The sequence below is a fragment of the Manis pentadactyla genome, chromosome 11 (assembly GCF_030020395.1).
Source record: "Manis pentadactyla isolate mManPen7 chromosome 11, mManPen7.hap1, whole genome shotgun sequence".
Taxonomy (NCBI): Eukaryota; Metazoa; Chordata; class Mammalia; order Pholidota; family Manidae; genus Manis; species Manis pentadactyla.
The window spans coordinates 103,922,317-104,044,212 of NC_080029.1; the positions used below are offsets into that span (position 1 = coordinate 103,922,317).

General features: G+C 41.0%; 1 protein-coding gene across 4 annotated transcripts; it reads right to left on the minus strand.

Moving 5' to 3' along the window:
- Positions 1-36,953: 36,953 nt before the first annotated feature.
- Positions 36,954-118,773, minus strand: RAB27A (RAB27A, member RAS oncogene family). 4 transcript variants are annotated; one of them, XM_036919399.2, is made up of 6 exons: positions 118,295-118,409; positions 58,532-58,706; positions 54,615-54,700; positions 52,829-52,932; positions 48,818-48,941; positions 36,954-38,235 (listed from the first exon to the last, which is right to left on the minus strand). In XM_036919399.2, the coding sequence occupies exons 2-6, from the start codon at positions 58,682-58,684 to the stop codon at positions 38,040-38,042; spliced, it is 663 nt and encodes a 220-aa protein (XP_036775294.1). In that variant the 5' UTR covers positions 58,685-58,706; positions 118,295-118,409; the 3' UTR covers positions 36,954-38,039. The 4 variants fall into 4 exon arrangements, with proteins under 4 accessions (XP_036775294.1, XP_057344803.1, XP_057344804.1 ...); XM_057488820.1 differs by lacking the exon at positions 118,295-118,409 and adding an exon at positions 100,494-101,043; XM_057488821.1 differs by lacking the exon at positions 118,295-118,409 and adding an exon at positions 59,914-59,935.
- Positions 118,774-121,896: the final 3,123 nt, after the last annotated feature.

Here is a 121,896-nt window from a genome sequence, read left to right on the forward strand (position 1 = left end):
CTGAAGTGGTTAGGGGGTATTTGGCCTGACAGATATACTGAGAGGGGTTACGTAATTTGATAAAGGCAGGAGGACATAGAGCCATGGAGGGGCTTGTAATGTCCCAAACTTTGGGATTTACAGGGTGTATGAGGGCGGAACTGGAACTTTCATTGGATAGAGGTGGGTCGTCAGCTCTGAGGGCCATTAAAAAGGGAGTACTGGGGGCTGTGGGAGTGGATACAGTTATGGAAACATGGAGGAGAGAAAGGATGTCTCGTCCTAGTAAGGGGATGGGACACTGGGGCATAACCAGGAAGGAGTGGGAGAAAGGTATGGGATTGTCCTGGATTGTGCATAAAAGTGGGTGGGGGGTTTAATGGGAAAATCTGTTTACCTTCTACCCCGACTATAGGAGTAATAGCAGGCATGGTAGGGCCCCGGTATTCCCGCAAGACTGAGAAGGTGGCTCTTGTATCTAGGAGGAAGGAGATGGGGCGACCGTCTACTATTAAAGTAACGCTGGGCTCCTGTTTGGTGATGGAAATGGTTAGGCGAGAAGCCCCCGGGCCCCATCAATCTTCTTCTGCCAGCCCCACTACAGAGGGCTTAGAATGGGGGTTGTTCATCCAGCCTCCCCTTCGGGTGGCTGGGCAATCAGACCCCCAGTGGCCCTTTTTGTGGTATCTGGGGCATGGGGTGGTAACCCTTGAATAATGTCCTTCTTGTCCGCACTTGAAACAAGCTCCTGGGGGGAGCTTGTTTGTAGAAGGGCGCCCAGGTTGTGGTTTTATCAGCTGGGCCAACATTTGGAAATTGGCCTGATCAGCCTTTGGTTTACGGCGTTCTTTCTCCTCCTCCCAGTTATGGAAGACTTTAAAGGCCACTGTTAGGATCTCAGTCTGTGGGGTAGCAGGGCCCTGTTCTAACCTTTTGAGTTTAGCTTTAATGTCGGGGTAGCTTTGAGCCAGGAAGTATGTCATAAGGACGTGTCTCCCGTCAGGCGTTTCTGGGTCCAGGCTGGTAACTGTAATAGGGCTTGGGTGAGTCTGTCTAAGAACTCGGAGGGGGTTTCCTCCCTCCTTTGAATTATGTCTTGGAGCTTTTGAAAATTGACTACTTTACGAGCTGCCTTTTTTCAGACCTGCTATTAAGCAGGAGGCAAAAATATCTCGAGAGCAGAGACCCACAACAGTGTTATAATCCCAGTGTGGGTCTTGTTCCGGGACAGCGGTGGGGCCAGGGAGATAGGTGGGGTCAGTCCTGTGGGTTTCGGTGGCGTGCGTTTGGGCAAAGTCCCAAACTCGTCTGCGCTCTTCAGGAAGGAGGGTATTGGCCAGGAGCATGAAAATGTCATGATGTGTGAGGCTGTATGACCGGAGGGTCCATTGAAACTCCTTGATATATGTCGTGGGATCAGTGGAAAAGGAACCTAGGTGTTTCTCCAGTTGGGCTAAATCTCCTAAGGAGAAAGGGACGTGAACGCGCACGATGCCTTCGGATCCTGCTACTTCTCGGAGGGGGGCAATAATTTTGGGAGGCCCTCGAGACCGAGTCTGAGGAGGACTGAAGGGTTCTGGCTCAGTCTGTGGGGGAGAAATAGGTGATGGGGGCAAAGACGCATTAATTTTGGGAGGCTTTCACGACCGAGTCTGAGGGGAACTGAAGGGTTCATGCTCAGTCTGTGGGGGAGAAACAGGTGATGGGGGCAAAGACAGAGGAGGCTCCTGGAAATTAGTTGGAGGGGGGCTGAAAGGCTCAGGCTTGAACTGCAAGGGGGGTGAGGAGGGGGAGGAGATGGTGGTGGAGGAAGGGGGAGGGGCTGTTGTAGGAGAGGAGGGGGAGGCGGCGGCAACGGCGGAAGAGGGCAGAGGGGTTGTAGGAGGGGGAGAGGCTGAAGGGGGAAGCCTGTATGGCGGCAGTTCATCGGCTGGGTCAAAGGTAATCGAGGAGGGACTCGGAGTGTGTGGAGGGGAGGGAGACGGCTTGCAGGCTAGGAGAACTTGGGGGGAGGCGGGGGGAGTAGGCGGAAAGCTTCGTTATAGGGAATCTCCTTCCAGTTTTTCAGGCGTTGGCAGTAGTTAAAGAGATCGCGAGTGATGTTAGGATCAAGAGTTTCCCCTGCCGGCCATTGGTTGTGATTGTCTAGGGGGCATGTCGGCCAATCTTGGGAGCAGTGTTTGCGGAGAAGTTTTGGTTTTACATCAGGCGTCAGGGAGAGGGTGGCTAGATGCTTGAGCAGGCATTCAAGAAGTGAACTTCCAGGGAGGGATGAGGAGGCTCCCATGGCTAAAGGACAGAGAAGGAGACAAACAGGGGAAGACGAATGGAGACCCTCGGACTGGGAGCAGACGGCAAGGAGACAAAGGGTGTCCCCGATGATCCTTGGTGGTCTGCGGAAACTCGCATACGAGTCGGTTTCTTAGGAAGTGTGGGTCGTCACCCAGGCTTCTCTAAGAAGGCAGAGTGCTGGAGTCCGAGGTACCTAGTACTAGGAGTTTTCAGAGGAAGGAATTTTTGGCGGAAGGAACCGAAGGAGGAGGGTGGGAGAAAGGGAGCGTTCTCATCCGCAAAGGAGTCACCTCGTTTATGGCTGTTGGAGGAGGGGCCTGAGAGTCCGCCACAGCCATGAAGGCCTAAGGTGGGGAGAGTTCCCTCCTTGTCCCTGAGCGTCAGGGCCTTGCTGGACGATCACGGTCAATGGCGCTGCGATAGCTCAGGGAAGAGCGGCCCGCTCCAGGGGAAAACTTACCCAAAGGCCAAAGAGGAGTGGTGAGTGTGAGGAGCCAGCGATGGAAAAAGAGGACAAGGGCAAGCTGCTGCTGGTGTCTGGGAAGACAGGGCCCAGTTGGGGTGTCCCGTCTCCCGGGTTTCGGCACCAATGAAAGGAAAGGAGCGACACACAGCAGCAATTCACTGGAGAATTCCGCTTTATTAGGGAAAGGTGCTGGGTTATATAGGAAGGGGCATGGGGTGATTGTGGTGTTACTTCTACGGGGCTTGGGGCTATTGGCTAGGTGCTGGGAGTGGGAGGGGGCAAGGGGTGATTGGGGTTCAGGTGGCGCCGGCAGGAACCGAGGACCTGGAAGAGAAGCAGGAGGTTCGTCTTATGGGTGGGGGCCCTTCAATAAAGACCTGTTCTGTTTTTGCATCTCGTGATTGGGCTTGGTGACTGCGACTCCACACGGGGACTCATGGAAACAGGGCACAACACTCCCAAATGGCAAAGACCATACACAGTAATCCTTTCCACACCAACTGCAGTTAAACTCCAGGGTCTTCCCCATTAGATACACAACTCCCACCTTAAGCCATTTGTCTCCCCTTATTCCCCTCCCACCAAATCTCCCACAGGTTCCTACTCCACCCTGATGGGACCTCTTACTCTCCGCATTTCACGCCTCTCATCTCCGCTTCCACTCATCACTGAAGAAGTTTCTGCCAGCACAGAGTCCTAAGACTTCCCTTACAACCACCATGCGTCATGCTTCAAGATTATTAACCCTGGTCTCAACACTTATTCTCTGACCAGACCTATCTTCCCAATGCCAGCCCTTTCTTCTCTTTCAGACTGTCCAAAAGATTGCACCATCAAGGATTCCCTTTGCCCTACAGGTTGCTTTGCTGCCTACACATATGTCCCAAAAAATGCTATTAATTCAGCCACATGTAAACATAGCAATCAGCCCAAATGCAAAAATTTCTAACTAAACCTTTAATCAGCTTATATTACAGGATTACCAACCCCTCTCCAAAGACGATGATCCTTATTGAACCTGGAAAATGCCATCGCCACTGCAGACCAAGGGCTCATCTGAGTACTGTCCCCCATCAATACAAAAATGAACTTCATCGCCCCTAATCAGCAGGAAGTAGTTACTGAAAACTAACCTTCATCCCTTCCCAAATCCTCTACCACTTAAAAAACAGAAAAGGGAGGAATGTAAGAAAATAGTAATTTATCCTCCATTTGCCCCATTGTCCCAAGCACATAAGCTGGTGAAAATTACACCTGGGACTTGCCTGGGTTTACCCCGCCTTATCTCTAAACATCCCGACCCTCCCCCAAAGCAACAGGCTGAGTGGATCCGCTACAATAAAAGGCACCACGCTGCTAACCTCTCTGTCTCTGTCTCTGTGTGTCTGTCTGTCTCCCTGCTCTCTTTGTCTCTGTCTCTCTGTCCCCCTGCTCTCTCTCCTTCTCTCCCTCTCTCTCTCCCCACCCCCATCTGGGGCAGCCACTCTCTCCTTCAGATTAAATAAAGTTTCTTGCGTGGGCCCGTGTCTCCTGCGTCATTCTGGGTAAGGAGGGTCACGGCGAGATACCCTTTCAATGAGTAGAGATAGAATCTAGACTCTGGTTTATTTTCTAACTTAGTAAATAGGTCTTCCCTGAAGTCATATTCCCAACAAAAGGATCAATGGTTTAATTTTTTTTTAAGTGTAAAAGGTGATGAGACAGAACTAATTTGTGGTTACTCTTGAATAATCTTATGTCCTTTGTTACCTTTGAACCGTTACAGTTTCAGTTGAATCATTGTTATGTACAGTTTAGAAATAGGACAAATGAGTTTTTACCTAGAACCTTAATTTTTCAGTGTTGTTGTATTTCCCAAAGAAGTCCTAGATTACTACTCTGAATTTTGAGGTAAAGGAGACTATGGAAGTGTGATTTTAAAGTTTCTTTCTAAAATGTAGGTAATGGAAGAGAAATAGACCTTAAAATAATACACTATTTAACTTTTGTTTCTCTTGTAGCATGCAATTAGCTTGATTTTTAAAAATTGATTATTGATTTTAAGTATATGGTCACTACAATTATTGTAATCCAAGATATGCATGGTATTTTATGGTGCCCAGTTAGGTCTTCACGTAGAAAATGTTGCCATTTTCAAAATCTTAAAGATTCTATTTTTCTAGATTACATTAGGAGTACCTTTATAGTATAACATGCAATGTTTTGACCAAACTTTAGAAAGAAAAAACACAGTTCCTCTTTATACAGCAGGCATTGCCAGTAGCCCTGAGCAACAGTGGCATCAGAAGTCATGGAAGTGGGGGTTTCCATGGAGCATCTGCATTGGACCCCTGCTGCCCTGTTTCGTCTTCCCGAGCTGCAATCTTCGGCCATCAGGCTGCTGCTGCCCCAAGTCAGCCATTCCCGATAGACGGTTATGGATCAAGCGGGGTTGCGCAGCCTCAGCCCCAGCGCCCACCACAAGCCTCACTCTCATTATGTCGACATTTTAGGCCACATCCTGGTAAGTATAAATTTAACAGGCAAGAACTTAGAGGAATGTAAAATGAAGCATTGTACATCGCTTCATGAAATAGCCTTTCAGTAATCCTTCTTCATAAATTTGTAATATTTTCTTGGCCTAAGAGTGGGGTGTATTTTCCCATTTCATCCTTCCTTCTCCTCGTGTCCCCAAAACACTCTTCTTGGATAAAAAGGGGTCAGAGGTTGTTTAAAAGGGTCAGAAAAATAAAAAATAAATAACATTTTGTCTATTTTACATTTTAATATCTATAAAGTTGAAGGACATTGAATGGCACCTCAGATTCTTATTAAAAGGAAGTTTTAAGGAATATAGACTTGTCCTTTAGGAATAACAGGAAATTTGAGAGTTTAACTGTTTCTAGGCACAGGAAAGTAAATTTTGACTAAATTCTGGAGCTTAACTAAGGTGTAATTGATTTCCTTGACAGAAAGCTTTGCCAGTTGCAAAAAGGTTTCTATACTCATTTAATGCAGGCAGTTAAAATAGAGTCATATGTGGCTTTTCAAAAGAAATTGAAATCTATGAGAAATACCTTTAGGCTATTGTCAGTCTTGGGAAAGGAAATCTGGGGCAAAACACCTCCAAAAACCAAAATCAGTCAAAGGGAGAAATAAAGTTTAAAACCCATTTATTTCTCACAAACTGCAGTACCAGTCTATCTTTCTTCTCTGCTCAAGCAGCAACCACAACGGCCCTCTCCCTCACCTCTCAGGTACAGATAGGCCCTCTATTGCCCAGGTAATCATCCATTAATATGGAGATGAACTTCTCCACCCCTGAGGAAAGACGCAAATGCACTAAAGCCTCCATACTTCTATCCACCTCTGACCGCCTATTGATATGCAGATATACTAAAGCCAGTTGAGATATTCTGGAAATGTTTTGATTTTACCCACAGCTATGTAACATATATTTACTACTTTGTGAAATCATAGGCTAAATAATCAAATGGAAACTTAATACTTTGTTAAAAAAGCATTGAAAATTCATGCCAGAACTAAACCGAGATGTTATCAAGGAATTTTGCTTCTTTTCTGATTCTGTACAAAGAATAATTTTCAGTTATTTGTCTTCTTAGATTTCTAATTTCACTCCTATAATTTTTAGAATCTGGGTTCTGCAAACACAGCTGGAATCAACCCAGAATTTGTCCAGTGAAACCTAGTGATACATCATTTACCTTTCAATAATGCCACTTAAAATTTTAAATGTAAGTTAAAGCATTAAAAAATGAAACAATTCATTTTTGCAGAGCATTGACCAATGGGTAAATTCAGTGTATGAGCCCTTGTGTGATGTACAGGCTGGTTTGTAACACTTGTTGATATTCATCTTTATATGTGATTATTTTTAAGTAGGAACTCAACATGCATGGTTTTTCTGTCCCTCCCTTTTAAAAACATTATACTGAAGCAGGTTATAAGTAAATCTATTCGTCTTTCAATGTCCAAATAAAGAAATAAATGTTTTAGATTTAATTTGTTTTACTGTTGTCATAAAAGTAATTTGTGTGCATCCTAAGAGGTTAAACTGCAGAATGCTGTGAAGTGGGGTGTTAAAGCCTTCTTCCATGTCACATTAATCTAAAAACCTCAGAGGTAGCACCTGTTTAGAGCTTATTATAAAGCCTTTCAGAAATTATTTTTGTACATACATATCTCCTTTAAAAAAAAGGATTGTATCAAACATATTATTTGCCTCCTTTTGATTTTTTAACTTTTTTTAACCATACATTTTTTATTTTTCCATATTAGTACATAATAATGTACCTTATTGTTTTTATTACCCTCAATATTCCATTGTATATTAAATCAGGCTTCTGTTGATGGACATTCAAATTTCTTGTAGTTTTTGAGTCTATAAGATAACTTCCTGGGAGTGACATTGCCAGGTCAAGTGGCATGTTGAACTTTTAGGAAGCAATATCAAAAACTTATTTTTCCTGGTAAAAGTACATAATATAGGGAAGGAAGGGAAATGGTCTTTGGGATCGCAGAATAGGTCACATTCTTCAGTGGTTAGCAATCTGTTTTGTTTAGATAAACAATGAATTATAATGATGGGTGAAGTTCTCACCTCACACAAAGAAAGGTAACTACGGGAGGTGCTGGGTGTGTTAATTAACCGGATTGTGGTAGTCTTTTCACAAAGTATATATATGTCAGATCACTTGTACCCTTTAAATATTTACAATTACATTTGTTCATTATACCTCAATAAAGCTGAAAAAAAAGTGAAATGATTGTTAAAGAGTTAAATAAATTGATTCACCCTGAAACAAAACTTTAAAATTTTATAATACTTGTAAATATTATTTCTTGCATAATGATTATAGAAAGAGAAAACTTTTAAGTGAAACTGGAAAAAATGCTGTGAATTTGAGGAAGGATAGTAACTGTGCTAAAACAGACACTTCCTTTTTTGTGACCATTTTTATTACCAAGAAAGACTGAGCTTTGTGACATCTTGGAGTAAAGCATTAATTTAAAAACATAACTTTCAGAAAATAAGTTAAAAACTTTTTCTCACAACTTACTGAGCTTGGTGAAGGTTTCTTTAAGATACTTGCTAGCAAGGTTTCCTTTGAAAATATGACTGAATGTTTTCATGATTACCTACCTTTTATGCCAGCTGAATGAATCAAAAGCATTAAAAATTGAAGGACATCCTTCTGTGATGAAACTAGAGAATGGCCATAGCCTATTATCAGACTACCAAGGAATTCTTCCAAATAAAATGAAATTCAGACCAAAATCAATAAATATATTTTTTTACCTCAAATAGATGTATGTTTTGTAGAGTAAGAGGGATGCATATTCCTCAGAAGGATCTTTCAACAGTTACTTTGAAATATAAAGAGTTAGAATGAAGAGATGGGGGGAAGCCATGTTTGTTAAGGGCTGAATTCCAGGGTCCGCTCCCCACAGATATGCTCCTGTCATCATGTTAATGAAGTGTGGGGGAAATGGCCTGGGATGGGGGGAGAGAGGAGCAGCAAGAAAAGGACATCTCCACAGTCTTGCCCAGAAGGACTACAAGTCCCTTTCCTCTATATACTGCACTATTAAGCGGGAAATGATAAAGGAAAACAAGGTTTATATGTTTATAAATGTGTAACTAATACATTTCTCTACACAAAAGCCAATAAACTTATATATGGCAAAATAAAATTAACAAAAGACAGTTTGGAAAAATGTTTATAGCTTATTTTGACAAAAGGTTTCATTGTACACGAAGCACTTAAAAATCAGCAAGAAAAAGGTGAACAAGGGGGCGGAAGATGGCGGCGTGAGTAGAGCAGCTGAAATCTCCTCCCAAAACAACATATTTCTATGAAAATATAACAAACACAACCCTTCCTAGAATAAAGACCAGAGGACACAGGACAATATCCAGACCACATACGAACCTGAGAGAACCCAGCGCCTCGCGAAGGGGGTAAGATATAAGCCCCGGCCCCGCGGGAGCTGAGCGCCCCTCCCCCCAGCTCCCGGCGGGAGAAGAGCAGGGAGAGCGGGAGGGAGACGGAGCCCAGGACTGCCGAACACCCAGACCCAGCCATCCGGGCAAGAGTGCAGGGCCCTCGATACTAGGAAAACAGGGCAGCAAGAACAGTGAGCGGGCACTGGAGGCCGGGTGTTGGAGGACATAAGAAAAGCGTGTGAGCATTTTTTTTTTTTTTTTTTTTTTTGCTTTTTTGCTGTTTTGTTTTGGCGAGCGCTTTTTGGAAGTCTTAAAGGGATAGGTCCCCCAATACTAGGGAAACAACGCAGCAAGACCGGTGAGCAGAGGCCTGAGGCTGGCACCGGAGAAAAAAGAAAAACGAGCGATCAACTATTTTTTTTTTTTAATTAAAAAAAATTTTTTTTTTTTTAATTAAAAAATTTTTTTTTTTTTTTTTGGTGGTCGTTGTTTTGTTTTGGCAGGTGCTTTCTGGAAGTCTTAAAGGGGCAGTGCAGGACACCTAATCCACAGGTTGGGAATCCGGGGATCTCTGGGCACCCTAACCCCTGGGCTGCAGGGAGCAGGTAGGCCCCTTAAAGAGATAAATAGCCTCCCAGCCACTCCTGCTCCAACGGGACTCCACCATTTTGGAGTAGCTGCCCGAGCCAGGCCACGCCCACAGCAACAGCGGAGATTGACTCCATAGCAGCCGGGCAGGAAGCAGAAACCCTGTCTGTGCGCAGCTGCGCAGCACAAGCCACTAGAGGTCGCTGTTCTCAAAGGAGAGGAGGGCCACAAACCAACAAGAAGGGAAGTCCTTCCAGCCGTCACTCGTCCCAGCTCTGCAAACTATTCCTATCACCATGAAAAGGCAAAGCTACAGGCAGACAAAGATCACAGAGACAACACCAGAGAAGGAGACAGACCTAACCAGTCTTCCTGAAAAAGAATTCAAAATAAGAATCATAAACATGCTGACAGAGATGCAGAGAAATACGCAAAAGAGATGGGATGAAGTCCGGAGGGAGATCACAGATGCCAGAAAGGAGATCACAGAAATTAAACAAACTGTGAAAGGGTTTATAAGCAGACTGGATAGAATGCAAGAGACCATTGATGGAAATGAAATCAGAGAACAGGAACGCATAGAAGCTGACATAGAGAGAGACAAAAGGATTTCCAGGAATGAAACAATATTAAGAGAACTGTGTGACCAATCCAAAAGGAACATTATCCTTATTATAGGGGTCCCAGAAGAAGAAGAGAGAGGAAAAGAGATGGAAAGTATCTTAGAAGAAACAATTGCTGAAAACTTCCCCAAACTGGGGGAGGAAATAATCGAACAGACCACGGAAATACACAGAACCCCCAGCAGAAAGGATCCAAGAAGGACAACACCAAGACACATAATAATTAAAATGTCAAAGATCAAGGACAAGGAAAGAGTGTTAAAGGCAGCTAGAGATAAAAAGGTCACCTATAAAGGGAAACCCATCAGGCTAACATCAGATTTCTCAACAGAAACCCTACAGGCCAGAAGAGAATGGCATGATATATTTAATACAATGAAACAGAAGGGCCTTGAACCAAAGATACTGTATCCAGCACGACTATCATTCAAATATGACGGTGGGATTAAACAATTCCCAGACAAACAAAAGCTGAGGGAATTTGTTTTCACAAACCACCTCTACAGAACATCTTACAGGGACTGCTCTAGATGGGAGCACTCCTAGAAAGAGCACAGCACAAAACAACCAACATATGAAGAATCGAGGAGGAGGAACAAGAAGGGAGAGAAGAAAAGAATCTCCAGACAGTGTATATAACAGCTCAATAAGTGAGCTAAGTTAGGCAGTAAGATACTAAAGAGGCTAACCTTGAACCTTTGGTAACCACGAATTTAAAGCCTGCAATGGCAATAAGTACATATCTTTCAATAGTCAACCTAAATGTTAACGGGTTGAATACACCAATCAAAAGACACAGAGTAACAGAATGGATAAAAAAGCAAGACCCATCTATATGCTGCTTACAAGAAACTCACCTCAAACCCAAAGACATGTACAGACTAAAAGTCAAGGGATGGAAAAACATATTTCAAGTAAACAACAGTGAGAAGAAAGCAGGGGTTGCAGTACTAATATCAGACAAAATAGACTTCAGAACAAAGAAAGTAACAAGAGATAAAGAAGGACACTACATAATGATAAAGGGCTCAGTCAAACAAGAGGATATAACCATTCTAAATATATATGCACCCAACACAGGAGCAGTACCGTAAGTGAAACAAATACTAACAGAACTAAAGGGGGATATAGACTGCAATGCATTCATTCCAGGAGACTTCAACACACCACTCACCCCAAAGGATAGATCCACTGGGCAGAAAATAAGTAAGGACATGGAAGCACTGAACAACACAGTAGAGCAGATGGACCTAATAGACATCTATAGAACTCTACATCCAAAAGCAACAGGATATACATTCTTCTCAAGTGCACATGGAACATTCTCCAGAACAGACCACACACTAGGCCACAAAAAGAGCCTCAGAAAATTCCAAAAGATTGAAATCCTACCAACCAACTTTTCAGACCACAAAGGCATAAAACTAGAAATAAACTGTACAAAGAAAGCAAAGAGGTTCACAAACACATGGAGGCTTAACAACACGCTCCTAAATAATCAATGGATCAATGACCAAATCAAAATGGAGATCCAGCAATATATGGAAACAAATGACAACAACACCACTAAACCCCAACTTCTGTGGGACACAGCAAAAGCAGTCTTAAGAGGAAAGTATATAGCAATCCAAGCATATTTAAAAAAGGAAGAAAAATCCCAAATGAATGGTCTAATGTCACAATTATCGAAATTGGAAAAAGAAGAACAGATGAGGCCTAAGGTCAGCAGAAGGAGGGAAATAATAAAGATCAGAGAAGAAATAAATAAAATTGAGAAGAATAAAACAAAAGCAAAAATCAGTGAAACCAAGAGCTGGTTCTTCGAGAAAATAAACAAAATAGATAAGCCTCTAGCCAGACTTATTAAGAAGAAAAGAGAGTCAACACAAATCAACAGTATCAGAAACGAGAAAGGAAAAATCACAACGGACGCCACAGAAATACAAAGAATTATTAGAGACTACTATGAAAACCTATATGCTAACAAGCTGTGAAACCTAGGAGAAATGGACAACTTCCTAGAAAAATACAACCTTCCAAGTTTGACCCAGGAAGAAACAGAAAATCTAAACAGACCAATTACCAGCAACGAAATTGAAGCGGTAATCAAAAAACTACCAAAGAACAAAACCCCCGGGCCAGATGGATTTACCTCATAATTTTATCAGACATACAGGGAAGTCATAATAACCATTTTCCTAAAAGTTTTCCAAAAAATAGAGGAGGAGGGGATACTCCCAAACTCATTCTATGAAGCTAACATCACCCTAATACCAAAACCAGGCAAAGACCCCACCAAAAAAGAAAACTACAGACCAATATCCCTGATGAACGTAGATGCAAAAATACTCAACAAAATATTAGCAAACCGAATTCAAAAATACATTAAAAGGATCATACACCATGACCAAGTGGGATTCATCCCAGGGATGCAAGGATGGTACAACATTCGAAAGTCCATCAACATCATCCACCACATCAACAAAAAGAAAGACAAAAATCACATGATCATCTCCATAGATGCTGAAAAAGCATTTGACAAAGTTCAACATCCATTCATGATAAAAACTCTCAGCAAAATGGGAATAGAGGGCAAGTACCTCAACATAATAAAGGCCATCTATGATAAACCCACAGCCAACATTATATTGAACAGCGAGAAGCTGAAAGCATTTCCTCTGAGATTGGGAACTAGACAGGGATGCCCACTCTCCCCACTGTTATTTAACATAGTACTGGAGGTCCTAGCCACGGCAATCAGACAAAACAAAGAAATACAAGGAATCCAGATTGGTAAAGAAGTTAAACTGACACTATTTGCAGATGACATGATACTGTACATAAAAAACCCTAAAGACTCCACTCCAAAACTACTAGAACTGATATCGGAATACAGCAAAGTTGCAGGATACAAAATCAACACACAGAAATCTGTGGCTTTCCTATATACTAACAATGAACCAACAGAAAGAGAAATCAGGAAAACAACTCCATTCACAATTGCATCAAAAAAAATAAAATACCTAGGAATAAACCTAACCAAAGAAGTGAAAGACTTATACTCTGAAAACTACAAGTCACTCTCAAGAGAAATTAAAGGGGACACTAACAGATGGAAACTCGGCCCATGCTCGTGGCTATGAAGAATTAATATAGTCAAAATGGCCATCCTGCCCAAAGCAATATACAGATTTGATGCAATCCCTATGAAACTACCAGCAACATTCTTCAATGAACTGGAACAAATAATTCAAAAATTCATATGGAAACACCAAAGACCCCGAATAGCCAAAGCAATCCTGAGAAAGAAGAATAAAGTAGGGGGGATCTCACTCCCCAACTTCAAGCTCTACTATAAAGCCATAGTAATCAAGACAATTTGGTACTGGCACAAGAGCAGAGCCACAGACCAATGGAACAGACTAGAGAATCCAGACATTAACCCAAACATATATGGTCAATTAATATTTGATAAAGGAGCCATGGACATACAAAGGCGAAATGACAGTCTCTTCAACAGGTGGTGCTGGCAAAACTGGACAGCTACATGTAGGAGAATGAAACTGGACCATTGTCTAACCCTATATACAAAAGTAAACACAAAATGGATGAAAGACCTGAATGTAAGCTATGAAACCATTAAACTCTTGGAAGAAAACATAGGCAAAAACCTCTTAGACATAAACATGAGTGACCTCTTCTTGAACATATCTCCCCAGGCAAGGAAAACAACAGCAAAAATGAGTAAGTGGGACTATATTAAGCTGAAAAGCTTCTGTACAGCAAAAGACACTATCAATAGAACAAAAAGGATCCCTACAGTATGGGAGAATATATTTGAAAATGACACATCCGATAAAGGCTTGACGTCCAGAATATATAAAGAGCTCACATGCCTCAACAAACAAAAAACAAATAACCCAATTAAAAAACGGGCAGAGGAACTGAACAGACAGTTCTCCAAAAAAGAAATACAGATGGCCAACAGACACATGAAAAGATGCTCCACATCGCTAATTATAAGAGAAATGCAAATTAAAACTACAATGAGGTATCACCTCACACCAGTAAGGATGGCTGCCATCCAAAAGACAAACAACAACAAATGTTGGCAAGGCTGTGGAGAAAGGGGAACCCTCCTACACTGCTGGTGGGAATGTAAGTTAGTTCAACCATTGTGGAAAGAAGTATGGAGGTACATCAAAATGCTCAAAACAGACTTACCATATCACCCAGGAATTCCACTCCTAGGAATTTACCCTAAGAATGCAGCAATCAAGTATGAGAAAGATCAGTGCACCCCTATGTTTATCGCAGCACTATTTACAATAGCCAAGAATTGGAAGCAACCTAAATGTCCATCGATAGATGAATGGATAAAGAAGAAGTGGTACATATACACAATGGAATACTACTCAGCCATAAGAAAAGGGCAAATCCAATCATTTGCAGCAACATGGATGGAGCTGGAGGGTAGTATGCTCATTGAAAGAAGCCAAGTGGAGAAAGAGATATACCAAATGATTTCACTTATCTGTGGAATATAAGAACAAAGGAAAAACTGAAGGAACAAAACAGCAGCAGAATCACAGAACTCAATAATGGACTAACAGGTACCAAAGGGAAAGGGACTGGGGAGGATGGGTGGGTAGGGAGGGATAAGGGGAAGGGAGAAGTAGGGGGGTATTAAGATTAACATGCAAGGGGGGGTAGGAAAAAAGGGAGGGCTGTACAACACAGAGAAGGCAAGTAGTGATTCTACAACATTTTGCTATGCTGATGGACAGTGACTGTAAAGGGGTTTATAGGGGAGACCTGGTATACGGGAGAGCCTAGTAAACATAATATTCGTCATGTAAGTGTAGATTAGTGATACCAAAAACAAAACAAAAGAAAAGAAAAACAAAACAAAAAAGCGCAGTTCCTGGGGGTAACCTCCAATGAGTTCTACACAAGGGTATAAAGGGCATATAAAAGTGTAGGCAAAGGGTCTGTTTGCGTTTATACAGAAGATCAAAGCCTAATTGGGCTACTCCGAAAATGAACTAAGATACGATATGAAAGAGAACTTCCAACATCAGCACTCTCTGGAAGACTCATGCCAGAAGATGATCATCAAAAAACCCCAACAAAGATCCACGCACTGCTACAGCTGTAGATGCACTCATCACACCAGCTCCTGGACTTGCCATGGGAATGAAGGACATATTTAAGCTAGCCTGTGCATACAGTAAAACAAAAATTTGACTGGACCTATACTGTTGGAACTCAAACAAGAATTAGGAGAAGTGCAAATTGTAGTGCTCCAAAATCTTACAACTACAGACTATTTACTGTTAAAAGAACATATGGGATGTGAACAGTCCCCAGGAATGGGTTGTTTTAATTTGTCTGATTTCTCTCAGACTGTTCAAGTTCAGTTGGACAATATCCACCATATCATAGATAAGTTTTCACAAATGCCTAAGGTGCCTAACTGGTTTTCTTGGTTTCACTGGAGATGGCTGGTAATTACAGGTATGCTTTGGTTATGTAACTATACTCCTATTATGTTAATGTGTGTGTGCAATTTAAGTAGTAGCTTAAAACCTATACATGCTGAAGTTACTCTACAAGAAGATATGTCAAAGAAATAATCAATCTTCCCATGTTTTCTTCCATCCGCTACCTCTATAGCTTTTCTTCTTCCTTCCTAATTACAACCCTTAAATAGAATTCGTGCCTCATATCGAATTTACCTAGTATCATAATTCTTCCAAGTGGTAAAGATACCTCAAGACAAATGCTGGGCATAGAAGCTACAGGGCATAAATATGCAAAGGAATAAAAAGCTAATCATTTCAAACAATAAGGCTTCTCTCTCACTTACCAACTTTACATTTCCTTGTATGGCCCCGGAAGATGACTGGTTAGCCAGAGACGGGTAAGATTCCTCAAGGGAGGAACAACCTAAGACAGGCACAGTCGCAGAGGGGCCATCAGGTGAGAAATTGGGGATCAACAGAGGTGAGGCTTAGAACCTCACCCCCCCTGTTCTGAGAGAAATCTTCTGCATATGTGGATGTTTTATGGCCCTTCTCTAGCTTGGATTAACACATAGTCTACAGGCACACACCTGATCATCTACATTTGCTCTATTACAACACTAAACTCTGTTTTCTACCTTTATCTTCTATCTACCTACCACTTCAGCATTTTATTAAAAATAATAATAATAAAGAGAGAAATGTGGTATCCACATATAAATCAAGTATAAAAATCAAATGAGTATTCATATTTGAACTGACTGTTTATAGTTCATAATGCATGAGCAAAACCGAAAGTTTCTGTGATGACTGCCCTTGTACTGTTCACTGTGTAACTTATTCATTATGTAAGAATTTGTTCTCCATGTAAGAACTTGTTTGTTATGCCTCAGAAGATTGGAGACTGACGAAAATTAGGCTTGGGGTGGATTAATGATTGTGCATTGAGCATTGACTCCCCTATACAGAATTTTATTGTCGTTAACAACCATTTGATCAATAAATATGAGAGATGCCTTCACAAAAAAAAAAAAAGGACAGACTTCCAATGGTAAAATAAATAAGTAACCGGGATGTAATGTATAGCATAAGGAATATAGTCAAGATACTGTAACAGCTTGGTAGGGTGATAGCTGGAACCTAGAATTATGTATATAAATGTTTTATCACTGTTTTGTACACTTGAAACTAATGTAATGTAATACTGTGAGTCAACTACCCTTCAATAAAAAAAAAAAAAAAGAAGGGAAAAAAAAAAAGGTGAACAAATAGGCTAAGAAGTTGAATAGATAATTCTGGGAAGAAATGTAAGTGGCTTATTGTAAGGCTGGAGGCACCAGGGGAAGGGGTGAGCCTGCTGTACAAGCTCAGGCCTCACCAAAGAAGGTGAAGAGACCAACAGGTTCTGGTCTGATAACATTCCAGAGCCTGATCAGATAACATTCCTAACTAGAGCCCTTCCCCCAAGCTAGAAGATTAGTGGTAACTTTCCAGTACCTGGCTAAAGGCCAATGAGAGACCCCCACGTACCCTAGGTGAGCCAATCCTCACGCCACTGTATACCTTTGCTCTCCCTCCCCCTGCCTTCTTTACAAACTTGCTGCCTGCCCTGCTGAGTGTGACTTCCCGAGCCTGTGATAGCCAGACCGGGGAACGTCACCCGGGTATTGCGTTCAAATAAACTGCCTGGCCCTTTGTTGCCTCTCTTCACCTGCTTGTTTTGGCTAGAATTTATCTTACATTTGGTGCTGAAACCCAGGAAAAAGCATGAGCATGGGGCCCCGACCGGCCACCAGCGGCCCCGCCCCCTCCTTCCCCAACCTGGGACCTCAGCCTGCTCTCCGCTGCCTAGACCATTTTCTGGTGAGTCCCTCAGTTTCTCCCAGTCTGTTTCCCTTCCTAACTCCATTTCACCTAGTCCATTTGAAATCATAGCTACATCCAGGTCAGGTCATCCGGCCCCTGGGGATCCAGTCCACCCTCTGCGGGCATCCAGCCCTCCCCTGGCCCTGCAGTGTGAGAGACATCCCTAACCCAGGCCCCATGATGTCTGCAGGCATCCAGCCAGCCCCTGGACCTGCGGTGTGGGAGACGTCCCTCACCCAAGCTCCCAGGATGTCTCCCCTGACTTGGCACACTTGGGACGCTGGGTGCTCCTCTCAGTGGGATTAATTGGGAAGTGATGCAAACCTGGGAAACCAGCCCTCAAAAGCAGAGGCCCAGACCCCGTTGCAGTGTCTCATTTCTAATTTGGCTACTCTATATTTGTCCTGGAAAGTTCACAAATGGAAGCTAGTCTTCCATTGCTCTAAAGCCTCGCCTCAGTATCCCTTAGACAACCAATCTCGCTGACCCCCTGAGAAAACTTTTGATTTTAGCCTCCTCACCGACTTAACTAATTATTGCCATTGGAGCAGAAAGTAGAGTAAAATCCCATATGTGCAGGCTTTTTAAACTCTGAGCACCCGCCCAGATTTGTGTGTTAAGTGTACTCCTTCCCAAGTTTTGTTAGCCCAGGCCTCCACCAAAAACCGCCAATCTCTACCCATCCTATTACTGAGAAGCTCTTCTCTGACGGACTTGGTGGAGGATCTCAGCTACCCCCCTTCTGCTCCTCCAGGCCCACCGTGGAAGCCAGCTCCCTTCCTCAATGTTCTTCTCCACCACCTTGTTCTTCTCTTCTGGTTTCTCCACCATCTTGTTTCCCTTCTCTTCTGGTTTCTCCACCCTCTTGTTCCCCTTCTCTTCCAGTTGCGCTGCCATCTTGCTCCACAGGTGCCAACTACACTACAGATAAAGCAGATAAAACTCCCCCATACCCCAGTCCCCTACCTTCAAGCTCCCCATCAATTCCCAAGTTGTATCCCCCACTGCCAAGGTTGCCTCCTCCGTCCCCTCCTTCAAGCCCACCACCGTCTTACTCACCGCGGCTGGTGCCCAAATAGTCTAGCCCTCCTGTAACCCGCTCTAAGTCACAGCATTCTCAAGCTCACATGATGGTTCCTCTGAGGGAGGTAGTGGGGGCTGAAGGGGTCATGCAGATTCATGGTCCCTTTTCCCTGGCAAACTTGTCCCAAGTAGAACAGCGATTGGGGTCCTTTTTCTCCAACCCCATAATGTTTGCTAAACAGTTTAAATATCACTCGAGCTTACAAGCTCACCTGACATGATGTACATGTAGTCCTCCAATCCACTCTAACCCCAGAAAAATATAACCATGTCACGGTGGCGGCACAGCACTCTGCCAATGAAGCCCATGCCACAGATGAGTGAGAACCTATGGGCAGGGAAGCTGTTCCTCTACAAGAACCCCTGTGGGATTATAATTCTCCCGAGGGTGAAGCATACTGGGATTGCACGGTTCGCTACTTATTGGCAGGTATGAACTCAACTGCCTAAAAGGCTATCAATTATGATAAGCTTAGAGAAATTACCCAGAAACCTGATGAAAACACATCAGAATTCCTCAAGAGCCTAAAAGAAACTCTAAAAGCTTTTACTAAGATTGACCTGGCCTCAGCATTAGGTTCCTCTCTCCTGGCCATGCATTTTATAACTCAGTCAGCTCCCGACATCAGGCACAAGCTTAAAAAGGCTGAGGATGGTCCCCAGACCCCTCTAGGAGACCTGGTACATATGGCATTTAAAGTTTTTCATGCCCGAGAGGATGAGAGCAAGGGGAGATCAGCTGCCCGAATGCAGAACAGACTCGTGCCATAACAGCTGCTCTACAGCTGGCTTGTGGAGATCATCAGAGTGTCCCTGAAGATCTACTTTAACCTCTGGGCCCTTGCTTTTGGTGTGGCAAAGAAGGGCACTGGGCACAGAAGTGCCCCAACCAACCACGCAGACCAACCAGACCGTGCCCCAGCTACAGTAAGCGAGGTCATTGGAAAGTAGACTGTCCATTCAGGGGTAGTCCTCCTGCAGTGGCAGAGCCCCGCTGGGAGCAGACGCCCTCGAAAGACTACCCTTCAGACCTGCTGAGCATCCTCGAAGACTAAAGACACCTAGACTCGGACACCCGGATCACCCTCGCCGAGCCCAAGGCCAACCTGTGAGTAGCCGGTAAGCCCATCTCCTTCTTAGTGGATATGGGAGCTACCTACTCTGTTCTTCCCTCCTTTAAAGGGCCTTTGAACCCTGCCAAGATCTCCGTAGTTGGAGTCATGAGAAACCTCTTCAAGCCTTTAGAGATGGGCCTGGTGGCCTGCATCTTCCAAGGCATCCCGTTTACCCATTCCTTTCTAGTAATGCCTTCCTGTCCTACCCCTCTGTTAGGATGGGATTTGCTCTGTAAGTTAGGAGCCTCTATTTCCCTCCCACCTTTTAAATGCTTACAGGACACCAAAAACTCCCTCATTGCTTTGGTTGGCAAAGGGGAGTTAGACAATGGTAACCTGAGTCTCCCAACTTCCTGGATTGCTGTCAATTCGGTTGTGTGGGACATCTCCACCTCTGCAGTAGCAACCCACCACACCCCAGTTTTAATACACTTTAAAGACCCATCCTGCTTCCCCTCTTGGCCTCAATTTCCTATTTCGCAGGCTCATTGAAGGGGACTACAGCCTATTGTTAATGGTCTACTCTCGCAGGGGCTTTTAGTACCAACTAACTCTCCATGCAATACTCCCATCTTGCTGGTAAAAAAGCCTTCTGGAGCGTATCGCCTTGTTCAAGACCTCAGAATAATTAACGAGGCAGTTATTTCCTCACACCCAGTAGTGCCTAACCCATATACTCTTCTATCTCAGGTCCCTTCCAGTACCTCTCATTTTACTGTACTGGACCTTAAAGATGCCTTTTTCACTATACCTCTCCACTCAGACTGGCAGCCACTATTTGCCTTTACATGGGAAGACCCTGACACCTGTCAATCTACACAATTGAACTGGACAGTTCTACCTCAAGGTTTTAGAGATAGCCCCCGTCTTTTTGGACAGGCCCTGGTGGAGGACCTCTCGTGACATTCAATGGACAAGAGTACTCTCCTCCAATACGTGGATGATCTTTTACTTTGCAGCCCCTCAAAGGAGGCCTCGGTCCTGGACACCACATCCTTTCTTAATTTCCTGGCAGACATGGGATACAAGGTATCCCCTTCCAAAACACAGCTGTCTCTACCTCAGGTTGCATACCTCGGGCTAACTCTAACTCCCACCACTAAAGCCTTGATGGTGGACCAAGAGGCTGTGATTAAAGCTCTCCTGCCACCTACTTCAGGAGCTGAGATACTATCCTTTCTAAGATTGGTGGAGTTTTTCAGAGACTAGGTGCCTAATTTCGCCCTTCTGGCGAGACCGCTCTATGCGACTGCCACAGAGACTCCTACTGAGCCACTAACTTCACCCGCTGAGGTAGCTTCTGCTTTAAATCAATTGCGGGATGCATTGCTCTCATCCCCCTGTTAATACTCCCTGACTTAACTAAGCCCTTTACCCTATATACAGCAGAGAGGGCAGGAGTGGCCACCAGAGTGCTGGTACAGCCAGTAGGGCCGGGATACCATCCCATTGCCTTTCTCTCCAAACAGTTGGATACCACCACCAGAAGGTGGCAGCCTTGCCTCCGAGCCCTGGCAGCTGCGGGAAGTCTAGCCCAAGAAGCCCTGAAATTAACTCTCCAACAGCCTGTTACTGTGTATTCCCCACACCGGTTACAAGATCTTTTGAGTCATAAATCCCTGGCCTCCTTGAGTCCTTCAAGAGTACAAGAATTCCACCTCCTGTTTATTGAACATCCACAAGTAACCCTACAAGTCTCTCCACCCCTTAACCTAGCCTCCTTGCTTCCCATCAGTGATCAGGCAGATCAGCCCACTCATTCCTGTGTACAGATTGTAGAAGCTCTTAGAAAACCTAGAGAGGGCCTACAAGACGTGCCCCTCAAAGACCCTAACTTGACCTTTTTCATAGACAGAAGCTCGGTGAAGGGGAGTGATGGAGTGCGAAGGGCAGCCTATGCAGTGGTGACTCTGTCACAGGTGACAGAAGCAAACCTACTCCCATCTGAGACCACCTCCCAGAAAGCCAAATGAGTAGCTCTTACCCGGGCATTACAGCTGGCAGCTGAGAAGAGGGCCACAAATTAGTACTGACTCTAAATATGCCTTCCTAATTGCACACGCTCATGCTGCAATTTGGAAGGAAAGAGGCTTCCTTACCACTAAGGGAACCACAATCATCAATGGTAGGAATATCAGCCACCTGCTACAGGCCCTACAAGACCCCAAAGAAGTGGCCATCTTGCATTATAAGGGACATCAGACTGGAAATGATCAAGTAACCAGAGGTAATGCGTTGGCAGATGCCACGGCCCAAAAATTAACATCCAGGTCTGAGCAACCCTCTGTGCTGTTTCTTTCTCCCTCTCTATTGCCCCAATACCCTGATGATGAACAGCGACGGCTTCTACATCAAGGGGGGACGTTAAGAGATCAGGGATAGATATATCTTGAGGAATGAATTGCTCTCCCCCAAGCCCAAGGCAGAAATATCATATCCAAAATTCATCAGTTTCACCACATTGGGCCGAAGGCCACGCACCGGTTTCTCTCCCCCATATTTGCCCCTTATGGTCTCCGCAAGGCCATAGATCAAGTGCACCAAGCCTGCACTACTTGTCACTGCATCTCATCTCAAGGTGCTCTGAAGATTCAGATAGCCCTCCACCAGATGAGAGGAACCATCCCCAGACAGAACTGGCAGGTCGATTTCACCCACATGCCTAAGCATAAAAAGCTCTGATATTTACTAGTTCTAATTGATACCTTTTCAGAGTAAATTGAAGCCTTCTCCTCCAGCCAGGAAACAGCTTCAGTAGTGGCACAGACATTGGTGGTGCATATCATCCCCCGCTTTGGCCTGCCTGCCTCGCTACAGTTGGACAACAGGCCTGCTTTTGTCTCTCGGGTCACTCAGCTAACAGCCGAGGCTCTCAATATCACCTGGAACCTCCATATACCCTACCACCCCCAATCGTGGGGTAAAGTCAAAAGGGCTAATGGTCTCTTAAAAAACCAACTAACTAAGCTGTCTCTAGAGGTAAAGCTCTCGTGGCCCGATCTTCTCCCCATCGCTCTCACTCGGCTGCGTGCTGCCCCCCAGGGACCGGCTGGACTAAGCGCATTTGAGCTAATGTATGGCAGGCCCTTCTTACTAAACACAGGCCTGCCCACTACCTCTCCTCCTTTAGCCTCCTACCTTCCTTACTTTACACTGTTGAGACATCTTCTTAGAAAACATGCAGACCAGCTCCTACCCCAACCTACGTTATCCAACAACCCAAGAGACGTAGCGATCCTTCAGCCAAGAGACGAGGTACTCCTAAAAAAACTCCAGCCAAAATCTCTCCAACCCCACTAGACAGAGCCTTATACAGTAATCCTCACTACCCACTCAGCAGTCAAACTACACAGGCATTCCTCCTAGTATCACCTTTCTAGGCTCAAATGGGCACCCAGACATGATGATTAGGTGTCTTGTGAGGTAAGTCCTCTTAGCTGCAAGTTAGTCATGTCAAGTACAACCAGCCAGATAAATAGCCCAGTAATCTCCAGGCAGAGTTATTCTGCATAGAAATTTAAGCTCCAACTAACTCTTTACAGAATCAACCGAAAAGTAAGCACCCAAAGTTGCCCACGTGTAAGTTGTCAAGCACCGATTCAAATACCGGTACACACAGACATCTTAAACACTTTCTCAAACCCTACGCTATGCTTTCCATATGACCAAATCTCTCATACATGTATTTGCCAGTCCAACATGTATGAGAAATGTTATCCTGAATTAGACACATATAGAATTCATGCAGTAGAAAAAAACATCAAGAGGAGTCTCTGACATGTTCTTCAGAATACAAGATCAGCTATACATTACCATTAGTGACCCATGGGATCCACGCTGGGAGAAAGGAGTACAGGGCAAGCTATACGATAGTTACCAATGGTCCCCACAGGGCACAGTATACATCAAGAGGGAATGGACCACTGTAAATCCCACTCTCATGGAAGTTCTAAACACCCAGGTACAGGTATCAAGTAATATTCTAAAAACAGAACAGACACTAAAACAGAAGATTCAGTCGGACACCTACCCCCATTCTCTACAACCAGCAGGAGCACCACTTTCCTGGGCAGGAGTCATTAGAGAAACAGTGCAGTTTCTTAATGCTTCACATATCCTCAGCAATGTGTCCGATTGTTTCCTCTGTGCCTCCCTCCAACACCCCCCGGTGGTGGCAGTTCCCATTAGTTTTGTCCAGGCTCAACCAGTAAACTCCTCTGAAAAAGACTGTGGCCTCCCTTTAAGCGAGGTACCGATGTGGAAAACGAGCCTTAAGCCAGAAGCTCAACATAGGTCTGGGGCCACCAGAAAATGGCACGAAGAACCATCATCCCCACTGACCTGCTACCTGACCCAGCGTTCCACCATCTCAGAGTTGTCGATGAGAAGCCAATGACTAAGACGGGTAACTATAGATACTCCAATCTCCCTTCAAGGGGCCAAGTTCTTCTGGTGCAATAATATGCTTACCCAATGCATCAACAACACATGGTAGGACCCTGCTTTTCAGTGATGCTGGTGCCCCAACTAACATTGTACGGCAAACCTGAGGTAAGAGAGGCACTAGACGAATGGTCTATATATCAAAACACTAGACAGAAGAGGGCGGTTTTTCTATCTGTTCTAGTGGGAGTGAGCCTAGTTACTGCAGTGGCCACGGCTGCCACAGGGGCAGGAGCGTTAGGCCATAGCTTAGTCAGCTCTCAGAGTCTAGCAAGTCAATTGGTGGCATTGGATGATAGAGTGAGCCTAACCTTGGGAAAAAAGTCGACCTCCCTTATTTCCCTCCAGCGACAACTTACTTACCTTGCCCAGGTCACCCTTCAAAACCGGCGGGCCTTAGATCTGCTTACCACAGAAAAGAGCAGAACCTGTATTTTCTTGCAGGAAGAATGCTGCTACTATATCAATGAGTCTGGGGTCGTAGAACAAAGCATAAAAAAAACTACAAGAACTACAAAAAGACCTTCACAAAACACGAGTACCCGAAGGTGGCCCTTATAGGTGGCTTCAGTCCCCCATAATAGCCTGGCTAATGCCTCTGCTAAGCCCCTTAATAACAGTTGGTGGTTTACTCTTAATTGCCCCATGTGTTTCCAAGTTCCTTCAACAGTGCATGGTAGAAATTTCACACATAAAAGTTAATCAACTGTTGCTGCACAAATACTCGCCCCTCCTGTCTGAGCCTCCGGCGGCCGTCAACCACCCTTAACCACACCCCCCCATGATGCCCCTTGTCAGCCAGAAGTACCAGATCGAGTCGTCACCCATTAGGACCAAAAGTCTGGAATATAAGCCTGGAGGCACCAGGGGAAGGGGTGAGCCTGCTGGACAAGCTCAAGCCTCACCAAACAAGGTGAAGAGACCAACAGGTTCTGGTCTGACAACATTCCAGAGCCTGATCAGATAACATTCCTAACTAGAGCCCTTCCCCCAAGCTAGAAGATTAGTGGTAACTTTCCAGTACCTGGCTAAAGGCCAATGAGAGACCCCCACGTACCCTAGGTGAGCCAATCCTCACGCCACTGTATACCTTTGCTCTCCCTCCCCCTGCCTTCTTTACAAACTTGCTGCCTGCCCTGCTGAGCGTGACTTCCCCAGCCTGCCATAGCCAGACCGGGAAACATCACCCGGGAATTGCATTCAAATAAACTACCTGGCCCTTTGTTGCCTCTCTTTGCCTGCTTATTTTGGCTAAAATTTATCTTACAGTAATAAATACAAGATTTTTCTCAGATTGGCATGTGAGGACTGAATGATAATGGCGGGTCTTCAGGGACTCCTGTGTACTGGTGATAGGTGTATTGATTATGGTAACCTTTTGGGCAGGGTCTTTTGTCAACTTGTATATGAGTTTAAATTAATTTTTGAGACTCAGAACTACTTATAGGAAATTAATGCTACAAAAACTGTCCATGAATGATGTGTGTATGTGTGCACTCACGCACATGCATGTACAAAAGAAGATTCACAGAAGAGGGATCATACAGATACTTATTGCAGCATTTGGGTTGTTTCCAATTTTTATCAGAGGCAATATCTTTGATAAATTTTGGTACCTTCCTATAGTAGAATGCTGTGAAGCTGAGAATGAACTAAAACTGTATACTGACATGAGAAGATATCTAAGATTATTCAAAGAAAATAGGTTGCAAAATAGAACTGAGCAGACTCGAGCATTGATAAAGTATACATAAAAATTAAACATATGCTAATATGTTTCCAAAATACAGTAGGAATATATAATAGCAATATATGCTCAAATGCATGGTGCCTATATTTTCCTTACAGATGCTTCCTTGACAAGACCACTTCATCATCAAGCCTCTGCCTGACCACACTCATAGAAACCCTCCTCCTCAGATTAGGTCTCCATCTCAAGTGGATTATGTTATTCTTCTTCCTGTACATGCTTTCCATTCTCAAATATCTTCTCAAGCAACATCTCACCCCGTGGCAGCCCCACCACCAACTCATTTAGCCATACAGTCGCACCAATACCTCAGCGTCTTCCTCCCACACACCAGCCAATTTCACATCATATTCCAGCCACTGCACCTCCAGCACAGAGACTTCATCCTCACGAAGTGATGCAGAGGATGGAAGTTCAATGAAGGATGATGACGCAGCATCCAATGTATGTTTCATGTTTTTAAAAAGATAATCACACATTATTCCTATTTCATCTATTCCCATTGGTTTTTTAAAATATGAAATCATTACAAGCAATGTAAGTATACTAAACGACCAGTTCACTAGGTTATTCTCTTTTTTTTGTATCATTAACCTACAACTACATGAGGAACATTATGTTTACTAGATTCCCCCCATCACCAAGTCCCCCCACCCATATACCCGATCACAGTCACTGTCCATCAGCGTAGTAAGATGCTGTAGAATCACTACTTGTCTTCTCTGTGTTGCACAGCCCTCCCTGTGCCCCCACACACACACATTATACATGCTAATCATAAGGCCCTCTTTCTTTTTCCCTCCCTTATCCCTCACTGCCCACCCATCCTCCCCAGTCCCTTTCCTTTTGGTAACTCTTAGTACATTCTTGGGTTCTGTGATTCTGCTGCTGTTTTGCTCCTTCAGTTTTTTCTTTGTTCGTATACTCCACATATGAGTAAAATCATTTCGTACTTGTCTTTCTCTGCCTGGCTTATTTCACTAAGCATAATAGCCCCTAGCTCCATCCATATTGTTGTAAATGGTAGGATTTTTTTTCTTCTTATGGCTGAATAATATTCCATTGTGTATATGTACCACTTCTTCTTTATCCATTCATCTACTGGTGGACACTTAGGTTGCTTCCATTTCTTGGCTATTGTAAATAGTGCTGCGATAAACATAGGGGTGCATCTGTCTTTTTCAAACTGGGCTGCTGCATTCTTAGTGTAAATTCCTAGAAGTGGGATTCTTGGGTCAAATGGTATTTCTGTTTTAAGTTTTTTGAGGAACCTCCATACTGCTTTCCACAATGGTTGAACTAGTTTACATTCCCACCAGCTATGTAGGAGGTGGTCTTAATAAGTCTTAAAAACATTTGTTGTTGTCTTTTGGATGGTAGCCATCCTTACTGGTGTGAGGTGATATCTCATTGTGGTTTTAATTTGCATTTCTCTGATAACTAGCGATGTGGAGCATCTTTTCATGTCTCTGTTGACCATCTGAATTTCTTCTTTGGAGAACTGTCTGTTCAGCTCCTCAGCCCATTTTTTAATTGGATTATTTGCTTTTTGTTTGTTGAGGTGAGTAAGCTCTTTATACATTTTGGATGAAAAGCCTTTATCGGATCTGTCATTTATGAATATATTCTCCCATGCTGTAGGATGCCTTTTTGTTCTATTGATGGTGTCCTTTGCTGTACAGAGGCTTTACAGCCTGATGTAGTCCCACTTGTTCATTTTTGCTTTTGTTTCCTTGCCCGGGGAGATATGTTCATGAAGAAGTCACTCATGTTTATGTCCAAGAGGTTTGTGCCTATGTTTTCCTCCAAGGGTTTTATGGTTTCATGACTTACATGCAGGTCTTTGATCAATTTCAAATTTACTTTTGTGTATGGGGTTAGGCAATGATCCAGTTTCATTCTCTTACATGTAGCTGTCCAGTTTTGCCAACACCAGCTGTTGAAGGGGCTTTCATTTCCCCACTGTATATCCATGGCTCCTTTATCATATCTTAATTGACCATATATGTTTGGGTTAATATCTGGAGTCTCTTCTGTTCCACTGGTCTGTGGGTCTGTTCTTGTGCCAGTACCAAATTGTCTTGATTACTGTGGCTTTGTAGTAGAGCTTGAAATTAGGAAGCGAGATGCCCCCTGCTTTATTCTTCCTTCTCAGGATTGCTTTGGCTATTCGGGGTCTTTTGTGGTTCCATATGAATTTTAAAACCATTTGTTCCAGTTTCTTTGAAGAATGTTGTTGGTATTTTAATAGGCATTGCATTGAATCTGTAGATTGCTTTAGGCAGGATGGCCATTTTGATTATGTTAATTATTCCTAGCCAAGAGCATGGAATGAGTTTCCATTTGTTAGTGTCCTCTTTAATTTCTCTTAAGAGTGTCTTGTAGTTTTCAGGGTATAGGTCTTTCACCTCCTTGGTTAGGTTTATTCCTAGGTATTTTATTCTTTTTGATGCTATTGTGAATGGAATTGTTTTCCTGATTTCTCTTTCTATTAGTTAATTGTTAGTGTATAGGACAGCAACAGATTTCTCTGTATTAATTTTTTATCCTGCAACTGCTGAATTCAGATATTAGTTCTAGTAGTTTTGGAATGGCGTCTTTAGGGTTTTTTATATACAATATCATGTCATCCACAAATAGTGACTGTTTGACTTCTTCATTACCAATCTGGATGCCTTGTATTTCTTTGTTTTGCATGATTGCCATGGCTAGGACCTCCAGTACTATGTTGAATAACAGTGGGGAGAGTGGGCATCACTGTCTTGTTCCCGATCTCAGAGGAAAAGCTTTCAGCTTCTCGCTGTCAAGTATGATGTTGGCTATGGGTTTGTCATATATGGCCTTTATTATGTTGAGGTACTTGCCCTCTATACCCATGTTGCTGAGAGTTTGTATCATGAATGGATGTTGAATTTTGTCAAATGCTTCTTCAGTGTCTATGGAGATAATCATGTAGTTTTGTCCTTCTTTTTATTGATGTGGTGGATGATGTTGATGGATTTTCAAAAATTGTACCAAACTTGCATCCCTGAGATGAATCCCACTTAGTCATGGTGTATGATCCTCTTGATGTATTTTTGAAGTTGGTTTGCTAATATTTTGTTGAGTATTTTTGCCTCTATGTTCATCAGGGTTATTGGTCTGTGATTTTCTTTTTTGGTGGGGTCTTTTCCTGGTTTTGGTATTAGAGTGATGCTGGCTTCATAGAATAAGTTTGGAAGTATTCCCTCCCCTTCTGTTTTTTGGAAATCTTTAAGGAGAATGGGTATTATGTCTTCCCTGTACGTCTGATAAAATTCAGCGGTGAATCCATCTGGCCCAGGGGTTTTGTTCTTGGGTAGTTTTTTGATTACCAATTCAATTTCTTTGCTGGTAATTGGTCTGTTTAGATTTTCTGTTTCTTCCTTTGTCAGTCTTGGAAGGTTGTATTTTTCTAGGAAGTTGTCCATTCTAGGTTTTATGGCTTTTTAGCATATAGATTTTCATAGTATTCTCTAATAATTTCTTGTATTTCTGTGGGGTCCATTGTAATTTTTCCTTTCTCATTTCTGATTCTGTTGATGTGTGTATATTCTTTTTTCCTTGTAATAAGTCTGTTTAGGGGCTTATCTATTTTATTTATTTTTTCAAAGAACCAGCTCTTGGTTTCATTGTTTTTTTCTACTGTTTTATTCTTCTCGATTTTATTTATTTCTTCTCTGATCTTTATTATGCCCCTCCTTCTGCTGACTTTGGGCCTCATTTGTTTTTCTTTTTCCCATTTCAATAATTGTGACTTTAGATTATTCATTTGGGATTGTTATTCCTTCTTTAAGTAGGCCTGGACTGCTATACACTTTCCTCTTAGAACTGCCTTTTCTGTGTCCCACAGATGTTGGGGCTTTATGCTGTTGTTATTTTTCTCCAGATATTACTTGATCTCTTTTAATTTGGTCATCGATCCATTGATTATTTAGAAGGATGTTGTTAAGCCTCCATGTGTTTTTGAGCCTTTTTGTTTTCTTTGTACAATTTATTTCTAGTTTTATGCCTTTGTGGTCTGAGAAGTTGGTTGGTAGAATTTCAATCTTTTTGAATTTACTGAGGTTCTTTTTGTGGCCTCTATTCTGGAAAATGTTCCATGTGCACTTGAGAAGAATATGTATCCTGCTGCTTTTGGGTGTAGAGTTCTGTAGATGTCTGTTAAGTCCATCTGTTCTAGTGTGTTGTTCAGTGCCTCTGTGTCCTTACTTATTTTCTGTCTGGTGGATCTATTCCTTGGAGTGAGTGATGTGTTGAAGTCTCCTAGAACAGATGCATTGCATTCTATTTCCTCCTTTAATTCTGTTAGTATTTGTTTCACATAGATTGATGCTCCTGTATTGGGTGCACATATATTTATAATGGTTATATTCTCTTGTTGGACTGACCTGTTTATCATTATGTAATGTCCTTCTTTATCTCTTGTTACTTTCTTTGTTTTGAAGTCTATTTTGTCTGGTACAAGTACTGCAACACCTCCTTTTTTCTCCCTATTTTTTGCATGAAGTATCTTTTTCCATCCCTTGACTTTTAGTCTTTGTATATATTTGGGTTTGAGAAGAGTCTCTTGTAAGCAGCATATGGATGGGTTTTGCTTTTTTATCCATTCTGTTACTCTGTCTTTTGATTGGTGCATTCAGTCCATTTACATTTAGAGTGATTATTGAAATATATGTACTTATTGTCATTGCAGGCTTTAGATTCGTGGTTACCAAAGGCTCAAGGGTAGCTTCTTTACTATCTAGCCATCTAACTTAATCACTTATTGAGCTATTATAAACACTGTCTGATGATTCTTTATTTCTCTCCCTTCTTATTCCTCCTCCTCCATTCTTGATATGTTAGGTGTTTTATTCTGTACTCTTTTGTGTTTCCTTTGACTGCTTTTGAGAGTAGTTTATTTTATTTTTTGCCTTTAGTTAGTATTTGGTTGGTTTGCTTTCTTTGGTGTGATTTTATTTTCTCTGGTGACATCTATTTAGCCTTAGGAGTGCTTCCGTCTAAAGCAGTCCCTTTAAAATATCCTGTAGAGGTAGTTTGTGGGAGGCAAATTCCATCAACTTTTGTTTAGGAATTGTTTAATCCGTCCTTCATATTTAAATGGTAATTATGCTGGATACAGTATTCCTGGTTCAAGACCCTTCTGTTTCATTGCATTAAATATATCATGCCATTGTCTTCTGGCCTATAAGGTTTCTGCTGAGAAGTCTGATGACAGCCTGATGGGTTTTCCTTTGTAGGTGACCTTTTTTCTCTCTCTGGCTGCCTTTAATACTCTGTCCTTGTCTTTCATGTTTGCCATTTTAATTATTATATGTCTTGATGTTGTCCTCCTTGGGTCCCTTGTGTTGGGAGTTCTGTGGGCTTCCATGGTCTGAGAGACTATTTCCTCCCCCAGTTTGGGGAAGTTTTCAGCTGTTATTTCTTCAAAGATGCTCTCTATCTCTTTTTCTCTCTTTTCTTCTTCTGGCACTCCTATAATGCAAATATTGTTCCATTTGGATTGGTCACACAGTTCTCTTAATATTCTTTCATTCCTGGAGATCCTTTTATCTCTCTCTACCTCAGCTTCTCTGTATTCCTGTTCTCTGATTTCTGTTCCATTAACAGCCCCTTGCACCTCATCCACTCTGCTCTTAGGTCCTTCCAGAGATTGTTTTATTTCTGTATTCTCCCTCCCTCCTTGCTACTTTAGCTCTTGCATATTTCTCTTCAGGTCCATCAGCATGGTTTATTTTGAATTCTTTTTCAGGAAGATTGGTTAAATCTATCTCCTCAGGCCTTCTCTCGGGGGTTGTCTGTGTAATTCTGGACTGGTCCAAAGTCTTCTGCCTTTTCATGGTGATAGAGGTAGCTGTAGGCAGGTAGCATGTGTGTCAGCTGGGAGAACAGAGTCCTTTCCTGTTTGCTGGTCGTTTTACCCTTCTCCACTGCCTGTGTCAGTTGGCTGCATTCATGGAGCAGCCTCTTGGTTAATCCCCTAAGCTGCTGTTGGAAGCATCGCTGTCAGGGTAGCCCAGAGCCCTGCGGGGAGTGGCAGGTGCACTGGGAGTGCTCTCCTGCATGAGCGGTGCCTCTTCACGCATTGCCCCAGTTTGTTCTGCCTGCGCCCCGCAGCTGCGTGCTGGCGGTGGCCTTTGGGTATGGTCTGGGTGGCTGTGCACCAGGAGGATATTCTGGGTGGCTACTGGGGGCGTGGGCATTCCTGGGCCGCTCTGCCACCACCACCGCAGGCATCCTTGGCCGCTGCTGCCACTGGCACGCACACCCGTTCCCAGGCTGCTCGGCCTCTGCTGCTGCCGCTCTCAGGCCACACCGGCCAGGGGAACAACTGGGAGGCTGCTTATCACCATGAGGGGCTTCAGACCTGCACTGCCACCCAGGAAGTTAGGGCGCCTGAAGTTCCTCAGGATTCCCAGCTGCTGGGCTGAGTGCACCAGGACGATTCTGTCCAGCTGTGAGGTCCCTGTCCCTTCAAGACTTTCAGAAAGCACTCACTTTTCTTTTGTCCCAGTGGAGCTGGTTGCAGGGACCCACTCGCAGATTTTGCTTTTCCATTTCTTTAATATCCAGCACACCATGCAGTATTTGTCTGTGTTCCCAGGGCGGGTTACTAGAGCTGGTTGTTTAGCAGTCCTGGGCTTCCACTCCCTTCCTGCTCCAACTCCTTTCCTCCCGCCAGGGAGCTGGGGTTGGTGGCGTGCTCAGGTCCTGCCAGGCCACAGCTTGTATCTTACTCCTTCGTGAGATGCTGAGTTTTTGCAGATGTAGATGTAGCCTGGCTGTTGTACTGTATCTGCTGGTCTCTCTTTTAGGAATAGTTGTATTTGTTGTATTTTCAAAAATATATATGGTTTTGGGAGGAGATTTCCGCTGCCCTACTCACGCCGCCATCTTGGCTCCTCCTCTCTGCTGTTGATTTTTAACAGCACTCTACATATTAAGAATGTTAGCAGTTTGCTGACATTTAGAAATCATTTCCCAATTTATCAGTATTTTAAGCTGTGTTTATAGTGTTTTTCCATGCAGAAATTTTATTTGTATGTATCCAAACTCATCCAGTCTTTTGTGGTTTTGGATTTGATGTTTTTTGGAACCATATAACCCTCTTCAAAATTGTTTTTCAAATTTTTTTCTCCATTATTTTTATAGTACCATTTTTCACATTTGAATTTTCAAGGATTCTGAAATTCGCTTAAGTACAAATAATAATATAAGATTCCAGTGTTCTTTTTTTTTCAGTGCTATATGTTCAGTAAAGCATTGTTTCCCCCACTAATTCAAACTGTCACTTTTCTATGGATTTACCTCTGGACTCTCTGCCTTGCTCAATTGATGTATCTATTTATATGCCTGTTTCAAAATGCTTAATTTATTGTAATTTTTTAAATAACTGGATTTACTGCAGCCTTCCTCTCCCTTTCTGGGCCTTCTTATTCATTGTTTCTCTGGCTATTCTTCAAAGTTTGTTTTTTCATTTTAACTTTAGAATCAGTTTATCTAGTTAGAATTGGCAAATACATATAATTTTTCCTTTCATCTGATACTTGCATTTATCTTTCTTGTCTCATCATTTACTAGTAATTTTAGAACAATGTTAATAACAAAGGCACATACCAGAAATCTTAGTAGTAAACTTTTTCCCTACACTTCACTGTCAACCAAAAGATTGAAGATTATTTTACCCTTTTTAATCTTCTTCCTCTCTTATCCCCTTCAACAATTATAGATGAGCCTCAGCAGTCTTCCCAAGACTCTTTGCATAGTTCCTTCCCAACTCTCTGTTTTATATTTCTACTTAAGAATTTCCCTGCCCTTCTCAAGTACAGGATCACTCAGCTTCATCATCTTATCTTCAAGGTCAGAAGCCACATCCTTTATCCATGTTCTTAATGCCATAACCTGAACTTTCATCCGAGTCTTTGTTCCCTTCAGCCCACTAGCATACTCAGTGTTTTGCTTTAGGTTCAATGGGTGAGCAGTCTTAGAAATTTTTTTTCCAATTATTATAAGAGAATACCGAGGAAGGGAAGAAAAATATGTATTACACATCCAAGAAATTGAGCTGAAATCTTGGAGACACTATTTCTTTTCATTTATCCTGCTTGAGACTTATGATTCTGAAAGTGAAGGTGTCTTTTATAATACTGAAAAGTTCTTTTTTTTTTTCATATATTGCCTCCTTCTCCATTTTCTCACATTTTTCCTTCTAGAATTACTATATGTTGACGCTTTTACCTTTCCTCTGTAACCCTTAACCTCTTTCATACTTTCTTTTTCTCTGATGAATTCTGAGTAATTTCCTCCAACCTAGGTTCTAAGTTCACCTATTTTCTCAACTCTGTCAACCTTGCCATTTAACTTCTGACCATTAAGTTTTGAATATCAAGGGCTATACTTTTCATATATGGAAGTTTTTAAAAATCCAGACCACTCTTACATCTTTAATAATGTCTTCTTTTCCCAGATGTTTTCATTCCTTCTTTGTAATTATTTTAAATATTTTTACTTTCTGGTCTCCATCTGATATACTATTTGAAGTTCTTAAGTGCCAAATCCTGCTGTTTTTGGTTTACTGGCCCTTGCTCATGATTGGGGCTGAGGAACGGGTTGTTATATTAAACTGTGAGTTCATCCTTGGTAGGGTATTTTCCATAAGAATCCATAAGGTATGGGTGGAGATGTTCCTTTTGGAAACATTTTGCTTTGTTTCTACCAAGTAATCCAGATGTGTTACCAAACCATAAAGCACTTTATGTTAATTTTTTATATTAATTTCTTGGCTTACCCATTCTCAGACAAAAACAAACAAACAAACAAAAAAACCAGGTAGTGTAAACCTGAACCTCAAACCTGTGAAAAAGCAGACTTCTGAATTCTCAGGAAATACTGACATAGATTGGTCCCTGGTTTTGTGTGTATTTAGAGGTGGGGGAATTCTCCATTCTGCGCCCTACCTCCACCGGATCCAAGATTTTCTCTCCTAATGGCATGCAGCCGTTAACTCAGCACCATGATTACTGGTACAGGCACCAAACCAAAGGCAAATCACACTCAGTATCCGGTTGTTTGGAGTTCCCTCTATTGCTGCTGTTGTTGCTGTTATTGTCTATTTCATAGTGGGAAGAGGGTGATCGGAGGGCATTTCCCTTACTTTGAGACATCAAGAGTACATTAAAAAATTTTTCATTATATTTTATCCAGCATTATCTAAGTGTTTTATACTGGAAGAGTTTTCCAGTTGTATAGTCACCGACACTGTCAAAAATAGAAGACCTGGAAATACCATAGAGATTTTCAGTTTATAAAAATGCCAATCAAAACATTCCTTACTGAACATTTCTTAAACAGACTGTTGGCTATCTTGACATCAACTTCTCAGATTTCCTAATTCCTCATAATAAACCAAGATGACTTACGTGAGCTTTTCTAAACATTTCTGAAGGTGTTTTTATTTTCAAGTTCTACTCCTCTTTCTTTAAACATGAACAGTGACTCCTATTTTGAAAACTCACTTGACCCTGCTACGTCTTAAGTCCTTTATGCAGTCCACCAACAACCAGCAGTGAATATCTTCCATGTACCAGGCCCTTTTCTGGGTAGTGGCAACATGATTCTGAAGAAAAATGCCTAAGTCCCTGTAATCATGAGCTTATATTTTGGTGACTGAAGACAAACATATCAAGTGGTAATGAGCGACAGGTACCAAAGCAAAACAGGATAACAAGGCAGGAAGTGACAAAGTCCTTTTGGACAAGGTGACATTTGAACAGTCTTAAAGGATGAGAGAAAGAACCATGCAGATGTATGGAAGACTCGCATTTTGGACAGAGGAACAGCAAATTTTCCTGACATAGGATCACATTTGAACACTCCTAGGCAGCCAGTGTGCCAGTATGAAGAGTGGATGAGGGGTACCAGTGATAGGAAATAAGGTCAGAGAGTCCATCTTCCCACATATTCCCTCCTTATCCACACAATGACTGTATCCCTCCCAGTGTCTCTTGCATCCATCTCTCAGCCCCAGTCTTAATCCAGGCTCTTATCCCTTGTTTTATTCACCGGAAAACGGCTAGTATGACACTTTTGCACTGTAGGTGCTCTATGAACATTTGGTAACTATTTGACTTTACCTTCTCCAGAATATGTTGTCTTGGCTGGCCCCTCATCAAGTACCTAATGGGATATATGTTCCTGACTTTGTTTTCCTTTACTGTTATGACCTCTGGATGGAAACTTTATTGTGCTGGGAAATGAAGTTCTGTTCACACACAAACTTGACAGACAAAACCACTTTTTAATTATATGCTTAATCGGCACAAAGTTCACTGAAGATACATTTTCACTTTTACACAGACTTGTAACAGAAAAACACATCAACACACAAAAATATGGTCCTTCAGTATCAAATTTAAACAAATAATTTCCAAAGAGAATATGATTATTTATTTCAATAAAAATGGTTCTTGTACATCACTATATGATGTATACATTTAGTTGTATATTCTGTTTAAGGCCAACAGCTAATTTCTCATTTAGTTCTTGAAAAACTGAAACACAAATATTGTCTTCTTTTTAACTATATAAATACACCATATAAAATACTCCCTAATAAGCAGCTGTAAAATTATGATTTGCTCCACTGAAGTCTTAGGGCAACTTTTCAAGGCACTGCTTGTGATTATGACCCTGCCCTTGAAATGTCTGAATCTTTCCTTCACTAACTACACAATTCAAATACATAGGACTCAATGACTTAGTACTTAAAAGTTAAGTCCTCATTTCAAGGATAAAAATATATAAGATCTTTATTAGTAACCACAGCTAAGTTTTTTAAGGGAGTGGTGGGACAGCAGTGGAAAAAATAGGTTATGTGTTTAATAAAAAGCCATTTGAAAACTACCATGTAAAAGTAATTACTTTCCATTACAGCTGTATTTTTCTAATTACAGTACCATCAGCCATTTGCCACTACAAAATACATGTTTTTTTATTCCTTACTTAAATTACAATGAGTGGACTTTCTTCCTAAATAACCAATAAGCTCTTTGAAAAATTTAATCTACCTTATTTAAACCACTTAATAAATAAGAATTTTCCCCTTTGACCTTTACAAACAACTGCCATGAAACATATTTTAAAACCACCTTAAATTTGGTGTGAAGACATTTTGGCAAAGCAGAAGAATATTGCCTTGGCTTGACCCAGCGAGTACAAAATGCCATGATCTCAATGAAAAATACAACTAATAGAATACAAATGAAGCTGTTTAAATACAAACATCTATCTTCCACCAAATAGCAAACAGACATCGTATGTAATTAAAATCAAATTCCTTCAATTTCACCATTAAAAATAAAACATATTGCAAATATCAACAGTACAGAGCCTGATGGTGAAGACAGAATATTAGTTCACAAGCTAATTGAAATTGCAGTCTGAGGATGTAGAATAACATTATAAATATGAAGAAAAAGAGCTAAATGTTTACTTACATCACAAATAACTTCAGCATAAAGCTATGTTCACATGTGGTCAGTATGTAGGCCATGTATAAATGCACAGATCACAGTGAACTAAAGCCATAAAAATCTAGTTCTCTGACTCTTCAACCAACCCTTCAGAGCAACGGGAATATAGAGGAAGCCAGAAGCCCTACTTCAATTGTTCATACTTCATTAAACTATCCCTATCCTTACCCCACAATCCCTCTCCCACCAACTAGAGTCACAGTGGGTGAATAATCAGTCAATCCAGTTTATCCAGAGTCTGTAGATAATGGCCATAATTTGTCCATATTCATTTTAAAGAGAACGCTTTCATAAATTAATCCTCAAGGACATTGAACAGAAGTTTGTATATATTCTTATTTAATATCCAAGTGGTTTTGATGGCATTTAGAAGGTTACCTATGGTACAAGTAGAGTTTTTTAATTTGAATTAAAGATTGATAGTTTCATAATTGCATCTAAGATCTTGAATGTGAGACTCTGGGGCTCTTTGTTAAGGCAAATGACAGTATCTTCGTTCATTCTATGTAACAAATTCACTCTCCTGTGGCTACAAAATCCTGAATCCCTGAATGACCTATTGCCATGAGCTAAGATTTTATAAGGCACTTTTGGCTTATGTGAAATATTTCTCCTCTCAGGCTGAATCTTAAGGAAATATTTACAAAGCTGCAGCAAATTACTTTTAAAACTGGATGCTTATTAATAGGCTTAATTGGAATGGTGAGACGTGTGTACACAATGTCTGTTAATCTCTCTGTGTCATGTATCAGCCATAGAGAAGATCACAGGCATAGGCCACCTGAAATACTGTGTATCTCCTTTGATTTTTCAACAGCCACATGCCCCCTTCTTTTCTTCATTTAACTGATCTGTAGAGGCGTGACCATTGGACCTCACTACTCCTTCCGGAATCCAGGACTTGTCCACACACCGTTCCATTCGCTTCATTATCAGGTCCAGGAGCATCTCAATTGCTTGGCTTATGTTTGTCCCATTTGCAGCACTAGTTTCAAAGTAGGGGATTCTGGAAGACAGAGACAACTCAGGTAACACCGTGTGGAGGAAACGAAACTTTGCCCTTGAAAATTCAACTTTGAAAATAAGTACTGTACAAATATACCAGACAATAAAAACATTTTACCACTATAGCATATGCTAAAAAGTGAAAAAGATAAGAGTGGGTACTGCATTCCTAATAGAGATGTAAAACTTCTAGAAGGTTTTGTTCCCACTTCACAGTTAAATTGAGGTTTGGGGAAATGAATTTGCTCAATTTCATAATGACAGAAAGTATCAGAGCTATGATTGCTGCCATTGTAACCAACTTAACCATAGGCTCTACTGGCTCCAAACTCACACACTTTGTATGAGGATTTCCAAAACAGATAAATCTCTTTCATTTGCTGCACATGAACAAAGGAAGCTGATTCAGAGATAAATCTAAGGTCACTGGCTCAGCCATGTCTGTCACAGGCTTTGGGACTTGTCAACTCCAGCCTGTATTCTTGGACCATAAACTTGAAGATGTTCTGAATTCTATAGCAACTCAGAGTTCCCCAAGGACATCAACCATAAGGATGTCTACTTTGTTATCCAAGGACTTGTGGTGTATGTGCAATTTTTCAATAACTCACCATGCATCATTTTAAACTCTAAGGCAGCTTTTTTATATCATCTTGAGAAAAGAGTCTTCTTGTGGTGGCTGCCCTTTCTGCATCTGAGTTAGTCTTTGTGACAGAACTAACAATTTTCAACTTCTTTCTGCTTCTTACTAAAGCCAAGAAGATAGAAAATTCGATTTCCTCAAACTGTAGATTTCATTTCCACCATTTGTATGGTATCTGACCAAAATGCTCTACGATGTAAAAACTGCAAAAGGTTGTTTCAGCACCTCAGCGGGGCCTGCAGTGACATTCAGTGAAATATTCCTTACGTGCATAAGGACCTTAAAATCTTCAACTATAACTTCTCTTGAAGAACATCACTGTTTTCACATGTTCTCATAGCATGTGTTAACAGGATATTAACACTGTATCAGTGACTCCGAGTACAGTTTCGGTGACTCTTATCTCTTGGCTAGAAGCAGCTTCCACATGAGAGCTTTCACAGATTTTTGAAAAACTTCTTAGTGCTTTCACAGATATTTTTGGAACTGCTCTGCTTCTTAAGTCACTAGAAGCACACTGGGGGATACTTGTATAGGATGGAAAGCTATTTTGCCATTATGATTCCTCATGATGCTGTCTTATTTTCTGCACACTTCCTATAGGAGCTGATAGGCCTTGCAACTTAAACTTTGCAATTCTCTATTTTAATATAACTCCTAAAAACTGGCAGAGGAACTATGACTTCGTTTGAACTTTTATCCACCCATCTTTGAGTTTTGCAAGACATAATGGCTATACTGATTCTACAACACTCATGTTCATACCCTTTCATATGCTAACTCTAAAGTATTTAAATCAGAGAATGGCCGACTGGGTATATTACATGGTCTTAGTGTTTTTAAACCTCCTGCCTGGCCACCTCTTTGGTTACTGTCAGTCTTTTTCTCCATCTTCATCTGTTACCTTATTTATGAAATGAAGATCATCTTCTCCACTCCCCTAGTTACATGGCAATACACGATTATCAAATAAAAAGAGGAAATCCTTTGTGGGGATTCAGTAAATATTTATAGAGTGAATACCCATAATGTTATTGAACTAAGTCATGGGGACAGTTTGTGATGCTGCCATGGTTACAGGAAACTGAATTAAGGATTGAGAATTCTCAAAATTTAAATGCTTACATTTTCTTCATCATGCTTTTCTCAACTATATTTCCAAGAAAAATCATTTAATGTCTATAGAAAATTTCTTATGCTTAAGAAGAAGGCCTGATCATTTCATGACTATTCAGAAATAGATTATTTCATGGAAAAGCAAATGAAAATCTCCCTCAAGAACAATAGGCCAAAATAATAAACACACAAAAGAGAAAAAAAAAAGCAATTGAACTGTAAACCTTCTTTTAAATACTGTCATAAAAATGTACATCTAATTTTTTTAATTCCCTTGAAGTCTATTATAAATATCTTTCCAAGTCTGGACTCCTCAGAACCACTGAATTTCTCAACCGAATCTCTATTAGACTATTTCTAATTTGCATAGTTTCTTTCCTCCTAGTTCTTGAAAATTACCTCAAATAAATGAGAGGCACAAGTGAGAAAACATAGTTGAAAGTACTTTTTTAAGCTGTAAAATCTATGCAGGGAAGTTACAGACAGTTTGGACAATGGACAAGCTATATCCTCTGGATCCCAGCTGCCCAGATTCTAATTCTAGCGTGATTTCTTACCGACTGGCAAGCTGTTAACCTCTGTCCCTCAGCTGCTTCATCCATAAACCTAGGTGATATTATATCAGTATTTTCTTACAAGGACTAAGTGAGTTAACATTAAAGCACTTAGAACAGAATCTGACACACAGAAAATGTGTCACCAATAAATGTTTCTTATTTCCAACACAGACATTACAAATATTTGTAATTTTATTGCTTAAACTCAGAACACATCATCCCATAGAAACAATGTCACTGAACCATGGCAAGTCATGGCTCCAAGAGACCTTAGCAACATTATATAAATACTAAATTCCCAGACTGTGGCTGATCTAAAGTGCTGCCCTAATTCTGGTACCTGAATCCATGCTTTCCTATGACAGGTATGGCTCACTCAAACCTGTCCTAGCCAAAATGCTTCATGACCACAAGCATATGCCTCCCTTGATTCTCATCAAACCCCTCACTGCCTGCAAGTGATCATCAGTAAATGCTGGGGTAAACAGACCTTACTTTACTGAATAATACTAAGGTATAAATGACTGATGCCTGTAGCAGAGCTATGAGCAATTGTCTAATGTGTACTAACTGAAGCATTTAATTGGTAGAATTTCAGGATATATGTTGACTTATCGACTTTTAAGTCACTCATATTAAAAGGTGTTCAATATTTAATAGATGTAGCTTAGATTTATATTCCAAATTCAAGTCACAAACTGCTATCCTTCCATTCAAAGTGTATTTTCCTATCATATGTGAACCTCTAGGTCACGTGACCAGGAGTCAGGTTGACAACCTTAAAATCTTTATCATCATTTGGAGTCTTCTGAGCAACTGGGGCACCAGAGTTTTTGTTTCTACAGGAATAAATGAATGCTAGAGTTCACTCCTCTCCACTCTCAACTCTGCCACCAGAGGAAAAGCAAAGGAGATGAGATCCACAAAGAACGGCCAGAATTAAGACTTTCCTTCCATAATAAAATGATGCCCCAGAGACAGAAACATGCCTTGTGCTCACATTTGAAAAATGGATGGCCCAGCTTGTCCAAAGGGCATAGGAAGTCTATTTTTATGCCCATAGCTTCCTGATGTTTTGTTTTAGAAGCCATTTGGGCTACTTTATCTGAATACTTCTCCATATCTATGAAGGCAGTAACAGGGGCTTTATCAGGTGTGGTGAGGAGGATATGAGATAATACATGTGAAGGGGCCTAGCACAAGCCTAGCATCCAGCAAGTGCTCCATAAAGGTTTAAAAAATAGGGTTTTTTCTTCTCTAAAAATTAAATTCTGCTTTTCCTAAAATTTAGTAGGCAAAAATTTAGTACTCTTACTTTAAATTCAAGAGGATCAATTATCCCACTTTTAACCAAAAGAAGAGTGGTATTGTTCCTTCTGTCCACATGGTGGTGCTGATGTAGCATTTCTAGGGGGCCATATGTCCAAACCTTTGGAAAAAATCCTGTGCAGCTAATTGTAATATCATTTTATAAACCACCACTGAACAGCCATTTGGAACACATGCAAAACACTCATTCTGGTGTGCTTAAAAAAAAAATAGCTTAATGACAAATTTTTTTTTTTTGGTATCATTAATCTACAATTACATGAGGAACATTATGTTTACTAGACTGCCCCCTTCACCAAGTCCCCCCCACATACCCCATTAGTCACTGTCCATCAGCATAGTAAGATGCTGTAAAATCACTACTTGTCTTCTCTGTGTTGTACAGCCCTCCCCGTGCTCCCCCCACATTATACATGCTAATCGTAAGGCCCCCTTTCTTCTTCCCCCCCTTCTCCCTCCCTGTTCACCCATCCTCCCCACTCACTCCCTTTCCCTTTGGTAACTGTTAGTCCATTCTTGGGTTCTGTGATTCTGCTGCTGTTTTGTTCCTTCAGTTTTCTTTGTTCTTATATTCCACATATGAGTGAAATCATTTGATACTTGTCTTTCTCCGCCAGGCTTATTTCACTGAGCATAATACCTTTTAGCTTCATCCATGTTGCTGCAAATAGTAGGATTTGTTTTCTTCTTATGGCTAAATAATATTCCATTGTGTATATGTACCACTTCTTTATCCATTCATCTACTGATGGACACTTAGGTTGCTTCCATTTCTTGGCTATTGTAAATAGTGCTGCGATAAACATAGGGGTGCATCTGTCTTTTTCAAATTGGGCTGCTTGATTCTTAGGGTACATTCCTAGAAGTGGGATTCCTGGGTCAAATGGTATTTCTATTTTGAGCTTTTTGAGGAACCTCCATACTGCTTTCCACAATGGTTGAACTAATTTACATTCCCACCAGCAGTGTAGGAGGGTTCCCCTTTCTCCACAACCTCGCCAACATTTGTTGTTTGTCTTTTGGATGGTGGTGATCCTTACTGGTGTGAGGTGATATCTCAATGTGGTTTTAATTTGCATTTCTCTGATGACTAGCGATGTGGAGCATCTTTTCATGTGCCTGTTGGCCATCTGAGTTTCTTCTTTGGAGAAGTGTCTGTTCAGCTACTCTGACCATTTTTTAATTGGATTGTTCACTTTTTGTTTGTTGAGGTGCATGAGCTCTTTATACATTTTGGATGTCAACCCTTTACTGGATCTATCATTTATGAATATATTCTCCCATACTGTAGGATACCTTTTTGTTCTACTGATGGTGTCCTTTGCTGTAAAGGAGCTTTTCAGCTTGATATAGTCCCACTTGTTCATTTTTGCTTTTGTTTCCCTTGCCCAGGGAGATATGTTCATGAAGAAGTCACTCATGTTTATGTCCAAGAGATTTTTGCCTATGTTTTTTTCTAAGAGTTTTATGGTTTCATGACTTACATTCAGGTCCTTGAACCATTTTGAATTTACTTTTGTGTATGGGGTTAGACAGTGATCCAGTTTCATTCTCTGACATGTAGCTGTCCAGTTTTGCCAGCACCATCTGTTGAAGAGACTGTCATTTCCCCATTGTATGTCCATGGCTCCTTCATATTAACTGACCATATATGTTTGGGTTAATGACTGGAGACTCTATTCTGTTCTACTGGTCTGTGGGTCTAGTACCAAATTGTCTTGATTACTGTGGCTTTGCTTAATCATAAATTTTAAGGAAAAATAAAATAAAACGATCACAATGACAGCTTCAAATCAATGAGAGGGCATTATCATTTGCAGTTTTTCACCAAGATACCTATATCCAGCTCATGCCATCAGTCAGGATCAACATCCAGGTAGTTCCTTTTCTATTTATTTCCACTAAACTAGAGGAATTAAAGCAAGTGTACTTGATGATTCTGTCAAATGATTCTAGATATTTGACTCACATGTGGATCCAGAAATTGTGCAGAAATTTTTCACTACAGTAAGAAATGCAGGTCACTAGTTTTCATAATCTGTTGGATGCTAAATGAACAAGCATTTACAGGAAATGGTTAGTGTCTGGAGTGTTTCAGTCTAGGATATTGTGCCAAATGAAACCTAGATCCTCTAATGAGTCATGTGGGGCTCTGGAAATCAATCTTGTATGTTTAGTTGCAGCTTATGTGTGTGGTTTTAAAACATGCCCAATGATACATCATTCACTTATTTCTCAAATAAGGGAAGGATGTCATCAAGTTTGCAAAGAATCAAACTATTAGAGATAAAGCTATTTGTATCACGCTTCACCTAGTTCAGACTAGATAAGACACAGAGCATTTTGCTGAGCTAAGCCACTTCAAATCCCAGAAATGGTTTGTACTCACATTATTAATGTTGCAAATAAATGTTTTAAACACATCCTTCATTCTAGAAACTCTGAGCACCTTCCTCATCAACAGCCAGCAGCCTTCAGTGGGTGGGGGGGAGTCTTTTTAAATGTGCTGCCCTAACAGAGTTTATCTTAAAAGCTCTCAACACAAGGAAAAAAAGTTTGTGACTATATGTGATAATGGATGTTAACTAAACTTATTGTGGTAATCATTTCACATATATACATACATATATATATAATCATTGTGTTGTACACCTAAATTAATACAATTTTATATATGGATTGTATCTCAATTTTAAAAAACTTTGCTCCCCATTTCTTTGCACAGCACATGAAATACAGATATTCAATTATCATGCTTTCATAATATTCACAATTGTCTCTATTTTCCTCAACTCTGAATAAGAACAAAGGCTTATAATGACCACCAACTATCATCTGAATAAAGAAGAGTGTGCAAAGGACTTTTGATGTGACCATTATCACCAACAGACTGAAGTCCTTGCCTGCCCGCTTGTGGCTGGCACTCCCTCAGCACCAACTCCAGCATCCCTGCCCACTCTGTACCACAGCTGATGTAATTAACTGTGCAAGGAAACATTTTCCTCTCTTTAGCATGGACTTTCCAATGATAAGTGATGGAGCACATTTCTCTCAGTCATGCATGGCACCACGCAGACAACTGCTTCATTATTCTGTGATGATGATTTTGTTTCCAGTTACACTTGCCAAGAAAAATACCTGCTAGCATGCACACCTGATAGTAATTGGGATCAACATCAGTGATTCTCAAAGTGCTCTTGTCAACCAGCAGCAGGAGCGGTATCTGGGAATCAGAAATGTCAGTTTGGGGCTCCGCCTAAGACCTGGTGGATCAGAAACAGTGGGACCTGGCAGTCAGGTGATTCTGATTCAAACTAACTGGATGTTTGAGATGCACTAACATCATCTCAGAGGAATGTTGCCAATGCTTCATTCTGCTTTCTCGTCTCATATTTTTCACTGACACTGTAGCTATTTTTAAGTGTTTCAGCAACAGTGTGTAATAATAATAGTGATATTACTGTTGTAGTAATTTTGACTGCCAGGAGTACAAGTCTGAATAAAACTCTGTTTTGCTGTCTTCTCTGACTTCGTTGATAGTATTATTCAATATAACATACTGGGAAGCATTATTTCATTCTTGTTCTAGAAACACTTGGTTCGTTTACCAGATAAATCACTTTGTTGTGTTAGGAAGTGACCTAAGAGCCTCATGTTACAACTTAACCAAGTTTTATAACCAAAAAAAGTAATTTTTATAGGGATTGGGGTTAAATAGACTCTCAGTCTACTAGTCTACTAAAAATGAGTATTTTGCTTTTCAACATCATACATCCACTTTACCCTTTCCATTTTGGGCTGCTGCATGAAGTCCTCACCTCCAGATTTACTTGTCTCCCCAGACACAGATCTGTTTCATATTTGCACTGTAACAATGTTCTTTATTAGGTTTGCAAAGTTTCCTGAAACATAGTATTTCATTCTCCAAATGCATGTATATTTCAGAGATCGATTGTGAACCAATGATTCATTTTTAGGAATGGAGGAGAGAAGGTAGTACAATGACCACAAGAAAAATGCAAATTTATCAGACAACATCCAAATGATATGCAGATATGCCATAATTTTTTGAGGATTAGCACACAGATGAACTGACCTGAGGTGCATGGGCAACCAATGAAAATGTTATGATTGTTAAAAAGGAAAAAAGATTTCTGTGAAAATAATCTCCTCTGAAACTGCCAAACAGCCTACAGAACTATATTTCATATTTTCTAAATCCTAAGGGAATTGTTTCCATTCATTTCTGTTCTTCTCCACGAGTTTCACTTATCTGCTAATGTCTCCTCTCCTCATAGTAACTTGATTCAGAACTTCAGATTGAGCCCCTCTTAGGAAATACTTCCCAAAACTTGGGAGCTGGGCACAGATGAAAGCTAATCCCTGCATTCACAGATTCCCCCTATACACAGAAGGCTCTTTGATGTCAGGCAGGATGTGGAATTCTGAGAACTGGAACAGACAAAACTTGGAAAGTGCCAAACAAGCCAAGAGGGAGAAAAATCCAATTCTGACTCCCTCCCACTACTTGAGAATATCCTTGCTTGATCTAGCTAACTCCCCTTAACCTAGCTGCCCTATTTTGGGGCCTTTCCTAATACATTTCTCAAAAACATGTTCTAGGTCCATGTGTTGCAAGGAGGTGAGGAGTAAGTGATGAAGCAATGGCCATTGCTTCATCACTTACTCCTCACCTCTTTGCAACACAGCTCCTGCTTCAACACTTCAGTATTCTACATATTTGATCCCTCCCTCTTTTCTTCCCACTATATTACATGAGTGCCTCACAAGGGAAGAGGAAGGCATATCAGAATTAGCTATGAGGCTTTGTCAGCCTCCACCTCAGAATAACCCCAGTCGGTGGTTCCCAACTTCACACAAAAATCACATGGAGAGTTTTAAAAGAAACCAATGCTCAGGCCCCCGCCCATGACGACTTTGTAATATGCCAACTAGATTAGGTTGAACAACATTTCCCAGAATTCCCTCTCTAGTTAGGGTGGACCACAAGAGAGACTTGGGGGCGATATGGAGGGCGGAAGTGAAGCAGTGACTATTACGTGGCTCTCCTACGTTGTCGCTTATCTGCTGGTTTATCTGGTTGGCTGAGACCAGCAACCAGGTCTGTACCTGCTCCATCTGCCCCTAGACCCTCCCTTCAGTTTCTCCCACTCCTGGGCCAGGTGTGTGTGTGTGCAGGTCTGTGACAAAGGGCCCTGGCTTCTGTAGGACACCCACGCCATCCAGAGCAGAGGCAATAAGAACTGGCCAGGTTGTCAGTGCATTGTTATGGGTCCCAATCAGTACTTGCTCTCCCAGACTTTAAATCCGTCTTCCCTTCCTGACTGCCTGTCCTGCGGACTTCAAGCTTCAGCGTTAGACAGACAACAGCACCTTACAGAGACTGCCTACCCAGCTCCCACAGAGCGTAAGGTCAAATTCCTGTAACAAACTCCTTAATGCATAAGTATGTTTCTTCAGTGGAATCTTGCCTGATAAACCCCTCCAGACCAATTATGTCAGGAGCTCAGAAGTGAGGCCCAGAGGTTAAGAGCGCCCTAGGTGCTTCTAACAGGGTAAGCACCACCTCCCCTGGAGAGAAAGCCTCCATATACTATTGCAAATGTGCACACTTCCCTCCACCGCCGCCATTGCCCACCGCCCCACCACCTAGAACTGAGAAAGATTTAAAATCCTGTTCTGCCCCACCTACCCGTTTTCTCTGATTTACTCTGTTTCCTTTTGCACAAAGACAGCCCTGACCCACCTGACAGATCACTGCTATCTACTTGTCTCTAGTCTTTCCCTCCTGCATTTCACCCCACTCACCACCCCCAACTGCTCTAGGCAAGTACTCATAACAGCCCCGCTTGTTCAAAGGCTTTCAGCAACTCCCATCCCTGGAGAAATCAAGTCTTCTCTCCTTACCTGGTACTCAAAGCTCTCCAGACTCTGGTTTCTTCCCCTCTGGCCAACCTACCCTTCCTTGGGCTGGTGGAGGTTCTCCATATCGCCCCCAAGTCTCTCTTGTGGTCCACCCTAACTGGAGAGGGAATTCTGGGAAGTGTTGAGTGCTTTCAGAACCTCCACCAGTCCAAGGAAGAATAAAGCAGTGGTCACACAGAGAAAGACAAAGGGCCTCGTCTGGCCTCCTTGGTTCTGCCTAACAGGCAAGGCCACCAGCCAGGCAGTATTGGATACACACCCTACCCCTCCAGCCTCTCTCTCTCCCTCCCCTTCCTTCTCACCCCTACTTAGAGTAAGGGTAATATATATCCATTGCAGTTCTCATTGTAGTAGAGGCAGAAAGAAAGTAATGCATACATTCTTCTGTAGAGGTGCCCGTGACACTGTAATAAGCAATGGCTGACCCATTTTTTCATGTCCCATCAATACTGCTGCGGCTATGATCCTACACCCACAAGCCCAAGGAGAAAGACAGTATTTAGTTGATTCTCCACCACAAAAACACAGCCTAAACCAAAGGGGATCTTCACACTCCTCTTCCAGCATAGAAATTTCAAAGCCTGTAAGGCCTTCTTGTATGATGGAGCACTCTGCAGTAGCATCTAAACTGCCTTTAAAATTTCCTTGCTGAATGCAGAAAATTTCCTTACCCCAGGCATCTTCTGCTTGCATCTTAGAAAGCCAGCCTTACACAGCTTACACAGTTAGGATATTTGCCCTTGAAGCTGTCTTTCTTCAAACACCAAGCAGTTGAGAAAATGGTACTGAAGCACTGAACGTGGGCCAGCACCAATGCCTTTTCTATGGTTCCCACTATTGTATAATATTCATATGTGCACAGTAGGTATTTGGCACCTTCCAAGGCCTATACCTGAGTGTTTTAATTGTTTGCTTTTACCTTTCTGTTACCCATTCATGTGCTAAAATTTGTACTGGAACTGTTCTCTAGATTTCTCCACAAAAATACTCACCCATATTTCTCTGCAAGTCCTCTGGCTTCCTCCTCCTTTACTACTCTCTGGTCCTCCAGATCACTCTTATTTCCACATAACACTATATCTGGGTTTTCACAATATGCATGCATTTGTAGCTGGCCTATTAATATAAGATGAGAAAATTTATTTGTAGGTAAATAATGTGAGTGTGCAATCAATAGAGAATACAATAAACGTGTTTTGAAAACTATAAATGGGTATATGGATATATGAAACTGATATGATACTTTCAAAGCATCAATAACCTAATCCGTAAAACTGAATGGATGGGACAGAGACATAAAACTACTCCTGTCCTTCAGCAAATACTCAAGCTTATTTAGATCAGACAGGAGTGGGGGAATTCACCAGTCTTTTTTGCCTAGTAAGTTTTAGGAAAAGCAGAATATTATTTTTAGAGAAGAAAAAAACCCCATTCAATTAACTTTTACTGAGCAGTTGCTGGATGCTAGACTTGTGCTAGGCCCCTTTACATGTATTATCTCACATATGCATACCTGATACATGGCTGGCTTTCTGATGAAGGCCATTTGAAAAAATGCTTGGAGAATTTCCTAGTCCTTATTGCTAATCTTAAAGATGTTTTTCATATATTTTCTCTCCACAGCAATGAGATTTTTAAAAGAATTGCCTGTCTGTAAATTAGCCTGTTTCTATCTTAAATGTTTTTCAGTTTTCTATTACCCGAAGTCAGGATCAATTCATTTCAAACAAACAGGATATAGTATTCAATAAAGAGTGAAAACCCACAATAAATAGTAAACAATTCTGTCACCAAAACCAAGCAGCAGGAGACTACAATTCTTACTCAACAGCTTTTCTTTCTTTTCATCTGAAAACCTATAAGTAGGCAATCAAACAAAAGAACTTCACTAAACCCTACAGTTTTATCTCCCAAAGAGAGAAAATAAAAACTCTTATTTCTTTCTTATCACACCCCATGATGAAACGGAGGCACTCCAGACTTTCACAATAAGACATCCCCTTAAGTTTATGGCCTAATTTGTTTTTTATCATGGTTAACCAGAAAAGTGTTGACATGTTAGTTCCTCATTATAAAGTCATGTTCATTATATCTTATCAAGAGAAAGTGAAGTCGTCAAGCATTTCCTGACCATTAATGTAGGCCTGATATTTGGTGGAGAATTTCAGGACACTGAATTTCAGGACACTGACTTTTGCCCTCAAAGGACAATCAGGGAAACAAGACCTATCTAGGTAAGGCTTCCAGTAACCGTCATGCCCCTTCTTCCCTCCAGGCTGTTGCACATGCTGCCCCCACTCCCCTGAACACCCAACCACAGCCTTCCTTCAAGGAATCCCCACCCTTCCTTTAAGACTTGTCTTTCAGTTACCTCTACTGGGAAGCCTCTCTGGTCTCCAGAGTATCACTATGCTCTGTTAACACCTTATAAATGCCCAGTGTCACCGTTATGAGTGCAAACTCAGGACCCAGTATGTCTAGGTTGAATCCTGGCTGGCTCTGCCATTTACTTGCTGTGTGACCTTGAGGAAATTATTTGACTCCTCTGTGCCTCAGTTTTCCCATCCGTAAATGGTGGTAATGATGGTATTTACTTCATAGAGTCAAGGTAAGGATCAAGTGAGTTAATTCAGGGATTCTTCAAGTAAGGTCCATGGGCCAGCAGCCTTACCATCACCTGGGAACTTGTTGGAAATGCAGATTCTCAGGCCCCACCCCGGGTGTACTGAATCAGGAACGCTGGGTCTGGGGCCCAGAATCTGTGTTTTAACAAGCCCTCTAGGTAATTCAGGTGCACACTCACACTTGACATCCACTAAGCTAATAATATTAAAGCATCAGAAATGCTATATAAGTATTACCAATAATAATGCTAAACAGTGTTTATTTTGGGGCATCTGGGAAGTGTGATTATGGTGACTTTTTATTTCTTTTTTCCTAATTTTTCTACAATATGGAAATAATAAATCAATTATTTTAAAAAATCTCACTAGGGAAAAAAGCACATACATAAGTAACTCACCTCAAGGTGGTATGTGCTAAGGATGCTGTAAGTAGTACAAAACATAACAGGAGTGAGGAGCAGGGAAAAATTTAATCCAACTAAAGTTATCACAGAAGAGTTCATGGAAGCCGTATTTTGTCAGATTTTAAAAAGTGCTTTCCATGGAATCTCTTCATCAGTTTTTTCCACAGAGGGGATTATAACCACTTTTTAAAAATGGGTATGGGCATGGGACAGCCTTTTCAGACAGTGGGAACAACAGGAATAAAAATACAAAGGCCAAAACATGTAAAATATATACCTGTGGGGCTCTTGTACCATTTATGCAAGGCTACAAAGGAAAGGATTAGACATTTGGGCTATGTTAAAGCTTCCTTACAAAATATGCTGCCACTAGAGGGATGCCTCTGGGCATGACCTGCTTATCATCTGAGCTCCTGAGGAAGACAGGTGAGTGGCCACAATACCCAGTTCCTTTCAGATTTCAAACTTAGGCCGGGAGGACTCAGCTCTCTGGTCAGTTCCCTAAACTCACTGAGTCTCACCATTGGCCTCCTAGTTCCTACCCAAGAGGACATGGAAAGATTTGGAGTCAAGAGAGACGGGACTGCGGCGCAGCTTCAGAGAAGCAAAGGGAGGGTGCAGACCCGCTCTCCTCTGCACGCGCCAGTCAGGGCCCAGGAGTCAGCTGCTCGTGTAAATGCAACAGTGCCTGTGTTCCGGCATGCACCGTACATAGGTTTAAAACTATTTTATTAAAAAAAAAAGAAAGAAAAAAATGAATGATCCCCGTGATACTCAAAACGCTAACAAAGAAGAAACATAAAATGCATAATTAACGAATGTTGTTTTCTAGTGAACATTTGATATTAACATCTCTGACACTGAGCATTCTACATTTTTTAACAAAAATGAAGATATGAAATCTTCAGTATATCCAAGTTATTTTACTGAACTGAGCAATAATGATTCTTGGATGTATAAGGAAAACAAAAAAATTTTTTAATACACATAATTTCACATAATTTTGTTCTTTACCTAACTGGCTATAAAACCCAGAGGGGCCAGACTTACCAGTCTCAGAGTTTCTATTTCTACCTGTGAAAAATAGGTGGATAGATCATCTTTCAATGCTAAGACTCTATGAGCACATCTCTAATAATGATCCCCATGAAGTGCTTGACTTGAGAAACATTCAGTAATTTTTAAACAATCTGCATTTTTAAGTAAGTGTTTTCTTATGGATGTTAAAGAGTTGGACATTAAGAATTTAAAATCACCAATATCGCCAGCAGACTTTCTGCATTTATACTAATACAACCAACAGAGGAAAATGTACATTTGCAAGCTAGTCTTTGGTCAAGCAGCTGGATTTTAAATGGCTCCTAACCAATCATTCAAGAGAAAAGGATCTCTGCAAAGCGCCAAAGTGAAAGATTATATATACTATTCTGGGGACCCCTTTTGCTAATGCAGTTCTAGAGTTTTCCGTGATGGGATCCTCCTGGTAAATGCTCTTGCCCTGAAAGCAGAGAAGGGGCCTCTAAGTACAGCAGTGACACAGAGCCAGGGATATGATCCATGAAACCTTCAAAAGGCATTTCATCAGTATAATAGAGGTTTTTCACCCTGGAGTGGCACAAGGCTTGATAGCACACAACAGACAAGCTGCTACTTAGAGATTTAACTTCTCAAGCTTCCATTACTGTACCTATGCTGGAAACAAGGGTCCCCACCATGAAAAACACTGAAGAAATTGCATGGAAAGCACTGCCTTGTACCTGGAGCACAGGAACTGCTCCACAAATCAGTGAGCATTAGTAGGAAAAGCAGAGTATTTCTGAATCTTTGCCCTCAAACTACAAGCCTTGCTCCTTTATACAGCATTTTAAACAGCACTAGGAGCTCCTCCAAAATAATTCACAACAGAAGCAGAATGTAAGAGGGCACTTTAATGTGGGGAGTGGGGAGCAGGAGGCAGGGAAACATTAATACTTACTTATCCAGTTTCTGACATTGAGGAAACTTTCCTCATTTGTCAGATCAAAAAGCAGAAGAAACCCCATAGCATCTCTGAAGAATGCTGTTGTCAAGCTACGAAACCTAAGAACATAAAAGCAGATCTGTCACCCAAACCATGGCACTGCTCTGAAAATAAAAGATGCCAACAGTGCCACAGCCTCTTATAGTAATTGTCAATAACAAATTGGATGTTTAATAATGTACATTGAATAACTTCACATTATACATACCTGTTGTACCTCTTAGTTATGCAAGATTTAGTGAATTATGCTATTATAATACATACTTTTAATGGTATAAAAATAAGTACATAATCAGTGATATTGGGTACCTTATAAAATATAGTATATAGATACCTAGAGCAAGAAAGATGATTCAAAAACATTTGAAAATTTGAAATCATTTCTGGACTTTATAAAAGGCCAAGAATTATCAAAAGTTACATTTGGAATTTTCTTTTAAAATAAAAGCAATCTGTGCACATTTAAATTTTTAAAAATTAGATGATGATATTCCAAAAGTGTTTAAGACAGTTATTTATCACTTATATTAAGTTTATGTGTTAATAGACCATGTGATTTGAAAACCCAGCCTGCTAGGCAAGGATGACAAGAACTAGCTTGTGATCCCTAGTCTCAGCCAAGAATTTCTTGTACAGTTAGGAGTTAATTAGGCTGAAACCAATGCTGCTTGCTGTGTATGTTTTCCTTTTCCTGTGAAAGCTTGGCTCAACTTGACAGTACAATGCATTCCATGACCTTTTAATTTCAGAAATCTCCAATCCCTGGTAGCCATTTCTTTAGCTTTAAGGTGGGAGTACTCCTGACTTAGTCCCTATCTTTTCTTGGTGCTTTCTCTTCCAAGGCCTTGTCCTACTATCTCCCATCTCTCTCCCTCTAAAGATCAGTTTCCTCTTACTTTGCCTATATGCAAAGATTGCAGCTGATAGGGGTAGGCTCCAGGGAAGAAAATACTGGTATGAACTGTCATCTAATCTGCTATTTTAAGTTTTCTCAAATATTTTAAATCAAGGTTTTTAAAAAACGAGGCTTTATCTTTTAGAAATGAAAATAATTATAAATGAAATAATCTGATATTTGTAATTTACTTCAATATAATTTGGGGGCAGGGGGTGAGAAGGGGTAGATATATACATGAAATAAGATTGGCCACAACTGGATGACTATTGAACAGGGAAATGAGTACATAAGCTTATTGTAGTATCCTCTCTACTTCTGTATAACTTGAAGTTTTCAAAAAAGTGAAAAACAAAGTCCTTCAAGGAAACTGTGAGAGAAAATAGAAGCTGTAGCTAACTAAAAGCAACTTCATATCAAGATTTCATGTGCCTTATTTTGGTCAAGGAACTTCTGACCATATGAGATAATTTCGATTAGATTTTCTACTAAGCTTCAACCATCAGGTAAGAATAATGCGTGTAACTCTGCAGTTTTCTCTGTGGCTGAGTAAATAGCAAAAGTAAATGAAGAAAAGTGTTCAAGCCTTAAAAAAAAAGAAGAAAAAAAAGTTATGTAAGTAAGATAGTCCATTTTAAAACAGATTTATTTTTCCTTTGACCTTGTATGAAATAAAGCCACCATGATCGCCTCAGACTGATACTTTTCCTGCTAATTTGGCAGCGTATCTTATTCACGTGTGAACCAACTCATCAGCTGGCCTTTTCCTGTTGAGGTAACTGTGAGCAGAGTGCAGCTGCTTTTCCCTTTCCTCCAGTAAGCAGCACATGACTGACGATCTCATACCTCTCCTGCCCAGCTGTGTCCCATAATTGCAGGTGGATTCTCTGGCCTCTGCCAATGGCTCCATCTGGCCCATTGGCTCTGTACACCTAAAACAGTTAAATGAAAGAGAAAAAGAGAACTTCTGAGACCAGTGAACTCTTCTCACTTTCCTATTCAGCACAAATCCCCGAAGCATCTAACTTCTAAGGAAAACCCCATCTGGAATACAACCTTGCTTGTATTTTATTCCTAATAATTTTCTTTGGATAATGCAGTAATTTGTATAAAATATATATACATTGTATATTTTCATAAATATATTTGAAATTATAATACATTGTATAAAAATAAATACCTTTCTATGACTTTTCCTCATCCCATCTTTTAAAAATACTTATTAAATGATTTAAATGATTTTATAGAAAGAACTTCTGAAAATCTCTTCCTCCATAAAAGTAATTAAAACATAGGCAAAAATTGTCAAAGATCAACTTTTTTCCAAATTTTGAAAATTATCAGAGGCGTGCAACATTCCAAGGAGCATTTATTCAAGAGAAACAGCTGAGTATCAGTAAAAACAGTAAGTTTTGTGTTGTTTCAAATTGCCCTGTTCTCCTCTCCCTCTCCCCAGCAGCCTCGAAAACCAACAGAGGCACACCTATGGTAGCTACGAAAACCATCAGCACAGCAGCACTGAAGGCAGTGGAGGCAGAACTTGTTTGGAGCTCCCCAGAAGTCTCAGCCCAGAAAACTGTCTGAAAGCTGCCTAAAACTCCATTCCCAGGCTTAATTTTTATTTTACATACTGAGAGATTGCTCTATAAAAATAACCCTATGCTTTGAGCATTTGTTGAAAACAACCAGCAATAATTATTTGACATCACAGCTATCAAAAGCAACAGTACCAGTGGGGGCTAACAAAAATCTCACCAAAAAACTTAAGAAAAGAAAAATTAGAAATGAAATGTCTGTAGGGAGACTGGAAAAGTTCCAAAATATTCCGCGGAATTGACAAGGCCAGGCTCATGTGTAAGGGCTTTACATATGCCCAGGAAAAACTTTAAAAAGCCCAAATCTCTCACATCTGGCTGACCTTGAGGTTCTCCTCAAGCAGGAAATTAAGGTTCAGGCAGAGTTGCAAACTGCCTGCCAAAGCATTGAACACATGTCTGAACACACACACACACACACACACACACAGTCCCTTAGGAAAAGCTGAAAGACTTATTGATTCAGGGAATTTAATAAACTCTATCCACTCATTAGCTGACCACTAAATTAACTAAGGAGAGACTTCAGTAGCTGACAAAACAAAGAATACAGACAGACTTTGGCCCAGGAATGTCACTAAACAAAGGGCAACACAAACAACAACAAAATAAACAGAAAAACAACAAACCTTCGGGATGAGGAGGAATCTGATTTCCAAAGTTGCCACCTTATATTATTTTAAATGTCTAGTTTTCAACACAGTTAGAGACACACAAAGAAATAGAAAAACATGGCCAATTCACAGGGGAAAAGCAACCAATAGAAACCATTCCAAAGGAAGCCCAGATGTTGAACCTACTAGACAAACACTTTAAGCCAGGAAATCATATTATAAGTATGTTCAAAGAACTAAAGGAAATCATGCCTAAAGAATTAAAGGAAAGTATGAGAATAATGCCTCACTGAATAGAGAAGTTAATCTCTGGATCATAGACCTACAAGTAAGAGCTAAAACTGTTTGCATATCATATATCTAATAAGAACATTTCTCCAGAATATACTTAAAACTATTAAAATTTAACTAAAAGAAAACTAATTTCAAAATAGCAAAATTTCTGAATAGATATTTCTCCAAAAACAATATATAAATAATATACAAATATTCAATAAGCACTGAAAAGATGATCACTCAACAGCATTCATCATTAGGGACATTCAAATCAAACCTCTAAGAGATACCACTTCACACACTAGAATGGCTGTAATCAGATAGATAATAACAAGAGGTGAAGATACGGAAAAACTGGAACCCTGACACATTGCTGGTAAGAATACAAAGTGATGCAGCATCTTTGGAAAATTGTGGAAGTTCCCCAAAATTAAATAGAGGATTTTCCTATGGCCAATCAAGTCTATTCCTAGGCATATAACCAATAGATTTGAGAACATAAATCCACATGAAAAAAAAATGTGCATGAATGTCAATAGAACAATTATTCATAATAACTAAAAAGTAAAACAATCTAAATACCCACCAATAGATAAATGGATAAACAAGATGTGGTATATCAATACCATGGAATATTATTTGGTCATAAAAATAACAAAGTATTGGTACATGCTACAATATGGATGAACCTTGAAAATATTATACTAATTGAAAGAAGCCAGACACAAAAGGCCACATATTGAATGATTCCCCTTATGTGCTAGGTTCCAAATAGGCAAACCCACAGAGTAGATAGGGGTTGGGGGCGGGAAATGGGGAATGACTGCTAAAGGGCATGAGATTTCTGTTTGGGGTGCTGAAATGTTCTAAAGTTAGTGGTGATGGTTGCACAACTGGGAACATGTTAAAAACCACTGAATTGTGCACTTTAAATGGGTGAATTTTATGTTATGTGAATTATATCTTAATAAAGCAATTTTTTAAAGATAAGATTATACAATGAGAATTAATTAATAAATGTAATTACCTACACATACAGTTGACCCTTGAACAACGTGGGATCTTTTCAATAAACATATTGGATGAATTTTCAGAGATTTTTGGCAATTTGAAAAAATTTCTTTTCTATAGCTTACTTTGTAAGAAGATGTTATATAATACATTTAACATACAAAATATGTGTTAATGGAGTGTTTATGTTATCAGTAAGACTTCTAGTCAACAGTAGCTATTAGTAGTTAAGTCTTGGGGAAGTCTAAAGTTATATGCAAATTTTTTACGTTGCAGAGCGTTGGCACCCCAACCCCCAAGTTGTTCAAGGGCCAAATGTATATTGATTATACCAATGACATGTCAATACTAAAAATTCCACTAAGATCCTATTCTTACTCAGTAGGTCTTAGTCTCTATAAGACTGGTAGAGGGACAAAAGACCTAGAGTGGGTGGGAGGGAATGGAATGCATTCTTCTGTCCAGGAAGCCAGAGACCCTTTACCTTTCCCAGGTAAAATATGCTCCATGGAAGGGTCTTTGTCAATAAACTCCTGACCACTTGTTGACCTGCTCCATGGTAACAGCTGATTTTTCAAAAAGAAATCTTATTCCTGGAGAAGGCCATTTTCTCACCTCTGCAACTCTGACACAATGACCCCCTCGTGCCTTCCCCTCTACCAACAAAATAACAGTAAGTCTTGTGGTCCTTTAAAAGAAGAAGAAGAAAGAATGCCTCTTCTCTACCATTCTGCAGAACCTGCCTGTTCCCTTGGCTACTTCCCAGATCAACATGCACTACCAGCATTCTCATTCCTACTCCAACCTCACCCCCCTGGCAGCACTGCAGGTGCCGTCACTTGGTGCTCATGTGGGATTGTGGAGGTCTTAATCAAGAGAAAGGGCATTAAAAATGATATCAATGGAAGAAGTAGCCCAAAAAAAAGTTGTATGAGGGGCAGGCTGGTTTTGTAGTCTTCATAACAAAGGTAGACAAGTAACTTTTGTGGAATTCAGACAGAAGATACAAGCCAAAAAAATACCAAGGGAGAATTTAAAAGGATCTTTGCTTTTACTTGGTCTGCTTGGTTTTATATAAAGTATCCTTCAGCACAGCCTTTTAAATTTTATTGCCCAGAATGAACATAATACATTTTCATATATACGTGTACACTTTAACTCTAGGTTCCAACCTTTGTCCTCCTAATTCCTACAAAGTAAACCAAATAGACAGGCAAATGTTGACTCAGAGATTACATTTTTATAGAGAAGGATATACAGAACTTACCACTCTCTTTTCCCTGAAATCAATGCCCACCGTTGTGATGAATTTGGAGTTAAATTTACCATCTGTGTACTGGTAAAGCACACTGGTCTTCCCTACACCAGAGTCTCCCAAAGCTAAAAACTTGATGAGGTAATCATAGTCTCCATCAGACATAATGAAGAACTCAGTAGATCACCTGCAAAATACAAATACATATTTACTAACAATCCATCAGAAAATATTAGAATCTCCATGAAGAAAATGACTTACTTTACTATCCCATTAAAATCCTCTCTGATTACCTGCTATTCACTGCCCTCAAGGACCTGGTAATTTGTTAAGATGAGATGCTACTGAAATAGTAAATAATTGGCAGTTTAGTTTAAATTTCACATGCCTATTATAGTAATGTTAAAACAAAAATTCCCATAATGATAATCAAGAAGATAATGGTCACTAAGTCTTATGCGCAGATCTTACAGAACAAAAATTAACAAGAGGAGGAAGGAGAACGTTATAGGAATAATAATACTTAACATGCCAGTGGTTCTAATTCCTCCTCCTTTTTCAGTCTTCTAGTGCCGAATCCTTGGCTTTTCTCTCTTTTCACTTAGACATGTAAGCAATTTCATAATTTATCCTATTCATTTTCACAGAGTGTTTATGTTATCCAAATATAAGGCTGAGTTTACAAATAAAATTTGGCTTGGAGCTTCCTTATATATTATAATTAGTATATACAACATATTAAACCAGACTTATCTGGAATATCACTGCTCCCTGGGAAACTGAGTTCCAAATTTCAGCAGTCACTGCTCAGAAACCATAGCTCCACAATAAAGGGCTCATTCACCTATACTTGCCTTGATATTCTAACAGGAAATGCTACCAATTCAGCACTTCAATATGGACTAAAACAAAAGTCCACCTTAGGGAAGAAAAATTCTTGTTTTTACACCAGCAAGACCTAACCACGGTTACTTTTTATCCTTTGCAATTAGCACTTTTCATTATTTGTTTTTATCCACTAAATAGATTCAAGCTATTCAAAATATCAGTCCAACTGACAATGGAGTCTGTCTTTAGGGAAGGCTTACTTCTTTTTATCCTTCCATTTCTAAGACCAATAAATCCTTCTAAAAATCAGAAAAAGAATCAGCTATTCCATTACCAGTGACAACTCTACCTGCCCATTCAAACACTCATTCACCACTGCACCCACACCGGATGCCCTACAGGAGAGAGCCCTGATTTTCCACTCTTTGTGCCCTTTTCACCCAACCCCACATCCCAAAACTTCACCATAATTCCCGATGTTTTCTATAGATCCATAAAATTATTAAAAGCTCAGGCAAGGATATTTATTGATTTTCAAGGATGCCATCCTCAATTAGATGACTCACCTTATGCTCAAAAATCCTAAATGCTGAGCCCCAGGGCCGCTGCAGTATGTTTCCTCAGAGTGCCTGAATGCAGATCTGTGACCTGACACCCAGATATAGCTAGTCAGTCGATAAGGGCAGAGCCTCTACAAATATTCATAATTCTGTTTGTACTCTATAAAGAGTGACACTTTACAGGTGATGGCTTTCCTGTGTTATAGCTTCTGTATACACAGGTATAGGTTGGTTACCAATATTAATGGCATATAACAAAGTTCCTCTCCAGAAGATGACCACTTGGGTACAAATAAATATTCTATCATGTCACTTCATGGCATCTCAGTTGGATCCAAGTTTCTCAGAAATAAGGGCTAAAAATTGAAAAGCAGACCCAGATAACATTTAATCATTTTGGAGGTTCCCCTCAAAATTAATAAGGAAACAGAAAGCAACTCCAAAACCAACAGTGAGGATTATGCAAGAAGACACTGTGGCCACCTGATTTTCTCTTTACCAGAAAGCTGGGCACTTCTGTTTTTACGTCATTTAAGGTGCAGGAGAAAATGCTGTCACCAGCGGTATCACTATCCAGAATCCTCTACACCCACTTGCATGTAACTCAAAGACAGCTGAAACTACTTCTGCTGCACCAGAATTTAATGTGTTTAGTTATCATGGGAGAATAATCACACATATAAGTCCACAAATGATCTTTGTGTATTTTGTTTTCTATTCATGTTGATAGCAATACATAAGTCTCCTCCCAAAGATATCATAAAGGATGTGTTAACAAACCACCACTGAAGGTTTAGATACAGCCATCAATATTCATCATAGTTTTCACCCTTCAGACTGCACCTTTAGACAATTGTCTGCCTTGGTAATCTAAAATTAGTGCTTAGAACTTTCATTCTCTGGGTACAGTTTTCTAAAGGTTGTAACAGAACCCAGAGAGGTTAATGCATGTGCACAGCCTAGAACATAGGTCTCCTCTAACTCCAAGTCCAACGTCCATTCTACCCAAGCTTTGTGTCTGTTACTTAAGTTTTTATGACTGCATGTTGGGCTTTAAAGTGATCAGGTGTGATATTGTACAAAGTAGCCTAACAGGAAACACAGACCTCTAAACTCAAGCATGGCTGGCTTGAATCTCATGTCTCCCACATACCAGCTACTCAGAAGTCTTTGAGCCTTGGGTTTTCAGGTTTCCATTCAATGAAAAGGAGATAATATAAACTACTTCACACCAATGTTCAATGACTGAATGATGTACTCTTTGTGGAGTGCCCAGCCCATGCTTGGCATATACTGGGTACTTCAGTAAATGTTAGCTCACTCCCTTCTCCCCATTCTGAACAAATTAGACTGGCTCTGAAGACCTAGAACAATTTCTGACATTGCCTCTGCAAAGCTCAAAGCATGTATGGCCAGCATGAAAAGTTGCTGACTGGCTCACAAGAGTTTGCTGAATCAACAAAAAAACTTTCAAACTAATTCTGGTTCAAACCATTTTAAGTTCATTCTAAATACATATATCAATTTCAAGAGAGTTATGACTAGCTGAAAAACAGTTTCAAATTCATATAAAACACTCCAATCCATTCTAACATACTCTTACTTGTTCAAAAGAATTTGAACGGTTCATATCAGTTCAGAGTCAAAGTGTTGCGTTAAAAGAGATTCTACCTACAAAACCATTTCTGACTGATCTAAAACCACTTTGCCTAAAATCAGATGTATCTAACCAAAATTATTATGGTCTGGTTTTATTGGTCAAATTGTTTCAGACTGGTTTTAGCTAGCTCAAATAAGTTCTGACCTGGACAAGCACGTTCTGACCAGCCCACATAAGGTCTGATTGGTTCAGAGTACATTTTACTAAATCAGGCTAGTGCTGACCAATTAAACACCTCCAGCTGGGTTATACTTGCTCTAATGTTATCAAACTGCTTGTAATTAGTTCAAGTCATCTGTAAAACGGTTTTTACAGGCATAGATTGTTAAAACTAGTTCAAAACAGCCCAAATTGACTGATCAAACACTCAAATAGTTCAAGACTAGAAATGTAAAATGCTGATGAAAAGCACCAAAAACAATGGTCTGGTGCCTCAAACTTGTACTGAACCAACAAACTTAAATTTTCACTTATAATTACCTCAATTGTAGACAGTCTGTACCCAAAAAATTAATCTCTACCATAGTATAGTGTTTCTCTACACTTGAACAGCTTGTATGCAGTCAGTACATATGGAGTACAGGAAGCAGTTTGGGAGAAAGGAGTATAGGCAGAGGGGAATACAATAAGCAATAAGGGAAGGTGTGATGAGAGACACAGGTCGAGAACTCACCTCCCATTTTATGTCAAAGACCTGGCAGCAGAACATTAATCCATGACCCAACAGTAAAATACAGAATGCAGTTGAGAAAAACCTTTAGCAAATATGGAGGCTATGTGGAAACTGTGTAGAGTTTGTCCTGAATTGGGCACAATGTCCAGGCTGGCTTGGGTTAACAGATGCAAGAATTCTGAAGAATAAGGAAGCTAAAAAGAAATAAAAGGGTTCAGGGGGCAGGCAAGTCTTCAAATTGATAACATGTTTTTCCGGGTTTGGGCAGAGTATTGATGGTGACAGTCTCCTTGTCTGAGCTTGCAGTCAGCTAGTCAAAGCCTAGAGTTAAGGGAACCATTCCATCTTCTGCAGGAAATAAATCTAGTCCACAGAAAACTCCAATTCCAAACACATCCTACAGTCGTGTACGTGGGACCCACCACTGCTTATCACCATAAGGTGAAGACAGTGTTAAGTTTCAACTGCTCATAGGTATTCATATAGAGCCATCCTCATATTAAATTTACCTTCATATCTTTGTAATATTCATATTAAAAAGTATTTATGTTTTTTATTTTCATTACTTATTTTCATTACACCTGAGTGGTGTTTCTGGGGCCTGGTGTCCGGAAAGAAAACACTTCACTCCCCAAGTATCGAAATAACAAATTTTTTTCATGTTGGCATTTTTCAGCAGAAAGGGAAAGAGTGTAAATACACAGTGCAGGATTTGATGTTTAGGGCATCCAAACAACACTTTAAACATATTTCCAGTAAGAACTACAGCCTCTTGATGCTTGGGAAGTCAGTCCACTAAGGCTTCCCAACTGTATTACTCTTGTGAAAAATGGGTCAGAAGCCTAGGTCAGCTGCCCACATGTCAAGCACTTCATACACATCCGTGCAACAGTCCTCACTCATCACTGCTCTAAAGGGAGGTGGTGCAGATGCCACACGCACTTCTCCCTCAGAAGGACCTCAGCACCATTCTATCACGGATGCCACAATGACAGGATGACTAAGTGGGTCTTGAGCAATCTATCCACATGTTAACATAGGCTGAATTCCAGCATGTTGTTGAGAGACAGAAAAAAAGTGGAGGTTAAGAGCCTGGACTCCAGAACCAAACCACCTGGATATGAATCCAGGTACATAACTTCAGAAAATTTAACCTCTTTTGCCTTGGGTTTCCCATCTTAAACATGGGAATGATATCCTATATTATTAATCCTATCACACACATGCTCTCTTCTATTAACTTATTTATAACTGGGGTATGTCTTACATTTCACAGTCTTATGACCCATGATATCTTGCAATTGTTACTAAATGACATGGTACTGGAGATAGAGTTATGTGAAAACATTTTATTAGCATCTTCTAACAAGAGCAACAGTGTGCCATCACCATATTTTAGATTTGATGAAGCACACAATAAACCTGACTCAGAGGGCTGTTGTGAGGATGGCGCTAGTATGTAAAGTTTTACAACAGTGCCTGGTACACAAGAAGTCTTATATAAACAATAAACATTAACTGCTATTGGCATCATCATCTAAACAATCAAGCTTGCAAGGGCCAGTATACGGGGAACATTCCTTTCTTTCCTAGAACTGTGTGAAAGAACTGAGCTCCTAAACTAAAAAATAATACAATAAAAAATAAGGCTCCATGAAGAGCACTTGAGCCTAAGGTCAATTCTTTAAACTCTGTACCTCCTTAAGGAAGTAGCATCTAACTACCCCAAGGGAAAAAAAATCTAGAAAGTCAAGAGTGTCCCCCAACTTGGGAACACTCTTTACTATGGTAGAGATTAATTTTTTGGGTACAGACTCTCTACAATTGAGGTAATTATAAGTGAAAATTTAAGTTTGTTAGTTCAGTACAAGTTTGAGGCACCAGACCAGTGTTTTTGGTGCTTTTCATCAGCATTTTACATTTCTAGTCTTGAACTATTGAGTGTCTGATCAGTCCATTTGGACTGTTTTGAACTAGTTTTAACCATCTATGCCTGTAAAAACCGTTTTACAGATGACTTGAACTAATTACAAGCAGTTTGATAACATTAGAGCAAGTATAACCAAGCTGGAGGTGTTTAATTGATCAGCACTGGCCTGATTTAGTAAAATGTACTCTGAACCAATCGGACCTTATGTGGGCTGGTCAGAACGTGCTTATCCAGGTCAGAACTTATTTGAGCTAGCTAAAACCAGTCTGAAACAATTTGACCAATAAAACCAGACCAATAAAACCAGTAATAATTTTGGTTAGATACATCTGGTTTTAGGCAAAGTGGTTTTAGATCAGTCAGAAATAGTTTTGCAGGTAGAACTGCAAAAGCCGTTCTTATTCAGCTCTCTTCTATCTCTCCTCCCTACACAAATATTTTTTCAAAGTGTTCTCCACCCTCACTCTAACCAGATTAAAAATAGAAAGCCAGGAACACCCACTTCCTCGACATGTAGTATCATGTGGTGATAACTGCCTGATGATAGAAAGTCAGTGATCTTCTCCCTTCTTTAAAAGATAAAACATACTCTAATTGTTTTTCAGGGAATAAGATAGAAGAGAGTGGTTTTACTTAAGAACGAAGAGGAAAGACCTATTCCTCTCTCTCTCTCTCCCTCTCTTTCTCTCTCGCTGTCTCTCTCTCTCTCACACACACACACACCCCATAGCCCAAATTCTGCATGAAGCTTCCTATTAAAGTCTATATAGACTCCAGCCTTAGGATCCCCCACTATTAAGCAGAATCATTCTAAACCTACTCCAGATAGGCCAGCCATTTCTTGAATGCCAAATTTTCCCTCTATCATCCGCATTTAGTAGAGTTTAAAAGGCATGAGGGAAAATATTAACTGAGCAACTACGATGTTCCACAAACAGTACTGGACATGCATTATTTTATCTGCTCACCATCTTTAAAGAGAAGTTAATGTTTGTACAAGACTTAATACTACATAAAGAATGATGTTTTCTTAATGCAATGACTGGTAGGCTTGGGTTCAAATTCCAACTCTGATTTGTGTGACCTGGTCCAAGTTTTTAAAATTAAGCCTTCATTCTGGAATTAACATTACCGGTAACCTCACTGGGTTATTTTAAGGATTAACTGATACTGTCCACAGAAAGCTTTTAGCACATTGCTTGGTCTGTATTAAATGTTCAATAATTGAAACTTCTCTTTAACAATACTACTACGACTAGCCTCACCAAGTTCTTTGTTAGCAAGGTATGTAATTTTATAACTTATTCTTAATTTAACCAGTACATGAACCTTATGAAAAATCACAGAAAGAAATTCAATTTAGATGCAGTCCATCATGAAAGCTACTGGCATTCCGACCTAACAGTGAGTTTCATCTATGTGATTTTTGGCAACCTCACAGCTGGAATGTTCATCAGTTAAGTGCTCTAATTTCCAGGTGAAGAAACTGAGGCCAGCCCAGAGAAAGCAAGTGAACATTCTGAAATCAGTGGGCTGGTTAGATATGGGGCTGAACTAGATCCCATCTTCTAAATTCCAGTCCTATATCCTTTTCTGACATACCAAGATTTTTGTTCTGTGTCCCTTCCTGCAAAGCCAGGAACCTCAATTACAGTTGCTCTGATTCAGCAATGAAAAGTTTTCTGTGGGGCCAGCAGCTACAGTGATAAAATGCATATGACTAAGGCCTACACTCAGAGATATTGGGTTGACTGTCTGAACTTCTGCCCCAGCATCCTCTATCACAAAGGCCTTCCTTCTGATGGGTTCCCCCAAGGAGAGAAGTCATAAACGGAGGCTTCTCTGCCTCCTGATGGTCAGAGAAAACCCAAGAAAACATACATCTTGACACTTGTACCATCTCCTATAAATCCTTTCCTTGTGTCTTTCTTTCCTATGGTTTCAAAATGGAAAGAGCAGACAAAACCATTAAGTTTTTCATTTCCCTATAGACTTGTTTGGTACTGAGCTTAGAATTTTCCTCTCAAATCAAGATCATTTTCTCTGGTGCCACCTGAAGTCCTCTGCAAGACACTTCTTTTGGCTCTCTCACTCGCTCCTTCATTCAACAAATGTTTATCGAATGCCCGTTCTGTGCTTGGTGTCAGAGCACATGGGTACCAATACTCAACGTGTAAAATGCATTTTCTTATTCCTTCCTTACCTAAGACCTTACACTGGTAGCCACATCCCAATCTAAGCTCTCCTAACGACTCTACCTGCTTCTTTGGGTTTTTCAAAGAAGCCAGTATTTATGAACATTTTAATCTTTCCCCATAAACATAACACAACATGACATCAAAGTTCACATCCCCATACTGCTTTCCCTGTGGGTTTGTGCATGGGTCACATGTTTGGCACACATCTGAAGATGAGAAAGGAATTAAAATGTTCAGCTCAATGGAGAATAAATAAAGAGAAAAAATTTTTAAGACAAACATGAGAGATATTGTAAAGAATTTTTTTTACTGGAAAATACTTTGACTTGCTTAGAGTAGTAATAAAATAGTACAGTGTTCCTATACAGCTTATGGGCTTCCCCTGCCCTGGCCCCAAGTAACTTCTATGTAGAAATAAGAACATCTGAATATAACTATTACATTTCAGATAACAGCACAGAGCACCAGGATTTTTGAGAACTATATTGCCTCATGTTCTTTCATACATTTAAATGTCCCCATCCAGGGATTCACTTGGAGAAAAATATTCACTTAGCAATGACTGGCATAAAACCATAAAGTCTACCAGTGTTTTTTAAATTTAATGTTAAAAAGTATTACGCTTTCCTTTTTTATTTTTAAATGGCACCATTGTTGACCCATACCTGGCATTCTGGAGGACATGCATAAACGGGACAGCAGAAAAGGGGAAGAGAAGTCACTCCGGTGGGGCAGCAAAGAAGAGGCATTTTATAATGTACCAGGATAGGAGAGCAGGGGCAACATGGGTTTACCGCTGGCCGCAATCCTCAGACCACTGCGACTGCTATACCCGGAAGCAAAACAGAGATGCTTCCACCACACAAGCAAGATGTATACGGCCAAACAGCAGTGCTCCCCATTTCCACAAGAGGGACCCCCTCTCTCCTCTGTGCATGAGCTTCCTCTTTTCAATTCCCGGTCTAGGCATGAGGAGGTAAGTTTCTGTCCTCTGGCTAGGTTCACAGTAGAAGAGATGACGTTATGAACAAACAGCTGTCTTGTTTAAGCAAAGATATCAGGCAGAGAAAGTAAAAATCTACTGGCTTTGAAAAACAGAAGGCAACTGGACTCTACTTGGTGTCTCCTTATCAAAAGATGAGTTTGACTTTATCCAAATTCAAATTGCAACTGCATTAGATATTCACCTAGAACCTATGATTCATAAATACACTCCTTATCCATACAGTATTTTGTATCCCTGTAAGAAGAGAAGTTCATGGCTTAAGAGAAAGGAGCGATGTTCATGGATAAAAACCAATGGTATCTAAATCTGCATATCATTCGGCTTAATATTTATCAACTTACCTGCTACCGAGGACTATTCCATTTTCTCCATTTAAACAAAGTGAAAAAACGTCAGCAAATGGTAATATTCCAACACAACAAGTTATTCAGAGAAGAAAAATATCTGCAAATATTGTTGGATTAAATATACATTTCCAAATATGACTAGGACATCCAAATATATCCTCATTAGCAAGAGCTTTCTCCAGACATTTGCAAATTCTTTATGAGTGTTAAAGAGAAAGACCAGGAAAAAGAACAAAAAACAAAAACCAGTCTCAATCCAGGAGTGGACGTACTATTTATGAAATGTTACCATCACCTCAGAAAAAACATTTTTCTCCAAGTGAATCCCTGGATGGGGACATTTAAATGTGTGAAGGAACATGAGACAATATAGTTCTCAAAAATGCTGATGTTCTGTGTTGTTATCTGAAATGTAATAGTTATATGAAATGTGACCAACATAACCCTGTAAACAAATAGTACAAGCAAGTACATATTAGGAAAGAAGGCAGCACTGGAGTGATTCTTGAAAGTAGAAAATGTTTTTCTGGAAGGCTACGTACTGTCAAAGGCTCAAATGAGAGACTGGCTTTTTTTTTTTAGTTTATGGAGACCATAAATTCACTCATTTGACAGTATTCTTTTACTCAACAGATATTATTTGTCACCCATGCCTCTTTTACAAGTGTGTATATGAATTTGTGGGAAGTAAACAGTAGGTGTTTATTACTTACAATTTGTGACAAGTACCTCTTGTTTTACAGACAGAAGGTAAGAGGGAAACAGACTCACTGTAGAATATGTCATGTGTAAATACAAGCAATACAGTGGCCACAGGCATGGTTGTTTGGTTTGCTGGGCACAGTCTCAAATAATGTGGAAGCAGCCCCATAATGGACACCACCATACGCAATGGAATGTCCAACCCATGGCTACACGTGCTTCTTAATGATACCATGAAGCCAGCAAGTCTCCAAGAATTCAACAGAAGTGCAAAATCTATAGCGTCTGCTCCCACGTAATGACCACTTTCTGTGAGCACACAGACTACAGTGCTAATAAAGCATTGGAGTCAGTCTCCTGAGGTCCAACAGGACACCACCACCCACTTGTGTAAAGTCCACAGCAAAATGCTGAATGGAGATAAATATATCATCGCTGTTTATCTTATGATTACACAGATTAAGGCTTGAAGACTGATTTTATGGCTTTTAGCCCAGTGCTTTTTTTCACTATACCTTAAGGATGATACTGAAACTTTCTAAAACTCTCAAAGAATGGAGTGAAAATAGTTTCCAAAAATGGACAAGGGGGAAGGGCCTAAGCTACTTGGAAGATGGGGTACCTGCAAGTCCAGCCTGCTAACAGAGGGAATTCTGCTATCAACAAGCTCTGAAGGGGGCCAAGGAAGAGTTGTGGGCCACGTCAGACTGCCACCCAACTCCTGGGCCCAAGACCCAAAGGTGGAAGTATTAGGAGTGACAGTGCTGCCACCGAGCCAGGGCCGTGAGGTTAGAAGTCAAGCAGCACCCAAAGGACTCGGTACTGGAACATGCATTTCCAGGCTGCAACATGGAACACTCTTCCGTTCCTGACCTGGAAACGGAGCGGGGGATTCTGCCATGCCTTGTCCCCCCAGAAATGAGACTTGTCGCCTTCAACCAACACGGGCTGGCTCCTCCCTTGCGTCTCAGCTGCCTCTGGCTTTTTGTGTGGTACAACACAGGGAGGATGCTAATCTGTCCGGGGAAACACAGCAAATCAAGAATCGAGCCACTTCACTTAGGGAAGGAGCGGCAATGCTTCTTTCATTCCCAGAAAAAATTAGGGTGGGAAAAAAATTAGAAGCAGCAAGATCTGTTGAGGATGACTGGCCAAATAAAAAGACGATTAGATAAATCTCCCTGAGTTTTATCTGTAACTGGGGGAGAGAGGGCCTCCTTCATCATTGCCTTTTTAAAAAATGAGAATATGAGTGCTCTGTATTTACTCACCCCATAGAGTGTGTGTCCAGAACATGTTCCATCACCATGCCCTTCCAGACCCAATAATCTGCATGCTAGGAAGTTATTTCCACTCGTTTGGTAAGGGTGATTTTTACAGTGTACTATCATCCTTTCCCTAACTTCTAACTCAAAGAACACAGACCACACTTAAACTTTTCTCTGATGAGATATGTTGTAACTGCACATTTGCAGGAGCTGTAAATTCTTGGGGATTCACACATCCCACATGCCTTACTCCAACAGCTAAGCTGAACTGTCAGATATTTACAATGACTTCTGAAATATACCAGATTCAGCCCCACTTCTCCTTTGTCCTGCCTACCCCTCACCCTCACCTTCACAGACCACATCAGAGCACAGCTACTCTCAGCCCCCAGAAATATGGTCTCCAGGCACCCCTTGGCTTAGTAAGCACACAGGATTCCATTTCTTCACAGCTGGCTTTCTTTTCCACAGTCCAATATCCACCCTACAAGACGCCCATGTGGGATTCTAGCAGCCCCCACTTCCAACCATCACCCTGTGCAATGGCCTCTCTACTCTCTTTTCTCCATTTCTGGCTTTCTTGTCCCGCATCATCAGGTACTCTTCCCAAACTCCAGTTTGTGCAAAAACTGACCTTACACTAATGCCAGTCACTGAATATGTGTTTTCCTCATAATACAGTGAGTGCCATGGTAGGTTCAAGGTATTGGAACCTTCTCAGTAAGCTCAAGGGCCCCTGTGTCTTCAAGGACTTCTACCTTTCCAGTAAGGAAAAGAGGTTTCCCCCAGCTATGCCCTGGGAATAGCGCCAGAAACCCAAATGCTCCCCAATATTGTGCCAATTTTTGGTTGTACCATAATGGTAATGAGAAGACAGTATACTGATACAAGTAAGTCACAAGTTTAAAACATAAGTATCTGTAAATATTCCCATCATATACCAACTTAGTTCTTTTAAAAACACTGAAATACTTCTGCACAACAAAGGAAACTATCAGTAAAGATGAAAAGACAACCTATGAATGGGAGATAATATTTGCAAATCATATAGCCAATAGGGGCTAATACCCAAAACATCTAAAGAACTTATACAATTCAATAGCAGAAAAAAAATCTTATTTTAAAAAGGGCAGGGGATCTGAGTAGACATTTTTCCAAAGACATTCGAATGGTCAAGAGGTATATGAAATAAGGTTCAACATCACTAATCATTAGGGAAATGCAAATCAAAACCACAGTGAGATATCACCTCACAACTGTTAGAATGGCTAGTACCAAAAAGACAAAACATAATGAATGTTGGTGAGGATGTGGAAAAAGGGGACTCTTGTGCACTGTAGGTGGGAATGTAAATTGTACAGCTACTATGGAAAACAGTATGGAGGTTACTCAAAAGAATTAAAAATGGATCTTATGATCCAGCAATTCCATTTTTATGTATTAATCTGAAGAAACTGAAAACACTAATTCAAAAAGATATATGCATCTCCATGTTCACTGCAGCATTACTTACACTAGTTCAAGATATGGAAACAACAACTTACATGTCCAGTGAAAGATGAGTGAATAAAGAGAATGTGGTGTATATATATATATATATATATATATATATATATATATATATATAAACACACACACAATGGAATATCATTAAGACATAAAAAAGAATGAAATCTTGCCATTTGCAACAACATGAAAGGACCTTGAGGGCATTATGCTAAGTGAGGTAAGTCAAACAGAGAAAGAAAAATACTGTATGATCTCACATGTGGAATCTTAAAAAAAAACTACCTTCATAGATACAAAGAACAGATTGATGATTGTCAGAGGCAAGGGGTGGGAGATGGATGAAATGGGTGAAGGGGATCAAAGGGTACAAACTTCCAGTTATAAAATGAATAGGTCATGGGGATATAATATATAGCATAGTTAATAATACTATACTGCATATTTGAAACTTGCAAAGAGTTAAGTCTTAAAAGTTCTTTACACAAAAAAATTTCTGTAACTGTGTGGTGATGGATGTTAACTAGACTTGTGATCATTTTGCTATATATATACAAGCAATGAATCATGATTTTGTACACCTGAAACCAATATGCTGTTATATGTCAATTATACCTCAAGAAAAAATATTTTAACAAAAATAATAAAAAATTTTCAAAACTACTGAAAGAGGCCCAGAAAAACCAAACCATTTCCTGCTGCTTTACCACCACTGAAACAATGGCACTAGGATCCTCAGCCTCTCCCACTAAGTGTCAATAAGCCACAGTCAGCTGGCTGTAGGTCTTTGTGAGTCTCAGCAAGTCCACTCTCTCCACTAATATATTCATAACAGGCATTGACCTGCCCCCTAAATATCATATTCTTTAATAGATGCAGTAAAGGGAAAGAAAAGAAACTCACCAGTGGACCAATGAGATACAGTTATTGATTCTTAAGAAGTCTTTCCTTGTTCCTCCTACTCAGTATGCAGTCTTAGAATCAACTGTTTGCATTTCTATCGGCAGCTGTTTATAGAAGGGGGTGTGCCTTAGGTTCACTTGTACAAGAAGACAAAACTACAGGGTACTTGCAGCCATCCAGCCAATTTCTAAATCAGCCTGTCAGACCATAGTTGGCTTTTTGTTATTTTTGATTTCTGATTTTATTGCATTTGGGTCAGTAAATATGGTCTGCACAATATCAAATTTTGAGCAATCTGCTATGATGAGTGAAATTTTATGCATGTTCCATGGCTGTGTGAAGGATCTGTACTCTGCTTGATGCAGAACTACATACATCCTAGTTCTAGCTAGTCAGTTGTGTTTTTCAATGTGATCCATCCCGCTGTGTGGTTTGCTACTTCATCTGTCAGTTTCTGAGAAAGATGTATTAAGATGGATCATATTTATTTTAGAAAATAAGCATAAGCTAGTGTTTTAAAGAAAATGAATATATAAAGCATCAGAAAAGGACAAGGTGTTGCGGTATGTATTCAGAGAGGTATTAAATTTTTATTCATCACCTAAAGATGCCACCCTCAGATCTCCTCCACTTACCACAATCTTAGGAATCTCCTCATCTGAGAGGGAAAATCTGACATGTATTGAGTGTCCCAGGTGAGAACTCCAAAAAGGGCTACCTGGAGATTGAGAGAGGAAGTCTATAGGAAAGCATCTTTGGGCCAGTGATCAAGGGTCACTCATGGGAAAGGAAGAGCTATGGGTCTAAAGCTAATTAGTCCTGGAAAAATCTAGACCAAATTGGCCAAAAGTGAACCAAGAAGCCACACCCCACCTTGGGACAGGAAACCAGTGTCCTTGAAAAAGGGAACCATTGTGAAGATGTTTATAACCAGCTACACTCGTGACCTTTCCCTAAAGGATCTAAATGGACACACAGGGCCATCAGAAAATACATCCAGATTTGTCTTGATGGACTCAAGTACTGATGATTGGGTGGAACCTTCAAAAGTCAAGATATACTTCGAAGAACACAGTGAAATGTTGATATAGTAAACTTAAAATAACAGAATATATTATTTTGTGTTATTTCAGAAGCTACTTTATACAAAATTACAGCCAGAATAGCATAAATAAGTGTAACACTAAAAAAAAAAAAAAAAAAAAAACACTAGGGAAGAAAAACTTCTAAAGCTTTCCACCAACCTAATTTTTTCCTATGAATTCAGATGAAATTGTTAGTATTATATTTTATCCATAGACCCTCTTGTCCCAGCTAATGGCTATGTCATGAGGAATTTTTGTTTGTTTCCTCTTTTTTTTCCCATATTTATTTATTTATTTTAATTTTTTGTTAAGGTATGATTGATATACACTCTTATGAAAGTTTCACATGAAAAAACAATGTGGTTACTACATTCACCCATATTATCAAGTCCCCACCCATACCCCAATGCAGTCACTGTCCATCAGTGCAGCAAGATGCCACAGATCCACTATGTGCCTTCTCTGTGCTACTGTTCTCCCTGTGATCCCCCACACCAAGCACACTAAACGTAATAACCCTCAATCCCCTTCTCCCTCCCTCCCCACCCACCCTCCCAAACCCCTCTCCTTTGTTCATTATTGGAGTCTCTGAGTCTCCTGCCATTTTGTTCCTTCAGTTTTGCTTCATTGTTATACTCCACAAATGAGAAATCATTTGGCATTTGTCTTTCTCTGCCTGGCTTATTTCACTCAGCATAATGTCCTCCAGCTCCATCCATGTTGCTGCAAATGGTAGGATTTGTTTCTTATGGCTGAATAGTATTCCATTGTGTATATGTACCACCTCTTGATTATCCATTCATCTACTGATGGACACTTAGGTTGCTTCCATATCTTGGCTATTGTAAAAAGTGCTGCGATTAACATAGGGGTGCATATGTCTTTTTGAATCTAAGAAGTTGTATTCTTTGGGTAAATTCCAAGGAGTGGGATTCCGGGGTCAAATGGTATTTCTATTTTTAGTATTTTGAGGAACCTCCATATTGCTTTCCACAATGGTTGAACTAGCTTCCCACCAGGAGTGTAGGAGGGTTCCTCTTTCTCCGCATCCTCACCAGCATTTGTTGTTCTTAGTCTTTTCGATGCTGGCCATCCTTACTGATGTGAGGTGATATCTCATTGCGGTTTTAATTTGCATTTCCCTGATGATTAGTAATGTGGAGCATCTTTTCATGTGTCGGCCATCTGAATTTCTTCTTTGGAGAACTGTCTCTTCATATCCTCTGCCCATTTGTTAATCGGGTTATTTGCTTTTTGGGTGTTGAGGCGTGTGAGTTCTTTATATATTTTGGATGTTAACCCCTTGTTGGACATGTCATTTACAAATATATTCTCCCATACTGTAGGATGCCTTTTTGATCTTTTGGTGTCCTTTGCCGTACAGAAACTTTTTAGTTTGATGTAGTCCCATGAGTTCATGTTTGCTTTTGTTTCCCTTTCTTGAGGAGATGCGTTCAGGAAGAAGTCGCTCATGTTTATATTCAGGAGATGTTTGCCTATGTTGTCGTCTATCAGTTTTATGGTTTCATGACTTACATTCAAGTCTTTAATCCATTTTGAGTTTATTTTGTGTGTGGGGTTAAACAATAATCCAGTTTCATTCTCTTGCATCTAGCTGTCCAGTTTTGCCAACACCAGCTGTTGAAAAGGCTGTCATTTCCCCATTGTAGGTCCATGGCTCCTTTATCGTATATTAATTGACCATATATGGTTGGGTTTATATCAGGGCTCTCTAGTCTGTTTTAATTACTATATGTCTTGGTGTTGTCCTCCTTGGGTCCCTTGTGTTGGGAGTTCTGTGGGCCTCCATGGTCTGAGAGACTATTTCCTCCCCCAGTTTGGGGAAGTTTTCAGCAATTATTTCTTGAAAGACACTTTCTATCCCTTTTTCTCTCTTCTTCTTCTGGTATCCTTATAATGCGAATATTGTTCTGCTTGGATTGGTCACACAGTTCTCTCAATATTCTTTCATTATTAAAGACCCTTTTTTCTCTCTGTGCCTCAGCTTCTTTGTATTCCTCTTCTCTAGTTTCTATTTCATTTATCGTCTCTTCCACCGTATCCAACCTGCTTTTAATACCCTCCATCGTGCTCTTCAATGATTGGATCTGTGACCGGAATTCATTCCTGAGTTCGTGAATATATTTTCGTACCTCCATTAGCATGTTAATGATTTTTATTTTGAACTCCCTTTCAGGAAAAGTCATGAGGTCCACGTCATCTTTCTCAAGAGTTATATTCATTTTACTCTGAACCAGGTTCCTTTGGCATTTCATATTTGTATCTGGTGCCCTCTAGTGTACAGAAGCTCTATTCTCTGGAGTTGCTCAGCCCCTAAAGCAATGTCAGGGGTCACAGGGGAGTGGAATTGGTGCCTGGGGGGTGGAAAGAGCTTTTTCCTGCTTCCCAGCTGCTATGCCTGCCTCCACTGCCTGAACCAGTGGGCCGAGCACACAGGTAGAAGCCTCTATGCTTTGCGTTTGTAGTTGCTGTAGACAGATCTTCCCTATGGCTGGCCTAATACCAGCCAGGGTTTGCTGGTTTGTGAGCCAGATGGGACTAGCTGGGAGAAAGGCGAGGTAGGCTGCATATCACGGAGGGGGTCCTTGCAGCTGTATAGCCAGCCAGGGAGCTGGAGCACCTGGAAATCATGAAAGCTCCCAACCTGCTGGGCAGAGTGCACCCAGACAATTTTGTTTACCTGTCCTTTCTCCTGAGCAGTAAGCTCTGTGCAATCCTTGCCCCTTTGGCAGCCCTCTTGCTAAGGGCTTTCCTGTTAGAAAGTCTCTCAGCCTGCCCACCTTTATTTTGTCCCAGAGCAGCTGGATATGGATCCCTGCTTTCCACAAGTGGCTGGAATCTCAGTCTCTCCAGGAATTCTGCCTCTCTTAGCTTTCCAATCCCCTAATCACAAGAGTATCATGAAAGCACCCTGAAATGTAGGTTTTTGCTGCCAGGGCATATCTCCAGAGTTAGGTGTTCCGCAGTTCCAGGCCTACACCCCCTCCCTGCTCTGTTTCTCTTCCTCCAGCTGGTGAGCTGGGGTGGGGGAAGGGCTTGGGTCCCGCCGGGCCACAGCTTTGGTACGTTACCCTGTTCCATGAGGTCTGCTCTTTTCTCCAGGTGTATGCAGTCTGGCGCAGTCCTCTTTCCTGTTGCTCTTTTAGGATTAGCTGTATTAATTATATTTTCTTTTATATGCGATTTTAGGAGGCAGCCTCTGTCTCACCTCTCACGCCACCATCTTTAATCCTCCCTCTGTTTTATGTCATGAGGAATTTATATGAAAAGCACTGTTAAAACCACTAGAAAGTTCCAGGAAGAGAAAACAGCATGGGGAAGATGGGAACAGAGAAACTTCCAGTGTTCCCTACCATGTGATGGATGTGGCGGCCTTATGTGATGTGGCACAGGACCAATTCCAGACCACCAGTGGTTTAATGTAAACGGAGGTCCCCAGACTGTTTTCAAAGTCGCATCAAACACCGACAAACTAAAGGGCACATCAAAAAAGGGAGAGGGTAGCTATGGATCTGGAGGACAGTGTTCTAGGAATTCAGGAACAACAGCAAGTCATATAGCTTGGGAATCCACTTAACTTCTCAGAGTCAGCAGGAAAAATACCTAGAAAGACCCTTAGTAGTTGTTACTTTGTCAAAAGCCAGAGAGATTCTTTTACCTTCTAAATCAAGACAATTTATCCCAACCCCTTGCTCTTCCCTGCTTAGCCCATCCAATAACTACTGAAACCAGGTTCCTTCGCTGAGTTTCCCCCTCCTCTTCTGGCAGATGGAAAACCAGGCACTCAGGTTAGAACTTGCAGGTTAGCCATACCGGTCCTTGCCATCAGCCAAACCTATGCTCAGGGCACCTATGGGACCCACAAGCCTATTTTCTGAATATATCTCTGGAAAACATCCTTGAAAGCAGGAGGCTAAGAATATAGGAGCTAAAATGAGTGGGCAAGACAGTCACTCAGAAAGAATCTTGTTAAAAAGGAATGGATAAGAATCAGGGGAGCCAAGATGGCGGCGTGAGTAGACGAGCGGAAATCTCCCAAAACCACATATATCTATGAAAATATAACAAAGACAACTCTTCCTAGAATAAAGACCAGAGGACACAGGACAACATCCAGACCACATCCACACCTGCGAGAAGCCAATGCCTCGCGAAGGGGGTAAGATACAAGCCCCGGCCCCGCGGGAGCCGAGCGCCCCTCCCCCCAGCTCCCGGCGGGAGAAGAGTAGGCAGAGCGAGAGGGAGACGGAGCCCAGGACTGCCGGACACCCAGCCCCAGTCATCCGCACCAGAGCGCAGACACAGTGCGTGCGTGGGGTGCTGGATAATAGGGAAACAGGGCAGCAAGACCGGTGAGCGGGTGCCTGAGGCTGGCACCGGAGAATAAAGAAAAACAAGCGGCCATTTTTTATTTTAATTTTTAATTTTTTTTTTTCAATTTTTTTTTTTTTCTTTTTTGTGGTCATTGTTTTGTTTTGGTGGGTGCTTTTTGAAAGACTTAAAGGGGCAGGGCAGGACACTTAATCCAGAGGTAGGGAATCCGGGGACTTCCGGGCACTCTAACCCCCCGGGCAGCAGGGAGCACGGAGGCCCCTAATGGAGATAAATAGCTTCTGGCCGCTCCCGCTCCAATGCGACTCCACCATTTTGGAGTAGCTGCCCGAGCCAGGCCACGCCCACAGCAACAACGGAGATTAACTCCATAGCAGCCGGGCAGGAAGCAGAAGCCCTGTCTGCGCGCAGCTGCCCAGCACAAGCCACTAGAGGACGCTGTTCTCCCAGGAGAGGAGGGCCACAAACCAACAAGAAGGGAAGTCCTTCCAGCCGTCACTCGTCCCAGTTCTGCAGACTATTCCTATCACCATGAAAAGGCAAAGCTACAGGCAGACAAAGATCACAGAGACAACACCAGAGAAGGAGACAGACCTAACCAGTCTTCCTGAAAAAGAATTCAAAATAAGAATCATAAACATACTGACAGAGATGCAGAGAAATACGCAAGAGAAATGGGATGAAGTCCGGAGGGAGATCACAGATGCCAGAAAGGAGATTACCGAAATGAAACAAACTCTGGAAGGATTTATAAGCAGAATGGATAAGATGCAAGAGGCCATTGATGGAATAGAAACCAGAGAACAGGAACGCATAGAAGCTGACATAGAGAGAGATAAAAGTATCTCCAGGAATGAAACAATATTAAGAGAACGGTGTGACCAATCCAAAAGGAACAATATCCGTATTATAGGGGTACCAGAAGAAGAAGAGAGAGGAAAAGGGATGGAAAGTATCTTGGAAGAAATAATTGCTGAAAACTTCCCAAACTGGAGGAGGAAATAATCGAACAGACCACGGAAATACACAGAACCCCCAACAGAAAGGATCCAAGGAGGACAACACCAAGACACATAATAATTAAAATGGCAAAGATCAAGGACAAGGAAAGAGTTTTAAAGGCAGCTAGAGAGAAAAAGGTCACCTATAAAGGAAAACCCATCAGGCTAACATCAGACTTCTCGACAGAAACCCTACAGGGCAGAAGAGAATGGCATGATATATTTAATGCAATGAAACAGAAGGGCCTTGAACCGAGGATACTGTATCCAGCACGACTATCATTCAAATATGATGGCGGGATTAAACAATTCCCAGACAAGCAAAAGCTGAGGGAATTTGCTTCCCACAAACCACCTCTACAGGGCATCTTACAGGGACTGCTCTAGATGGGAGCACTCCTAGAAAGAGCACAGAACAAAACACCCAACATATGAAGAATCGAGGAGGAGAAACAAGAAGGGAGAGAAGAAAAGAATCTCCAGACAGTGTATATAACAGCTCAATAAGTGAGCTAAGTTAGGCAGTAAGATACTGAAGAGGCTAACCTTGAACCTTTGGTAACCACGAATTAAAAGCCTGCAATGGTAATAACTACATATCTTTCAATAGTCACCCTAAATGTTAATGGACTGAATGCACCAATCAAAAGACACAGAGTAATAGAATGGATAAAAAAGCAAGACCCATCTATATGCTGCTTACAAGAAACTCACCTCAACCCAAAGACATGTACAGACTAAAAGTCAAGGGTGGAAAAACATATTTCAGGCAAACAACAGCGAGAAGAAAGCAGGGGTTACAGTACTAATATCAGACAAAATAGACTTCAAAACAAAGAAAGTAACAAGAGATACAGAAGGACATTACATAATGATAAAGGGCTCAGTCCAACAAGAGGATATAACCATTACAAATATATATGCACCCAATGCAGGAGCAGCAGCATATGTGAAACAAATACTAACAGAACTAAAGGGGGAAATAGACTGCAATGCATTCATTCTAGGAGACTTCAACACACCACTCACCCCAAAGGATAGATCCACCGGGCAGAAAATAAGTAAGGACATGGAAGCACTGAACAACACAGTAGAGCAGATGGACCTAATAGACATCTATAGAACTCTACATCCAAAAGCAGCGGGATATACATTCTTCTCAAGTGCACATGGAACATTCTCCAGAAAAGACCACATACTAGCCCACAAAAAGAGCCTCAGCAAAATCCAAAATATTGAAATTCTACCAACCAATTTTTCAGACCACAAAGGTATAAAAGTAGAAATAAATTCTACAAAGAAAACAAAAAGGCTCACAAACACATGGAGGCTTAATAACATGCTCCTGAATAATAAATGGATCAACGAAAAAATAAAATAGAGATCAAGGAATATATAGAAACAAATGACAACAACAACACAAAGCCCCAACTTCTGTGGGACACAGCGAAAGCAGTCTTAAGAGGAAAGTATATAGCGATCCAGGCACACTTAAAGAAGGACGAACAATCCCAAATGAATAGTCTAACATCTCAATTATCGAAATTGGAAAAAGAAGAACAAACAAGGCCTAAAGTCAGCAGAAGGAGGGACATAATAAAGATCAGAGAAGAAATCAACAAAATTCAGAAGAATAAAACAATAGAAAAAATCAATGAAACCAAGAGCTGGTTCTTTGAGAAAATAAACGAAATAGATAAGCCTCTAGCCAAACTTATTAAGAGAAAAAGAGAATCAACATAAATCAACAGAATCAGAAATGAGAATGGAAAACTCACGACAGACTCCAAAGAAATACAAAGAATTATTAAAGACTACTATGAAAACTTATACGCCAACAAGCTGGAAAACCTAGAAGAAATGGACAACTTCCTAGAAAAATACAACCTTCCAAGACTGACCAAGGAAGAAACACAAAAATTAAACAAATCAATTACGAGCAAAGAAATTGAAACGGTAATCAAAAAACTACCCAAGAACAAAGCACCCGGGCCAGACGGATTTACTTCGGAATTTTATCAGACACACAGAGAAGACATAATACCCACTCTCCTTAAAGTTTTCCAAAAAATATAAGAGGAGGGAATACTCCCAAACTCATCAATGAAGCCAACATCACCCTAATACCAAAACCAGGAAAAGACCCCACCAAAAAAGAAAATTACAGACTAATATCCCTGATGAATGTAGATGCAAAAATACTTAATAAAATATTAGCAAACCGAATTCAAAAGTATATCAAAAGGATCATACACCATGACGAAGTGGGATTCGTCCCAGGGATGCAAGGATGGCACAACATTAGAAAATCCATCAACATCATCCACCACATCAACAAAAAGAAAGACAAAAACCACATGATCATCTCCACAGATGCTGAAAAAGCATTTGACAAAATTCAACATCCATTCATGATAAAAACTCTCAGCAAAATGGGAATAGAGGGCAAGTACCTCAACATAATAAAGGCCATATATCATAAACCCACAGCCAACATTATACTGAACAGCAAGAAGCTGAAAGCTCTTCCTCTGAGATCGGGAACTAGACAGGGATGACCACTCTCTCCACTGTTATTTAACATAGTACTGGAGGTCCTAGCCACAGCAATCAGACAAAACAAAGAAATACAAGGAATCCAGATTGGTAAAGAAGAAGTTAAACTGTCACTATTTGCAGATGACATGACATTGTACATAAAAAACCCTAAAGAATCCACCTCAAAACTGATATCCGAATACAGCAAAGTTGCAGGATACAAAATTAACACACAGAAATCTGTAGCTTTCCTATACACTAACAATGAACCAATAGAAATAGAAATCAGGAAAACAATTCCATTCACAGTTGCATCAAAAAGAATAAAATACCTAGGAATAAATCTAACCAAAGAAGTGAATGACCTATACTCTGAAAACTACAAGTCACTCTTAAGAGAAATTAAAGGGGACACTAACAAATGGAAACTCATCCCATGCTCGTGGCTAGGAAGAATCAATATCGTCAAAATGGCCATCCTTCCCAAAGCAATATACAGATTTGATGCAATCCCTATCAAATTACCAGCAACATTCTTCAATGAACTGGAACAAATAATTCAAAAATTCATATGGAAACACCACAGACCCCGAATAGCCAAAGCAATCCTGAGGAAGAAGAATAAAGTAGGGGGGATCTCACTCCCCAACTTCAAGCTCTACTATGAAGCCATAGTAATCAAGACAATTTGGTACTGGCACAAGAACAGAGTCACAGACCAATGGAACAGACTAGAGACTCCAGACATTAACCCAAACATATATGGTCAATTAATATTTGATAAAGGAGCCATGGACATACAATGGCGAAATGACAGTCTCTTCAACAGATGGTGCTGGCAAAACTGGACAGCTACATGTAGGAGAATGAAACTGGACCATTGTCTAACCCCATATACAAAAGTAAATTCAAAATGGATCAAAGACCTGAATGTAAGTCATGAAACCATTAAACTCGTGGAAAAAAACATAGGCAAGAACCTCTTAGACATAAACATGAGTGACCTCTTCTTGAACATATCTCCCTGGGCAAGGAAAACAACAGCAAAAATGAACAAGTGGGACTATATTATGCTGAAAAGCTTTTGTACAGCAAAAGACACCATCAATAGAACAAAAAGGAACCCTAAAGTATGGGAGAATATATTTGTAAATGACAGATCCGATAAAGGCTTGACGTCCAAAATATATAAAGAGCTCACACACCTCAACAAACAAAAATCAAATAATCCAATTAAAAAATGGGCAGAGGAACTGAACAGACAGTTCTCCAAAAAAGAAATACAGATGGCCAACAGACACATGAAAAGATGCTCCACATCGCTAATTATCAGAGAAATGCAAATTAAAACTACAATGAGGTATCACCTCACACCAGTAAGGATGGCTGCCATCCAAAAGACAAACAACAACAAATGTTGGCGAGGCTGTGGAGAAAGGGGAACCCTCCTACACTGCTGGTGGGAATGTAAATTAGTTCAACCATTGTGGAAAGCAGTATGGAGGTTCATCAAAATGCTCAAAACAGACTTACCATTTGACCCAGGAATTGCACTCCTAGGAATTTACCCTACGAACGCAGCAATCAAGTATGAGAAAGATCAGTGCACCCCTATGTTTATCGCAGCACTATTTACAATAGCCAAGAATTGGAAGCAACCTAAATGTCCATCGGTAGATGAATGGATAAGGAAGATGTGGTACATATACACAATGGAATACTACTCAGCCATAAGAAGAGGGCAAATCCTACCATTTGCAGAAACATGGATGGACCTGGAGGGTATTATGCTCAGTGAAACAAGCCAAGCGGAGAAAGAGAAATACCAAATGATTTCAGTCATCTGTGGAGTATAAGAACAAAGGAAAAACTGAAGGAACAAAACAGCAGCGGAATCACAGAACTCAAGAATGGACTAACAGGTACCAAAGGGAAAGGGACTGGGGAGGATGGGTGTGTAGGGAGGGATAAGGGGGGGAGAAGTAGGGGGGTATTAAGATTAACATGCATGGGGGGGTAGGAGAAAAGGGAGGGCTGTACAACACAGAGAAGGCAAGTAGTGATTCTACAACATTTTGCTATGCTGATGGACAGTGACTGTAAAGGGGTCTATAGGGGGGACCTGGTATAGGGGAAAGCCTAGTAAACATAATATTCTTCTTGTAAGTGTAGATTAAAGATAACAAAAAAAGAAAGACTGTGAAGGGGGATCACTCCCTGATAGGATAAAACTAACTGTAAATCAACGATTAATGCATGCTTTAAATATCCTTAATTTTGATCACTTAAAGGGTGTCAGATGATCGGCTGTGGAGGTACACTTTTCTGATAATATTCCTTTCTCTTAAAAAAAAAAAAAGCAGTTCCTGTGTGTGACCTCCAATGAGTTCTACACAAGGGTATAAAGGGCATATCAAAGTGTGGGCAAAGGGTCTGTTTGTGTTTATACAGAGGATCAAAGCCTAATTTGGCTACCCTGAAAATGAACTAAGATACGATATGAAGAAGAACTTCCAACTTCAGCACTCTCTGGAAGAGTCACACCAGAAGATGATAATCAAAAAACCTCAAGAAAGATCCAGGCAATGCTGCAGTTGTAGCTGCATTCATCCCACTGGTTCCTGGACTTGCCATTGGAATGAAGAAGGCGATATCTAAGCTGGCCTGTGCATACAGTAAAACAACAAATTTGACTGGATCTACACTGTTGGAACTCAACCAAGAATTAGGAGAAGTGCAAGTTGTAGCGCTCCAAAATCTTACAACTACAGACTATCTACTGTTAAAAGAACATATGGGATGTGAACAGTTCCCAGGAATGGGCTGTTTTAATTTGTCTGATTTCTCTCAGACTGTTCAAGTACAGTTGGATAATATCCATCATATCATAGACAAATTTTCACAAATGCCTAGGGTGCCTAACTGGTTTTCTTGGCTTCACTGGAGATGGCTGGTAATTACAGATCTGCTTTGGTTATGTAACTGTATTCCTATTATGTTAATGTGTGTGCACAATTTAATTAATAGTTTAAAACCTATACATGCTGAAGTTACTCTACAAGAAGATATGTCAAAGAAATAATCAATCTTCCCATGTTTTCTTCCATCCGCTACCTCTATAGCTTTTCTTCTTCCTTCCTACTTACAACCCTTAAATAGAATTTTACCGAGTATCATAATTCTTCCAAGTGCTAAAGATACCTCAAGTCAAATGCTGGGCATAGAAGCCGCAGGGCATAAATCTGCAAAGAAGTAAAAAGCTAACCTTTTCAAACAATATGGCTTCTCTCTCACTTACCAACTTTACATTTCCCTGTATGGCCCTGGAAGATGACTGGTTAGCCAGAGACGGGTAAGATTCCTCAAGGGAGGAACAAACTAAGACAGGCACAGTTGCAGGGGGGCCATCAGGTGAGAAATTGGGGATCAACAGAGGTGAGGCTTAGAACCTCACCCCCCCTGTTTTGAGAGAAATCTTCTGCATCCGTGGATGTTTTATTGCCCTTTCTAGCTTGGATTAACACATAGTCTACAGGCACACACCTGATCATCTACACTTGCTCTCTTACAACACTAAACTATGTTTTCTACCTTTATCTTGCATCTACCTACCACTTCAGCATTTTATTTAAAAAAAAAAAATAATAATAATAATAAAAGGAGAAATGTGGGATTCACATATAAATCAAGTATAAAAATCAAATGAATATTCATATTTGACCTGATTGTTTATAGTTCATAATGCGTGATCAAAACTGAAAGTTTCTGTGATATGACTGCCCTTGCATTGTTCACCATGTAAGAACTTATTCACTATGTAAGAATTTGTTCACCATGTAAGAACTTGTTCGTTATGCTTCAGAATATTGGAGACTGACAAGAATTAGGCTGGGGGTGGATTAATGATTGTGCATTGAGCATTGACTCCCCTATACAGAATTTTATTGTTAACAACCATTTGATCAATAAATATGAGAGATGCCCTCTCAAAAAAAAAAAAAAAAAGGAATGGATAAGGAAATCTCAATGTGATTCACTGACATAAAGATTCTGTGTTAGCAAAGAGACTGAATCAGCATGAGAACAGCCCAAGACGTTAAAGAAAATTATAGATAAGAGGAGCATAAATAGCATGAAAAAGGAACACCATGAGTTTATAAGAAATTGATAAGCAACAATACTAGAAATTTCTCTGAGTGTTTGGAGGAAATTGAAGAAACTTCAATTCTTTTAAAGTTTCAAAACTTCAATTATTCAATTCTTCAATTGAAGAAATTTAAACTTCAATTAAGTGACATTAAACTTAATGTTTTTAAATGAGGAAGAAATGAGATTCTATATGAAAGAGGTATAAAATAGTGGAAGAGGTTTTATAAGTCACACATGAAAATTAATCTCATAATTCTATAATGTTTTAATAAGTCCATTTTTAAAAATATAAAGTTAATGTCTGTATACCAACAAATTTGATTGCAAAATTTTGTAAGTTGAGTGTTTTGACCTCAGGAATAATTTTTCCATGAAAAAAGAAAGCATGTTTTCAATGGTATCCTTTTTAGGTTAGAACTTTTCCATATGCATTTTCATATCACATAAAAATACAATTACTATACAGCTATCAAGCATTGAAAATAAACTAAAAGTTTCTAACAGTAGACCCCAATGATATTAATCAATTTTCCTAGAAATGAGAACCACCTTAAAAATTCATATATGAATGTTCAAAAAGGCTTACATATTTATATTTTAGAGTCTACTGCATAGAACATGATAGAGAAAATTCTTCTGCATAGAAATTATAAGTTTTAATTTGAAATAATTTCCCTTAATTGCTGATGCCTCTAAACAGTTGAGATACACATTCCTTTAGCCCGTATAAAATAGTTCTAAACTGTGAACATTTCTGACACAGGAAGGAACAGATATTAGAGTTCTACTACTTCCCATCTAAAAGGCCCTGATCTTATATTCTCTGCAGGATCGAGCTCATAAAAGAACATGTGTAGGCTTCTACTATTAAGAAAATACGCGTTTTTCACATGCATGTTGGTGGAAGTGGTTTTACATTTTACTTAGATGCAAAATGTTTAGGAACTCAGGAGATGCAATGTGATTTTCCAAACCAAAATCAGGAGCATATTGTCTACCAGTGGATTTTTGTGACCTTTTTGGGAAAAGGCAGAGTTAGAAATAATTTAGTTGTCAAAGTATTGGATTTCTTACAGCATCTCACTGGTTTATAAGGCAAAAGCACAAGAATGTGAACTGGGGCTGGTACCAGCAAAATCCGTGGAGTTGATCATTACAGCACACCGCCGTGCACAGATGGCACGTGTAATTACTTACTTCTGACACCAGGGGTCAGGGCTGAGGCCCTATTGATAGCCACAGTAGAGAAAAGGGAAGGAAAGTTGTTTCAATGCAAACGTCCTTAGCTATTTATGTTCCTTTTCTCACAGCCTCAGTAACTACGAGAACGATCACAAACTAAGCCAAATGCTTTCCTACTTACTCCACTCTCACCTCAGAAACCTGTCCACACAGCCACATTCTACTCTAGGTATTCCTTTAATCAATGATCAATGTTTTCTCTATACACACAGGTACTTTATCCAAGTAGCACATATATTATGCTATTTCTAAATATTCTTCTCCCATCTCTCCAGTGAACTGACATATTTCCTGAAGACTCTCTTCTGTGCACTGTTTCTCCACCACCCCTCAGCCCTGAACCGACAACAGGCCAGCTGCCACGTGACTGCTAATTGTGTCTATCATCTGGCTTCTCCAACAGCATCTTCCTTCCTCTGGTTCCTTCTGTTCCCTGCTGATTTCACTCAGGAGTGACTCAAAAAGTGTCCTGAGCTCCACTGATAGCAGCTTTTTTTGGTAAACTAATAATACTTGTATTCAGCTCAACACTATTTGATAAGCCATTTCTCTGTGCCCAGTACTGTGCCAGCAACTGTGAATGGCATGAAAGAATCATGTGATCGCACCACTCCCCTCAAGAAACTGGGACTCGGGGTGAGGAAACCAAATGAACTTGTTTTCAACAAAGGATGAATAAAATAATCTGGAAGCAAATGTCTGGTACACCATGTAGATCACCCAGCACAGGACATCAAAAGTGAAATGGGGTTGAAGTCAGAAGACCTGAACTTTGCTACTTACTTCCTAGCTGTGTAACCTATAACAAGTCATGTAACCTCTCCCAGCTTGTTCCTTAACATGGGAATATTTATCTAGCAAGCTTATTGGAAGGATTACCAGACACATTATGTGAATGCATTTTATAAGCCTGTAAACTGCTGGGTACATGTAAGATGGTGGATTTTGAAGACAAGTAGACTTCCTGGGAGTTCAGCCATGAGAATATTTAAATGGAGTCTGGTGGCAGCTGTCCCTCATACCACCTCTTACTCCTTAAAGATATGGGTAATACAGTGGGGATGAGACAGAAGAGATCCGTGAGACATTAAGTTAAAAATAACAGAATGCGGTGGCACACTGGGTAGAAGAGGTAGGAAAGAGAAAGAATCCCCAAAATGAAGCTAGTGACCAGATACCAAATATGGTGTGGCAGAGAGAAATGGGGCGTTTGGAGACGGGGAGGAAGAAAGTTGGAATGGGTGTAAGATTTTTGTGGGTGGGTATCAGATTTGGAGGGTGGGGAAGATGATGAGCTTGGATTGGGGCAGGTTGAACATTAGGGGTCAGCAAAGCCATATCACAAAGAAATGATTGAAAACCACCCCCATTCCCTAAGGTTCCATGTTTATTTCTGCCTTTGGGACAGATGCTGAGGGGACAACTCTGAAAGGTCCAAAAAGAAGACCATGACTGTATGAACCACAGAAGAGGGAGCATGAAAGACCAAGGATCACAGCAGGGTGCACTCAGCCAAACTGAATTACAGGGGATGTGATGGGCAGTCCTCGCGGCGCTGATGGAACTTCGTGTGCAGACAGCATCCCCTTGTAAGATACTTTATCTGGCAATGAGTAAAAGAGAAATGTCCAGAAGACAGCTGGATGTCACCTTCCTTCCACTGCATTCTCTCCTTTGGGGAGACTTCATTAAGGCATCTACTCAAGTTTAAAACTTAGACCTCACAGACCATCATCACACACCACCCATCTGATGACATGTTAATGAAAATACATACTGGGCGGGAGTACTGTCATTTTCCTTCAGCCTCTTTCTCTGCCTCTCTCACTTGGCTTGAAATAGTTCCACTTTTACCACTGACATTAAGAAATGACATGCCAAAACCCTTCTCTAATTACTTAATGCCTGTGGGTTTTCAGAGGAGAATTAGCTTAATTAAACCACATCCCCATGTTTTTTCTCATTTAAAACATAGTTATAAATACACAAGTGCAGGTCTCCTGAAACACGCCAGCAAGAATTTCTCTAGGAAATTTCTTCCAACTTTTTTCATGCTATTTATATGACAAATGGGGGCAAATGATCATATCAAAGTCAACAGATCTGGAGTCTCCAGCAATGCAGGCTCCACCCAGCCACCCTGAGGGAAGAGGGCTTCAATATTTCAACACATCAGAACCAATCAGGGTGCAACAGAGAGGAAGAGCTGCTCTAAGGTGGACATCAAGAGTGAAATTCCCCGGGCATAGGTATGTGCATGTTTAATAATACAAGATCATGCCAAATTGTTGCACAATATAGTTTCACACATCCAACTTCACAACCTCACCAACATTTGGTGTTTGTTGTCAGACTGCTCAAAATAACAACACATTATGACTTAAATTACATTTCTCTGCTTGCTGGTGTGTTGGAGCATCTTTTCTTTTTTAACTTATTGTCTATTCAATTTCTTCTTATGGAAAAAACACATCATGTCCTTTCTCTGTTTCCCTATTGGGTTGTCTTCTTGTAGACATGCAGAAGTTATGCATATATTCCGTATTCTACTCCTCTGTCAGTTATAGATGTTGCAAATACTTTCTTCCTGTTTGTGCTTCCACTTTTTACTTTTTAATGGATCTTAATCTTCATGTAATCAAATCTATCCAACTTTTCTTTCATAGTTATTTTATTTTTGTTATGTCAAAAGAAATCCTTCTTTATTTAAAGTGATAAAGATACTTCTGCATTACTTTCTTAAAGGTGTACCTTTCACACTTAAGTCTTTAATGCATTGGGAAGTTTTTAAGGTATATGTAGGAACCCAATTTCATTATTTTTCCCTGAAGAATATCTAATTGTCATAGTATTATTTATTGAAAAAAATCAACTTTATTTTTATATAGTGATTGACTATATATGGGTAGACTCTGTTTCAGGGCTTTTCTGTTCCTTTGGTCATTTTTACTACCCCTGGGCCGCCACTGTTACAAGGCCTTAAGTTACTTAATAAAACAAATTTTCCTCAATTTACTATGGGGGTACATCCTGATAAACCCATGTTAAGTTGAAAATATCGTAAGTTGAAAATGCATTTAACACACTTAACCTACTGAACATCAAAGCCTAGCTTCGCCTACTTAAATGTTCATAACACATGAGCCTATAATTGGGTAAAGTCACCTGACACAAAGCCTATTTTATAATGCACAGACATTGAATACCTCACGTCATTTATTGGATACCACACTAAAAGTGAACAGCAGAATGGTTGTATGGGTGCAGAATGGCTGCAAGTGTACCAGCTGTTTACCCTCATGATACCATGACTGATGGGGCTGTGGCTCTCTGCTGTTGACTGGCATCATGAGAAGGTGTTGTACTGCATATCACCAGCTCAGGCTCAGATCAAAATTCAAAGTCTGAAATACAGTTTCTACTGAATGCACATTACTTTCACACCATCGTAAAGTCGAAAAATCATGAGTCAAACTACCGTAAGTCAGGACTATCTGTGCAACTTTATATCTGGGAGACCCACTCTCCCCACCTCACTGTGGGCATTCTTGACATTCCACATTTCTGCCTAAGTTCCTCAAAAACCACATGGAGATTCTGACTGGGACTGCATTATATCTACAGGGCAAATTAAGAAGGTTGACATATTCATGACAAAGAATCTACTTATCCATGTACACGTATCTCTTTTCATGTATTTGTCTTCTTTAATGACTTGAAAAATATTGTCATAAATTCTCTTCATAAAGATCTTATACGAGGAGGAGTCAAGATGGCAGTGTGAGCAGAGCAGTGGAAATCTCCTCCCAAAACCATATATATTTTTGAAAATACAACAAATACAACTATCCCTTAAAGAGAGACCAGAAGATACAGGACAACAGCCAGGCTACATCCACACCTGCGAGAACCCAGCGCCTCATGAAGGGGGTAAGATACAAGCCGCGGCCCAGCGGGACCCGAGCACCCCTCACCCCAGCTCCCAGTGGGAGGAGAGGAGTTGGAGCGGGGAGTGAGAGGGAGCCCAGGACTGCTAAATAGCCAGCCCTAGCCATCTGCACTGGAGCGCAAGTGTGTGGGGTGCTGGATACTAGGGAAACAGGACAGTAAGACAGTAAGACAGTAAGAGCAGGTCCCAACAACCGGCACCCCTGGGACAAAGAAAAGCGAGTGCATTTTGAAAGTCTTAAAGGGACAGGGACCCCACAGCTGGACGGAAGTGTCCCGGGACACTCAGCCCAGCAGCTGGGAATCCCGGGGAACTCTGGGTGGCCTGACCCCCCGGGTGGCAGCACAGCTCTGAGGACCCTCACAGCGATAAACAGCCTCCCGCCCATTCCCCCTCCGATGTGGCTCCACCATAGCAGAGCTGCAGCCTGAGAGCGGCCACACCCAGAGCAACCACGGAGCTTACGCCACAGTAGCCCAGGCAAGAATCAGAGATGCCATCTGCGTTCAGCTGCAGAGCAAAAGCCGCTACGGGTTGCCATTCTCCCAGGAGAAGAAGGCCAAAAACTAGCAAGAAGGGATGTTCTCACAGCTGACACACATGCCAGCACCCCACAACTATCTCTATTGTAATGAAAAGGCAGAAGAATTTGATCCAGACCAAAATCACAGAGACAACCCCTAAAAAGGAGCTTGGAGAGATAGACCTAACCAATATCCCTGAAAAAGAATATAAAATAAAGGTCATAACTATGCTGATGGACCTGCAGAGAAAAATGCAAGAGCTAACAGATGAAGTAGGGAGGCAGACTACAGAAATAAAACAATCTCTGAAAGGATTTAAAAGCAGAATGGATGAGATGCTAGAAGCCATTGATGGAATACAAACCAGAGAACAGGAATGCATAGAACTGATGCAGAGAGAGACAAAAGGATCTCCAGGAATGAAACAATATTAAGAGAACTGTGTGACCAATCCAAAAGGAACAATATATGCATTATAGGGGTACCAGAAGAAGAAGAGAGAGAAAAAGGGATAGAAAGTGTATTTGAAGAAATAATTGCTGAAAACTTCCCCAAACTGGGGGAGAAAATAGTCGCTCAGACCACAGAAGTACACAGAACTCCCAAAAGAAGGGAACCAAGGAGGACAACACCAAGACACATAATAATTAAAACGGCAAAGATCAAGGACAAGAACAGAGTTTTAAAGGCAGCTAGAGAGAGGAAAAAGGTCACCTACAAAGGAGAACCCATCAGGCTATCATCAGACTTCTCAACAGAAACCTTACAGGCCAGAAGAGAATGGCATGATATATTTAATGCAATGAAATAGAAGGGCCTTGAACCAAGAATACTGTATCCAGCATGACTATCGTTTAAATATGAAGGAGGGATTAAACAAGTCCCAGACAAGCAAAAGTTGAGGTAATTTGCCTCCCACAAACCACCTCTACAGGGTATTTTAGAGGGACTGCTCTAGATGGGAGCACTCCTAGGGCTAAATAGATATCACCAGAGAAAATAAAATCACAGCAAAGAAAGCAGACCAACCAAATACTAACTAAAGGCAAAAAATAAAATCAACTACCCACAAAAGTAGTCAAAGGAAACACAAGAGCACAGAAAAAAACACCCAACATATAAAGAATGGAGGAGGAGGAATAAGAAGGGAGAGAAATAAAGAATCAACAGACTGTGTTTATAATCATTCAATAAGTGAGTTAAGTTAGACAGTAAGATACTAAAGAACCTAACCTTAAGCCTTTCATAACCACGAATCTAAAGCCTGCAATGGCAATAAGTACATATCTTTCAGTAATCACCCTAAATGTAAATGGACTGTATGCACCAATCAAAAGACACAGAGTAATAGAATGGATAAAAAAGCAAGACCTTTTTAAAATCAAATGAGTATTCATATTTGAACTGACTGTTTATAGTTCATAATGCATGAGCAAAACCAAAAGTTTCTGTGATGACTGCCCTTGTACTGTTCACCATGTAACTTATTCACTATGTAAGAATTTGTTCTCCATGTAAGAACTTGTTCATTATGCTTCAGAAGATTGGAGACTGATGAAAATTAGGCTTGGGGTGGATTAATGATTGTGCATTGAGCAATGACTCCCCTATACAGAATTTTATTGTTGTTAACAACCATTTGATCAATAAATATGAGAGATGCCCTAACAAAAACAACAACAACAACAACAACAAAAGTACACACTTCCAATTGTAAAATAAATAAGTAACCGGGATGTAATGTATAGCATAAGGAATATAGTCAAAATATTGTAACAACTTGGTATGGTGATAGCTGGTACCTAGAATTATCATGTATATAAATGTTGAATCACTGTGCTGTACACCTGAAACTAATGTAATGTAATACTGTGTGTCAACTACCCTTCAATAAAAAATAATTATCTACAAAAAAAAAAAAGCAAGACCCATCTATATGCTGCTTACAAGAGACTCACCTCAAACCCAAAGACATGCACAGACTAAAAGGTCAAGGGATGGAAAAGATATTTCATGCAAACAACAAGGAGAAAAAAGCAGGTGTTGCAGTACTAGTATCAGACAAAATAGACTTCAAAACAAAGAAAGTTACAAGAGATAAAGAAGGACATTACATAATGATAAAGGGCTCAGTCCAACAAGAGGATATAACCATTACAAATATATATGCACCCAATGCAGGAGCAGCAGCATATGTGAAATAAATACTAACAGAAATAAAGGAGGAAATGGACTGCAATGCATTCATTTTAGGAGACTACAACACACCACTCACTCCAAAGGACAGATACACCAGGCAGAAAATAAGTAAGGACACAGAGGCACTGAACAACTAGAACAGAAGGACCTAATAGACATCTATAGAACTCAACATCCAAAAGCAACAGGATATACATTCTTCTCAAGTGCACATGGAACATTCTCCAGAATAGACCACATACTAGCCCACAAAAAGAGCCTCAGTAAATTCAAAAACATTGAAATGCTACCAACCAACTTTTCAGACCACAAAGGTATAAAACTAGAAATAAATTGTACAAAGAAAGCAAAAAGGCCCACAAACACATGGAGGCTTAACAACATGCTCCTAAATAATCAATGGATCAATGACCAAATTAAAATAGAGATCAAGAAATATATGGAAACAAATGACAACAACAACACAAAGCCCCAACTTCTGTGGGACACAGCAAAAGCAGTCTTAAGAGGAAAGTATATAGCAATCCAAGCATATTTAAAGAAGGAAGAACAATCCCAAATGAATAGTCTACCATCACAATTATTGAAATTGGAAAAAGAAGAACAAATAAGGCCTAAAGTCAGCAGAAGGAGGGACATAATAAAGATCAGAGAAGAAATAAATAAAATTGAGAAGAACAAAACAATAGCAAAAATCAATGAAACCAAGAGCTGGTTCTTTGTGAAAATAAACAAAATAGATAAGCCTCTAGCCAGACTTACTAAGAGAAAAAGAGAAGCAACACACATCAACAGAATGAGAAACAAGAAAGGAAAAATCATGATGGATCCCACAGAAATACAAAGAATTATTAGAGAATACTATGAAAACCTAAATGCTAAGAAGCTGGAAAACCTAGAAGAAATGGACAACTTCCTAGAAAAATACAACCTTCCAAGACTGACCAAGGAAGAAACAGAAAATCTAAACAAACCAACTACCAGCAAAGAAATTGAAGTGGTAATGAAAAAACTACCTAAAAACAAAACACCTGGGCCAGATGGATTTACCTCAGAATTTTATCAGACATACAGAGAAGATATAATACCCATTCTCCTTAAAGTTTTCCAAGAAATAGAAGAGGAGGGAATACTCCCAAACTCATTCCATGAAGCCAACATCACCCTGATACCAAAACCAGGCAAAGACCCCACCAAAAAAGAAAACTACAGACCAATATCCCTGATGAATGTAGATGTAAAAATACTCAACAAAATGTTAGCAAACTGAATTCAAAACTACATCAAAAGGATCATACACCACAACCAAGTGGGATTCATCCCAGGGATGCAAGAATGGTACAACATTGGAAAATTCATCAACATCATCCAACACATAAATGAAAAGGACAAAAACTACAAGATCATCTCCATAGATGCTGAAAAAGCATTCAACAAAGTTCAACATCCATTCATGATAAAAACTCTCAACAAAATGGGAATAGAGGGCAAGTACCTCAACATAATAAAGGCCATATATGACAAACCCACAGCTAACATCATACTGAACAGCGAGAGGCTGAAAGCTTTTCCTTTGAGATCAGGAACAAGACAGGGATGCCCACTCTCCCCACTGTTATTCAACATAGTACTAGAGGTCCTAGCCACGGCAATCAGACAAAAAAAAGAAATACAAGGAATCCAGATTGGTAAAGAAGAAGATTGTACATAAAAAACCCTAAAGACTCCACTCCAAAACTACTAGAACTAATATCAGAATTCAGCAAAGTTGCAGGATACAAAATTAACACACAGAAATCTGAGGCTTCCCTATACACTAACAATGAACTAATAGAAAGAGAAATCAGGAAAACAATTCCATTCACAATTGCATCAAAAAGAATAAAATACCTAGGAATAAACCTAACCAAGAAAGTGAAAGACCTATACCCTGGAAACTACAAGACACTCTTAAGAGAAATTAAAGGGGATACTGACAAATGGAAACTCATCCCATGCTCTTGGCTAGAAGGAATTAATATAGTCAAAATGGCCATCCTGCCCAAAGCAATATACAGATTCAATGCAATCCCTATCAAATTACCAACAGCATTCTTCAATGAACTGGAACAAATAGTTCAAAAATTCATATGGAAACACCAAAGACCCTGAAAAGCCAAAGCAATCCTGAGAAGGAAAGTGGGGGGGATCTCACTCCCCAACTTCAAGCTCTACTACAAAGCCACAGTAATCAAGACAATTTGGTATTGGCACAAGAACAGAGCCACAGACCAATGGAACAGAACAGAGACTCCAAACATTAACCCAAACATATATAGTCAATGAATATATGATAAAGGAGCCATGGACATACAATGGGGAAAAGACAGTCTCCTCAACAGATGGTGCTGGCAAACTGGACAGCTACATGTAAGAGAATGAAACTGGATCACTGTCTAACCCCATACACAAAAGTAAATTCGAAATGGATCAAAGACTTGAACTTAAGTCATGAAACCATAAAATTCTTAGAGAAAAACATAGGCAAAAATCTCTTAGACATAAACATGAGTGACTTCTTCGTGAACATACCTCCCCAGGCAAGGGAAACAAAAGCAGAAATGTACAAGTGGGACTATATCAAGCTGAAAAGCTTCTGTACAGCAAAGGACACCATCAATAGAACAAAAAGGTATCCTACAGTATGGGAGAATATATTCATAAATGACAGATCTGATGAAGGGTTGACATCCAAAATATATAAAGAGCTCACGCACCTCAACAAACAAAAAGCAAACAATGCAATTAAAAAATGGGCAGAGGAGCTGAACAGACACTTCTCCAAAGAAGAAATTCAGATGGCCAACAGACACATGAAAAGATTCTCCACATCACTAGTCATCAGAGAAATGCAAATTAAAACCACAATGAGATATCACCTCACACCAGTAAGGATCACCACCATCCAAAAGACAAACAACAACAAATGTTGGCGAGGTTGTAGAGAAAGGGGAACCCTCCTACACTGCTGGTGGGAATGTAAATTAGTTCAACCACTGTGGAAAGCAGTATGGAGGTTCCTCAAAAAGCTCAAAATAGAAATACCATTTCACCCAGGAATCTCACTTCTAGGAATTTACCCTAAGAATGCAGCAGCCCAGTTTGAAAAAGACAGATGCACCCCTATGTTTATTGCAGCACTATTTACAAAAGCCAAGAAATGGAAGCAACCTAAGTGTCCATCAGTAGATAATGGATAAAGAAGGTGTGGTACATATACACAATGGAATACTATTCAGTCATAAGAAGGAAACAAATCCTACCATTTGCAACAACATGGATGGAGCTAGAGGGTATTATGCTCAGTGAAATAAGCCAGGTGGAGAAAGACAAGTACCAAATGATTTCACTCATATGTGGAATATAAGAACCAAAGAAAAACTGAAGGAACAAAACAGCAGCAGAATCACAGAACCCAAGAATGGAGTAACAGTTACCAAAGGGAAAGGGACTGGGGAGGATGGGTGGGAAGGGAGGGATAAGAGCAGGGAAAAAGAAAGGGGGCATTACAATTAGCATGTATACTGTGGAGGGGGCATGGGGAGGGCTGTGCAACACAGAGAAGACAAGTAGTGATTCTACAGCATCTTACTACGCTATGGACAGTGACTGTAATGGGGTTTGTGGGGGGGACTTGGTGAAGGCGGGAGCCTAGTAAACATGTTCTTCATGTAATTGTAGATTAATGATAACAAAATTTAAAAAAGTAAGAAAAAGAAAAAAAGATCTTATACATCTTTAGACTTACCGATACTTTATATTTTTGTCTCTATTGTGATATCTTTTAAATACATATCCTCTGTTTATTACGTAGTCACAGTAATCCTAACAATTTGTTAGACATAGCTGAAAATAGTTGCTTTCTTAAATGTTTTAATGTTTCTACTTTTTATTCGTATTTGTTGTTTGACTGTCCTAATTAGGGCCTCCAAAATATTGCATAGACAATCTTGTCTTGATTTTAATATTTCACTAAGAATAATGTTTGCTATAAGTTTTTGGTAGATACTTTTATCAGGTTTGGGGAGTTCTCCATGTAGCCCTAGTTTTCTTAGAATGAGTCCTATGAATGAGTATCAATTTTAACAAATTTTGTTTGTGTCTATTAGGAAAATTATGTGATTTTTACCCCTTCAACCTGTTAGTTTACAAGCTTTTACATTTATTTTGTCTTATATCTTTATCTTTCCTTTTTCCTTTTCCTTTATTTTTCCTATTCTTCTAGTTTCTTCTCTAACCGTCCTTACTTCTGCTCTTGATTTATACTCTCTACCCAAGATTTCTCTGTCAAAGTCATTCTATTTCTTCCATGTTCATCCTGGGGTAGCATAGGGAGGTTGCAGTTCTCAGAGTCATTAATGACTATTTGAATGGATAAAAAATGAAGTACATAATAAATATCAGGTATTTGAGGTGATTTACCCAAAAACCAATCTTCAAAGGCATCACATTACATTTACGTAAGGTTGCTCTTGTTTTGAGCTAAATAAAAAATGGGTTACTTGAGAAGTAGTCACTTAGAAGTAGAAGTAATTCTCATAGAAACTTTTTCAACTGAAATAGTGTTTTACCCCCTGGAGAAACATCAGAAAGTCATTAACTATCTTTCAAATTTTCTTTTCAAAACTATGCTTAACTTTTAAGTACCACGGCTCAAGCTCCCCGATGATGACAACTAGCAACTGGGGTAACATTTCAAACTGGTAAGCATGTTGGAGAGATAAAAAGTACTGCATATATACATTCTGTAATTCAACTGTGAGTCCAAGAGCCATGCCTCAAACTTTGCATCAGAACCTGAACCAGACCAGCCATAACTATGACCTAATTTGTACCAACAATCTGGAGATAGAGGGAAGAATGTAGATGCTTCCTTTTGTTTAAAGCTTGGTGAAAGATCTGCTTTGTGCCATGCTGTATGAAGGAGGTTATACGTCTAGAAAAGTCAGGCAGGCTATCTCTTAATGAGGAGTCATTGCATTTTTTGTTGTTGTTGTTCAGTCATTTAATAGTTGAGTGCTGCCACATGCCAAATACTGTGCAAGGTGCAGAAATGCAAAGAAATGCCAAGAAGACAGATGCAATCCTGCCCTTGCAGAGTTTACCATCGGATGGAAGACAATGACCATCAAAGCAAGACCAGGTATGTTTAGTACTATAGCAGGCATAATGCAGGGATCACCAGATGAACAAGTAACCTAGAAACGGGTGGGCAGAGTTAGGGGATGTTTCTGGGAGGAAACATATGAGGGGTTTGGTAACTTGGACATAATTTGCAATCCTAAATGGTACATGTAAGAAGCACTCTAGAGTCCAATGGCATAGAACTGAAGGGAATAGAAAAGCTGAAAGATCCAGGGGCCCTCACCCCACTGCCCGTACACACACACACAACCGTGTAGCTCACCCAGGAGTTTAAAAAAAAGTTGAGATCTTCTCCAGATACTTGGAGAAATGATTGTGAAGATGAGTATGAAACAGGCTCCTCATTTTTCTTGCCTTCACATGCCTCTTGTTCTTCTCTAGGTCCTACCCAATCAGTTGTCTCCCTCTACTAGAAAAAATGTAATCATACCACTTTTAAAAAGGTGACAATATCTTAATTTTAAAATTAAAGAACTTGAAACTACATGCTAAACTCTGGCTAATTATTTAGGATACACTTTGGGGAAAAAACTTTGCCAGGTTTTTTTCACTGGCCTATGCAATTATCCTAAAGTCTGTGTTTCATTTAACTCCATGTGGTGCATCTATTTGTCCAAGAATGTTAGACTAGATCTGATCTAGAAATGAAGAAGAACTCTTATGTAAAAGAAACAGAAACTGGCGAGCAACTGTAACACAAAGCCCTAGAGTCTTTAGGCACAAGAAAAGCACATTAAACATCACAAGAGGATAGATTATCATGGTCTGTCCCTGACTCCTGTGAGCCCCATGGCCACTGCCCGCAGGGAGTTTTCTAATGATAGAAAAACAAAAACAGCATATCTTCATATTTGTGATTTCTACAAACCCTTTATCATTTTGAGTTTTTAAGACTTTTCAGAACTACTAAAAACTCGACTAATGGGATTCAATTTTTTTCACAGAACTTTTAAGTTGTTTTAGAGGAAAATAAACTTGGCTTAATTGACAAATGTAAAATTACAAAAATTATAAAGCATAGGTTGATGTGGTGAAGGCATCTGTAGTTGCAAAGGAGTAAGAGAGAAACAGGTACATGCATCTCCAGGGCCTCAGCAGATGGATGCAGCTACCGTGGTGCATGGGGATATGAGAGGATGTGTCCAGAGACCCACAAGATGGGAGAGGTTTTGCAACCTACACCTGAAAGGACTCTTGTATAGCATAAAAAGCCCATGTCTTGTTCTCTGGGCAATAGAAAGCCACTGCAGGCTTTTATGAAGGAGAGCAACCTGAGGTTTGTGGTTTCCAGAGACCCTTCTGGCAGCCCTGTGGGGGGTGGGACTACACAGGATTGGGAGGCTGCGGGGAGAGGTGATGAGGTGCGACTTGTGTTGGTGCCTGGGGATGCAGAAGAAGGGCTGGATTCAAGATATATTTAGGAAGTAGAAAAATAGCGTAACTTCTTAACTGACAGGTATAGGAGTTAAAGATAACCAAAACTTAAGCGTGGTAACTGAATGAATGGTATTTCCATTAACTAAAGAAAAGGTGACGATTATTAGAACACTCCCTGTGCACTTTTCTAAGCCCTTTAAAATACTCATTTACTCCTCACAACAACCCTAGGAGGTCTCTAGTTTACAGATGAGAAAACTGATACACAGAAGGGTTAAGTGACTTCTCCAAGGCCACCAGTAAATAACAGAACCAAGATTTGAACCCAGACAGAGTCAATAGTGTGTTATACTATAAGGGACATGGTCAGTTTAATCCCTCAGACATGAGGGGCATCCAGGGAGCTGTAGTCAATTGGTATTTGAAAAACAGAGCTAGGGCTCAAAAGAAAAATTGGGGTTAATCATATTAATCCTGATTTTATTGCCATCAACATAGTTGATTTCCTGAGGCAGTGGGAGAGGTAAGATGGTCATTTAGAAAGAAGAGAGATCCAGGGACGACACTAGCAAGGAGATTTTTCAAACAATGGCAGTCCATGGTCACCACTACACAGAGTGCGAGCTTAAAGCAATCCGGACTTTCTCCTTTTTGTGCAAACAGATCCATTCAATATTTGCTGAGTGATGAATCTGACACTCATAGCTAAAGGATCCCTGCTCAAATTACATCAGGGAGAAGAGAACCCTAGTAGAGTATGAAATGAGAAAAAAAAAAAAGATGAATGCTTACAGAATTTGGAAGCACAATCTGTGTCTGTGTTGGCGCAAAGTAGCTCTTGCATCCAGAGAAGCAGCAGCGATGCAAACTCATCTCTTGAGCAGCGCCCAGCTCTCACCACCTCCCAACCTCCTGCCCCCACTGAACCTGCCTCTGCTCTCCCAGGGGGGCAGGGCTCCCGCCACGCCACAGCAGCGCCAGGCGCGAGGAAGCAAGCAGGAAGGTGACTCTTGCAAATGAATGATGGCTTCTGGGAAAATCAGCTTTGTTTTTAATGGGCTTTGCGTGACTCATCAGCAGTCACATATGCAGTTCCCTGAGCTCTAGCTATAAATCAACCTAAGTCAGAGGGAGGAGGAAGGGAATAATAGCAAAAGATGGGCAGAAAGAAGTCTTAATCCTAAAAAGGGAAAATGATCAGGGAAGTGGTGAGCATGCCCTCTGAGCAGTCAGTGACGGAGGATCTGGAGAGCACAGGGCGGAAACGGAGGCAGAGGCGGTCCTAGGCTGGGGGACCTCTCGTGTGGGCGCGCAGGTCCCGGTTGCCAGGGTGCCGCCCTGCCGGCCCGCAAGGTCTCATCAGCATTCTCTTTCTGCCACAGTTCCTGTCTTGTGGGCGGCAGCAGCAGCAAGAGAAGAAAATGTTGTATTCTAATGACTGCTGCGTCCCTGAGCACCAGGTCTGCGAAGGGCAAGGGGCAGTGGTAAGAGACGGAGGAAGCAACCAAGATGCGAGTGAACTGCTCTGGGACGTATTCGATCCAACCCGGATGTTCTGTAGATGCGATGTCCTCATGAATAAACGTTTTTGGGGTATTGACAATTCAAGCATCAGAGAATGTCAGTTTTTAATCGAGGCTCTTTCCCACAGTGATTTCTGATAATGCGGCTCAGGATTCACTTCTTGGTGAAAAGCAAGAGCTTGTAGCAAAGAAAACAATACAATGCACTGGTCAGCACACTGGAGTGGAAGTCAGGACACTGGCCTGGCTCTGACACCATCAGCTAAGTGACCTGCCTGCCTGTGTTCAGATTTCTTCCTCATACAAGTACACACAGGGGGAGGCCGTCAAGAAGAGGCAGGCACAGGGAAAGAAACCAATTACAAGCCAAGGAGGGGCCGGGCACAGATCTCGCTCCCAGGCCTCAGAAGGAACCACCCTGCAGACACCTGGGTCTCGGACTTGTAGCCTCCAGAACTCTGAGACGATACATTTCTGTAGTGTAAGCCACCCAGTTTGTAGCTTTGGTATTAACAATCCAAACAAACTACACCGTATCCAAAAGTAGAGAGAATTGTATAATGAGACCTCTCAACATACTCATCACCCAAACTTTCACTCCTGCAAAGTACCACCAAGTATCTTTAAAATGTTCCCTACATAACCACAATACTGCTACCAAACCTAACAAAATAAACTGTTTCAGGGCAAATTTAATTCATAAGAGAAACACACCTTATACTAAAACATATACTTACATAAAGCTTTCCTCCATTAAAGCTATTAACGATTTTAACAACAAAATCCCACTAAACTTGAATTTTTGTGGATAAAATCCTTGAAGGTTGAATAAGACTCTTAGAGCAATTCAATTCCTTAATCAGATCTCTTAGTCAACAAATTATCTGAGAATAAAAACCGATGTTACTTTATTAAAATAAAGGAAAGAAAGGAAAAATGCAGTCAGCATTCATATCCACTCTCTGGAAATTGAAAATGCACTTCTCAAAGTAAGCCCAAGAAATTTATCAGATATCTTAAAGTCTTTGGTTTTAAAAAAAGTTAATACATGCAGTGATATTTTATGTTAAATTGCACATATTTTAAGTGCCTGAAAATCAGTGTGGCAGAACTCAAAACCTCTACTAAAAATAAACAGATAAATGCAAAACCATACCTTGACAAAGTATAAATTGTTGGCTGTTTCTCTAAAACTTCTTTAGAGACTAGAGTTCCTAATAACTCAACAATTAGACAACTTCCAATTACACGTCCTCTTCAAAAAGGTTACTTTTTGTCTAATACAAAGAGAAATGTTGAAATCAGAATCACCTACTTCAAAGTTTTTCAAAAGACTCTTTTGAAAAGCAGTCCGCTCCATCGACTTTCAAAATCAGGCATCTCTGTAAAAACCCACAATCCGGCTAATTACTCTCAGCTGTTCGTCATATGGCCTGGAGACCAGTCAAGTGATTGTGCCCTTTTCTAGCTTGCTAAAACCCAATTCAACTGGCCTCTCAGAGAGAAGGCAGCTGTATTAATCTCTTTCAGTGCTAAAAGACTAGTACTTCCACGCTTTCTTTTCCCCCAGCCAAAAAAGTAGGACATTTGTTTCCTTGAGAAAACATCTTTCACGTACTACGTTCTCAAGGCCCTTACAGGTTATACTAGCATTTCTTTAAGTACAATGCCTGATCCAAACAAACAATACAGGAGATCACAAAGAAGTGGCGGCAGGATGAGGCCTGATAACTTACCAGGCCTCTCGCTCCCGGCCTCCAGACGCCTAAGTGAAACGGTCTCCCCCGGGGGCCCACCCAGATAACTTGCTGGCAGCTCTAATTCAACACGTCCTGCTTTCGCCCAAACTCCTCTTCTCTCCAGATGCTGCTTTAGACCCACTTCTCTTCCTGTGTCTCTGAGAATGCAAGGATGTGTCCCAGCACGCACCCAGCCAGAAACCTGATGGTCCTCACCAGCTCCACTTTCCTCCCCGCCCACTTCCAGTTGGCCAACAAGTTGTAGTGATCTTTTCTCCTCTTGACTTCTATTCCAGGTTTGTATTATTTCTCATCTGGATAGCTACGATCAATGCTATTCGGTCTTTGGTTTTCTGGGCCCCAGCCTGGCCCCACCACTGATCCACCTGAGCACACCCAAAGTGATCTTTCCAAAGAGCAAATGGGTGTCCATGACTCTCCTCTAAGACCTGCCGATGCCTCCCCACAACCGCCACGATGGAATCCCTGCTCCTTAGACTTCTGCCTTCAGCATCACCTACCATCCCTGCCTCCTGTCTGCAGCCACCAAAACTATTCGCAGTTCTTTAAATCAGTGAATTTTCAAAATGTGGAATCAGCATCAACATTACCAGGGTCATTGTTAGAAACGCAGACTCTTGGGCCCACCCCAGGCTTCTTGAATCAGAGATTCTAAGGAGGAGCAGAGCAGTCCGTTTTAACAAGCCCTCCAGGTGATTCTGAAGCCACTAAGCTGAGAGCCACTGCTCTACACCCACCAAACCCTGCTCACCAAGACACTCAGCTCTTGGGCTCCTTCTGCCAGTAATGCTGAGTCAGGTGCTGCTTCCCTGTGCTCACTCTTTCTTCCTTGAGCTGGTCAACCCTGTACGATAATTATCCAATTTGTTTTCTGGTTGGTTGGTATTTTGAAGGCAGGAATTGTGTCTTATTCGATTCACTCATTCCACATCACATGTTGAATATCCATGTCAATGGGATCGATACTGATCATAAAACTAATCATCTATCCTTTGCCTCTGGGGAAGCCACCCTCTCACTCTGGCAGCTCGAAGTGTGACTAAAAACTCAACCTATCCAATCTACAAAATCCCATCACCAACCTCAAGAACTGAGGGCAACTAAAAAAGCCTGAACGAAACCAATTTAACTTCTCTCATGATAAATGACATGGAACTTTTTGGTTCATATCTGAGGCCAACTCAGATGCACAGACATGTTTATAAAGGTTTATAAAGGGGAAGGGTGCATTTTCACGAAAACTTAGGTACTCCTCTTTATTATCTCACAGCAACCTCTAGAATTTGGAGAATAATTTAGTAAGGGAATATACCAGGATTTTAAAATCCCAGACTAAGATTTATTACAGTTAGCTTACTCTAATTACAATAGAAGTTGAGTGAAGTTTCATATTGGCAGTTTTCAACCTTCAGTGTGCATAGCACTCTCCTAGGGATTTTGTTAAAATGCTAACTCTGATTCAGTTGGGCTGGGTAGGGCCCAGGGTTCTGCATTTCTATGGAGCACCACGTGATGTCCAGGTAATAGTGGTGATCCTCGTCTTACAACTACATTTTGAACAGCAAGTAAAACGTACGCAACTCCATTTTTCATGGAACTATCAGTCTTCCTCCTAGAGCAACACAACCCTTTTGTGATCCCTCCGCATCAAAAGCTTTCTGAAATGTCTTTGGGATTTGAGGATAAAGATAGCATACAAAACACACTTAGTTCTGCTAAATCCCCAAATCTCACTACTATAACAATAGAGTCTGATTTCTTTTAGACATAAACTCACAAGGATAAAGTGAGTGGAACAACAGCAACGAAATGTTGGAAGCTAGAAAGCGAATGGCTAAGAGGTACCTGATTAGCAGATCCAAGAAGGCTGACTTGTCTGCCAGCTGGGTAAGCCAAGAGGCAGCTCATTACAGAATCTCCAGAAAGGCTCCGCGTTTGGAGCCACAACTATCTGGAGTTGGGGGAAGGGTAAAGTTGAGGCTAAAAATAGTGGAGTCTGCTTAGATCCCAGTCCTCACGCTTGCCAGCCTCAGGTTCTTCCAGCTCCAGCAGAAGTCAAAGGCTTCTTCTCTGGAGCGTGTGCTGAGCGTCACACTCTCAGGGGGTCTCTGAGGCATACCAGCTTCCGTGGAGGCAGGGAGAAGTAACACAGTAGGTGAGACAACTCCGCCCCCCACCTACTAGCTGGACTTCCAGAACGCAGGCATTCTCCACAGGCGGGTGGTTCACACTGTCTTCTCTGGAGAATCTGCCCAGCTCAGGAGGGCAGCCTATGGATCAAGACAATAAGCCCACAACACGTTGATCTAACTAAACTATGGTGTAACTCCTGCAAGGAGGGGATGGAAATGGTATCCATGTGTGATGGGGTAGGTGAGGAAATGAGTTAAAATTTTCTTCTTCGGGAAAGCATCTAGGCACAGTGAAGTGTCTAGGCAGAGGCATTTAGACAACGCCTGAAACTGGCAAATCAACCATAGAAATATCAATATATCATTTAGAGATGAGATGTAATGACCAGCGAGAGTCAACTAACTGTAAGAGCTGAAAGCGGTTGTCTCTGAGGAGCAGGAAATGAGCTGAGGGAGGGGACTCTGGTGGTTTTTGTAACAGGCCTTGTAACACTAACTCCATGCATAGCATTGATGAAATTTAAAAATTACTTAATACAAAATACAGTGGTTCCCACACATCCATGGTTTCAGTTACCTGCGGTCAACCTCAGCCCAGAAGCAGATATCCTCTTTCTGACAAACGGTTAGAAGGTCAATGACAGCCTAACTCTAAGTCACAATGCCCACATCACTTACCTCACCTCATCTCATCACATAAGCATTTCATCATCCCACATCATCACAAGAAAAAGAAGGGTGCCTAGAGTGCAATAAGATATTTTGAGAGAGACTACATTCACATAACTTTATTACAGTTATTATAGTTGTTCTATTTTGTTGTAAATGCTGTTACTCTCTTACTGTGCCTAATTTATAATTAAACTTTATCATAGGTATGTATGTATAGGGAACAAATATAGAATATATAGGGTTCACTACTATCCATGAAATGTAACCTGTGAGAATAAGGGAGGCTGCTATAAAATGGAATACCCATTCTTTAATTTTTTTCTTAGATGTTTGAGGACATCATAATAAATAACACTAACTTTTTGTGCTATCTTCTTAGGTGACATGACCTATATTAATGCAGGATGTTAAGGACCTGGGCTCTGGAGACAAGGTGTCTGGCTTTGAATCTCAGTTTTATCACCGGCCATGTGATCTTCAGCAAGTTACTTAATGTCTCTGTGCCTCAGTTTCCTCATCTTTGGAACAGGGACAATAATGGGATTATTTTATAAGAACTGAATTATATAATACTTAGAAAGTAGTTAAAATAGTGTTTGGCACATAGTAAATGTTCAACAAATAGCTTTCTTATTAAGATATATTTGCCCCTGTAATAAGTGATTCCTGACCACTGTGTGATTTCATCTTTTATTAGTTTAGATTTCATTCTCCCTGCTCCCACCTTTGCTGTCAGTTAGCCAGCTGTTCCCTCACCATAGTAATCAGGGTGCCTTCCTAGGGTAACTTCCTCCCGCTTCCAATGCAATTTCTAAATTGAGAAGGCACCAGGAAACCAAATAACCAAGCTTAGAACTATGTACAGAATGGAGGAAAAGGGGCACCAAGCAGAGGGGAAAGTTTCAATGTCAGAAGCCTCTGTCTGACTGCTCAGTGGGCTCAGTGGGCTGGGTGACACCCAGGGTAACCAAGCATCTCGGTTTCCCTGGACTGTGAGCTTTAGGACTGAAGCCCTGCATCCCTGGAAACCCCAGTTGCAGTACTGAGCAAATCAGTTAATCCTTTTGAGCCTGTTTTATCATCTGTAAAATGAAGAGTAATATCTACTCTGAAAGTATGTTAAGGATGAAATGAGTGTGTATAATTTCTGACACACAGTAACTTCTCAATAAATGGAGCTCTAGGCACTGTACTAGTTACATATTGTTATTATCAACTCTAATGTCAGTGGCAGAAGAAATTTTTCTTAGCTACCTACCTTGTAACTTGGACTTTCTTACTGGCAAAAATAATTTGCCTTTTATATAGTGGATCCCAGGGAACTGAAATGTGTATTTTTGTGAATTTCCTTCCGCCATTGTCTATACAGCTTAATTTCAGGGACTAAGATATATTAAAGAAGTTTAATATTTCAACACTGCTGACTCCTCCACTGGCAAATGTCTGGTAGGTCTCCACCATTTTTTGACACACATCTTTTTTACCCCATGGGAGCCCTGGGGTACTTATGTCAGTAGCTCCTTGTTGACCCTGAGAGGGATTACCCCCCAGGCAAGTTCACTCTAGATTCCCTGAGACCGAATAACAATGGAATTTATGGGTAAAAGTGTATATACCAAGCTTTATTCTCACGTGGCAGGTCCAGTGCTGGAATCACGTTTACCTCTGGCAAATCCACAATCTGCCTCCATCTCTGCCTCTGGGGCAGAGTTCTTTGTACAGCAACACAGACAATAATGACTCGTTGCCTAGGGTGTGGAAGCAGTAGCCTAGCAGGAGGCCAGTTACATCATCAAGTAGCTTAGGGGCAGGTAAGGATCCTGGCCATAGGAACGTTCAGTTTCCCTCACTACTTGTATACTTCAGACAGATCAGTATGCCACCTCACAAAGGACATCAGGCATCATACCTGAAATTCTTTGTTAATTCACATCTTACTTTTTCCTTCATAATCTCACTAAATCATTCCATCTCCTAATGAATTCACAACTCATTCAGCCCAATATGTCAGTGTTCTCTTATGTTTTCCCTAAAAAACAAGGGATCTTATCATCAAACAGATGAAACACAATTTCTAACCTTAAAAGCTGAAGCGACTCAGTCCTCGAAATATTAATTATAGCCTGGAGGAAATTGCTCACATCTGTGCACTCCACCAACACAAGGGTGAAGTTGCTACCAGAAAAGTTGCACCATTGGGGTAGAAAACAGAAAGGACCACAAGTTACTCAAAGCCAAACCAGGGTCTGGAACCCTCTAAGAGACAGCAGAGAGCAAGACACAGCCAGGCACCTAAAAGACCACATTACACAGGCTTCCAGCTCCCACCTCCCATGCTCATATTTCTTCCACCGAAGTCTCCGCCCAGTGCCCAAGGCCTCCAAGCACGAGACACTGGAGAACCACAGAACTTCAGAGAAGCTTTGAGGGGCCTACAGTCCAGCCACGGGGCAAGAGTGAAAGGATCCAGGATGGGATTCTTCAAGTCCGGCCTTGCAGAATCACTAGGAGTACTAGATGAAAATGCAAAGCCCTGGGTCCCACCAGGCCTGTGAATTAGGAGCTCCAAGAGGCAGGCTTGGGAGTTTGTATTTGCAACAAGCTTCCTGGGGTGTGTCTGACTTTGCATAATAAAGTTTGAGAGCAGCTGCTCTAGGGAACACAGGCAAAATGCACGATAGCTAGGCAAATAACCTGAAGGGCAGACCAAGTTTAACCTCTGACAGCCTCTGAGTCTGAATCTGTAAAATAGAGATAATAACACCTACCTACCCAGCAGGGTGTGACAATTAAATAGATGTAATAGCCTCAGGCAGTGCCTCACACCCAGCAGTTGCTTAATAAATATTAACCTTTCCTCCCCCCTGCTCGTGTATGGCATTCTCATGAAGATGTGTAATACCGGGCCCTGTTTTAAATATTACCAATCAAATGGCTAGCTTAAGTTATGGCCTTGAGGTTAATGAGTCACCAACTAAAAGGCCGAGGCCAGCAGCTTTAACCAATGGTTGAATTGCAAAATGTACCTATGGACAATGCTCTCCGACTTCAGTGTACATCAGACTCCCCCAGATGGCTTTAAAATGCAGGCTGTGGGCCCTGTCGCCAGAGTGTCAGATTTCTAGGTCCAGGGCAGAGCTGAGAATCTGTATTCCTCACAAATCTGAGGTGGCACTGATGTTGTTGGTCCCACAACCACACTTTGGTCACCCCTCTACAGCCCCAATGTACAATCTAATTGATCTGACACTTTGTCATAAGACAGGAAAACTATGCTGTATTCATGTCCTGTTTGACACCAGACTGGTTAGTTACATGTTTAAGAAAAAAATAATAATAAACCAACAATTTCTGAGGCTATGCTGCCTCTGTCCCTGAGAATCTTAGTTACTATGTTTGTGAACAGTACAGAGAGAAGTCTGGGAGATCTGTGTGTCATCTCCCTGCTCCTTCAATGTGTGACCCTGAGGGAGGCACTTGCTCTCTTGGAGCCTCGGTTTGGACACCTGGGAACAGAGGTGGGCTCCATCACTGGTTCCCAAACCTGGTTGTGTGTCATCAATCACTGCAGCAGCCTTTTAAATAAAACATGGATTCTCAGCCCTGACTCCAAACCTAACAGACTAGGATCTCCAAAGGAGAGTTTGAAACGCATGTGGCTTTGTGTGGTGGGTGTTTTACATAAAAGCTCCCTATGTGATTTTTGTGGACAGACAGTTTTGAGGACCTGTTACTATGGTGATCTTTCGGACCTCTTCCAGCATTAAAGCTTTCAGATCTTTTTTGATCTCTAACTCTCTGTGTCCTGAATCTGTGCTTACCATGTAGCCTTCCTCTTTTATATTTGCTTCCCAAGGAGTTTTTACTATATGAAATAATCTAGTTGGCTAAAGAGTCCATTTCTCATGTATCAATAAACTAGCACTCTGGTGTTAGTTTAAAAAATAAAATGCAGTCCAATGTGAAGGAGAAAATAGGAATTTCGTAGGACTGAATCTGTAAAACAATCTTTTCTAACACCAATTGCTTACTTCTTACTCTACCATTCATTCACCACTGGCATCTACCACGTACCAGCTATTAACGCTAGGTGCTAAGGGTAAGCAGGCAGTCCCCACTTACAATGTGTTTGACTTAGGATTTCTTTTTACTTTACGATGGTGTGAAAGCAATATGCATTCAGTAGAAACTGTACTTTGAATTCTACATGTTGAACTTTTCCTGGGCTGGCAATAAGTAGTATGATACTCTGCTGTGACGTTGGGCAGTGGTAGTGAGCTCTCAGTCAGCCATGCCATCACCAGGGTGCATGACCGATACACTCACTACCATACTGGTCCCAGACAACCATCCTGTTTTTCACTGTCAGTACAGTATTCAATGAATTACATAAGATACTCAGCACTTTATTATAAAACAGGCATTGTGTTAGATGACTCTGCCCAAAGACAGGCTAATGTAAGTGTTCTGAGCATGTTTCAGGGAGGCTGGGCTACACTGTGATGTTCAGTAGGTGAGGAGCATTAATGCATTTTTGACTTAGGATGGGCTTGGGGAAATAACTCCACTGTAAGTAGAGGAGTATCTGTAGTAGTTAATAAAGCCCCTGCCTCCATGGAGAGAACATTTTAGCAAGAAGACAGACAATAAATAAAGGAACATAAAGATAAAATAATTTCAAATAGTAATAAATAGTGCTGGGAAGACAATAAAACACAATAATAGGACGGAGTGACTGGAAGCCACTTTCAACAGAATGATCAGGGAAGGCTTGTTGGAGGGGGTGATAGTTGAAATTAAATCTGAATGATGCCAAGGGGCCAGTCAGGTGAAGATCTGGAAGAAAAGCATTGAGGAAGAGTTAAGGGCTGGCATAAGGGCTCTGTGGATGGTATGAGCTTGGCATTTCCGAGGAACAGAAAGGAAGCAGATGTGGCTTAGAAGATGGAGGCACAGGGCCGCGCTGAGGTCACGGAGGCCAGTGGGGCTCCGTCATGGAGACCCTTCCAGACCACGGTTAGAACATTTGGGTCTTACACCGACGTTATACCAAATGCCATGGATGCAATGGAAGAATTTGAAACAGAAGAAGAATATGATCTAATTTACTTTTTTTAAAGATCACTGGTTTTGTGTGAGGAATGGTCTGCATGGGGAAGGGGAAAGAATGGAACCAGCAGGAATACAGGCAGGAAATGATGGTGGCCTTACCTGGCAACTGGCACATAGCCGCCATAGCAGGCACTCGGATATTTCTGGACTGCTTTAACACAGGTTTAAAGCAAAATATATTTATTTTACTTCCTGTGATATTTCAGAAGGGCTCAAGGAAGAAACACTGGCTGTTAGTAAAGTTCCTTCGGAAAGCCTCTTCCTTTGAACAACAAAATAACACATTTTGGACTGCCCATCTTACAACTGGTTATAGTCAAGAAATATTAGCATAGGAAATGGAAAGAACACAGGACCCAGCAGACCTGCCTTCTAGAACCTTCTCTGCTATCAATTAGCCATGTGACCTTGAGTGCAGCTCTGAACTTCTGAGGTGCAGGGGAGGCTGGGCTATGTGATTTCTAGGGTGCCTACCAGCCCTTTAAACTACATGATGTTGTAAGTGTAACAAATGAGGTTTACTTATCTGGATGGAAAATGGGCAGAAGACAGGGTAGGTGATTTTTCTTGTTGACTTTTAATCTCCCAGAGAGGATCTGTAAGCAAGAAATTCATGAAGAAGCTGTCCAGTCTTACTATTTCCTTGGGAAACTGGTGCCTGAGGCACTCAGGCACAAAAGTAGGGTAGCCAGCTGGAAATCTGGGAAGCAGACTCTCCTGGTCAGCTGAGAGCACGTCATGCAGAGGTGCTGAGAGCACAGGCCTCTGAGGAATTTAGGGAACGAGGCTTCAGTCACAACACTCTCTGTGGGCTTTCTGGCAGGCTTCCACCTATGCTGAATCACACGGCAGACAGCCCTGCAGCCTGAACCCCTGCTTCTACTGACAGGCTGTCCACCGGGTCCACTCCTTTCACAGGGCTGACCAGGCCTCCAGAAGGCCCTCACTTCAGGTGAGCCCTGAGCACAGTGGTTCTCGGTCCAGACTGCCCATCAGAGTTCCTTGTTGGGAAATTTTTTTTTTAAATACAGATACCTGGGCCCTACACCACATTCAATGCCTTAGAATCGGGGTTAGGAAGAGGTTAGGAAGACAACAGGCTTAGTTTACTTTACATGATGGAGAGAATGTGCAAGCTGGGGAAGTGCAGGCCAGACAGGTTCTGTGATCTGTGTCAAGCAGGGCTTCTCAGTCTTGGCACCACTGACATTTGGGCAGGATAATCCTCTTAGGAGGGGCCACCCAGGGCTTTGGGGAATGTTCAGCAGTGTCCCCGGCCCCATCCTCTAGATGCTGGCATTACCTCCCCATTTAGGACAACTAAACACTTCTCCAGACATTGCCAAGTGTCCCCAGGGGAGGAAGGGGTCAAAATTAGCCCCAGCTGAGAACGGCTGGTGCAAGAACAAATAGTTAATTATCAGCAAAATGAGATACTAAACACAGGGCTACTGATGCCCAGCTATGGTGGTGGCCTCCACACCCAGGCAGGAGCTCTGGGACATGGGAGCGTCACTCCCTCAGGAGACACCACAGCCCACGTCCTGGCCATCTGTGCCTAAGCAGAGCAGGGGCAATGGACACCTAGCCTTGTCCCTGACAACAGAAGCCCAACCAGGAGCATCTGGTTCCCAGAATCTGCCTGAAAGGAAAATGCTGTATCTTTCCAAGGGCTGCTAAACCTTTTCTACTCATTCTTGGGGTCACTCCCTTGCAGTGGTGAAATTCACTAATTGGAATCTCATTAGAATTAGAATTAATTAGAATATAAGATAATTAATTAATTATACAAGGAAAGACACAAAGAAATCTTAACTACAACCAGAGATTGTATTTTAAAATTCTTAGGTATCTCAAATGAACGTTTAAGACATGACCTATTTCTACGTGTCTCATTCCTCCCTATATTATATTAGCCTATAGAGCAAGAATAAAAATAATTTACCATGAGGTTTAGTTAGCTGATGGAGAACCTGTCTTTGATTTTTAATTATTCAGATGCACAGGAGATAAGTAACCAGCCATACCCAGGTAAGACTTGACCAGCTGCCCATGTGGGGCACCAGGGCAGAATAGTTGAATTGCAGTTAATAAGAACAAATAGATTTTTCAGTTTCTTGGCAACCAATTTTAATATTATGCTTTGGCCTGACAGCTGGTAAGGCTTTATATGAATTAATCAACAAAGATATGAAAAAAACAAGAGTAGTGACTGAAATATGGTAACTGGCTGTCAGAAGAAGTATGTTCATTTTCAAGACTGCTTTTTAAAATAGGTACAAATGATTTTAAAATAATAACATAACATTTTATAAGAACACATCTCAAAAGGGCAAATCACATATACCTACCTACCCAAGTTGGCCTTTATATGTCTTCCACATTTATTCTACAAAAATATAAAAGGATGAGGAACTTCACAGGAGTAGGCCATGCCAAGTCAGTGGGCTTTCCAGAGGACAGACAGTACTTGGTTGCTGTGGAATTACTCTCAGTAAGCCCATCGTAATCAAAGTGTCTTATAACAAAAACTCAAAAGGGACAAAAATATTAACAAGACCTTAAAAGGAATGAAAATACATCAAGCAACAGGCTCTCAGGCATCATCCCAGGGAATCCAACCACTTGGCTTTCAACAGGGATGTGGCTGTCAGAGAAACGTCTCCTGAGAATGGCTCGGCCTGCCACCATTGGACCTGGCGACTGGAGGACAGCATGATAATGCAGTGATCACGGGAAGGTGATAACAGGAGGGATTTAGGGTCGACAAGAAAACATAAGCAACTTATACATGTTTTCTTAAGGGAAGATGTCCTGCAGCCCACTGGACCTGGAGTTCCAGTTCTGGTTCTGCCACCAACTCTGTGTAATCATACAGATGTCTCAACATGTGAATTTCCCTGACTACAAAAACTAGAGTAAAGCCAAATCTTCTCCAGCTTCCTTCTATTTCTAATACTCCTTGAGCTTACAAATCTTCTCCATCCTTAATATGGACACATGTGCAGTCACCAAAATGAGCCGTAGCTCAGTCACGCTTCAGACTTTATCACGATCAATGCATTTCCTGTGCATGAACACAGGTTTATCAGACTAAGGTTACCAGATTATACACAAGATACCCAGTTAAGTTTCCATTTCATAAAAACAACAATCATTTTTCAGTATATGTACTGCACACTGACAGTAAATAATATTCACTGTTCATCTAAAAGGCAACATTTTTTGGTATTTGCTAATTCTGGCACCCTACCGTGGAGCTCACATTAAAAGTTTTAATTTGAAGAGTTGAAAGTCTGATTCCATACATGTGGGTGATTCTGAGAGTGGCCAAGGCACTAAATAGGAAGCCTTCTCAAGAGCCACATACACAGGAGGCAAAAATGAAGCTGGAATGGATAACTGGAATACCTTTCAACTTTCCCCTGGAGTAAGGCAGGCATCAAGTTTTACTCAACAGTAAATAAAATGAGTGTCAGTAAGCCTCAGTCATACAAAAGAAAGAATGTGGCGTGCCCTCTGTGCGGTATGACCAGACGGGAGACCAGAGCTGATGGGATGCTCGCTGCCCCACTCAGCTCGTCCCACGAGTGTAAAGTTAATTACGAACCCTTTATCTCTTCCTCCAACCCAGTGTTCACATCTGCTTCCAAGGTAATCAGCTTAAGGGAAATCAGATCATAGACTCAAAACTTCCTCACCAGGGGCAGAGGAATATATATGGTCCAAGCAAATACCACATGAGGCACAAAAAGCAAAGGCAGTGAAATGAAAAACTGACTCTCTTCGGAAGGCAATCCTGTTTTAATGATGGCAAGACAATCTTGCTTCTTAGGGACTCACACCTTTTTTTTATGTCAGCCTTATTAGGTATAAAATTGTTAAGATATTTAAAGTATAAATCATGATGAAAGGAAATACATGTGATCCTTGTGAAAGGATTCCCCCACCTAGTTAGTGAGAGGCTCACACTTACACATGCAAGCCCTGTTTGGGTTTTCAGGAAGTTTCAAACCTATCATAATTTATTAGGGAAAAAATTATATATCAATCCCATATATACGTAAAAATAATACTTTTCATATTTTGCAGCAAAGATATAGATAGGGCACATTCCAAGATAAGTTTAAATAACAGTAGAAGGCAGATTCGATTTTTAAAATAACATAAAAGAGTAATTACCATACTCCCTAAAACAACTAATTTAACTCTCACTGAGAAAGGGCAACAGAAAACTGCGCTTAAAAAAAAAAAAAACAAAAACAGAGCAGCCAATTCTGCTCTGTTAGCAGCAGAGGGATGAGGTGGACTGAAATAAGATATTTGCAGCTATTGTCTAAGAAAGTTTAATTGGACTAGAACTTTCCAATTAGGAAAATAAATCCAGGTTTATTCATTAACTTACTGGTGTATTTGGCAAGAGTTTATTGAACATGTCTGTTGTCTAAGATACCTTGCAGTATATGACTCAAAAATGAGTTGTGGTCATGCTTTGCCTTCAAGTTACTACAATCTAGTCATGGAAGTAAGACAACACACACATCAACAGTTGATGTTCTAAAGGAGTTTTATTATAATAAGATAATTATAATTAAATGCTAAAATGAGTCTCAGAGTTGCAATTTCAGTTAGAAGCCAGAGAAAGATTAATTTACTGTAGTGCAAAACCTTCATCAAAAAATGAATTTCCATTTTCTTTTAAGTTCTGAGGAATTTCACTCTCTCCCTAGATCAGCACAGGCCAAATCACTGGAGACAGGTGCTGAATGCCCCACGCAGTGCGACCAGGCTACAGAGAAGAGAGCTCTTCAGAGTCCTCACCTTTCTATTTATTTGACCGTTTCCTTTCCAGGGAGGGTAAGACCATTATCTTGGGCGAAAAAGGAGGATAGAGGTGGAGACACACAGATGTTAGTGTAACTGTGGACATTGTTTCTCTTAGATAAAGTGGGAGTGAATAAGGAGAAAGAAGCAGCCCATGATCACCATTTCTCAGCTTCTCATTCCCTTTTCATTCATTCAACATATACATTTTAGGGATTATTATACACCAGAAACCATTCCAGTTTCTATGCACACCATAGTGAATAAGAAAAATTCCTGACCTTTGTATTCTACCTGTGGGAGACAAAATAGTGCATGTACGTGTGTGCATGTGTGTGTGTGTGTGTGTGTGTGTGTGAGAGAGAGAGAGAGAGAGAGAGAGAGATGTGACAGTGCTATAGATACTCTAAAGAAAAAATAAGCCTAAATCAGAGGGCTGAAAATGGGTCAGGTGAGGGATGCTATTTTAGAGGGGATGGTGTAAGAAGGCCTCTCTAAAGAAATGACTTTTGACCTAAATGAAATAAGTGAGAAAGCCATGCAGGCATTTGAAGGAAGCATTCCAAGCACAGGAAACGGCAAGTGCAAAGGCCCTGAGGTATGTCTGAAATGGAATAAGCAACAGGGATAGTGATAGAAGATGAAGGCACACACCAAGTAAGGGGCTTGCAGGCCACCAAGAGGACTTTGTTTTTCTTCTGAGATAAAAAAATCACTTGAGAGTTTTGATCAGAGGAGTGAGTGATATAACTGACTCTGGCTGCTGTGTTGATAATAGACTGTAGAGTGATAGGATGGAATTAGGGTGGCCCTGTAAGAGCCTTTTGCATAATCCAGGTGACAGAAATGATAGGAACTGGTGGAAATGGTGAGAAATAGTTATTGTACTAGTTATATTCTCAAAGTAGACCTAGTGAGATATGCCACAGGAGTAGATGTGGGAATGAGAAAAAGAAGATAATCAGGGGTTGCACCAGAGTGTTTGGTCTGATCATCTGGAAGTGTGAAATTGCCATTAACTGAGAGGAGGAAGACTGGGCGAAAAACAGATTTGGGTGGGGGAAATAAAGAGTCTGGTTACTAGGGATTGTTGCCCAATTCAATACTCTTACATCTATTCTAAAACCGAGACAACAGAAATTGAGAAGCTGATCCTAAATTTCATTCTATGAAAATTCAAGGGACCTAGGATAGCCAGCACAATCTCAAAGAGGAACAAAGTGAGAAGACTGACACTGCCAAATCTCAAAACTTACTACAGAGCCATGGAAATAAAACAGTATAAGGATATACATATAGATCAGTGGAGTAGAACTGGGAGTCTATCTAAGAGTTAAAACTATAAAACTCTTAGAAGGAAACCTAGGCATGAGTCTTCATGACTTTGGATTTTGCAATGCTTTGTTAGATTTGACACCAAAAGCACAAGCAACAAAAGAAAAAACAAATGAATTATTAAGATTATTCATCAAAATTAAAAATCAAGGCAGACCATGGAAATTAAGGAAGGGAAGGAGGGAGAAAGTAGGAATGAAAACCAACATAAAATACAGAAAAGAATAATCTTCAGTTGAGTTCAAATCTTTTAGCATTTTATTAACCTTTCCTCATTTCAAACCATCTGCAGAAATCCTGTTCTCCAGACTGTTTTTCCCCTTAAAGCAAGTTTTAAGAAGGCTAAAAAAAAAAGAAAAGAAAAGAAAAGAAAGGAGCAGGAACAGTGGAGCATCAACAATTTAAATCAGCAATAATTACAGAAATGTATACGTTATAACACTACTCCCCTTCTCCCAACATATGACTGATGAGCCAACGATAAAGTGAGAATCCATCTAGTAGGAAAAAGCAGCTGTTAGCCCACGGGTAAGTACCAGACCCCGACGCAGCAAATTCTGAGGCCATGTGGCCCAAGTGGCCAGCAGCAGCCATGGAAAGGCAAGGTTAAGATCTCACAAAGTCTCCTTTACTTCAGGCCTGACTTTGCTTAATTGGTCACCTACTGGAACAGAGAGGAGGCTTTGGCAATAGTTGCTGAAACCTGTCTCCACATCAGCCCTGCCACCAATCGAGACCGGAGGCCCCAGCTGCCATGTAGGATTTTCTGTCGGACTAACAAGAAAAGGGAGAATCCTCCCCCACCTCGCCAGTTTGCCTTCCAGACCCTTACTAGCAAGGATGTAAACACGTTAAATACTTAAAACTGAAAACGATAGAAAGTAGAGAACGGGGGACGGTGCCAAAGGCCTGGGAACTTCCTCCCCTCCTGCCAGTGACGTTTCCTTCCCCTGTGATGCGGACCCTCGCCCCGGGGTGGCACCGGAGGCGACCGCAGACCCCCGCCCCAAGGTGGGACTGCACCTCATCAGCACCTCGCCCAAGCGCACCCCCAGCCCCGGCGGTTGTCCTCGTGGGGTCTGTGCGGAGAGCCTGGGAGCCGCAAAACTTTTCTGGCGAGCTCAGACGCCCAGAGGCAGGGGGAGAAGGAGCCGCAGCCTCCAGCCCCAGCCCCGCCACCCGCCAGCTGCCCTGCGCAGACCCCGGGGATGCCGCGGAACCTGAGCCCCGCTCACCTGGCGCGCCCCGGCTGTCCCCGCGCTGCTGGTCTCCGCGCGCGCCGCGTCCACCGCTGGCAGCCCTTTCTGGGTCCTTGGCGGGTATTTTCCGTCTGGCCCCACATCACTTCCCGTAAAGGAGAGCGAAGTGGGGGCGGGACCTCCTCCCTACCCTCCACCCCCCGCTTCCTCCTGTCACCTCCGGGAGCACCCCGCCCCGCTGGGTGAGGGCGCTTTGCCGGCGCCTTCTCGCACGCCGCTCCCGGTCCCGCCGCACCTGCCGGGGGTCCGCTTGTGAGCCTCGCTAGGGCCCCTCTCATCTCACTGGGCTCCAATCAGGCCCCACTGCCCTTTCTGGCAGGTGCGAAACTTAGGGGGTTATTTTCGTTTTGAGACACGGTTGACATTTACAACTGCTCCAGGACCGGTCCGCTGTAGGGGGGTTACTGACTTGCTCAGTGTTTTCCAGGACATCAGATCCATGTCTGCATCCTAGTAGCCAGAGGTGTTGAGCAGCTACAAAGTCTGCCCCCCTCCCCGAGTCCCTGAAGCCAGGGAGGCTGCTACTCGCGGTGCCCCCAGGTCCGAACCCCGGGGGCCGGATCCGAGCCTGGCGTCCGGCTCTGCCAAAGTCCAGCCCGCCCCGCCAGCTCCTCCCTCGGGTCGGCCTGGGCCTGGCTGTCCCGGGACTAGGGAAAGCTCTGGGATTCATGTAAATGACAGGGGTGATGGGGACAGTGAAATTCCTGCAGGCAAAGAAGGATAAATATATTTCTGGGAGGAAATGACAATAGGGGTCTCTGCTAGTACGTCTAGTTAGGATTATAAAATCACCGTAAGTTAAATTTCACAGTGTTAGAGCAATTCACTTTAAATAAAAAAACAAAACAAGAAAAACAATACCCTACGTGGAAGAATAAGGAAAATCTGCGAGCCTTTGCTGCCCCCCAGCGACTTCCTCCTCTCAGCGCTGACGGGTACATGTGGGCCCCCTCGGGCATGTGGCTGTGAAGCAGGTTCAGGACACCGCGTTCCCCCTCAGAGGTAGCCACATTCCTCCTACAGTGGCCCGGGGTATGAACAGCAGCCTTTGGGCTTGCCCTCGTGGGCTCTCAGGCTAATCACCTCTGAACCAAATAATTCCACTTATAAGCACAGCAAAATGATTGGAAGCCGTAATCCAGCTTCTCTTACCAGCTGTTCCATCTCACAGGTGTGTCAAGCTTCACCACAAATATCATCTGTCCCAGACCCACCTCTCTAACCCATTATCCCTCCAACCTGTAGCCACTCAGGTTGCATTACAGTACAGTTAGCTTCCTGGGTATGTGTTCAATTTACAAGGTCACATATAAGGGTGCACCATATGAAACTGACAGATATTGAATATACATACAAGCTAATACACCCAGACAAATATTTACCAGGAGTTTACCAGGCAGGAAATCAGAAAGCAGACAGCGGTTCTGTGGCCATTTCATTCATCACCCATTTCATTCATTCAATGAGTAGGGAGATGCCGTGGTGAACACCTTCAGTTAGTCCCCGCCCTCAGAGAGCCTGAAGCACCAATGGGCAAGCGGTTCACTCCAGGGCACAGATAAGATCCCTGATAAAAGAAGCTAAACAGTGTTATTGGAATAGAAATAAGCAAGTTCTATTCCAAATAAAGACTTCCCAGAGAAAATGATGCATAAATTAAGAAGAATGAATAAAGCGGGAGGTTGCGGGAGAAGAGAATTCTAGGAAGAAAGCAGAAGAAAAACCTGGAGGCAAAAGAGAGCATGAGATATGACAGCAACTGAAAGAAGTTCATAAAAGATGAAAAACTGAGGAGAAGGAAAGAACCAGATAAGAAACTGTAGAAATAGGAGAGGCTGGACTATGAAGAATCCTGGAATGATTACAATGATAATGGCTAACATTTATTGACCATTTACTACATATCAGCCAATATGCTAAGAACTTTGCATATATCATCTCATTTACTTCTCACAATTGCCCTATGAAATATGTACCATTCTTGTCCCCATATTACAAATAAGGAAACTGAGCCTTAAAGCAATTAAGCAACATAGCCAAGATCATGGAGCTAATAAGTGTCAGGATTAGAATTTAGAACCCATTTTCTTAATGGCTATAAGGCTAAGACTGGGTTTGAGAAGACAATTTGCATGCTGAAATCCAAGTGAGGGATAACAGTGGTGTGGCTTACGGCAGTGACCATAAGGATGAAGATGGAGAGGTTTGAGGTATTTAGGAGAGTGACTCACGGCAGCTTGGTTTTAAGTGGTAAGGGAGAGGGAAGAATCCGCAGACGTCCAGGTTTCTGGTTTGGGCCACTTGAAACCACTGAGCAAAAGGAAGAAAGCCCTGTTGCAACAGGGAGGGACGATGAAATAGGCTGTAATGAACAAGTTTAGGACATGTCAGCATTGACACACCAGCCCCAGCAGCACATCCAAGTGAGCAGCTTGGTGTGCAGTTGAATAGATTGATCTGAAGCACAGAAGACATATACTGGAGCTATTCCCCAAAGGTGATTCAAAGATCGAGAGTCAAGAAAGTGTACTGAGAGAGCAAAGAGGGGTCTTAGTACAGACCCTAGAGGATCACTCAGCTGAAGGAGTCTGAGAAAATAATGCCCAGAGAGATAGGTAAACAAGGAGGAAAAATTATTACAGGAACTAGGTAAATTGAATACATCTTGTGCACCAGTCCAAAATCCTCTCTACCCTTCTTACTCCAGTCATGAAATTGGGTGGAGTATATACCTTTTGCTTCCCACCCTAAGGCTGTTGCTTGAAACATGCAGTCTAACATTTACTAATAGAGTTGAAATTGGAGGTATCAGTTTTAATATATAGAAATAGAATTAAATATAGATATGCATGCATTTTCCAGCACTATCTTCTACAAGGTCCTAGAAGCAATTATAGCAGTAGTTGTCAACACATTTAGGACCCAGATCTTGATTTCTAGTGCCCTTTGCCAGTTTTGAAAGCTTTCGGGTCCTTCAGGTGCTGGCAGATTTTGTTACAGTGAATAGGTCCTTTTCCTGGCTTGTAGGCAGCCACCTTCTTGCTGTATCCTCACGAGGCAGAGAGATTATCCCTTGCCTTTATAAAGACACTAATCCCATTCATGAGGGCTGCACCCTCATGACCTATTTACCTCCCAAAGGTCTCTCACCTCCAAATACCATCCCATGGGGTTAAGGCTTCAATTTATGGATGAAGGTGGGGAGGGAGTACATTCAACCCGTATCAAGTCCTTGTAGAAAGAACCAACTGAAGCTTCTGAATCTTCTTTCCTAAGAAAGTAAATCAGAAGGATGTCATACAAAGAATTGCAGATATTAATACCACCTTCAAAGACTTGATGGATATAGTGTGTGGGTTGGGGCAGGCTTAGGGGGTGATCTGTATCCCCATTCAATTTACCTTTCTGGGTCTCACAAAAATTAGATGGAAGTAGTTCTGGAGATGGATGGTGATGATGGTTACACAACAATGAGAAAGTACTTACTACAACTGAATTGTACACAAAAAATGGTTAAAAATAGTCAATTTTATGTTATGTGTAGTTTACTACACACACACAAGATGGATCATGGCAGA

Coding starts and splice junctions, on each gene's coding strand:
- RAB27A (XM_057488819.1), bottom strand. CDS start 118,596: ATGAGAGGGGCCCTAGCGAGGCTCACAAGCGGACCCCCGGCAGGTGCG. Junction 54,701..118,294: donor GGACAGCCGGGGCGCGCCAG/GTGAGCGGGGCT, acceptor TAACTGTTTTAG/GTGTACAGAGCCAATGGGCC. Junction 38,236..48,817: donor GGACTTGCAGAGAAATATGG/GTGAGTATTTTT, acceptor TCTGTCTTCCAG/AATCCCCTACTTTGAAACTA.